Source organism: Budorcas taxicolor, chromosome 8 (assembly GCF_023091745.1).
Source record: "Budorcas taxicolor isolate Tak-1 chromosome 8, Takin1.1, whole genome shotgun sequence".
NCBI lineage: Eukaryota > Metazoa > Chordata > Mammalia > Artiodactyla > Bovidae > Budorcas > Budorcas taxicolor.
Window position 1 is genome coordinate 23544092 of NC_068917.1, and position 144179 is coordinate 23688270.

A 144179-nucleotide genomic window follows, 5' to 3' on the forward strand; every position below is an offset into this window, starting at 1 on the left:
CAGGCAAGATACTGGAGTGGGTTGCCATTCCCTTCTCAAGCTGTTATCTCTGATTACATCAGGTGAGGTGGGAGGGGTGGTTTTAGAGGAAGATGTGGGGCAGAGATTTAAATTTGAATGTATAAGCTATTCTTTTATCCATTAACTTATAAAAGCCCTGTTTGCTGGGCATAGTGGGAAAAATCTATACTTTAAAGATGAGGAAAGTTACTAAGGTTAAAAAATTTTTCAAAGATCACAAACTACGAAGAAATACAGTTAGGACTTGGCAGTAGCCAGCTGCTTTACTTCAAATGGGCTTTTACGTTTATTCTTCCCTGTTTCCATATCCCAATTAGTTGTCTGTTAGACTTGGACCTAGAAATCAGATGTATGTGCCCCTAATCCATTCCTAGCCCTCACTTTGTTTGATGGCGAAAGCTTAAATTCCAGAGTCCTCTCTAATGCTACATAGAACTGAGACTTGTCTTTTCTTGACCTTAGTTTACCTGGTTACTACTTCTTCTGAAGAACTAAACTGAAACTTTTATTTTAATACAAATGAATGCAATTTTTTCTGATATTTTAGGTCTGGGAAATAGTAGCTATACTTGGAATTACCATGTGTTATAATGATAATTTGATTTGAGTACAGACTGATCAATCACTGCACTCATTTCTGTAACATTGGCCCTTAATGAAGAATATAGTAAGAATCATGGTGGGGGCCAGCATAGCTAATGTGAGCTGAAGGAGTGTAACTCTCATCTGCAATTCACATATTCCAGAGTTTAGCTTTTATAAGGTTATATTAAATTGAACAAAAATACAGTGAGAAAGTGATTAGACAAAGACCCATAAGGAGTCAGTATTTAAAAAACTTTGTCAAATTGGAGGTTATTTAGTACATAGAAACTAATTTTCCCAAGTTTCTTAGGCTGAAAGCATTCTTTAAGAGTTAATGACAACCAGGCGTCAAGGGGAGAACATAAATACTTGTTTAAATGTGAGAATTTCAGATTCTGTTAAGTAAGTTCTCTATTGTTTGACTGCTTTCTTGTTTTGAAATCTCATACTGGACTAGTAAACAAATAAATATTTAATGCCAAATGCTGATCTGTTCCCATTTTATGTTTTATAATACAGTCCTGGAAGAAGAGCGCGTCAACCTTAAGTTATACATCCAAGGTTTTGGGGCTTCCCAGGTGGCGCAGTGGTAAAGAATCCGTCTGCCAGTGCTGGAGATTCAAGAGACACGGGTTCAGTCCTTGGGTTGGGAAGATCCCCTGAAAAAGGAAATGTCAACCTGCTCCAGGATTTCTGCCTGGGAAATCTGTTCTGTTAGACAGAGGAGCCTGGCAGACTACAGCCTATGGGGTTGTAAAGAGTGGGCACACGACTGAGCAACTGAACACACACACATACATCTGAGGTTTATCACAGTGGGCGGTGTACTTCGCACATTTAGGAATTCATACCTCTGACCTTATTATAAAGATTGGACTGGAAGTTCATGAGGTGGTGGTGGTGGTGGTGGTTTTTTTTTGTTTTCTTAAGGAAAGTTACCATGGATTTTGGGGGGAAACAATAGCATTAAAGTAATACTCTGCAACCCTAAATATAAATATTGACAGTTGATAAAGCATCATTTAATGTGTCCTATAAAACCCTCAGTTTTTTGTTTTTTTTTTTTTTAGTTCCTTTGGGTTTTTTAGCTGTGGCTTTTAGTTAAGGAGAAGAGGTGAAAACTAGTTTTCTCTTTATCTGCCTCTGAAATTACTAAAACTTTACATGCTCAGTTCAGGAGATCCTAGGGGAGACCATTATTAGGTATTGGGTGGTGGTATCTTTTGCTTTGTTCAACCTTCTATTTCTAGAATATTCTTTATTTCTGGAGAATTGGCAAGAATGGTGAGTCAATGACTTAGGATTTTAACGAAATTGTAATTGTTGTGATATTGCCAAATGGGCCTAGGGACAGTTTTGCAGTTCTTTGAAAACTCACAGTGGAAACAAAATAGCAGTTTCAGGCCCTAGAAGAATGCATTCAGCCTAGCCCCTAGCGGTTCATTCCTTCAGCCACCGCCCAAGTTGGGCATTCACCCCCTGGGAAAGTGGCCAGTCCTAGGCAGGCTTTCTGTAGGCCCTGGATTGCTTTTGTCCCACTGCCTGCCCACTCTGCAGGGTTGAAACAGGTTTTCATGGGAATCTATTTGGGTAAACTGAAGGCAGCAGGGAAAGTGTGAAGTAAGACCTTTTTACACTTCTGTTCTGTCCCTACTTACCCTCTATTCTGCTTCCAAAATATAAATCGTGATATGCCATGAGACGGTGTTTAGAGAAGATGACCTTGAAATTTGCTTATATTCTTTCAAGGGCTTCTGGTAAAATGCAAGGTAATTTTTATCTTTTTCCGTGTGGATCACCCCCCTGCCTGCCCCACATCCTGGGGATAAAGCACCTAATATGTCCCTTGCATTCTTTATGGTCTCAAAATATTTAATTAGATCTGACTTTTTCCTTAGTCTCTGGAAAGGACAGGATATACTTAGTTCTATACGGACAAGATGGTTTTCAGTTAGTCCTAATCGGGGAATATAACATGCCAAAATAAATCTCCTTTTAAGAGTGTTCTGAATGTAAGTGGCAGTCTTAATTAGGATGTATAAATACACAGAATTGGAGCCTTTTCTTGGGCCATGGCAATGTAGAATCTTAGTTCCCCAACCAGGGATCAAACACACGCCCCATGCACTGGAATGCCAGTAAAGCTTCAGTCCTTTTTATGCTTAGTCCTTGGAATATTTCATAGATATTTAGGTCCAAGATTAAAAATGCTGAGTTTTGAGGAACACGATATATCAAAAGTAGTTAAGATGAATTCATTCCACTCTAGCCCATCCTTGGTGCATCTCTGTGCAGTACAGTGACATTTTCGCATGTTTTATACTAGGGATATTCTTGTTATTTCTATTCTCCCACGCACTTGCCAATATTCTGGTCTTCTGAACCTCTCTGTCACCATAGTAGAAAAGCTGTGCACCCTTCAGTAAGTTTGACCTTTAGGCTGTGATGATCCAGCCCTTGCAGCTCTTGCAGGGACCAGGACATGCAGGCCAAAGAGAAAAGCTGGTACTGGGAGAGAACAGTGGAGAACATGATCCATTTGAAGGGCAACCTGCTGACTCATAGCTCTGTGGGAATGTGGCCTCTGTTGCCAGTCTGTTTATTATTATTATTATTATTTTTAAAGAGAAGCCGGAAATCTATTAAATAAATGTGAAATTGTTAAAATGGTAAAGTTTTATACGTTGAACACTGCTAGTTAAAAAAGACATAAACCAAATAACATATTTGCAGGTTAAGTCCACCTGCTGGTGTTCAACTGTGACTCTGACCTCAAGATCTTGAGCCTGACTGCTTGTTTCCATCTATCTCTTGGCTTTCCTCCGAGAGGCATAGGCATGATTGTATGTGGTCATTATGAATATTTTTGGGGGTCCCTTTCCTTACAACATTTAGATGTGATCCTGCTGCTGCTGCTAAGTCGCTTCAGTAGTGTCCGACTCTGTGTGACCCCATAGACGGCAGCCCACCAGGCTCCCCCATCCCTGGGATTCTCCAGGCAAGAATACTGGAGTGGGTTGCCATTTCCTTCTCCAATGCATGAAAGTGAAAAGTGAAAGTGAAGTTGCTCAGTCCTGTCCGATCCTTAGCGACCTCATGGACTGTAGCCCACCAGGCTCCTCCGTCCATGGGATTTTCTAGGCAAGAGTAGTGGAGTGGGGTGCCATTGCCTTCTCCCAGATGTGATCCTGTAACCTGTCAATAACTTTGTGTATGAATTAAACGAAGGCCACGGCTGTCTTATATTTGTCATTTTATTTACTATCATCTGACTCAGCCAGGTGAGAATTTGCGTAATACCTTAATTAGGAAAATTTTTGTCTACCTACCCCAAATTTTCTTCCTGCAGGTCACAAGCACTGTTAGTTACTGTTCGCCACGCCGCTAGTGTGTGATGAACTGCAGACCACCAAGAATGCTAAAAGTGCCCTCCCCCCCGGCTGTTGTCATTTCTGTTAGCCCTGTTGATTAGATCTTAGTTCATGTGTAGCCAGTTTTGACAGATAAACAAGAGGATTCATTTGTTTGCATTTTGGTCAGTTCCTAATGTAGGAGACCAGTCATTTTTAGTCTCAGCAAGTCAAGATATGGGTCATTTTCAGTCCGAACAAAGAGTACCACTGGTGAAATTGTATTGGTGAAATACTGCTGTGTCTTGGCCAGTGATGCATAGTAATTGTTCTTTCTTGATCTGATGGCAGTGAAACTCACTGTAATGAGTGTTCCAGCTCAGGGAAAGTTTGTCCAGTCTTAATTTACTACTGCTGTTTCTACTTCAGTGATTCCCTTCCTCTGTCCTTGCTCTTCTTGAAGAACAGAATGAAGAGTATCCTTTATCCTCAACAGACTTCTAAGGCCTGCAGCCTTTGTCGTGCATCTTGGGCTTTAGCCTGAGACAAGATGGCTTTAAAAAGCATGCTTGAGTATAGAAAATCACATTTTGAAGCCATTCTACTTCCCTTATATTGATGATTCTCAACCAGAGATTGGCAATCAGAATCAAGTCAAGAAACTCTTTAAAATTTGTGTGAGAGTGTACTTCAGTAGATCTCCACTCTCTTTACAGAACAAGTGAAAATTTGGGTTTGGGATTACAGTCTCAAGGATGGCTTGAGGATTTTGTTTGTTTTTAATCTATCTGTGAATAAGATAGTAGCTGATGGTAGAAATCTGTTTCCTTTTAGGCTGATCTGAAATAGATTGCAATCATAATTGCTCTGGACTGGTATGTTACTTGTTACATAGTAGGTACTTTCTGAAAGTCTTGTATGAGGTAAAATACTGTGCGTTTACTGCCAAGTAATTTAAGTGTTCAATCTGCTATAGTGAGAAAATTCTTGTAAAGAAACTTGTTCTTTATATGGGATAAAAGTATGGCAGGAAGTGGGTACCGGGAAACTCTTAGTGGTCCTAAATCAGGAAAACTTTTCAGCTTGTGCTTCTTTGTAACTTCCTATTTTCCTAATGAGGCAGAAATCCAGTTTAATGTTTAATTGGGAAAGCTGTGTATAATCTCCTGTTATCCTTTAGCATTTTAAACACCGGGAAGCAAGATGCTTCATTTCTGCTCAAATATATGTCAGGCTCAGATGTTTAAGTTAGCAGTGGTAGTTTCCATGGCAGCAGTGACTCTGCCCTTTTATCTTTTTCTTAGCACAATATTTAGCATAGCTTGTCCAGAGAGATTATTATTCCTGGCTGTGGGTTCTTAAAGACTTCTTGCGGAGCCTTTGACATCTCTGGGTGAAGGTGTGGTCCAGAGAAGCTCCCTGAGGGGTGGAACGTGAGCCTGTTTTGTGTACCCTTGCTTTCATAGCATCTTGCACGGTATACCTGTCACATCTGGTGAATAAGGGGTGTTGCTTTTCTGCCCTGGTGGTTTCTTCTGTACTCCCAGCTTCCTGAGACCTAGGCTAGGCTGGAAGAGAGATATTAACTCTCGATGTGGCTTTTTACTTTCATGGTGAAGCCTCCTTTTTTTTTAACTGTGATGTGATGACAACGGACCACTCCTGTAGTCCCCTGTTTTCCTTTCTGAGGCTTAACAACAAAGGCTTGTAGCTAGGAATTTTTTTTTTTTAAAGCTGATTCAACCTGATGCTTGAGCTCATAATAGAAGAATTAGTAGGTGTATATGGAAAGGGACTTGTGTGTTTGTTAGTGGTGGGGCATGACTACCTAGAATATGTCTGCCTTCCTTCCCCTTCATTGACAACCTGAGCTTGCTGCTCCAGATGTATTGAGTTGCAATAGAAGGTTTCTTGCTTGGAAGGGAAGGTAAAAGCGCATGAAAAAAAATCCCATAAATAAGTGGATTTTTTTTTTTTTTTTTAACTCATCGCCTTGAATTGCACTTCCCTGCACTGATGTGCTTTCTTTTATGGGTCCTGTGCACTTTGATCGCAGAAGAGACTGAAGGTGAGTGTGGCCTAATACCTCAGAGGAGGAGTATCCGTCTCGGGTCTCAGCTTAGCTGCTCACAGGCGGCTTCCTGGAGGCATTGTGCCTCCTTTCCTGTGCTGAGGATGTTTCCATTCCCAGGAGAAGAAAGGTAATGAGACTCTGGAGGGTGGAGAGAGGAGCGTGAGTATCAGTGAGAAGCAGCCTGGATGTGGGAGGGACCGCTGGGAGATTGTGAGAGCCTTGTGTGTGACAGGGCATGGTGGGCATGGAGAGGTGGGCGTGGTGGGCATGGAGAGGTGGGCATGCCCCTGGAGAGGGAGGTGGGGACCAGCTCAAGTGCCGCCAGTGCCCCCTCTGCAGGCTGAGATGGTACTTTGTAGGCAATGTGGGGTCAGTGTGAAGGCCTGAGAAACAGAAATGGTCCTGGGATGCTGACTGTTTTTAGGTAGATCATAGTAGCAGTGGAATGGAGGATGGATTGGAGAAGGGACAAGCTGCAAAGCAGAGATCAGGTAGGAGGCTTCAGACACAGTCTCAGCACTGGTTACAAATCCTAGTTCTTCTATTTAATACCTGATTAGACTTACGAAATTCTGAAATCCATTTGTAAATAGAAGCTAATGTATACAGCTCATAGTGCATGAGATGACTAAGTGGGATTTTTGTCTGTAAAATATGTAGCTTCAAGCCTTTCCTAGACTAAGAAATAAATGCTACTTTTCCTTCCTTGCTTTTCCCTATTTCAGTCATAGGATTCACTAAATTCTGCTTCAGGAGGCGGTCAGATCATCTTTCTTGTAGAAAAAGATCCCTAAATCCTTTGGAGGGTTTAAGAGGATGCCTTATTTATTGTTTATTTTAATTAAACATAAAGCCTAGTTTATACTTCTGTGTATGCTCAGTTGTTAAGTTGTGTCTGATTCTTTGAGACCCCGTGGACTGTAGCTCACTAGGCTCCTCTGTACCTGGGATCCCATTCCCTTCTCCAGGGGAATCTCCTCTGACCCAGGGATCAAACCCATACCTTTCTGTCTTCTTGCATTAGCAGGCTTAGGAAATGTTTAAATTCGGGTCATTTTGAAAATCATAATAGGAGAAAGATGGTGGGAGGCCATGGAGTTGTGTGTGGAAGTGAATGGAACACTGATCTGTGAGTTGTAGAAACTGACACCATGCAGTACATCTCAGTGTGCAGATTGTCGATCTAGATTCTAGAGTACTGCTGTGAATGAGACTCTGTTCCCATTCTGCCCTGTGTTGTAAGTAACTCTGAATATTTGGAGAAGATGCTTGTGTCACCCTTGGAATTCTTAGCTAAAGTGAGGTAGCACTTTCTAATCTTAAATAGTAAAATTCCAAGAGGCTGAGCAGCTGATGAGAAGACTAAGTTAAGGAGAGTGGAACCTGTTTACTGCTTTGTGTGTGTGTGTGGGCTGTACTCTTGAAGATGAAATAGACAAGGCTGTAATTCCGATGTGGAACGTTTAGGCTATTGGCACTGTACTTTCTGATATATAGGATTTGGAGGTCGGGGGTGGAAAATTGCAGCATTTTAAGTGAAAATTCTGATCCTCCTCAGTCACCATTTGTGACCACGTGCTAAATGTGGTTTAACGTAGCATGTGCTTCTGGGGTCCTGCACAGGAACTGACAGTCATGACTGGGCAGTCTTCACACTGAGCTTTCTGTCCACCCGTGTTCCCTTTTCATGTTAAGAAGCTCCCAGTACAGCTCTGCACTCTGTTGCCCGTTTAAACATGAAAACAAAACAACTGCGCCATAACCTGAAAGACAGATAAGCGAGTTCTCTGTGCCAACGCTTGAAGATGCGTCTTCCTTTGCCCAGCAATGATGATAATAGCATTTGAAAATTTGTGAAGTGCATGCACATATTATCTGTCTAAATTATATGCATATAATTGAAGCTTTTATAGAAAACAAGCCCCTTTACTTCCTCTACCTCTTACCAGAGTAGAAATAATTCAAAAGCTAGATTAAAACAAATTTTTTTCTTGTTAAAATATAGCATTTGATCGCATACGTGCCCCTCTTCCCCACTTCAAACCTATAGGAGATGCTTGTCTTCAACTTTGGAACTACGTATGTACATATGTAAACAGGTTCTGTAATTTATGCTCACACATTTGCTTCATTGTCCATTTATACAATAGGGGGACTTGCCCCAGTGTACTTTGAGATATCGTCAAGCATTTATTTCAAATGTGCTTTAACTTAGTGATAAGATAACTTGTGAAGTGGGAAGTCTGACAGCAGTTGAAGTGACAGTCATTGGCAGGGAACCCAAGCACCTTAACTCCTTTTTGTGCTGGAGAGGTATCCAGGATCTGGGATTTTGTGTTTGTGCCCACTGTGGATATAAGCAGGCAAGGGCTGAGGTTAAGAAAGCCCTTACCTGATCTGTAATGTAGTGCATTAACTTTCTTTCTTTTTTTTAAACATTAGCGCTTGCTCTCTCTTTTTAATGAAAAGTATCACTTGAGTTAGAGCTTCCCTGGTGGCTCAGTGGTAAAGAATCTGGCTGCCAATGCAGGAGACATGGGTTCCTTCCCTGGGTCAGGAAGAATCCCGTGGAGAAGGAAATGGCAACCCCCGCCAGTATTTGTGTCTGGGAAGTCTCACTGACAGAGGAGCTTGGTCAGGATACCTGGGGTTGCAAAAAGAGCTGGACACTACAAAGTGAATAAACAATGACAATAGTCACTTAAGTTAGGTTCATCTGTGAAGGTAATAGAAGTATGCACCATGGCCATGCGAAAAGAGCTCTGAGTCCTTCGTTTTCTGTGTCTGAAAGTGCACACTTTCCAGCATTTTAAATGTTGATCCCTGGAAAGGGCTGAATCCATCTGCTGATAATTTTTTTTAAATTAATTTTTATTGGAATATAGTTGCTAATGTTGTGTTTCTCCTGTACAGCAAAGTGAATCAGTTACACGTATACATATATCCCCTCCTTTAGATTTCCTTCCTATTTAGGTCACCACACATCATTGAGTAGAATTCCCTGTGCTATAGAGTAGGTTCTCGTTAGTTATCTGTTTTGTACATAGTAGTGTTATATATAAACATTAACTCTTTTGTAGGCAGCAGATTAACCAGAAATTTACTTGTCACCCTCTCCTTTAGACCCCCTCCCCCAATTGGAATGTCTAGAAGTGAAAAATAACACTTCATCTGAATGCAGATTCTTGCCCCTTCCCAAAATGTAGTAAATAACCAGAAGCTTATGTACTTGTTTTTCCTAGCTGGGATGTAGCTTTTTAAGAACGCCATCTTTTGAGGAGGAGGGGAAGAGAAGATGGACCAAAGGAAATAAAGTATCTTTCTTAGTGTGAATCATGTTTTTTAAGATGCTCCAACTTTCTGTGCTAAATAATTCATAGTGGTGTTGCTAAAACAAATGTAGCTATCTCTTGGGAGTCTCAGGACTTTAACTGAAAAGAAAAATACATTGCATAGGTGAATACCAGTGAAGTGTTCCACTTGCCAAGAGAGGAAAGAAGCCGTCCCTCTGTGCTGACCAAGGTTTACGCTCCCACAAATCCTAGAGTGCACGGGGGAGAGCCCCTTGGTCGGTGCTCCGCAATGCATTAATGAATTACAAAATTCTATATGTCTAAAGGTAGTATCTCAACTTTTCAGTTTCTTTAAAGTTCAACAGAAATATTTGTAGCCTCCCAGCATTAGGAAGAAAACATTCCTTGTTCTGTTGACATTTTATTTTGTTCACTTTAGTTTGGTATAAGCTACTTGGGGTTAAACACTTAACTATAGTTTTTGGTTTTCTGCGTGTACGTTCTGCCAGATGACACTTAAGAGTAAAATAACCTTAGTGGCCAGATGGAGTATTGTGGCCCTTTATAACACTTCTGAGTTAAAAAACAATATTTGTGACTATAAACCTTCCTTGTCTTTTATATCCCCTTTAAGACTAGGCATACTTGCTCTTTTGGAGCTCGAATATGACAGTGTTTTAGTGGCTGTATCCTACAGAGGAGCTATGTTTTTAACCTACCTAATGAAAACAGTCAACTACTGGGATTAATTTGAGGATTTCCAATCAGCCTTTCACAATTTGTAGAACCCTGAGGGGGTTCCCCTTAGCTGTGACTTTTGCAAAAGAATGTGAAGTTAATCCAATTTCTATGTTGATTACTATGTTAACTGTCTTAATTGAGCAATTCAAATTTATCTGCCTATACCAAACAAGAACCCTGCTACAAAACTGTGGGAGTAGTTGATTTTCTTCTTACTATGTTCATGTTCTAGTTTAGGTTCTACAGCCAAATAATGGCTTAGAAATTAATAATGGCCACTGAGGTTGGAATGATTCATCACTAATGGTAGTGTATTCTAGTCTGTAACCAAGATTAAACTAACCCTTGGCCTAACCTTGACTACTATGGAGGTGTGTGTGTGTATATGTGTGTATATATATATATATATATATATGTATATGACCCTGTTGAAGAATATAGATTTTAAAGTTTAATTACATATCACAGAAATGTAAGTTATTCTCATTATTTTCATCTGTCATCTACTTTGTTTTACCTTTTGGGGTGAAAACTCTGAGCCTTAGAGGCTATCATAGGTTACAAATCAATTGCTGACATACTGAGAGTTGCATCTTTTGAATTATTCTGGTTTTTATAAATTTTGCATTTGCTATTAAATGTTTCACTTGCAGAATTCTTTAAAGACTCCATAGATAAAGGAAATAACTCTTGATTTAATATTTTTAAACTCAGATTTTCAAATATTGGGTTTCTTTAAGGAGATCTCCTACTCCCAAAGTAAGACGCTAACTTTCTATAGAAGCTAATCCTTTTCTGAATCATCATGTATTCTTAGTGGCCAGAAAGATGAATTGATTTGAATGTGAGTAGGCGATGGCACCCCACTCCAGTACTCTTGCCCGGAAAATCCCATGGACGGAGGAGCCTGATGGGCTGCAGTCCATGGAGTCGCTAAGAGTCGGACGTGACCGAGCGACTTCACTTTCACTTTTCACTTTCATGCATTGGAGAAGGAAATGGCAACCCACTCCAGTGTTCTTACCTGGAGACTCCCAGGGACGGGGAGCCTGGTGGGCTGCCGTCTATGGGGTCGCGCAGAGTCGGACACGACTGAAGCGACTTAGCAGTTAGAATCTAAAGCAGTTTCTTGATAATGGATTTAAATAGTTTGTTGTTGCTGTTCAGCCGCCTAGTCTCGTCCGACTGTTCGCGACTCCATGGACTGCAGCATGCCAGGCTTCCCTGTCCCTCACCGTCTCCTGGAGTTTGCTCAGACTCCTGTCCATTGAATCGGTGATGCCATCCAGCCATCTCATCGTCTTTTTACTGATGTAGTTAAACTAACACATTGATGACATGTTCCCTGCTGGGTTTGTCCACTTCTCCCCTGGCATCACCCTGATTGGAATCACTGTCATCCTTCATCTTGGTCACTGCAGGTGTTTCTTGGTTGGTCTTCTTGTTTCCAGAGTTGCTGAGCTCTCCCACACAGACATACCCAGTTTATTTTCACAGTAGCCACCTTTTCTGCTCAAAACCTTTTCTATGGTTCACTTTCTTGTGGCGGCCTTTGATGAAGTTGAGGATGTACTGCCCCAAAGTATGTTACTTTGGCATATTAAATATCTTAAGCTGAAGGAGTTTGAGAAAATAGCAGAAGTAGAAAGGTCATTCTAACCTCCTCCCTCTCCTTTCTTCTCTGAAATAGGTAGTAAAATTCCCGTGTGGAAAGAACCCTCCCTGTACTGAGAGGAAGGAAGACATTCTTAACATCAGTACAGTGACTTGGGGCCTGGAAATCTGAACAAGCATACTTTGTTAAACTAACCCTTATCTTGCTACTTTGGGCTTTCCTGGTAGCTTAGCTGGTAAAGAATCTGCCTGCAATGTAGGAGACCCCAGTTCAGTTACTGGGTCAGGAAGTCCCCCTGGAGAAAGGGATAAGCTACCCACTCCAGTATTCTTGGTCTTCTCTGGTGGCTCAGCCAGTAAAGAGTCTGCTTACAGTGCAGAGACCTGGGTTTGATACGTGGATGGGGAAGATCCCCTGGAGGAGGGCATGGTAACCCACTCCAGTGTTCTTGCCTGGAGAATCTCCATGGACAGAGAGGAGCCTGGCAGGTCCCAGTCCGTGGGGTCGCAGAGTCAGACGCGACTGAGCGACTAAGCACAGCACGTCTTCCTGGTTTCATCCTTATCACTCACTACCCCCAACCCAAACTGCCTCGTCTAGTCAATTCTTTACACATCTGTTGTTTCTTTATCTAAGAGAGGTATATAAACTTCTTGCTCAGATTACTTCTCTCTTGTGAAGGCTCCCATGTACATGTATAAATAAATTCAATAAAATTTGTATGCTCTTGTCCTATTAATTTGTCAGTCTAATTTGCAGACCCAGCCAGAACCCTAAGAGTATTGAAGGAAACTTCTTCCTCCTCTACACCTCAAAGGTCCTGTATGTCTGGCTTTCCACCTCTTAGACTCATCTCTCTCTAGCCTCCTTCTAGCTTCACCCTGGCTGATCTCTGCCTGATTTGTCTTCTAGATATCCCCATGGGGATGTATTTATTTGCTTATAAATCTGTAACAAACTAACCATGAACTTGGTGCTTAAAACAACACGGATTTATTAGCTTGCAGTTCTGAAGGGCAGAATCCCGTGACGTGGGTCTCTTGGGCTATCATCAGGGTGTTGGCAGGGCTGCATTCCATCTGGAGATGCTGGGGAGAATCTTTCCCCTTGCCTTTTTCAGCTTCTGGAGGCTGCCCACATTCCTTGGTTGATGGCTCCCTTCCATCTTCAAAGCCAGTGACTGTGGGTTGAGTCTTTTTCAGGTTGTATCACTCTGACACCAGCGCTCCAGCCTCCGTTTTCCATTCATGTGGACTCTTCTGATTACCCTGGGCCCAACTGATAATCCAGGATAATCTTCCCATCTCAGGGCCATCTGATGAGCAACCTTAATTCCATATGTATCTTAATTCCCTGTCATGTAACATAGTCACATATTTCAGAGTTGAGAATGTGGGCATCTAAGGTGAGCTGATATTCTGCCCACCACAGCGGTGCTTACCTCTCCTCTAAATCTTGCCTGAAGGCTCATCTCACTGAGACCTCCTGTTTAATACTGGAAACTGTCCATCCTTCATCTCCACACTCTCAGCCCTCTTACTCGGCTCTACATTTTTTTTTATTCCAAAGCACACTTATTTCCAGCTAATACACAGTTTTGTACATGTGTACACCTCCTATTGCAGATGTACACTCCAGGATATTTCTTCAGTGGGAGTTGTGAACTAATGTTTGTTGAATGAATGGGTGAATGAACAGAGGGTGAACCTTAAGCAAATCTTTTTCACAGGATCTTTGCTTTCGTGTTGCCCAGCATGGAAGCCTGATATGGACCTAGAATGAAGGGAAGGACTTGGGACCAACCCCTAAATTCATACTTTTCTCTCTCACCTCAAAGCTTTTAATTCTGCCAGCTCTAGAACTACAAAACCTCAGAAATCAGAAAGACTGGCGTCAGAAGGACTCTGTAGGAGCCATAAAGGGCCAAGAGACAGAGAAATGTTCGCATTCGCTGCCAAAGAGCATTCTCCCTGTGAGGCCTGCAGCTGTCTGGGGCAGTGTCTCTGGCAGCTCTTGGACCCTTGTTGGCCCCAAGGCGAAAAATCTGAGCTCGACCAGGCTAAAGAATCCATGGAGCTGGAGGCAGCTAAAACGGTATGGGGGTGGGGCGGGGAGTTGACAGGGATTCCAGGATTGAGGATATACCATGAAGTTTAAAGCTGCAAACCTTTATTCCTTTAGGAACCACATAGCAAAGTGAAGGGGTTTAAAGAAAACAAAAGAATGGCTTATTCTTGTAGCCAACATGTCAGCACCATGATTTGAGTGCTTGGTTGACCCTTCTATTGTTTTAATTCAGCAAAGCCGAAATGTATCCCGAAAATGCCATTTTAGTGATTTGAATGGGAAGGATAAAACATTCTGTAGGCATGGTTTTTACTAGACAGATGACCCACCTTGCTGCTTACCCAGCTCTCATGTGTGAACTCTCATTATTCACTTCGCTGATTATTTCGAGAGCTTTAGCTCCTTGCTTTGAGTTCCTCCAAGGAACATGCCTTTTGGCTGTGGCTGCTGCCTTTTTTTGTAGTGGGTTCTGCTCTTAAACTTTAGAGATACTGCTTCCTTTCTCCTCGTGACTTGGCCTTTAGAGAGGTTTGATGTCCTCTGAGGAAAAGCTTTGTACTATCCACTCCAGAACTCTTGCCTGGAAAATCCCATGGACGGAGGAGCCTGGAGGGCTGCAGTTCATGGGGCTGCTAGAGTCGGGCACGACTGAGCAACTTCACTTTTTACGTTCATGCATTGGAGAAGGAAATGGCAACCCACTCCAGTATTCTTGCCTGGAGAATCCCAGGGACGGGGGAGCCTGGTGGGCTGCCGTCTATGGGGTCGCACAGAGTCGGACACGACTGAAGCGACTTAGCAGCAGCAGCAGCATACTGATGCTGCCCTGGTTCTGTGTTAGTCGAGAACCGTCTTCCTGTAAACGAGTATCCAAGGTCACTCCATCCAAGTCGTACCTTTTTGAGTATGAGATACTTGTCCTTGCCCTTAGCTATGATTCTTTTTAGAGATCTTACCTTTTATGTTTGCTTGTTATGTTTTCTAGTCTCTATCAGTTAAAAAACCCTTTGAGATGTACTTAATCCTGATGTATTTGTTAAGTACTTTTGAGTTAAAATTTATTTTTTTTCATATCTACCTGTACTTCTGCTGGTCTTTTTGAAGTTAGACCCGGGCTCCAGATGCCACAGCTCGGTGACGCTGTTGGCCAGGGACTCGGAGCACATTTGTACCATGTTTTTGGATTTGTCCTGGTTTCTGGCTTCTTTGTAGTGGTCAGGTAGCCATAGCAGGCTCTTGAAATGACAGTATACAACTGATCACTCAAAAGATAGTTTCCTTTGTTGTGCCATTTAACAAGAATTTAGATTTTAATGGGTGAGGATGGCTAACACAGTATGCCAACAAAATGAAAATATGCTTTATCTGTGGTTTGAAATACCTGAAGTGAGACAGAAAAACAAGCTACCAAGTTGGCATGTTATTTAGAGAGGTGATTGCTCTTTCATGCTTGAGTTCTGTTTTTTTTTTTTTTTTTTTCCCCTAAAGGAACTGCTCTTGACCTTAAGTACATTTTTGATTGCTTAGTATGTGCAAATCCCAGAGCTGGATATGGAATAGGTGTGACTTGGGGGCCTTCCTGGCAGATAGAACTGTACAGGCAAAGCCAGAAGCATGTATGCTCTTCAGTGGACCGTGGCTGCATGGAGGACAAGCAGCAGTTCATATTTTTAGATGCTTGACCAAGTAGCCTGGTGAAAGCAGTTGTCAAGGATCTCAGATGTCTGTAGACTCTTAATATTAGCAGTTTGCATTTTATTTGTTAGGCAGCGGAGAACTATTGAGAGTTTAGGAAAGTCTGTTGGAAATAGTGTAACGTGTGAATGAGGACGATGAGGGAAGTTTTGGGAGGCTGTAATTTGGTGGTCCAGGTGAGAGATGAGGGCCCAGATCAGGATGGTACATGTCTCAGTGGACTGGCTGGTGCAGATAGATAGTCCTCATGAGAATTATTCAGTAGCCTTTTCTGTGACTTTAAACCACACAGATCTGATCCCTGAATCAAGTGGGTTCTAGGTCTTGGAAACCTTTTTTCCCCTAGCAGACGGTGTACTTAATGAGAATTCTCAGACTGTCTTGATTAGCCGTCTGTCTTGTTTGGTGGCTGTCTGAAGGAGGTTTGAAAATAGGAAAGAAGCTAATTAGTTTTCAGAAATTTTTTATTAGGAAGTTTGGAAAATAGGGACTTTGCTTTTTTTCTTCATATGACCAGGAAACTGTTAGTCCTAGCTGTGAGCAGTCAAACAGTAGCATTGGTTTCCCCAAATCCATTATTGTAAGAAACTTAAGATATTAGAGTATACAGAGGGCCATTTAGGTAAAAACCAGGGTAGGGGGCAGGAATTCCACTTAAAAAGTCTTTTTGGAAATTTGGAAGTAAACTATTATGAATGAAAACATGAAGGCCACTTCTTCCCCTGCCCTCTACCCCACCCTTTAAAATCCATGTTCCCACCAAGTTGACACCTCATCATTATCTCTCAGAACCAGGGAAAGTTTAGAGTAGTCTAGATCGATCTATGCTCGTGTCTTTTCATAAATGATTTCATGAAGAATGACAGGAGAAAAAGTAGTCTTAGTTGGCACAATTGATGTCTAAAGTAAGAGGGGAACATACATTGAAACACTTTCTTTAAGCTTTAAAATTAATGGTTCTGTGTTGCTGGAATATGGCCTTTTATTTTGCTTCCAAAGAGTTTCAGAGCCAGTAGAATCTATAAATAGTGCACAGCCTGGTTGTCTGTGGTAGACAGAGTAGAGCAGAATTGCCTGTCCTTAAGTGAAGGGGAAGTAGCTTTACATTTTTAGTAACTGAATTGTTGGCCAGCATAAAGGTAAGGGCCATGTGAGCAACTTATTTATAACTTCCCATAAAGGTATGTGTCTGCCTCAAGCAGAGAAACTGTCTGGGGTGCTTGAAATGTAAAAGTGCAGTAGAATCATTTTCCATACACAGCTTTCCTAGCTAGTTGGTGCAATAAAGTGATTGTTCGCCTCCCTGGGGCTTTCAGAAAGAGGGGTGTCAATAGATTAGCTCATTAGCGTCCACTTCCTGTGGAATGGAAGGGATGAGGCCATTACATTTGAATCTGGTTTTCTGTAGTGATGAATGTTTAGATATTAACTCCTCAGGGAGGATGGTACATTTAAGCTTGATTTAACCTGTTGGGTGTGGTCCTCCTAAATGGTCTACCCCTGTAGTCTAACCACAATTAGATTCTTATGAAAATATCGATACTTCATGGCTGTGAAAGCATCTTATTTTTTCACAGGTTCAGTTCAACTATAAGTAGTGCTTTTTCATTTTGTAAAATAAAGAACATAAAATCAGACCCTGGTAACAGTGGGAGAAGGGAAGAAGAGTAAAATTATGGCATCCTGTAAAGAGTATGCTAAACCTTTTAGGTAGATGCCAGAAAATGGAATCCGTCGTCACATGTTATAAATTTCATCACATATGCATCAAGGGTAAATCATGTGCAGCCAGGTTTAACTCTTACGGATGAAATTTGTATAATCATAAATATGCAAGTAAAAGACCTTTTCAGCCCTCCTTTGTTGCTTATTTACTTTCACAGACTGAGTTTTTCTGAATATTATGTTGACCATTAAAGTAGCTGCATATATGGCTAAAATGTAAACTTTGGTTTCTTTGCCAATTTTGCGACTCTGTTTAGTATTGGAGCAAGTTGTAGTAAGTGGTAAATGGCCCATTCACCATATTGGAGTCCTCATAGCAGCACTCATTTCAATTGTGCTGGCTTTATAATTTACATATTAAAAAATGTTCACTTGATTTCCTTCAGGGACAAAGTTGACATCCTATATAAACATTACTCCAAACAATCCTGTTTATTGGTCCAATTATTTCAATTGAAAGATGCTAGTTTACTGCATCTTAGTATATGTGAAGGGAACTTCCCTGGTGGCTCAGATGGTAAAGCGTGAACAATTCTCAGCAAAACTGTTAGAGATCCTTTGACTGTAGTGGCAGAATAACCTCACAGGGTTTCAATTCACTTTTAATTTTAAGCTCCAGGATTAAGGATCATTTATAATATAATGTAACAATGTGGGCAAATATAGCTTTTCTTAATGCCCTTCTGATATTTGGGGGAAAGAATGTTTTTATGCAAGTCATTCAGTAATGAATTACATGACTGCTTTTTCTCACTGTAAATATAATTTCATTCACATTTCCTCCCTTCTCCCACATCCTTAAGAGATAGGACAGCATGCAGTGTTTTGCTTCATTTTATTATGAAAAAAAATTTTTTTTTAAAGATGTGGTTTAAGGTAGTTCTTTAGGATAGATGCCAAGGTAACTAGTTAATACCGTTTTAAAATCAGGCTCTTAATTAAAAATGCTTAATTTGTGCAAGAAAACTACATGTTAAAATGAATTTGGAAAGATTAGATTGGAATTGCCTCAAATTCAATTAAGCCACACTGCATGGACGTGCTGGGAATATCGATACAATCACTGTAAATTTTGTACAAACTGATTTGTTGCATTATCTTGCTCATCTAACATACGGTACTTTTTGTGTCCATATTGCAGACGGCAACTCCAAACTAACATGGCAGTCAGACTGTGTGATGTGGCTTCTCTGCTTAGAAGTGGTTCGTGGGCAGCAGAGCCTTGGACCGGGGTCTGTGGGATTTTTCTTAAATTCTGTAGGCTACTTTTTTTTAGCATGTTGCAGGAGTGCTGAGGCCATACCAAACACTTGAACTTTTCATTTGGCATACTAATTATTCTTACATTTAACCTATTGTGGTATGGCCATCATTAGGATGTAAAGCACATTGCAATTTTAGTGGTATATGTAGTATCAGAACCTGCTTTTGTATGTAACTTATTATCTTCATTAGGATTTAGTGCAGCCTCAAAAGAGTGACAAGCTTTTTTTAAAAACAAAAAACAAAAGTTTTGGTATGGTCTGAATACTAAGTTACCATAATTTTTTCATTCTGTTTACTATGTATTTTTTTGGTTACTAAATTTTGAAGTTATTTACAATTCCTGATGCTTAAAAAAATGTCAAAATTGTAAATCTGGCTGAAAATTATTTGCCCAGTAACTGTTGAAAGAGTTTGCATTCTGTGAACAGTTGTGTTGAGCCTATCAATGGAATATGCATTATTTGTAAAATATAGCACATTAGTATCATTTTATTCTGAGCAGATGGTCCTATAGCTGAGAGATGCTGTAATTTTCAGCGCACACAGCCTACTGCAGCTGTTCACTTGAATGTTGGCTTAGGAGCTCATTCTTGCCACCTGAACATGGAAATAAATGTGCAATTAAGTGAGGAGTGTTTGTTGTCCCTGCTAAATCCTGCTAATTTCAGTCAATGAACACTTTATATTTCAGATGCCATCCCAGTGAGCTTTAGTCCGAATCTTGTATTTGGTTAGTCTCCGCATATACCCTAAGTTTTTGATTAGTGATTTGTTTTAATTGGCCTTGACCACTCTCATCTTGCAGATCATTGTTTTCCTGACTGCTGGACAAAGGTTAATCTCACATACATTTTCCTGTGGAAAGAGTGACCCTGGGCTAATATTCTATAAACTGGAACGGTTATGCTTTATTAGCAAATCTGAAACCTCCTTTCACAGTTTCAGATAAATTGGTTAATTATAATAAAGTGCATATCTTGAATTGCTGCTTTTTTTTTTTTTTGAGTACAGATTTCCAAAGGTTTCTTTATTTCTCTTAACCTCCCTATTCTCTGAAAATACATACTTGAGAGAGGTAGTTTGTAGCTTGCAGAGTAAAGAACCCATTTCTTTTGAAAAGGAAATGAAGTTTTGGAAGGGGTTATAGTTGGTTTGACATTTCATAGATAGGCTGGATTTTTGTCTCCTGTTTTTTTTACCCTGACAGCACAGCTCTTGTCCAGTCTGACCAGTCTCAATCTGTTCAGTTGACCGGTCTCAATCTACCCTGTGCTGCCTTTTATAAACATCTCTTGGCAGTAGAGTTCTTCCTGTTTGCTTATCCATGGTTGTGCCCTTTTATTTTTCTTAGGCAATATGCTTTTTCAAAGACATTTCCCCCCCTTTTCTTGTAGCAGCCTTTGCCTCTACTTTGCTTTTTTCAAAAAATTTTTAAATTTTACCTCAAATTCTTTGCCTTTTATATGTTCAACCTTCCCTAAAACTAGCATCCTATCAATTCAGGATTGTCAGTTTTGTAGTTCTTTGTGGAACTGAAAGATGGATGGAATATGAAGGATGATCCTTTCAGTGATGCTTGAATTTTGGGTTCTAAAGTAGATTGTTTTTGGAAGATGGTTTTAGAGAATTTGGGGCTGTGGTTTGTAACTCTTGCTCAAAGAGCATAGAATTGGTTTCTAGGAAACTAGATCTAAATTTGCTTAGTAAGTGATTTTTAAAGTAGCCTGAACAGTTTGAGGCCATTTTCCCCAACTCTGCTGTTTATTCTGTATTTGGAGCTTATAGATACCTTATCACTTGTGTTTCCAACAGGCTTAGGTGCTCAAATGACAATTCCTTGGGCTGGTCTGTTTGCAAAAATTGACATATTTGCATTGTTGTTTTGGTGAACTGCATAGGTTTTTTTGTTTTTGTTTTTCCTTTAAAGTCAGAGTCAAGGCAAAATATCACTTGGAATTGTTTGGGGGATTTTATTTTGATGCTGTAGATCAGCTGCCTTGTTGGTGATCTTTAGCTGCCAAGGTTGACAAGAATGGCTTGTTAGAGTCACAAGGTACATTAAGTACTCAGTTTATTCCCCAAGTTATCTTTCAAACCCTAGCATAAGACATTTGCTATTTTCTTGTTTCTTACCAATGATAGAGGTATGAGATATCGTCAATTAAAAACATTTTCAATATGTAACCAAAACAGTACATGTTGACAAATTTATAATTTTTCAAAGTATTCTTGCTCCTTGATTTTAATTAATGGATGTCTGTCAGTTTCAGAATAAACTCCTAGGCTAACTAAATATCTCTGCAAAGTTAGGATCCTTTTTTTTTTTTAAACTTTGTTTCTGGTAGCATGTTAAACACTTTCATTTTCTGAGTCAGAATTTAATTCTGTGCCCTTTGTTACTAAATTTCCTCAACTCTGTGGACACAGCAGGTGAGTAAGGATTGTGAATAGACCCAGAATGGGGTTCTAGAGAATGCTAAAGGTGTAAATTGTGCTTTTGTGCATGTGTGGAATATGTATGTGAAAAGTACAGCTGTGATCTTAAATCAAATAGCTTAATGTGAAGTAAAAGTTAGCATAGGTGTTGTACTTTTTGAAGCTTTGTTGTAATTTCAGCAGGACGACTTGTGTTTAGTGACAAGTGTTTAAATTTTTGGATGGATTCTCTAATAGTTTGTGAACTATGAATTCTGACATTTCTTGTTTTCTCTGTTTTTAGCAGGTAATTGCTGCCATGGAAACACAACTGTCTAATGGGCCAACTTGCAATAACACAGCCAACGGTCCAACCACCATAAACAACAACTGCTCGTCACCAGTTGACTCCGGGAACACAGAGGACAGCAAGACCAACTTAATAGTCAACTATCTCCCTCAGAACATGACACAGGAGGAACTGAAGAGTCTATTTGGGAGCATCGGTGAGATAGAGTCCTGTAAGCTTGTAAGAGACAAAATAACAGGTATGCAGTTTTAGATAAGGTTCCTCACATGTAAATGATTATGTTTCAAGGTGTGAGAAAATAAGTTTACTGCCTGTAAATCATTCAGTGCTAGAATTTTACACATCTAGATTTTATCTCTCTGTTCTCTGGCTATATCAGCAGTATGAAACTTTAAGTTTTAGATAGTTTTAAGGTTTCTTTTCAAAGCATAAAATATTTTTTATGAGCAGTGTATATTTAACTAGACTTTTATATAACCTGAACTATACAATAACATTTTTGAAAATGTTTCAAAGTTGTAGGTGTATCTGGAGCAGCAAGCATCATGTTAACCTTTAGTTTTGAGCTTGCATGGTTTAACATTTCATCAATGAAATAAGGGGAGAATTGTGTTTAGCAGAGGAAAATGACCTTAAAATGTCCTTTACTTTAAGTCTCTGTAGTTCTGCATATATATGACCAAGTAAATGGTAATACTGACATTGTCAGTGTACAAATATTTGTACAGACAATTTGAGTATGGCAAGATCTTAGCTCCTGTCTGTTAGCAAGGAAAGGAAAAAGTGGTATATGAGTGCTCCTCTTAAAAGATAAGAATGAAAGGATGAGTAATTTGGCTTTTAATAACGACACATTTTGAATATTAGGTAGTGGAAAATCTCTTGAGTATTTTGGAGTGTTTGACTATACTTTTAGAATAAAGCAAAACCTAAGTAAGTGTTCTTGGCCATAGATGGGTTGATAGAGGAGTTGTTTGCAGACACTGAAAATGGATGAAGTGTAGACAGACTCTGTAGCTTTTTCATGTTAAATATTAGTGATGGTGCATATCACATGGTTTATCACCAGAATATTAAGCTAAATATTTGAAATAAGTAAGCAGTTTGAGAAGTTGGACCAAGAATTTGAACTTTGATCATGTGACCTTGGACATGTCATCTGTTGGCCTCAGCTTCAGGTTTCCTTGGTAAAATGAACTAGAAGGCAGAGGAAGGGGTCCCTAGCTAATTTCTGGAGTCAACTGTGACTTTTTATGGGATGATACCTTTAGCTGTTCTTTTATCAAGAGAGAAGGGCTTATTGTCTCCAAAGTGACTTAGAGCTGTTAACCTGGGCTTGGCCTCGTGGTTGTATTTACTCGAGATGCAGATTGAGGTTCACAAAAAGAATTTATTCATTAAAACCAAGTAAAAACCAAGTAAGACTTATTTATCATCGATCCAATTATAATTATATTTTAACTAATTATGTTACTTAGATGTTCACTGTTATAATCAGGAAGGTTTGTTTTTTGTTTTTGAATATTGATAATCAAATGGATAATATTTTTCCATCCCCCCCAATCAGTGTGAACAGTATACATAAAATCTGTTTTTTAAAAAAAAGTTATTGAAAAGTTGGGAAAGAGAGAGAACAAAGACTTTTTATTAACATGGGTCTGTCCTGATACTGAATTTTGTGTTTTTAGCAAAACAGCATCTTTTTATGTGTGCATTTTATAGCCTCTTTGACATAAGTGTGATAAATGGCGTTAAGGTTTTGATATACATGATGAGATTTCTGGTTTGATTGCTTAGTTATCTTATTTAAAAAATGATGCTTGAATTAGTTGTAAAGGTCATGTTTTTTGTTATGATAGATGAAAGCAGTAAATAAATCATACATCTGGTCATTCAGTCATGCACTGTATTAGGCATTTTCCCACAGGAAACATCTCACAGATTTTCATCTCTTACCTCTGGTCAGTCTTAAATTATCTTACTCTGTTAACCTTTTGCTAGAGCTGTTATGTGGCAAAATTGGATAAATGTGATTTCTTTGTCTTCATGCCCCTGGCTTCTCTGGCTGTATGTGGAGGATGTGGTAATAGAACCACAGTGCATGGGTAATATGTAGTAGTACCTGGTTAGATACTTAGGGGCTGCCAAAGCTTGTTAATATTTGTTGTTCATTTCTTTCACTTCCGCACCCCTTGATCTTTTCATGGAGAGCTGGATAATGAAGGTTTCCATCCTAGTAAAATTTCTGTTCAAAGTCTCTCATAAGCAAACCGAGTACCCAAGAAAATGAATAGTAAGCACCAAACATTGAAAGTTGTTTTTGCTAAACTTAGTTCCATGAGATTTAGTCATAAATACTCCTCAAAACAAGCATTTCACTAACAGACAAGTTTGAGAAAAATTGCACTCCATAGTTGACTACTTAAGAACCATACTGTAGATCATTAACATATTAAAATTATGATAAAATCCTGCAGTAAAGAAACCAGCTTGATTTACAGTTCCACCCATCTTATTTAATCATAGAACTCTGGGGAGGGGGTGCTATCTCCACGACCCTAGAATTCCATTGAATGTGTTACTTGGGAAGTCATTTGCTAACTAGTTATCAGACCATCTGTAATTCTGCCATAAAACCTGTTCACATCAATAAAATATGAACATGTTTCATGAAATGAACATCCATGATAATGAACTATAAATTAATAAGTTGAGTAGACACATTAGAATACTAAGGACCTCTTCTATTAACCCTGTTTTGATTTGGACCGCTAACATCTTATTCTTGGTATAGGTTAAATCAGCATTCAGAAGGTTCTGACTCCTTTAGCTTCAAACATAGTTACTTTAGATTTTTTTGTTATTGTATTACTCTGAGTTTCTTAGTTAATACTTGTATTGAACAAAATAGTCTAGTACATAGATTTCTGAAACTGGGTTTAGAATTGTTGCACTTGGCAAAGTGGGCATATCTTCTGAAGAAGCTACTATTAACATATCTCTGAAAAGGTTTTGAAAGAATCTGTAGGAATTTGAACCCCACTCTGGTATTTAGCGTTAGTCATCTTGAGCAGTTTTTCCGTATATGCTTTTACAGTTGGGGCAGAGTTTTTCAGTCACTCTGATTATCCAACTTACTCTATTTCCTGGGGGAGCTGGTGGGTCAGCTCCTGCTATCTGATTTTGTAGGAGCATTTAATTGATTGGGTTGTAAGAAAACTAGGATCACTGTGTAAAGAAAATTTAAATCCCCCCCCCTCCACTTTTCACTTGTGTTAAGTCTTTATTTAAATAATGCTAAAATTAGGAATGAAACTAAGCCATGCCCATGGGGCCACCCGAGATGGGCGGGTCATGGTGGAGCGGTCTGACAGAACGTGGTCCACTGGAGAAGGGAATGGCAAACCACTTCAGTATTCTTGCCTTGACAACCCCATGAACAGTATGAAAAGGCAAAATGATAGGATACTGAAAGAGGAACTCCCCAGGTCGGTAGGTGCCCAATATGCTACTGGAGATCAGGGGAGAAATAACTCCAGAAAGAATGCAGGGATGGAGCCAAAGCAAAAACAATACCCAGCTGTGGATGTGACTGGTGATAGAAGCAAGGTCCGATGCGGTAAAGAGCAGTATTGCATAGGAACCTGGAATGTCAGGTGCATGAATCAAGGCAAATTGGAAGTGGTCAAACAGGAGATGGCAAGAGTGAAGGTCAACATTCTAGGAATCAGCGAACTAAAATGGACTGGAATGGGTGAATTTAACTCAGATGACCATTACATCTACTACTGTGGGCAGGAATCCCTTAGAAGAAATGGAGTAGCCATCATGGTCAAAAAAAGAGTCCGAAATGCAGTACTTGGATGCAATCTCAAAAATGACAGAATGATCTCTGTTCATTTCCAAGGCAAACCATTCAATATCACAGTAATCCAAGTCTATGCCCCGACCAGTAACGCTGAAGAAGCTGAAGTTGAATGGTTCTATGAAGACCTACAAGACCTTTTAGAACTAACACCCAAAAAAGATGTCCTTTTCATTATAGGGGACTGGAATGCAAAAGTAGGAAGTCAAGAAACAGCTGGAGTAACAGGCAAATTTGGCCTTGGAATGCGGAATGAAGCAGGGCAAAGACTAATAGAGTTTTGCCAAGAAAATGCACTGGTCATAGCAAATACCCTCTTCCAACAACACAAGAGAAGACTCTACACATGGACATCACCAGATGGTCAACACCCAATCAGATTGATTCTATTCTTTGCAGCCAAAGATGGAGAAGCTCTATACAGTCAACAAAAACAAGACCAGGAGCTGACTGTGGCTCAGATCATGAACTCCTTGTTGCCAAATTCAGACTTAAAATGAGGAAAGTAGGGAAAACCACTAGACCATTCAGGTATGACCTAAATGAAATCCCTTATGATTATACAGTGGAAGTGAAAAACAGATATAAGGGCTTAGATCTGATAGATAGAGTGCCTGATGAACTATGGAATGAGGTTCGTGACAGGAGACAGGGATCGAGACCATCCCCATGGAAAAGAAATACAAAAAAGCAAAATGGCTGTGAAAAGAAGAGAAGCGAAAAGCAGAGGAGAAAAGGAAAGATGCAAGCATGGGAATGCAGAGTTCCAAAGAATACCAAGAAGAGATAAGGACGCCTTCTTCAGCAATCAATGCAAAGAAATAGAGGAAGACAACAGAATGGGAAAGACTAGAGATCTCTTCAAGAAAATTAGAGATACCAAGGGAACATTTCATGCAAAGATGGGCTCGATAAAGGACAGAAATGGTATGGACCTAACTGAAGCACAAGATACTAAGAGGTGGCAAGAATATACAGAACTGTACAAAAAAGATCTTCACGACCCAGATAATCATGATGGTATGATCACTCACGTAGAGCCAGACATCCTGGAATGTGAAGTCAAGTGGGCCTTAGCAAGCATCGCTATGAACAAAGCTAGTGGAGGTGATGGAATTCCAGTTGAGCTCTTTCAAATCCTGAAAGATGATGCTGTGAAAGTGCTGCACTCAATATGCCAGCAAATTTGGAAAACTCAGCAGTGGCCACAGGACTGGAAAAGGTCAGTTTTCATTCCAGTCCCAAAGAAAGGCAATGGACTCATCTCACATGCTAGTAAAGTAATGCTCAAAATTCTCCAAGCCAGACTTAAGCAATACGTGAACCGCGAACTCCCTGATGTTCAAGCTGGTTTTAGAAAAGGCAGAGGAACCAGAGATCAAATTGCCAACATCAGCTGGATCATGGAAAAAGCAAGAGAGTTCCAGAAAAACATCTCTTTCTGCTTTATTGACTATGTCAAAGCCTTTGACTGTGTGGATCACAATAAACTGTGGAAAATTCTGAAAGAGATGGGCACACCAGACCACCTGACCTGCCTCTTGAGAAAGCTCTATGCAGGTCAGGAAGCAACAGTTAGAACTGGACATGGAACAACAGTCTGGTTCCAAATAAGAAAAGAAGTACGTCAAGGCTGTATATTGTCCCCCTGCTTATTTAACTTCTATGCAGAGTACATCATGAGAAACGCTGGGTTGGAAGAAGCACAAGCTGGAATCAAGATTGCTGGGAGACATATCAATAACCTCAGATATGCAGATGACACCACCCTTATGGCAGAAAGTGAAGAGGAACTAAAAAGCCTCTTGATGAAAGTGAAAGAGGAGAGTGAAAAAGTTGGCTTAAAATTCAACATTCAGAAAATGAAGATCATGGCATCTGGCCCCATCACTTCATGGGAAATAGATGGGGAACAGTGGAAATCTTGTCAGACTTTATTTTGGGGGGCTCCAAAATCACTGCAGATGGTGACTGCAGCCATGAAATTAAAAGACGCTTACTCCTTGGAAGAAAAGTTATGAGCAACCTAGATAGCATATTGAAGAGCAGAGACACTTTGCCAACAAAGGTCCGTCTAGTCAGGGCTGTGGTTTTTCCGATAGTCATGTATGGATGTGAGAGTTGGACTGTGAAGAAAGCTGAGCGCCGAAGAACTGATGCTTTTGAACTGTCGTGTTGGAGAAGACTCTTGAGAGTCCCTTGGACTGCAAGGAGATCCAACCAGTCCATTCTGAAGGAGATCAGCCCTGGTTGCTCTTTGGAAGAAATGATGCTAAAGCTGAAACTCCAGTACTTTGGGCACCTCATGCGAAGAGTTGACTCATTGGAAAAGACTTTGATGCTGGGAGGGATTGGGGGAAGGAGGAGAAGGGGACTACAGAGGATGAGATGGCTGGATGGCATCACCGACTCGATGGACGTGAGTCTGAGTGAACTCTGGGAGTAGGTGATAGACAGGGAGGCCTGGCATGCTGCGATTCATGGGGTCGCAAAGAGTCGGACACGACTGAGAAACTGAACTGAACTGAACTGAAAATTAGGAAACTGTATCTTAAGTACAAAATACCTAGTTAGGAAAGTGTGTGCCTCTTTCCTAAGTTCTAAAAGTATATAATTTTTAGGTTGTGTCAGTGTTAGCAAATTAATCCACTATTTTGAAAATATGAGGATTAGAGAACTACGTTAAAAAGCATCTTCAGTTTCGAATACAGTAACCTTCTCACTCTTCCTGATTCTGTTTATCTTGTCGTTTGTCAGGCTTTTGCTCTGGGGTCATGCCAGCTCTATGCTTCATCCTGTTTCCCATCTATAGGCGTTAAATATGAGAGGCTTCTGCTGTTTGTATTGCTTGCTGACGTCGGTTGGTTCCTCTGAGTTCTCTAATGAACTTCAGAGTCCTTGACACCTGCTGATGCTGCATTCTAGAGGAGTGAAATGGATTTTATGATGCAAGGAATGAGTAATAGAGCGTTGGAGTTGGAAACCCTCGAGGTGACCTTAGCCAACTCCCTCACTGACCAAAGATGAGAGGCCTAGGTTTGCTGACATGTCGAGTTCAAGATTACACGTCCATTAAGTGGCAGAGCAGGGACCCTAATTCTGGTTTACTCATTCTTTCTGACAATGTCTCCTCCTTGCCTTTTTGTTGGAGGGCCAGAACTCTTCAAAAACTAAGCACAGGGCCAGCAGTTGAATTTCTGCTGAAACATGTAACTTTTCTAGGATCACACTGGGGCGTCATCTGGTGAGTGGTGAGTCTTCCACAAGAGGAGAATGAAAGATTTTTGAGGGTCAAGGACTGAGGGATACATAAAACTAACATGATCATCCATGCTTCTCTAGAAACTTTATAATCCCTGATTGTCAGTTTAGGTAGTCTAGCCCAGTGACTGCATGACCCAAGTCTGGCTGCACATCTTTACCTGAGGGAGTTTTTAAAAATCAAGACTTTGGAGGCCTTGAAAATCTGTTGTCAGGAAGGCTCTCTCAGTGATTTGATGGGGCAGTCAGTTCAGTATTTAAAGTCGGGTCAGTAGAATACCTGCGTTGGAATCACTTGGGATGACTGTCAGAAATGCAAGTTCCAGGGCCCTGTCCAGACCTACTTAGGGAATCTGTCTATTCAGGGAGGGCTTCGAATGTGGGAATTACTTGGGAGTTAGGGACTTCTTTTTCCTGAACATTTTGCAGGAGATGATAGAGCCAGGGATTTCCAGGTTTATCTTAATTCTGGCTGAAAGTGGGTAGGACAGGTGGGTGTAATTGCAATGCCCAACTGTATGGCAAACTCAAGTTTCAGATGCTGTTCCCTCTCCAACTTTGGATCTCTTGGGTTTCAGGACTAGAAACATTGAGTGTAGAAGTCACTGGGCTGTGTCTTTACTGAATACGCGACCTGTCCCTAGGAGAGAGAGAGAGAGAGAGAGTGTGTGTGTGTGTGTGTGTGTGTAGGTATGTATGTGTGCACGTGTGTGCCTGTAAGTGTGTCATCAGTTTTTAAAACTCTAGGGTAGTTTGTTCTGTGGCTGTTAACTTCTCCTTCCAAAAGAGGAGATAAGAGAATTGTGTTGCTCTTTCACATCTTAATGTGATAGCTTCACTCTTAACCTAGGAATTGTTGAGGTGGGTCCTCTGCTGGCCCCGTAAGCTGCCAATTAGAAGCTTTCAGACAAAAAGAAAAAACAAAAGGCCAAAACAGACATAAAGAAATACAAATTACAGGGGCCCAGAAGAGGGGCTTTGCAGATGTAGATTATCTCTGGATAGGCAGTGCCTTGGATAGGAACACAGACCTCTCTTGTTTTTTTCCCCTTCCTGAGATCCCATGTGGTGAAGTCTCATACAAAACATGAGGAATCTTAGCTAGGTTTAACTTATGTCTCTGTTGCTTCCTGAGAACTTGGAAGTTAGTTTTTAATGTGGTTTAGTTTATGAGGATTATATGATTTTCAAGCTTTATTTTGACAGCATGGTATTTTCCCCTTTTTAAAAGCAATCTTAGCTCCTCAGGATTGAAAGAGATAAGTGGTATTTTATTAGTCTAATGCAGACCTTCAAATTTAGTAGCTATTTTTTTTTAACTGTAATGAAGTCAGTCACTGTGAGCCCAAGGCTGTGATGAACATTAATTGGAGAAATGTGGTTTTGTGCATCAGTTGCAGTCTTTAGGCCAGCTGGTAGTTGTAGGTGTTCGTAGTATCGAGAGGTTAAGAATCCTGATTCTTGCAGACAAGTGGTAGAAAAGAGCAGGGTGGCTGAGTGAGTTGGTGGGTGATGATAGTTTAATGAATACCTCATTTTTGTGGACTCTGGGTGTATTTAGTTAGAAATTTGGCACAAAGGCTGGGCGTATGCCCAAGTGTTCACAAAACAAGAAAACTTGGCAGCACAGGGTAAATGCATTGCTGCCGAGTATATTAACTGGAATATAATATGTTTGAATATGTCCATCTTTAGATTTTAGTGGCTAAATTTGTATAAAATGAAATTCATATACAATAAGATGAAATTTATTTTTTCATGGTATTGAAGAAACTATCAATATGGTACTGAAGAAACTATCAGTATATCTTAAAATTATTTTTCTGTGTACCCTTGTTTCTTCCAAAGGTCATGACTAATCAGTCATTTCAAAAATCTGATGTTACAAATTGAGCTTTTTATAAAGTTTCAGGGAAAAACTATAAAATTTATTCTTTTAGTTTTGCTTTTTCCACTCAGACCTTTAACTTGGTGTTTTATAGAATAATTTTCAAAGTGTCAGTATTGATTATAGGATTTAAGAAACTAAATACATTGGTTTTTAAATTTTAATTTTTTATTAATTGTCAGGGAGAAAAAACTTTTCCTGTACCCTCTTAATTTGCAAGCCCCCAATTAACAGAACCTAACAAAAGACAGGTTAAACAGTGTTATATGTCCACTGTTATCTCAGTAGAATCGGGGAGAAAAGGGCTTAGCAGAAGTGGCGATACTGTTTTTACTAATATTTCACATGCATTGGAAGTTCACAGAAAAGAAATGAAACAAAGAAGTGGCTAGTCTCTGGGGCTTGTATACCATTTTAATGAAGTGGAGAGGATCTGGGTTCTGAGGGTGGATAAACTGCAAGGAATGACCAATAAAATATGTAGGGGGAAACTAATGGAAGATGAGGACGATTTTAGCAGGGTTTATTTATGCGGCTTCATCTTGGTGCTGGTTCTCCATCTCCACTGGTAAGAGTGGCTCTCCTTTTCCTGGTAGAGGAGAGGGGAACACTTTCACAAGGGAAGTTTATAACCTGCTTTTAGGCAGAAAAAGCTAGGGGAGAGAAGAGTATCTGTTGATTCTTAATTGCCTTTAACTCAAAATAATCCTTGGGCCTGTAAGTTTGGGGTGAGGGGACAGGGCATATTCTGTCTCTTCACTGTGAAGTAAGTGTAATTCTCAGTTAGCAAACTGGAACAGAAGTTTCTTCTGATTGTCGTTGTGTTCAGTCGCTACGTTGTGTTGACTCTCGGCGACCCCGTGGCCTGCAGGACGCTAGGCTTCCCTGGCCTTCACTGTCTCCTGGACTTTGTTCAAACTCATGTCCACTGAGTCGGTGATGCCGCCAGCCATCTCATCCTCTGTCACCCCCTTCTCCTTCTGCCTTCAGTCTTTCCCAGCATCAGAGTCTTTTCCAGTTTTGGCGTGTGGGGACAGGGCATATTCTAACTCTCTTCATTATGAAAAAGACTAACTCTCAGCAAACTGAAACAGAAAAGTTTCTTCTTCTGATAGTCTGTGGTAAGGAAGCCTTTAAATGACCAGTTTCTGAAAGGAAAAACATCTGTTGTGAGGATATGGACAAGTTTGAAAGAGAACCATTCTCAGTTAATTTGTAAATTATCTGTATTTTTGTTTCTCTCTTTTCTTTTGATGGTGATCTTTGTATTGCTTTGTTTTATTCCATGAGGGAAAAAAAAATATGAAGTGTATTGTACCTCCCAAGAACAGGTTACCTAATTTGAGGAGCTTCCCTGGTGGCTCAGATATAGTAAAGTCTGCCTGCAGGGTCAGAGACCTGGGTTCTATCTTTAGGTCAGGAAGATTCGCTGGAGAAGGAAATGGCAACCACTCCAGTATTCTTTCCTGGAAAATCCCATGGACAGAGGAGCCTGGTGGGCTAACAGTCCATGGGGTCACAAAGAGTCAGACACAGTCGCGTGATGAACACTTTCACTTCCTTTCCCTTTACTGTGAACATGAGATTGAACCTGTTGGTTAAATAAAGTTGAGTTTTGACTTTATACTTGTTTAGTCCTCGTTGCCCCTGAGACATACCTGTTTTGCCAGTAGATTAGGAACATAGTGTTTTAGTGCCCTTGAGTTTTTCTCTTAGTTTGATACAAAACACAAACTTTGTTAATATATTCAGATTTAAGAATACAGTTGAAATTCTTCTGTGAGCATTTCTCCCGTTAAATTATAGCAAGATGTGAACGCCCTTAGTGTTCTTCAGACTTTTCCATGGTGTTTTCTTCTAGTTTTTGTCTACTTGTACTTTGGATATAGTATACATACACACATCTGGTACATCAAGTGATGTAAAATACAAACCATTTTCAGTTTTATTACTTAGTAGCTATCATCATAATGATGGAAAAATGTAGATTAGAAAAAAGATGGTGAACTAAATGGGAGAATATACAGAACAAATTCTGACCCAGGAATCCCTCCTCTTTTTTAATCTGTAGAATGTTAAGATCCCGTTTCTCAGGTGTGCAGTTGATTTATCAATCTGTTTTTCCTTTGATGGTTTTTTTTCTGTTATACTACCTTATCTATTGCACCTGCCCTTGCTTTTTTAACTTTCTAAATTATGAGTACAGCAGTGTTTTTATTTTGCACCTGTTGAAGCATTTTAAGTATTTCTTGAACAGAATAGTTGATCATTGAAACTAAAGCTATGCTTCAAAATACACCTCCTTCTTTTGCGCTTGTTTTAAGTTACTTGACTTTCACTTGAGTCCACCGCTGCTACTGAATTTTGAGAGCTGAGGAAAGCATGAGTGTCTTTTTACAACTAAAAGCACTAACTTTAAAAAATATTTTCTAACATTTTACTTGTGAGTGTCTTTTGATCTGTCAGGCCTGTGCAGTAGCTCAGTTAGCATATTTTACTTAAAAAAAAAAAAAAAGTAGTAATCTTTTGGCTGTGCTGCAGGGCTTGCAGGATCTTAGTCCCCTGACCGGGGGTTGAACCTGGGCTGTGGAAGTGAAAGCCTCCTAACCACTGGACTGCCAGGGAATTCCTTAGCATGTTTCACTTATTAATGTATCTGGTTTTGCTTCTTAAAGTATCAGAATGTCAATATTTTGACATCATTGGATATCCCTTTATTGCTGATGGCATCTTCATACATTTTGTGAGGGACTTTAAGCTGCACTGGCAGCGCCTCCCAAGTATTACGAAGAGATGGAGTCTCATTTAAAACTACCTTTTTTGTGATTTAACTACCCAGTAGTCTCTCATATCACCGTAGGTAATTGAAAGGTCATAGCAGAGGCCACGGTCTAGGACCTGCTGTCCTCCCTATTGGAGGACCTCTGCCCATCCCAGAGGGTCTTAGGCGCAGCCTCCCTTGCCCAGTGCAGTCCTGTGACTCAGCCTGGACCAGGCCTGAGCCAGAGCACAGAGTAAGTCTGTTCAACCAGAAGAACCATTAGGGCTTTCCTGTCTTTCAGATCAGCTGTGATCCACTCCTAGCATGCTGTGCCCATGCTGACGAAGATGATTTCTTTGGAATCCAAACAGTAAACGTTGAATATGGTTCCCTGAAGCCCAAAGCCCCTGGGGTAGGCTGAGTGTGAAGAGGGGAGACAGCCATCTCAACATCTTAGGGCTCAGGAGACTTCTTGGCCATTTCAAAAGAAGAGGGGAGAAGGGGAGTTTTAGTTTAAACTCTGTTGTTAAGCGTTCCTTCCCATCTTTCCATGTGAAATGGACTTTGAATGTGGTGGTAATAGGATTTACCAAACCCCTGTGTATACCAGGGTTATTATTAGCTTAACTTGGGATCAAGTTGTTGGGATTAACAAGGAAATGAGACAAAATGCTATCTTCAACTCCCCTGCTAGGGAGATGGGCTAAGGAGCACAGGTTTTTGATGTTTTAGCCTAGAAAGAACATGTTGTATTTACTTACATTCAATTACAGGCCTAGCCATTGCCTTGTGTTGTAGCGTTGTTTGAGTTATTTGACTCTGAACTTGTTTCTTCCAATAAACTGCCTAGGACGTAAGGGCACGCTCTCTCTCTCTCTCTCTCTCTCCCCAGTCCCTTATTCATTCAGTTAGAAGACAGTTGCAGATGTTTTTTTTCCTCTGGGCAAACTGATTAAAAAAAAAATCAAATAAATTAGTTGTCTTAGAATTCTTAGATTTTTCTCATGATGTGGAAAGTTTGCAAAACATTTTCTCTTCTTTGCTTTCTAGATGACTTGACCAACAGAATTGATTTTCTAGGGATGGGACAAAGTGGGACTAGGAAGTACAAGTTGGGACTTGGGAGCCCAGAAAGATGATTAATGATATTACACCAGCCTCTGTGAACTGGAGCACTGGAGTGTAGAGTTATTGCTCTGTGTGGTATTGTGTAACTGTTATTCAGAATGAATTAGCTTGACTTAAAATATGAAGGTACTCTCAGCCAAGCTTCCCCAGTGGACTGTTAACTGGCCTGGAAGGTCAGCAGGTTGTTAAATTGAGCCATGAGGTATCAGATAGATGAAAACTAACTGAGGCTTGTTTTCACTGTTACTGATAGCTTCTTCTTTAAGATTAATACCCTTTAATGTAAATCATAAATATCAGTACTATATATTCTGATTTCATCAAGTAAGATTTTGAAGAAGAGAAACGAAGAGATCTGTATGTTTGGATGTTAAGAAGCCCAGTGTTCCTGTAGTGTTAGGAGATCAGAGCACTTAGGAAAAAAAATTGCTGTCCCTTGATTTTCTTTTGTTGAAATATTCATTGAAAATATTTAAAGCATTGCCTTATTAAGTCATCACAGACTTTACAGATTCCAGTTTGTGTAAACAGGGGGTGGCGATTTCCATGAGGGCATGGTTAACTTAGCAGATGCAATTTTACATCTTGTTTTCCTTTTTTTGTTAAATCCTTATGCATATTGTGAATTAGAGTTTATTTTTAGCTTTTAATGAGTTCTTTCCTCCTCATTGTACTTTTTGTTGAAACTCTGTTTTCTACATAACGCTTTGATTTTGAACCGGGGGTTTATATGGCTCACAAGTCCTGTATCTATCCCGTCTCCACTCCAGTTCAACTAGAATGTGTGTTTTTTCATTTGCAGTAATAGATCTGGTTATCTGTTACTTTGTAGAGTAAATGTGGTGATGGCCTTGACTCTTCACCACCCGTTTGACCTTTGCGATTTATTCTGAGAGGCATAGCTGCTTGTAAACAGGTAAACCAGAATTATTTCATTGTATTCAAGGTCACTGGAGCCTGAGGGAGGAATTTTATTTCTTTATATTTTGATGCTTTGCATTCTATCTTAAGGAGTCATTGGGTCATTAACACAGTAGCTTCCAAGATACTGTGTTCTGAATCCTTCTTCTTGATCCTGGTACTTGTCTCTGAGAGCTTTCTTCATACCACTAAAATGAATTACAGTTTGCTTTCAGTCCACTTTAATAAAATGTACCTAAATAGGCTGGTTATGGTGTGTCACATCAGTTGACTTCTCTTCTCCTGTAAAATAAAGGTGGTTTCCTAAATAATCTGAAGTCTTATCTAGCCTTGGGTTTCTGTGACCTTTCTCCTTTGTGAACAGAACTGCGAAGTTAACTCTTCAGCGTAGTGCCAAGGGATTCTGACATGTATGGTGCAGAATTGTTCAGCTTCTCAGGAAGAATGATTTAGGATCTAACATTTCAGCTCAAGATATTTAACTAGGTTTTTTTTTTTTTTTTTTTTTTTTAACTCTTAGTAGTCCTGGGCATTTATTTCAGAGGTGAATTCCCTGCTTTCATGTTCTAATCAGGTTAAAATACAGAATTGTCAATATTGATTTGTTACTGTGTTTTTTGTTAATGCATTTCTTTTTGTAAGTGCTGGAAATGGGAAGCCTTTGCAGAAAGGCATGATGGCGTATCATTGTTCAATGCATTAATGTCCCCCAATTTCATGTTTGGGGACATTAAAAACAGACCTAATGAGCTCTTAAAAATCGGAATATGAGATCTTCTGAGGTTAGGTTCCCTGGTCTTACTTGAGGTTTTAGTTGAGTGTTTACTGAAAACAACATATGTGGACATAGCCATCGGGGGAAGGAGGGCATCTCATTTTCTTTCCTGGTTTCTAGGGCTGGACAGAGATTTAAGAGTCCCTTTCACTTTCTGGTGGGGCAGTGGTAAGATACTGCCAATGAACTTAATTTAGTGTATACAGTTCTTAGGTAGTTTTGGTTAGGTGAAAACAAACATCTTAGAGGGAAAGTGAAAGGAAAGTGAAGTTGCTCAGTGTGTCTGACTCTTTGCGACCCCGTGGACTGTAGCCCACCATGCTTCTCTGTCCATGGGATTTTCCAGGCAAGAGTACTGGAGTGGGTTGCCATTTCCTTCTCCAGAGGATCTTCCCGACCCAGGGATTGAACCCAGGTCTCCTGCATTGTAAGCAAGACGCTTTACTGTCTGAGCCGGCTTATCTGCTTCTTAAGACCAAATTCTGCCATAGGTACAGGCATCAAGCTGCTGCTGCTGCTAAGTCACTTCAGTCATGTTCGACTCTGTGCTACCCCGTAGACGGCAGCCCACCAGGCTCTGCCGTCCCTGGGATTCTCCAGGCAAGAACACTGGAGTGGGTTGCCATTTCCTTCTCCAGTGCATGAAAGTGAAAAGTGAAAGTGAAGTCTCTCAGTCGTTTTCGACTCTTCGCCACCCCATGGACTGCAGCCCACCAGGCTCCTCCGTCCATGGGATTTTCCAGGCAAGAGTACTGGAGTGGGGTGCCATTGCCTTCTCCAACAGGCATCAAGCTAGCTGACTCTAATTGACTGATAAATTACTTTGCAAGCTTGATGGAAGTCCTGGTTCTCTGTTCTTTTTTGAGGTGCTTCCAACACACCTTTTATGAAATGTTCACTTGTGGCTGACAGTATTCCAGGGGTGGGCATCTGTGCCCTCTCTTTGCATCGTGCAAAAAGAAATCCTTTTGAACAAAGGCTGAACCAGGACTATGTCATATTCAGGTTCTGTCCAGAAGTGTACAAGTGAAAGACCCCTTGAATTCTTGTGTCCTGTTGATACAAGACTGGATAGTGTCTCTAAACTAGTTTAACACATCTTGAATACCTTTAATCTTACTAATGAGACTGCCATTTCTAATGCTCAGTACACTAATTAACAAATAAGTAGCTTAAGGAACAAAAACGCTTTTTGACATTCATTATAATAATTAGCAGAGAATTCGTTGTTGACTTAGATACAGATGGTAGATAGTCTTGTAACTAGGCACTTTCGGAGGTTTGTCCTTACTTGTGTTAGGACGAACATATGTAACATCACATTGATTCATGACAAATTAAAGAAAAATTTAACTCTGGTAAAATCTACATACCATAAAGTTGACCATGTTGGCCATTTTAAGCGTTTACCTCTGTGGCGTTAAATGCGTTCACAGTGTTGGGCAGCCATCACCACTGTTTCTAGAACTGGTTCGTCATTCTGACCTGAAACTCTGTACCCATTACACATAACTCCCCACGCTATTTCCCTTGGCAACCACCGTTGTACTTTTTATCTCTACGAATTTGTCTTTCCTGGGTAAAACAGTGAAATTGTTTGGTATTTGTTATACCAAGGCTTCCGAAGTGGTAAAGAATCTGTCTACCAGTGCAGGAGACACAAGAGAGATGGGTTCGATCTCTGGGTTGGGAAGATCCCCTGGAGTAGGAAATGGCAACCCACTCCAGTATCCTTCCTGGAGAATCCCATGGACAGAGGAGCCTGGCGGGCTACAGTGCATGGGGGTCACAAAGAGTCAGACACGACTGAGCACACGAGCAGAACATTATACCAAAGTGTTTTGTTTTGTTTTGTTTTGGTCGTGTCATGCAGCATGTGGGATCTTACTTCCCTGACCAGGGATCAAACCCCTGCCCCTTGCTTTGGAAGTGCAGCGTGTTGACCACTGAACCTCCAAGAAAGTCCCCCAAAGTGTTTTAAAAGTAAATTATAGCAATTGTTTTAAGAGATAATAAATTTTTGTCTTGGGCCATGGGCTTTTCCGCATTATTTTATTTCCTTTTATTTCAGTGTGCCTTCAGGCACCAACCCCTCCTTTTGAAATATTTTTTTGTTTTCAAACTTGGTTCTTGCCACTTTCCCCGTAAAAGGAGTATCCAGGAAGAAAAGAGTGAATTTGTACACTATTTCAGCAGATTGCTGCTACTTGCAGGGACTTCATCTCGCCCCTTTGTAGTGGTCCAGCCTGGTTCAGGCTTGTTTTCTTCTTTGGAAGTTGCCTCCAAGCTCCATGGCATATCGGCAGGCCACCTGGAGGAAGGGGTGATGGCACACACAGAAGATTCAGGAAAGAGAACCAAAGCAGCTTTGCGCCCCAGCAGTCCTCTCTGCCTTCATACTCGTCTACTTCCCCTTCTGGAGAGGTACGCCATCCAGGGACAATCACCTGTGTGAGGTCCTGGGACACAGGGCAGTGGCCTCAGACTTCTTTCTCTTGATCTTGCTTCATCCCCTCTTCTGCTGAGAACCTGAAGGCAGTCTTGGCAGAAAGCTGTTGCTCAATAGAAAGAGCCAAAGAGGAAAAGTAGAATTTCTCTTCTACAGTTCTAGCTTTACCTTCCGTTTTTTCTCCTTCTCTAGCACTCCTTTTGCCTATCCCATCCCACCTCCCCTAAAACAAAAAAACACACAGGCACCACCAAAAAAAAAAAAAAAATCCAGCTAGGGAGATCCCTTTTTAGACCACTGGAACAATTGTTGTAGTAAAGGAGGCCTTAAGCATCCTGCTGCACCTTTGGGAAACAGATGCTGATGTAGGTTGAATGTAGAGGCAGGTGGTCTGTGGCCTATTTCTGCCTTTACATTATTTCAGATTGTGTGTTACTGAGTAGAGCAGTCGTCTTTAAAATTTTAGGTCTCATTTCTTGGCCTCTTGTCTTCTCTTTTGGCATCTGCCAAATGCCTGCTTGGCTACAGGAACATCATTCCACACTTGGTGACTGTATTTATTTTCAAATGCTGGCTATTAACAACTTAAGAGCAATTCCACCAGTTGAGACTTAGCAGAAAGCTTCCCCTGTGGTGGAGGTGTTAATAAAATAATTTTTTAAAGATCATCCTTCTTATGGTTTAAGGTGTGAATTCCAGCTTCATACAGGCTTCTCCACACTGTGTCCTTTGTGGGGAGCTTCCGAAGTTCTCTTTTTGCCATAGGGAAGAGCGACTTCTGGAGCTGGAAGGTCTTGTCAGGTGTTGGTGGTGAAGGTGACTCAACGTTGCAGCTTTTGTTAACTGAGAATATTGGCGCACTGGAGAACACCAGCCAGAGTTGAGTACTTGATTTCAAGGTGGTGGCTGTGTCTCTTAAGAGATCCTGCGTCAGAACATACTCTGCTAATCTAACTTCTTACGTTATTGGCACCTTATTTTTCAGGTGAGTTAGAGTTGGAGGGAACTGGTCATAGTTTGCAGAGGGGAATGAAGAATGCTCTGAACAGTGACTTGTTTTTGAGCTAGGATTTAGAAGCAGTACTTCCTGGGTACTCCACATCAGGAGTGTGATTTGGAGAAGGTCTGGCTCACTAATGAGTTGTTGATTATTCCATTTGATGGTTGAATCTTTGAAGCAGTCTTTTATTTGAACAGAAATGAGCGAGATTTCTTTTCAGTTTGTATGGAGAAATCTCTAACACTTCATGTATCCTAGAGGATTGTCTAACTTCATTATGATCATTCCATATTGAGATATTCTCTACCTTCTGTCTGTCCCTATCTTAAGTATAGGCAAGGGGCCAGTGTGGGACCATAGCAAGATCAGTTGGGTATTTTCTCCCAGAACTTCAAGGAAGTGATGGAAGAATGAGATGGTGATGGTGGCCTTTCTCATTAGACACCCTGTGTCTGTCTTACCTCTGAGATAGTGGCTCTTTTCACTGCTTAGCCCACTGGAGCCTGGTTCCTAGCTCCTCTTGATTCTAAAAATTTCTGTGCCTCTTCCAATAAATTCCCTTTTGCTAGTTAGCTGAAGTCAGTTTATGTTACTTATAGAACTCTAGTGAAACAATTTTTGCTTAGTTTTCATTCTGTCTCTGTGTGTCAAAATTTTCTTTTCAATACACCCAAAAGTAAGCTTACCAATTTTTTGGAGGGGTGGAGCTGGTATCACTTTGACTCAGAAGAGTAACTTTTGTAATTGCCCAGAAGTCCTTGTTTTGAACTTGTCATCTTTTCACAGAGGGCTCTCAGAAAAGGTGCAGATTCTAGGCCTCACTTTCTAGTTAAAAACCTTGTTTAGGCCAGAATGTTTTCCGTTAGGAAGTTATTTGAATCAGAATGGGAGATTGAGCCCTTTTCTGGCTCAGGTCATAAGACATTTCCAGTTAGTTGGATACCTTTCACACCTGTATCATTGTAACCTGAACTTTCAGTTCTTTAACATGGCATGTGTGTTGAACTAGATTCTCTAAAGCATTTGTGATGTGAAAAATTAAACTGCTGTCTAGAGTCCTCAGACTGCTTCGTGGCAACAAAGGTGTTGTGATTTTTTATTTTGGTTTGTTTGGAACAGTTTTTACCTTTGAGTCTGAGGTTTGTTTAAGGACAATTTTTCACTTCCAAAAAAAACCAGTTACCCCTTTTTGTATAGTACTCTGCATTGGACTTCCCTGGTGGCTCAGACGGTAAAGCGTCTGTCTACAATGCGGGAGACCTGGGTTCCATCCCTGGGTCAGGAAGATCCGCTGGAGAAGAAAATGGCAATCCACTCCAGTACTATTGCCTGGAAAATCCCATGGAGAGGAGCCTGGTAGGCTACAGTCCATGGGGTCGCAAAGAGTCAGACACAACTGAACGACTTCACTTTGCTTTCCTTTCCTGCATTGCCAGTAATCCTCTAGGCTTTGCATCCTGACTGTTTTTCAGGGCAACAGTGTTCCCTCCTTTGAACCTGTTAAATTTGTCATGTCTGTAATAAATGAATGCCCAAGAGAACTGCTTACTCGCCCTGAGACTTTACTTTGAGGAAAACAAAGGCTATCGGTAAAGATGTTTGTCACTGTTTTGTGAGGTATGTATGAATGTGTATTTTATAAAGTCATTTGTCCCTGTCTTTCAAATAGTTGACTCGTATTGATCCACATTGTTGTTGTTGGAGGGAAACCAAAGTTCAAGTGTAATTATGCAAAAATCATAGGTGCAGTGAAGCTAATTAATAATATTCCCTCCTAAGTAACATCTTGTGACTTCTCTCCCATTTCATTATGTTTTGTGGTCAGCCCTTTCCTCCTTGAGTGTTGCCAAGAACTACCTGAAGAATGGCTGAGATGACCAGTAGTAATGGCATTGCTAGTGATGATTCAGTTGACCTTTCTGGGTGTTTCTTCTCTAGCTTTTGATCTTCAGAGGTCAGTGATGCTTGGTGGCTGCTGTTGTTTATAGCAGCTGATGAGAGTCATAGACCTTATAGAAAAACAAGCTTACTTGTGAATGACCTCCATTTATTCCCTCTGCTTACTTAGTCATCATTTAATTAAAACCCCTTGGTGTCTAGTCTTGGGGGAATGTAGGTATGCTTACAGGTGTTACATCTCTGTCTTCCATGGTGTCAGTGGTATATCATCAGTCAATATCATTTTTTTTTTTGAACAGCTTTCAGTTCTCTTTGAAAAGATTAAACTCTAGTTTTTAATCTTTATTTTAGTATATTTATTTCTAACTAATCATTGATGCAGAATCATAACTTTTGTTTGAAATAATATCCAATCAATTTTATGTCCTTACCTTGCAGCCTCTTAGGATATTTATGTAAGCTTAAAGGATTAGAATGGGATATCTGTTCAAGTAGCTTTAAGTGAAAACACAGCATGAAGGTGAGAAGAAGGATGGTTTGGCCAGGATATTGCCAGGTTTTAGGAGATGATACAGAAAATCTTTGAATAACACCTTAATTAGGCTGTAGATTCTGCACTCTGAAATAAAAAATCCTGTGGGAATTGTTAAAGTTTAACTTAGCTCCTGGTCCCTTGATTCGAATTTCCTTAGAAATTTTGCTTCACTTTTATTTTTTTTAATCCTAGATGAAAATGATAGAAAATAAAAATTGAAGAACACCTTAGCTTTGTAAAGAATGATGAAATCGAGGGCTGAGGCAGCAGTCAAAATTGGGGAGTAATTATATCTTATGGTAAGATTTAAAATTTGACCAAGGACAATTATTTGATAAATTTGGTAACTAATATAGTTATCACTAGGATTAACTTTTAGTTTTTATTTCTGGATATTTCTTAACCAGGAGTCTTGAATTGCTAGGGAAGAGAAGAAATTATGGGTTAATTTCCATGTTTTAACAGTGGAAGGGCTATAATTAAGATAACCAAGTAGCATAGAATAGTTAATTAAATTTTTAAATTATATGTTCAGTGTAATCTTTCATATGCTGGAGGCTTATGAAAAATAATTTGCCTTGGTTTCTTGCTTCAAAAGAATGCTGTTTCGAACCAGTCAATCTTTATCTGAATCTTAAGTAAATCTCAGAGGTATCTGAGGTTTTTACACATACGCAAGTCACAACTGTAAGATGATAAAGCTTTTCAAACCATAAAACAAGTTCCACTTCCTTTAGTCTTGGATGTAGCATTTTAGGGAGGAGCAGAGGATCAAGACCCCAAATAAAGTATAGAAGGCTTTTGGGTTAAGGAGATGCGTTGCAATTCAGAGTATATGTGTGTGGTTTCTTGCTTGAAGATTGGTAATTTAGGTATATATGGACTATCTTAATAATGTTAGTATGGAGCATTACGTGATTTTTGGAAATAGGGCTTAACTAGTAAGTGATCTAGCAGCATACATAAAGTCTTCCAATTTTTCCCCCAAATAAAGGAGAATGGTTTGCAATATGTAATTATTTAGTGCCCTGCTCCTTTATAAATAGCAAGTAAGAAATTATCAGCAGCAAAACAGGAAAACACCTGGACACTGAGGGCTGTTGAATGCTGGAATAAGGTAAGGACTAGTGTTTGGTGAAATGTTCGTTTAAGTGTTGTACTTGTCGTCGAATACCTAGTGTTTTGTGTAACGTTCTCCAGCATAAGATGTTCCTTTAATGAAAGTGGCTTACTCTACTGCACAGGCCTGAAACTATTTGTGAAACTTAACTTGACAGGAGCAAGGTAGATGGTAGAGTCATAGGGGTGAGCATTAGAGTGCGCTTTTAGTCTGGCTTTTGTCACTGATGTATCATTTAATGGATCTAGGTCTTAGATGTAGCAGGAGGACATAAACTCCTTGGCCCCTTTTCTTTAGGGGACAGTTCAGTTCAGTCGCTCAGTCATTTCCGACTCTGTGACCCCATTGACTGCAGCATGCCAGGCCTCCCTGTCCATCACCAACTCCTGGAGTTTACTCACATTTATGTCCATTGAGTCGGTGATGCCGTCCAACCATCTCATCCTCTGTTGCCCCCCTTCTCCTCCTGCCTTCAGCCTTTCCGGGTGTCAAGGTCTTTTCAGGTGGCCAAAGTATTAGAGTTTCAGCTTCAGCATCAGTCCTTCCAATGAATATTCAGGACTCATTTCCTTTAGGATGGACTGGTTGGATCTCCTTGCTGTCCAAGGGACTCTCAAGAGTATTCTCCAACACCACAGTTCAAAAGCATCAATTCTTTGGTGCTCAGCTTTCTACATAGTCCAATTCTCACATCCATACATGACTACTGGAAAAACCATAACTCTGACTAGATGGACCTTTGTTGGCAAAGTAATGTCTCTGCTTTTAATATGCTGTCTAGGTTGGTCATAACTTTTCTTCCAGGAAGCAAGTGTCTTAATTTCATGGCTGCAATCACCATCTGCAGTGACTTTGGAGCCCAAAAAAATAAAGTCTGTCACTGGGATCTTAGTTTTCTGAATGTTGAGTTTTAAGCAAACGTTTTCACTCTCCTCTTTCACTTTCATCAAGAGGCTCTTTAGTTCTTCTTTGCTTTCTGCCATAAGGATGGTGTCATCTGCATATCTGAGGTTATTGATATTTCTCCAGGCAATCTTGATTCCAGCTTGTGATTCATCCAGCCCAGCATTTTGCATGATATACTCTGCATACAAATTAAATAAGCAGGGTGACAATACACAGCCTTGATGTAGTCCTTTCCTGATTTGGAACCAGTCTGTTGTTCCGTGTTCAGATCTAACTGTTGCTTCTTGACCTGCATACAGATTTCTCAGGATGCAGGTCAGGTGGTCTGGTATTTCCATCTCTTTAAGAATTTTCCTCAGTTTGTCTTGATCGACACAATCAAAGGCTTTGGCTTAGTCAATAAAGACCTACAAAGACCTTTAGGGGACACTTGGTGGCAAAAAGATGGATTCGTATGAATGAGAGCTCTTTTGTTAACTGTCTTTGCCTAGTTCTTGAAATGTGTTTGTAGAGTTGCTGTGAATTTTGTAATATGGCCCCCAGTAACGTAGAAGCTCTGTTTATAGATGTTACTTCTGCATCAGATGGTCCTTTGTACTAATCTGTTGCCATGAAAATACAACACCTTCCCCAGGAGTGAGCCTCATATGTGAGAATAAGCAAGTAGTTAAGCTTCTGTGTGATATGAAGGTGGCAGCTGCAGGAGCTAACCCATTTTGTATCTCTCTTTAGAAACCATCTGTTAATTGGGGGAGAGGTTGCGCTGGGGTCTCTGAGTGGTTTGCTGTAGCGTACCTGTCCCTTAGCACAAAACACAATGGATATTTATTTCTGTCAGGGCACCTCTTTGATTTAATTATAGCCATGGCTCCCATCGGACCTGCAGCCTTTACAGCTTTTACCATGTCCTGCTCAAGTTCCTCTGTAGATACTGTTCCATTGGGATTCTTTCCTCTTGACTGCTTCAGAGAGGGCCCTTTTAAAGTCCTTGAAGCTGTATCTGCAGTATTTAAATAGGTTTCCTTTATAGTCAGCATTTATACCCTAACCTGCCTAAACACAATTGGTCTGTTTGGGGATTTCTCCTAAGTATAAAAATCAGTGCTTTCGTGTGACTCTTTTAAGTTGAGGGGGAGGGAAAAAAACAAAACACCACCACACTCCTCATACTGTCTTGGAAATGTAACTGCCTTTTTTTATTAAATATAGACTAAACAAAATGTCCTGAACAAAAAGAAGGAAAATCATATGTTATTTATACCTAAATCTTTGTGCAGATTGGGGACAATGGATGTCCTTTGGAATTTTACTTCCTTTGTTGTTGCTAAAAATATCACTCATTTCATTCTGGTCTGTCTTTTTAAAATAAAATGAACTAAACTGGAGAACTGTCCCCAGAAGGAAGCCTTGTTACTTGTATGAAAGTGAAAGTGTTAGTTGCTCAGTCGTGTCCGACTCTCCACGACCCCATGGACTGTACCCCCGCCAGACTCCTCTGTCTGTGAAATTGTCCGGAGAGGAATACTGGAGTGCATTGCCATTCCCTTCTCCAAGGGAGCTTCCTGACCCAGGGATCGAACTTGTTCAGGTCTCTCGCACTGCATACAGATTGTTTACCATCTGAGCCACCAGGGAAGTCCTGGTGTTACTTGTTACTTGTATAGAGGATGCTTTATCAGTGATCCAGATAAGAAGGTGAAATGTTACCTGCTTTTACTTCATTTGAAACTTTTTGTTGTTGTTGTTTGTCGGCCACAACACGTGGCACATGAAATCTTAGTTCACTGACCAGGGGTTGAACCCATGCTCCCTGAATTGGGAACACAGCATCTTAACCACTGTACCAGCAGGGAGGTCCCAGACCTTTTTTCCACTTGATGATATGATGCTATGCAGTGTCTCCCCTAAAGGACACAGCCTTCCTTCTCCCTCTCTTTCTTTTTTGACTTGGTATCACCATATTATATGAAAAAGGGCTTAGGTACATGTGTGAATTCAGAAGGCCTGTATCACTTTGTGATTGCTACACAGAGTGTTAAAATAAGGTTTGTTAACACTTTATGCCCACTTAGGGTAGTTATTAACACTTTCACTCATAGCAAGGAGATCCAACGAGTCCATTCTGAAGGAAATCAGCCCTGGGATTTCTTTGGAAGGAATGATGCTGAAGCTGAAACTCCAGTACTTTGGCCACCTCATTCGAAGAGTTGACTCATTGGAAAAGACTCTGATGCTGGGAGGGATTGGGGGCAGGAGGAGAAGGGGACGACAGAAGATGAGATGGCTGGATGACATCACTGACTCGAGGGACGTGAGTCTGAGTGAACTCCAGGAGTTGGTGATGGACAGGGAGGCCTGGCGTGCTGCGATTCATGGGGTCGCAAAGAGTCGGACACGACTGAGCGACTGAACGGAACTGAATGGCTTAACGGTGTGGGAGAGGATTCAGATATAAGTGTTTTTTATAGCTTTGTAAAAGAGATCTCGGAAAATCGTAAGCCTTCCTTAGGGCAGTCATCTTGAGTTTTGCTCTTTTTTGACTGAGGGTTATCCTGTTAGATACCTGTGTGTGTGTGCTCATTCGCTTCAGTTGTGTCTGACTCTTTGTGACCCCGTGGACTATAGCCCGCCAGGCTCCTCTGTCCATGAGATTATCCTGGCAAGAATACTGGAGCAGGTTGCCATTTCCTTCTCCAGGGGATCTTCCTGACCTGGGGGTCAAACCCACATCTCTTGCATTGGAAGGCAGATTCTTTACCACTGAGCCAGCTGGGATACATAGTGAATGGGTATTTGAGAAGTTGTTGTATGGGTGTTCTGCATTAATGTCAGAGTATTAACCTAAGATTCTAAAGGTTCCTTGCGTCTTATTATTATGATGAAGGTGAGAAGTTATCACCAAGGAGCTTGAGGGGGTTGCCTTTAATACCCGTCCTGGCCCTTGATCTGAAAGGCCCTCTGGAGGGAAAACAGTACTTGTTCTGAAAGTTCAATTTTGGGTAAAAGGCCACTTGGATTGAATTAATTGTGCTCCTTTTCAGGTAAGAGTGCACTTGACAGAGGCTCAGTCAGTGGTAGTGTAAGCAGATTCTTGTGGAATAGACAAATTAGGAATAGAAGACTTGGGCTGAAATTTGTCCAGATGAGAAGTGAGCCATTTAGGATTGAGGTGATTTGTAGGGACTTGTGAAAGGTATTATGGGTGTTTAGCCTCTCATTTTTGCCTCTGTAGGGATCTGTGGAACCTTTTTGAAAGGAATTTGGGGTCCGATCCCCATTCTGGGCTGTTGCAGCTTCTTGCCCCGTGTTCTTCTTGCTCGTAGGTCTGCGTTTCCTCTTGATTGTCCAGCCGCCGGGTTAGCTCCCTTGGTTTGTCCGGTGTGTTTCGCGGTCACTCCCTGCTGGGTGTCTCCTGCAGTCTAACCTCTACAGAGCTTCGCGTGGGGAGGCCCCTGTTCCCAGTGCCTGCTTCTCAGCTCTGTACAGACCACTTGTGTTCAGTGTGTCTTTCGTCTAACCAACTCCTCTGTGCTTCTCTACCAGTTAGCTCTTCTCCTTATGCCTGTTTCCACAGTTGCTCTGTCAAGAAACTTCTAAATTTCATCTCTTCTATTTCAAATGACTGAATAAAGCGTTCTCTTCAGGTTCTTCCTGGTTAAGCATGAAATGCCAGTGATTAAATATAGGTGTTCTGTGTTTATTAAGTGCCATCTCTCTTGTTTCGTCTTTGCATCTCTCTTGTTTATCGTCTTGCTTTAAATTTTTGAGCTAAGATCTTAGAGGGCAGACCATGTGGTATTGATCCCACCTGCTTTTCTACAGCTAGAAAACCATGCTAGGCGTGTGAAAGCATTTTAATGCAATCTGCTGACGAGGGAAGCGTCATGTGTGGGAGACGAATTTGGCAGTAGCAACCATGTTTGGCTTTAGCCATAAGAATTGCTTTCTGAGTTTCTGGAAAAGAAGTATGTAAATTAAGTCCTGTTTTAAATGAATATTTTTATAATGTGGAGATCTCTAATCTATTTGGTGGTGATGGATTTGTTTTGAAGGTTGAAGTGGTTTGTGCACCTGTGGGGGTGATGAACTATTTCTTGTTCTTTTTTTTTTCTTGTATATCCAGTGTCTTGATGGATTGAGAAAGAATGGTAACATTCCAGTGAGTCAAAACATGACAGAGAACAAGCAAAACAATGCAGGTGTATTTGGAGACTGTAAATATCCTGGTTGAAGAGTTGTGTACTTTGGATGCACAGGAGTCTGCCTCAAAATAATTCCTAAGCTTGGCCAAAGGCAGTGAAATGTATGCTGAAAAGACTGGGTTTGGATAAGTCAATACTAGTTTCAAGAAGTAGCTTCCATGTACCAGCTACCTCTATGCCTTTGAGCAAGTTAGTTAATATACCAGGACCTCCATGTTTTTATCTGTAAAATGGGTACACATGTATCTATACAGAGCTTTGTTTTGAGAATTAAGTATGACGGCTCTATGTTAATAAAAGTCTCATAAGTTGCTTGTTCAGTTCAGTTGCTCAGTTGTGTCCGACTCTTTGTGACCCCATGAATCTCAGCACGCCAGGCCTCCCTGTCCATCACCAACTCCCGGAGTTTACCCAAATTCATGTCCATTGAGTCGGTGATGCCATCTAACCATCTCATCCTCTGTTGTCCCTTTCTCCTCCTGCCTTCAGTCTCTCCCAACATCAGGGTCTTTTCCAATGAGTCAGCTTTTCGCAGGAGGTGGCCAAAATATTGGAGTTTCAGCTTCAACATCAGTTCTTCCAATGAACACCCAGGACTGGTCTCCTTTAGGATGGACTGGTTGGATCTCCTTGCAGTCCAAGGGACTCTCAAAGAGTCTTCTCCAACACCACAGTTCAAAAGCATCAATTCTTCGGCACTCAGCTTTCTTTATAGTTAACTCTCGCATCCATACGTGACTACTGGAAAAACAATAGCCTTGACTAGACAGACCTTTGTTGGCAAAGTGATGTCTCTGCTTTTTAATATGCTCTCTAGGTTGGTCATAACTTTGCTTCCGAGGAGTAAGCAAGCGTCTTTTAATTTCATGGCTTCAGTCACCATCTGCGGTGATTTTGAGCCCAAAAAGTTGCTTGATCGCAGTTGATAATTAGGTACTGTTTGCTTCCAGACACCTAGATAAAAGCACCTATGGGACAGTGGGAACAGACTTTGACCCCAGGCTTACCAGGCTTTCCCAATTGAAAGGTCTTGGCTGATGAACCTTGAACTTTTGGGTGAGTGAGAGATTTATTTATTTTAAATCATGTGGACCTGGTAGGATTTGCATGTTTCCCATTCTTCTGGACGAAACACCACAGAGCTCTCTATAGTGGTCTGCAAGACTCTCATACAGTTTCAGACAGGTTACTGGGCTAGTTATAGTGTTTAGGGCCTTAAAGTAGTTTTATTGTAATACCTGAATAAAACAAATGTCTTACAAAGAGAGAAACACATTAAGAAACTGTACTGCTTTTCGATGGACACAGATTACTGACCTCCGTGTGTGTACATAGATGGGCACCAGCTGGTAGTGCAGGCAACAGCAGATACCCTCTTCACTGCTGCAGTTATTAACTGGTTTCTCGTTCCCCTCTTTACTGCAATAATATTTTGAGGAATATAATCCCCTGGCCCTCACCTCAAATCATATTTATTTGAAGAACTCCATTGCTTTTCAAGTAAGCACAAGATAAAGCGGATTACACAGCCCCTTTTTGTGTGTGTGCGGCAGGGGAGAGTTAATTATAATTAAGAAAGAAATGAAACTATTGCAGCAGACTCAGATCTTAACTTACGAGTTGATTTTGTCTTAGCTCAGGGTATGTTAATATCCTAACTTTTTTTGAACTCTAGGGTCTGACTTTCTGGCCAACTAACAGTTTTTTGGCTTTTGTTCTCACCATGGGGATAGCTCCAGCATTTGAAGGTAGGCTTGCTGATTTTTCTTTAGGAGCTACTATGTAAATAAATCAGTGAGTAATGAGAACTGGGCTTTTTTTTTGACAATGGTCTTGAGATGCTGTAATATCTTAACTTTTTCTCAAGCTGGAGAACCTGGTCCAAGTTAAAATATTCCCCTAAAATGTGTGGACTAGAGGAACTAGTTTATTTTCCCACTTTAAGTAAAGATCATATTTCCTAATCTTCCTGGCCTTGGAAGCAAGACATGTTAGTATCCATGTGCACTACTTGAGAATTTAGAGGATTTAATATGCTGTACTCAGAAGCCTAAGACTGGATTATGTAGGAGTTCTTAATGTTGCCTAAAATGGTGATATATTAAGAAACCCACAGTTTTGCCGACTTAAGCAAGGTCACACTGCATTGCCAGCAGATTCATCATTATTGGGACTGGAACTATAGGAAAATGGAGCTTTACCAGTTGTATAATCAGAGGACAGATATGGCCATTAAAATTAACTCAGTAGGAAAACACTGCTGCCGAGGCCGTTAACTGCTCCCTCTCGGATTAGGAGTAGTATTTACCAAACGATTACTATTTACAACTTTGATTTCAGCAGAAAAGGTATGATTTAAACTCTTCTGTGTTATTGCAGTATATCTGTGAAGTCCTGAAAACCATTTTAAATTTGGGCACTTAAGTCTCAGGCCAGCTTTATTAGCATTTGAGTGGAAGATGAGTCTTCGAGTGAGCCATCTGTTTTCTGTATTATGTGAGTGTCTAGGTTGAATTCTCCATCCTGGTGATAATCCCTGTTAATGTCCTTTGGGAAACTGGTAAAAATGCTCCGAGCTTTCAAGGGAGTCTGGCTTGATCTGTAGTAACAGGATCACAGCAGTTCTCTGCCTCATAGGTTGATCTTTCCTGTTAGAGGGTGGTGGGAAGGACCTGTTCAATTTGACCTGAGTTAGTTGAATGTTTAAATGGAAGGACTTCCTGCTTCTGGCATGCTGCATCTGAGGAGGCTTGGGCTAAGTCAGGAATTAAAATTTGGAGAGAAATGTGACTAGAGAAGATTGCATTCCTCTGTTCTCCAGGCTTCTCTCAAGGCTTTCCCCGGATGTGTGGTCCCCACATGGCCTCGTTCACAGGAAATCTGAGCTATTAAGACAGCGCCTTTGTCAAGTCTGGTGCCCCTTGTTTCGGTGCCAGAGTTGCGGTGCACAGCCTGTCTGAACAGACACACAAGACCAGTGCCCAAGAACAGAAAGTCCATCTGAAGCAACACAGCACATTTGCAACTTTACTGTGGGGTGGGGGGCAGGGAAGGATGATGTTACGGTGTTAGAATGAGGGAAAGGGGTTTGGTCTGTCTTTAAAAATGAAAATTGTCCCCCTTGAAGTGAAAACTTGTTTTCATAAATATCATTTTTTTTTTTGCTGTTTGTTAAGGGATTAAAGGATGCAGCTTTATATAGGGACCATGTTTAGAGACAGTGAATCTTCTCAATCTGCCTTTTTTTTTTTTTTTAAAGTGTTACATTATTAGACCTCAGCTTGCAAATAGTCTTGCTTGTCAGAGAGGACCATAGTGACCTGTTTCTGCTTCCTGGGGCATTTAGAAAAGAGTCATGCTGCTTTTGTCTTTTTTTTATTTCATAAAACATTACTGCTGCTCTAAATAAAATAATAGATACACATCAATCAGCATAGTCACCTTTTATTGTTGATTCAACTACTAGGTTTTTACAGAATTCACTCTGCATTTTATTTGACTTGTACATGAATAGTCTCAGCAGACTTAATTATATTAGTGAAAAAGCACTTTCAACAAAATTATATGCTGACATCCCATAATTCATACTTACAGATTTGTGAAACAGATTTATGTAAATCTATCAAATTACTCTAGGTGACATTATTTTTTTTAAATTGAGATTTCATTTAAATAGTATTTGTAGAAAATTTTCATATGAAAAGTTTTATATGAACTGTTTGAAAAGGAATGTATCTCTCATCACTCCCTTAGAAAGACAGAATTCTGTCACATTTGAGCATCTTGTCTCCTTTTGTTCTGTAACCATCTGGTGCGATGTAGGGACATGGATGGGGAGCATGTTTATAAGGGCATCTCTCTTCTCAACCGTAAGTTCCTGGAAGGCAGATGACTGTTTCTTGATTTGTTCATCCTTTCCACCCCCGCCTCCATTAGCTTGTTCGTTCATTCATTGTTTCAGTGAGCATGTTAATAATCTGTGCTAGGGTCTTCTATATCAGGATCTATGCTCAGCTTGCCCTTGCTCAACAGTCTGTGCGATGGGATGTCCAAACTGACTCAGTACCCGTATGTAGTAAGATAAAGGTGGATAATACAAGGGCTGTGGAAGGACTAGGAAAGGGCACTGAACAGTGAGCACTGGGGGTGAAACAAATTACAACAGGAAAAGGTCTCAGAGAAAGCCTTCGAGCAGCGCTCCCCAACCTTTTTGGCACCAGGGACCGGTTTTGTGGAAGACAGTTCTTCCATGGACCTGGGTGAGGGGGCTAGTTTTAGGATAATTCAAGTACATTACATTTATTGTGCATTTCGGAGAGTTGGACCATAAAGAAAACTGGGGCCCGAAGAACTGATGCTTCTAAACTGTGGTGTTGGGGAAGACTCTTGAGAGTCCCTTGGACTGCAAGGAGATCAAACCAGTCCATCCTAAAAGAGATCAGTCCTGAATATTCATTGGAAGGACTGATGCTGAAGCTGAAACTCTAATACTTTGGCCACCTGATGGGAATAACTGACTCATTAGAAAAGACCCTGATGCTGGGAAAGATTAAAGGCTGGAGGAGAAGGGGACAACAGAGGATGAGATGGTTGGATGGCATCACCAACTCTATGGACATGAGTTTGAGCAAGCTCCAGGAGTTGGTGATGGACAGGGAAGCCGGGTGTGCTGCAGTCCGTGGGGTCGCAAAGAGTTGGACACGATTTAGCGACCAAACTGAACTTAATTTCTATTATCATTACATGAACTCTACCTCAGATCATCAGGCATTAGATCCCAGAGATTGGGGACCGCTGTCCTAGAGGAGTAGATGTGTATTCCTGGCACAGGGAACTGAATATGAGTTTCTGGGTATCCATACTTGTAGGAGTCCTGGAAGTAAGCAAGAAGCTGATGATGACCTTGGAAACCAGATTATGATTGGGATTTTCTTCTAGAAAGACTAGTTTGGGAATTAACAGGCTTCTAGGGAAGGGATAATGGTTAGGATACTGTAGCAGTAATCCATGTTAGAATAATATGTGAGGACCTGTGTACTAATGCCTGGTGGGGTGGGAGGGTTGGAGGGGTGGGGCAGAGTTAGCTGGTAGAACAAATAGAATGTGATACCCCAGTGGTAGAAGGTGCACTGAAATGAATCTGCTTACACAGCCTCTCTAATAAGACTATGAGCTACTTCCTTCAGGTCTTGGATCAAAAGTTACATTCAGGCCGGGGCCCACTCTCATCATTATATTTAGGTCAGAGGCCCTGATCCCGTACCCCCAGCTCTCTACTCTGCTTCTTTTTTCCTCTTTAGCCCTTATTTTCTTGTAGTATATACTGTAGAGCTTGTGCTTTTGTTGTTTCCTAACCAGAATATAAAGTGTATAAAAAGGCATTTTGTGTCTCTGCTGTATTCTCCAGGATTAGCAAAAAGTAGCTTTTCTAAAATCATTGAACAAATGAATGCTGAATGTTGGTGAAAAATATGTAAGCTGACTTTTAAATACAGAACTTTATTTTTCACAATTCCATGTTGAGAATGATCTCACTTAATATTGGTTGGATAAAATTAAATTAATGTACCAGGTTTGTAATCAAGAATTATGGTGATCTATTGCCTTTGCCTTTAAACCTGAGGGGGTAATTTGATATTCGGAACATTGGTAGTAATTTGAAATAGAAAAGACTAAATAAAGTGACCTTTGAATTAAATGGGTTCAGAAGATTGTGTATTTTTAATTAAAATATGCAATTAAAATTTTAATTAAAGTGTGCTATTAAAAGCAATGTAGGTGGCAAGGGAACGGCTGCAGCTTTGAGTTATGCACAGTTTGGGATAAATTGGAGTTTACTGTGTTTCCCACTAGCACTTTGTCACTGAACAGATTCTCTTCCTGTTTTCCTCTTCCTGCTCTGACCTCCCTGCAGCTCAGTGCACCTCAGCTGCATTCAGAGACCCTTGGAGTGTTTCAGCTCTCTGCTTTAGATCACTTGACCATGGTTCTAAGCAGCCTGTTTATAACTGTTCTCCTTATGCCAAGGAGCAGTTTGTAAGGGATTTTTCTGTCTTTTGTGAGGAAGCCATCCTTCTCTGTGGCATGTATTTAGATTAAAAAGAAGGGTGCGAAACAAAAGCCATTCACATTCACACACTATACAGAATACCATGTGCTGAAGTGCAGTATTGACCTGGAGTTTAAGGACCTACTTGAAGTCATAGGCCTATGACTGTTCAGAAAGCTTCCTCTGTAGTGACGTTCTAGAATCCCTGCCACGGCTGTTAGGACCAAGGCTAAGATGAATGGTTTCAAAGTCTCTGAGGACCATGGGGCCACAGGTAGCTTCACAGGACTAGTAAAGTTGACCTTATTCTTGATGTTCAGCTACCAGAGGTTCTTTTTTACTTCTAAAGACAGGATTTATTGGTTTGAAGGCTTTTTTGGGGGGGTGAGCCTTGGCTTTGTTATTTTGTTCAGAATTTCTTTTGATCATGGTGGTTTCTGTAATTGTTATACTTGGAATTTAAATGTAGAGCTTTATAAGTTTTTTAAAGAAGTGATTTTTGGTTTTGAGATTGTCAATATGCACATTCTAAATTCAGAATGACTTGAAAAATAGATTTGGAGGATATGGATAAATGATGCTTGGTTTTCAAGCCTTCCTTGGTAGTTTATGACTGTTACTAGCTGATGTATACAAAAGTGGGAGAAAGTGGTTCCAGGCTAAATATTTTTTCCTTGATGTTTGACTCCCTTCTGCTTTTATTTTTAAAAAATCTGCATTCATAATAACCTGAAACAGGCACTGTATAAACCAGGTGACTTTACACTGTCATAGGAATAACAGCGTAAAAATTCATATATACTGAAATTGATACTTGCACAAGAAGTACTGGAATTTAAGACAGTAGGCAGCTGTCTCAAAACTACTTTTTTTTTGGTAGAGCTCTGTTAGAAAATGCGTGGTTACATTATATTTCAAGCATACTGAAGATGGTCCAGGTTCATATATAAACTAGTCGTGAATTGAGAGAAGAACATAGTGTTTGAGATTCTTGGATTCGAGTTCTGATGACTACTTTCTGCTTGGTTTTTTTTTTTTTTTTCTCTTTGGTTTGAGGATACTGATCGACCTTACCCAGCTTCAGATACCATTACTTCCTTACAGAAGAAGAATGAGTATCTCACAAGATCAATGTGAGGCTAAAATTAAACACTAAAACACCACACAGCTGAAAAATGAGAATGGGGAGAGGCTTGCCTATCTTCATATCATTTGTGATGCCTTTATATATTTTAAGCATTCAGTACATGTTTGCTGACTTGATTAGCTCACTTGAAAATGAAAATCTGTGAAGTTACTAACTCCCTTATAGTTCCAGTGCCAACATGTTAGTGCGTCTACTGCAGTGGATTTAGGAATGAAGCCGTTTAGCAGCAATTATCTCCTTTCATATTATTTTGCTTAGGGTGGTGATAACATTTTGCTTACCTTAAATACTAATTGATGAGTGTTGCTCTTCCTAATACCAGCACTAAACAACTTAGAAACTTTGTGTCAGAGAGCTTGTTTAGGGATTAATATCGTTTGAGTGTACTCAGTTTCCAATAGTTGAAATTTGGTTGACTCATCATTAAAGCTAGCCATGGCTGCTTGAGGCGGTCAGATCAAAGACTCATTCAGTGGCTAGGTCATCTGATGGTGACATGGATGACATCAAAAAGTGTTAGTCACTCAGTCGTGCCCAACTCTTTGGGATCCCATGGACTGTATGTAGCCTGCCAGGTTCCTCTGTCAATGGAATTTCCCTGGCAAGAATACTGGAGTTGGTTGCCATTCCCTTCTCCAAGGGATCTTCCGAACCCAGGGATGGAACTCTGGTCTGCTGCATTGCAGGCATATTCTTTACTATCTGAGCCACCAGGGAAGCCATTGATGACATTGCCTTTGGGTAGATGAGGAACAGCCACTGTGCTTCTCATTTGCGCATTTAGCGAACTTTTTGAGTGTCCCCAGCATGCTAGGAGTAAGAGCTTAGAGGAAGGGCAAGAGATGGCTAAGCAGACAGGATTTTGACTTTACCCAGCAACACAACTCCAGCAGGCCCCTGCTGCGCCAGAGAGTGACTTCAGTAGGCAATAAACTGTTCCTCTGAAGTGATGAATAACTTGAAGAATTTAGAAGAAAGACATCTACTAATATTTTAAAAGTGCATCTGTCAAAAGGCAGGCAGTCTTTATTGCAGAGTCACTTCGTACCCAGACCATTAGCACCTGGCCCTTCTTAGGGCTCCCAGAATCCTTATTTGCAGTCTCAGATTCTCTCTCACTATTAAAACTGTGATTTTCAGCCTTGAGTACATGTGTTAGAGTCACTAGGATTTAAGAAACCTGGTTTGTAATAGACCAATTAAAAAAAAAAATGGGGGAAAGGGACTCAGACACCAGTTTTTATTTATTTTTTTAAGTGCTGTGGATGATTCCAGTGTGCCAAGATTGAGAAAGGACTTTGATTAGAAACTGGTAAAATGTAAGTGTTAGTGTGGTGCCAACAGATAGGAGAAATGGACTCAGTGCTTGTACAGTTGATAATTTGGTTTATTTTGTTATAGAATAGCAACGTGGAAAACCACCCAGTGTTCACTCTGCGTTTCCTTCCCCTGTTGTTTTGGTTTAATTTTAAATGAATGTGTGTAAACTCCTTAACATGTAGTGGATGTTATTTTTCCTTCATTTTTTCACTGGAGGGGTCTATCTCCATTGATAGTGAAAGTTCTCATCACTGACTCAGCAGTCTCATTGGGTAGGAATTATCCTTATTCTAGAAATAAGGAGGTTAATGACTCAGAGAGGTTAAGTTGTTTCTTCAAAGTCATACAGCTGGTAAACAGTGGAGCCAGGATTAGAATTTATGTGTGTTTATCTTCTAGCCCATATTCTTTCCGTCATAAAGTGCTTCCTTGAGCAGCTTTTTTAATGTTCAGCCAGTTTGAATCCTGCTCAGTGATAACAGAACTGCAACACATTTCATGAGAGGCCACTATGCATGCAGTAGACACATGATAAGTGTCAAATTAGAAAAAAAGCTGAATGCTTAAAACTTCAGTGATTCACATGCAACTTTAAGAAATCACATCTTTGAGTAAATCGCAATTTCTGTGAGTAGTGTGAGGAAAAAAATTTATGAACTGAGTTTTAGGTCTCCCCTCACCCCCTTTTATAAAAACAGGAAAAAATGTTTGATTAAAGAGTATAAGTTAGTAGTGATTATCCCCTCAAAATGATAGTGGTCCTCAAAATATAATCACAAGTTTTCATGGTTATTAGGTATTATATTTAGTCTTCTCTCTCTCTCTCTCTGTATACATGTGAGGAACCACGTTAGGAAAACCAGAGTGGCCTTTCTAAATACCTGTATTCACAAATACTTAGACTTAAGGGTACCACTTAAAAGAAAAAATATTCTCTCACTTTGCTGTGAAATTGATCCAAAAATGGTAGTTTATAGAAAGCATTTGGACCTTTACTGGGAATCTTCCAGGAAACCCTCAGTTGGTTTGGTTTGACTTTTAGTAGACTAAACCTTTTAATGACCATTTTTGTCACCACCTTTTTAGTATTTTTCATCTTGTCAAACTGAGAAACTTTCCTTTAGTTGAAAAATGGAGACCTTTAGGGTTGACTTTACTTGTCTGTGCATTCCATTGATTCCAATCTCTTGTTACTTCCTGTTCCCTGAGAATCGGGACACATCAGTGAGCCAAGGACGAGAGGTCTCAGATGATGGATAAAAGCAACAACAGACTCATTTAGAAGCAACTCTTTATTCCAAAATTTTTCTGTTATGTTATTTTTATGTTTTTTCTTTTCTTTTCCATATATTCTTACGGGTTTGTATGTCTTCAGCCATGAATCTTTGTATTCATATTTCCCTTTATTCCTTAGCTAGGCTTTCAGACCCCTTTAGTAAATTGGGTTTAGTTTATTTGAATAAGCTCTTCTCTAAAATTAATGTACTTATGCGCACACACACATAGATTACATGTATACACACACACACTCATGATTCTCCACTATTTTAGACTCTGAAATAATTGTACTTGGTAAAGGCTGTAAATTTATCAGGGTAATGTGTACAGAACACTGACAGATTCTTGGTTGATGCTTTTTACTTTCCAATTTTATGTGTAAGGAAACTGAAGCTGAACAAGTCGTGCCCGTGAAGCCCACACAGCAGCTATGTGGCGACTTGCACCCACAGTTGCCTTGCTGCTGGGCGCTGGGGCTTAGGCAGGGCATGTGCGATGGAACACTGGGGATGTGTGTTTTTTAAACAGCACAGCTTGCTGTGTTGTAACTGATGTTTAAACTTGAAGCTGTAATAGACAGGAGATGAAAAAGGCCACATGTGTATTTCTAGAATTAATGTAGACTTCTTTTTACTCTTGAGAAAATATGCTGGCGTTAATGACAAGACTTTATGCCAGAACGAACACGGATGTCTGTCATCAGCGGTGGAGAACTAATGTATGCCTTTCTCCCCTTCCCTTTCATTAGGGCAGAGCTTGGGATATGGCTTTGTGAACTACATTGACCCTAAGGATGCAGAGAAAGCTATCAACACCCTGAATGGATTGAGACTTCAAACCAAAACAATAAAAGTATGTTTACATTTTTTTTTTTTAATATCTACTCACAGAACAGAGGTTGAAAAAAATTAAGGTCTCTTTGTAGCTCTTTCCTTTATTCATTTTGTGCCCATATAGACACATCTCTGGGAGGCATAGCAGAATTTTTTGGTTTGTTGCCTGATGGGGGAGACTTTATTCCTGAGTACTACATTTATGTGCTTGTGTTTAGTCCCTCAGTCGTGTCGAACCGTTTGTGACCCCATGAACAGTAGCCCACCCGACTCCTCTGTCCATGGGATTCTCTAGGCAAGAATACTGGAGTGGGTTCCAACTACATGTACTGCATTGGGCAAAAAGTTCATTCGAGTTTTTCCATTCCAATTTACAGAAAATCCCCAGTGAACTTTTTGGCCAACCCAATAATTACTTGTGTATTAACAAAGGGACAGAGCAGCAACTTTCTTAGCTAAGTATGTTATGAAACTTACTGAATTAAACTTCCATCCTTTATAGTGAATTACTTGCCTATAACTTGAAAAAATCGAATCCGTTTCTTCTAGCAGAGGGATCAGAGCAGGCAATGGCACCCCGCTCCAGTACTCTTGCCTGGAAAATCCCATGGATGGGGAGCCTGGTGGGCTGCCATCTATGGGGTCGCACAGAGTCGGACACGACTGAGCGACTTCACTTTGACTTTTCACTTTCATGCATTGGAGAAGGAAATGGCAACCCACTCCAGTGTTCTTGCCTGGAGACTCCCAGGGACGGGGGAGCCTGGTGGGCTGCCGTCTATGGGGTTGCACGGAGTCGGACACGATGGAAGCGGCTTAGCAGCAGCAGCACAGGGATTGACAGTCTTGTTCTGTAAAGGGCCAGGCAGTAAATATGTTAGCTTTGCAGGCCATTATCAAATGTAAAAATCATTTTTAGTTCTCAGGTCATAGAAAAGCAGGTCCTTGAGCTACTGTTGGACTCTAGTCTAGCAGATGCAGCTTACTTTGAGGAGACCGACTAGGAGAATGTATATGCCACACGGGTTTTTTTTTTTTTCCTGTTATATAGTTTTCTTTTCGTGACAAATGGTAAATAACTTGATGGATGTTTTCCCTGCCTTTTTGAATTTTTGAAATTCTGATGTAAATTCTCTCTGGATAAGAAGTTAATACAGTTGGCTGTGTAGATTTCTTTCCCTTTAGAAGATAAAAGGGACGTTGCCTCTAGCAAACGCTTAGTACACGTGCCATCAATTTTCCTTCTTCTGCCCAGTGCAGACATTCCCGATCAATCATGGCAGCCTTTCTCGCTGAGTCTGGATGTGGCTTCCAAATATTTGTCAAAATAGTGTTCCAGACAACCTCTATCAATTGACTGAAGTTGGAACCTATTTTCCACCCTTGATTTAAGAAGTCAGCTCAGACCATAGCCTGGAGTGGTGAGGCGAAGTTAGTCAAGGCTGACTGTGGTATCCATCTTGCTTAGAGGCTTGTCTAGGAGATTCCTGCTCACTTTTTCAGGTATCTGGAAATGCGGTGTCATCTTTGTGTTTAAAAGTTGCTTCTCTCAGAGTTGTCAGTTAAGGTAATTCATTAGCCTGGGGTAGTTTTGACATCTCATTCTTTATATTTATTGGCTCGGAGGAAAGATGCCTCCCACCTCTGTCTCATCTAAAGGAAACTGTATGCAGTGACCCCCAAATATACATGAAGGTAAGATGTCTGATATTCTACATGCTTCTTGGTCAAGAAAACGTCCCAAGTACGAAATGGCTAATTACTAGATCTCTAGTTTATTCTAAGATCACAGCGGACTTGTTTGTTTTGACCTTGGTTTTTCAATCTGGAGTGTCTTTTCTAATTGTCTACTCTTCTTTGCCTACTCTCTGTTACAGAGATGAAACTTTTAATAGTATTTCTAAGTGTAATGCTCAAGTACCTTTAAAAAAGAAGACATCCAGCGTCCAGTTACCTTTTCCTATTGTTTTGCGAACACTGTCCTACTGCAGATTTTTGTGAGGCTCCTCAGTGTCAGTTGACTTCAGGATTGTTGCTCATGAATCGTTGTTAAGAAAATGGAATACTGATGGTTGGATTGACACGCCATTTTCTCCATTCCAGAAATAAGCACCCTTGTTTCACTCCTAGTGGGTCAGTTCTTTTGCTCTACATCAGTTCTTTTTGCAGTAAGGTCCACACGAAGGTAGAAATGCAGGAGAAATGGGTCTCCATAGAAGAAATGTCCATGGCCTGCAGAGAGACCTTTGGTGACAGCTGCCTCCTGTGTCTGTCACTGGGCCTTCTCTTCCAGGCCCAGCTGCTCAGGCAGAATACGTGCAAGAAAGGACAGTCATGCCTTGTGGCTTTTATACCGTGACATCTGCCACTTCTCTTCAGATTTTCTGGGAAGGGGGTGGGCATGGTAGGTAAGCAGCAGGCTTCTTCTTTCCCACCCCTCTCATTCGGTTCTGACAGGAATATCAAATTACAGCTGGTGGCCTCAATTTGGCCCCGATTTATCTGAGGCAAAGCAGATCATTTCCCAAAACTACATAGTACCATTTTTGTTTGTCTGTTCTTTCTGATTTTTTTTCAGTTAGATGTATCATGTGTTCTCATGCAACATCTGAGTGAGGTTTTTCATAGTGTTCCCTGCTTTCATAGTTTTGGGAAGCTGTATTTAAGCCTTTCTGTTTCCTATTCTGTGAATCAGTTTCTCTTTTTGCTTTCTGCAGTCCATCCTGGTGGAGGCTCTGAAGCTAATCTTAAAAAAGCACCACTTCCGTCATACTGCTTCTCACTCAAAATTCTCTTCTATTCCCCTACTGTTTTATCATATCATTTGGCTTAACTTTGGAGTGACCTAGCATTATCACTGAGTACTGTTCTCCACAGTAGTCAGGCTGGCTCTTCCATGGCAAGCTCATCTTATTCACAGCCTCTGCACAAATGCTTTTATGGCTACCCTGGCATATTCTTTCTCACTCAGTTTAATAGCAGCAATCCCATCTTTTGGAGTCCATCTGAAGTTCTTCTTGCTGCTGCCTGTCTGGGTTTTGCTAACTCAGGTTGGGTCTCTCCCTTCTTTTGAAATAGTCCATGAGGGATCATAGAAGTTTGGGGATGGAAGGGGACCCGTATTTAGTTCAGACTTAAGCATTAACCTCTACCCGCAGTAAAAAAGTTGAGACCTAAGTGGTAGTCACAGAGTTTAGCTTAGACCAGGCCGTTGAAGTCAGAGCTGTGACTCAAATCTTTGTCTTTTGATATCTACACTAAGACTGTTACCATGACACCGTATTTTCCTTTAGAAAGCTGTCGTAGATTGATTATTACATGTGTCATTTAAAAATATACAAGTATTTGTGCACTCCTTGAGCTCGGGTTTCTCTCATGTCTTCTGAGCCAGCTATGCATTTGGTAGAATTCCTATTTATTGGAATATTGAATCAGTGCATCAAGTGCTGTGAAAGGTGGTTTATTTAGCAGTTTTTCCTGGGGCTTCCTAGTAGCATTAGCCCTGTAGGGTTTTGTGTAATAGATGGATGGTATGTTGAATAGATGACAAATATTCACTGTTTCTGCAATGAGTGAGGCAAGAGTCCCACAGTCACTGAGAGGAGGACGAGTTAAAAATACAGATTCTGGGACCCACTCCAGATCTACTCAATCAGTGCCCAGAGGGACAATGTGGGAATCTGTTTTTTTGTTTTGCAGGTAATTTGTGACAGTGAGTCTAAGACCTAACACTTAGGAACCGCCAAAATGTATATGGGTTCTCTAACTGCTTGGTACTTTTGCATGCAGAGTTCCATTTGTGTTCATCTTTTACCTTGATAATCTTGTGGATAATGCTCTTAACTGGAATATTAATCGTGATTTTACTTTAATGCCAGTTCAACATTTGGAGTAAAAAGAAGTTCATACTATCTTCACTTTTTAAAAGATGTAACTTAGAAATGAGAAAAGTTCACCTTATGTTAGAGATTTGTTATGTACAGTAGCATTTATAGGTTAAACGTTCAAGGTGGCAATTCTCTTAAGGTTCAATTTTTTTTCCTGGTTGAGTTAATGTCCCAGCAGCTTACATTGCTGGTGATAAGAGGCAATCATGATGAGTAAAGCCTGCCCGTGTTCTCCCTAATAATGAGCTGGTAAGTAAGGTGTGGATATTACAAGATGTTTTTAGCTTTGGCTACTAGGGAGGGTAGTAAAAAGGGAGTAAATGCACAATTTTTTCCACTCCTAAGGGAAAATGAATTCTTCAGGTCGATGGTATCAGACCTAGATTCATGCTGAGCAGAGTAAAACACTCATTTCTGAAAATACAGACTTCCCCCCAACATCAAGTGCTGTGAATAAGAGAATATCACATATACAGTAAAATCTATATCTTGATCCGCACCTTCTCCCCTTTCTACAGTGGGCCTGGGAAGTTTTATTCCACCAAGTGGCTTTGCTTTATTTGAAAGTAGTAGGAGCTGTTGGGCTTCCCAGGTGGCTCAGTGGTAAAGAATCTGCCTGCCAGTGCAGGAGTCGCAGGTTCCATCCTTGGGTTGGGGAGATCCCTTGGAGGAGGACATAACAAACCACTCTAGTATTCTTGCCTGGGAAATCCCATGGACAGAGGAGCCTGGTCGGCTACGGTCCGTAGGGTCACGAAAGAGTCGACACAACTTAGTGACTAAACAGCAACAGCAAGGAGCTGTTATCTTAAGGAATAGAGAACTTTTCATCTTTATTGATAGGTTCCCTTGTGGCTCAGCTGGTAAAGGATCTGTCTGCAATGTGGGAGACCTGGGTTTGATCCCTGGGTTGGGAAGATCCTTTGGAGAAGGGAATGGCTACCCACTCCAGTATTCTGGCCTGGATGGGGTTGCAAAGAGTGCCTTTCACTCTCATCCCTAGAAATCCATGTCTCCTCTCTCAGAGCAGAAAAAAACCTGTCTGGAAATGCTACTGCCTAAATTTGATTTTGATTGACTCGATTTTTCTTAATCATCAGACATAAGTCAGATTAAACCTTACCTTTGCTTAAAAATTATTAATTGACATACATTAATGTGGAATTTCTCATTAAAATAATTAAACTGCCATTTCTGTCTATATGAAAAAACTTAATAGGAATATTAGAAATAGTAATGTCTATTCTGTAAAGTGTTCAGTTTAATAGAGAGCAATTAAGTAAAGCTTAATACACCTTTTTTCTGAGCTACTGTATTGCTTTTTTGTTAAATTTATACCTTTCCTACCTGTAGCTTATCCTTTTCTCAATTAATAAATGTCATGTTTGTTGACTGTTTTTCTCTTTGGCATGAACTGCATCCTTAATATAGGAGGAATCTATACATTTCTAGTTTTACCCTCCCTGATACTGTTTAAGTGATTTAACTGGTTGTATAAGCTTGGATGGACTCGGATCTTTTAACCATTTTAAGTTTCTGTTTATATCCATAAAATCTTTAAAAATAATCAACTTATCACTGAGTCTATTTACTACCCGAGTCTCTTAACTTTCAATAGTGTTCCAAATTCTTTTCTAAGGAAAGGTGTAACTGTTTTTAATGAACTTATGGCTGTCACATAGGATGGTTTGGTTGAGAATGCATTTAGAGTGAAGTGCAGCACCCTGTCCTGAGGCGGTAACAGTTAACTCTTCACACTGTTGAATGTTTAGCAGACACAGTAACATTTGTACTGGAACACTTGTCTGTCTCAACCCTCGGTTCACGATTATCTGGGATGGGGATTGGTTTTTGTCTGTCATTCTTAGTTGTCATTTTATAACATTTAATTCTGAACCTGAGGAAGTAACCCTGTGGCTGCTGCATAAACTGTCTCCCCACTCAGTAGTGGAGGAAAGGGCATGGAAACAGGAAGGGGAGTGAAGGCCTGCCTCTTGTTGGGGGCTCTGTTTAAAGTGTCTGCAGCACTATTCTGGGGTATGGGTTTTCTAGCAGCAGGAAAGCTGAGAGTTCATACTTCTGCTGGGAAGTTTGGAAGCGGGTGTTAGGGAAATCACATAGAATTAGCTAGAGGAGAAAGCACGGTGAGGAGTGGTGTGGAAGTGAGCCTGAGTGCAGGGTCTGAAAAGGGACGTGTGTCAGGCTGAGTGAGGAGCCTTGGCTTTATACTGTAGGTAAAGGAGGCCCAGAGTTTTCAGCAAATCAGTGACAGGATTGGACTTGGGTGTTTCTTAGGAGGGAAACATCTGCCTTGGATTTAAACTCCGCATCCCTCTGAGCATCTTGAGCCACCTCTGGCTCTTGTGGCTTATTTACGCAGTTGATATTTCTCATGAAGGCACGAAGTGTAAATGCTCGTAGAAGTGTGGGCTTCACCAATTTATAAGGCCTCTTCTGTAAAGTACTCATCAGTTCAACAAGAGTATAGATCATCATTGACCTTTTATCTTGACCAGATTGGGAAATTTTGAAAGTAATAGTCTGAAGGACAGACCTCACAGTAACTGACAACTTTTGAGATGTTATCCTAAGTTTATTATTTATCAGATCAGGTCTCTGTAGAAAGACAAATGGAAACTTTGAGTAAATGATTTCTGTGCCTTTTTTAAGAAAATGAGATTGGGTGTATGTTTTTCTAATTTCATTTTTAACCCATGATCTGGAACTTTCTAGAGCCAAATTCTAAGTGTATTATTACTACAAGTGATTATCAGAAACTCTTCAATGCATTTGAATAAACGTCACATCTATATTGAATCCAGTTTACAGTTTATATGAAATGAGGAATAATAGATTTTTTTTTTGAGTAGTATGTTTTTTTGTGGAATGCTCTACTTTCAACTTTGATTTTTTTCTTTCTTTAAAAATAAAAATCTCCAGAGGTTGTTATTATCTAGGGGGTCTGGCAGGGTCCAGAACCTGGTCCTGACTTCAGGCCTGTTGTGTTATTTCTGCTCCTTATAAGCTTTGTCCATAGTGGGAATTAGACATTGGAAAGTTCCCAGGGGGCAATACCTTGGCATTCTCTGAACAGCTTTTCTGTAGAAGATACTTCTCCATGGTTGCTGGAGCAAAGGCTAAGACTGCGCAGAAGGAAGGTTGAAGAGGAGGGTTCCTGGGGTCAATGTCCTAGCCCACTTCCTGTCCATCCCTGCTTGTGAACCACGGAGGGTGGCAGTGGGAGAGAGTCTTAGCAGCTGACCTAACCCATCTTCCTTGGGAGGGATTTTGTAGATCATTTTATTACGCAAGTGTGGCCCTGCATTTCCTGCCTATTTCATACATGTACACCAGCAAAGGTATTTCTAATGCAAGGCACTGTTATCACTTCTCTGCTTAACTTTTCTAGTGCTCTTTAGGGGTAGGGTAGGGCTTGTTGTTGTTCATATATAACCCAGGAGAAGTAGTACTTGCTCAATTTGGTGGCTTCACCCTGTTGTTCCAGACCAACTAGAGAAGTTAAGTAGGTGTGCCGCCTTGTAACAGAGCCTCAGTTCCTTGCTGTATCTGCTTTTGTGTAGTGTTTTCATAGGACTTTTATTCGTCAGTTTGTCTGGATTCATGCCAAAACAGCAGTAGTTTCTTGTAGCCCTTTGGCCAATGAAATGAAGTGCAGGTTAAGGGGCTTGTTCAGAAGTAATATAGCAAATAATAATACTGCTAGGAACAGGAATGGGCCATGGTGGCCGATGCTGGCACCTTATATGGTTTTCTTTCCGTTTCACGTTACTGATATTGAGATATCTATACCACTATAAACAAATCGAGTAGTGTCTTGAAGACCTTGATTTGGGGCTCTTAGTACCCTGAGATTTTCTGAACCAGTTTTATTAGGTGCAGGGGGGTGGAACAGTGCCTGGTGATGGAAAAACTCTGTTGTCTTTCAGGCTGAGCACTGGAGATAGCCAGACCTCCACTTTGAGAAGAAAACTGCTCTCTGGAGATCCTGTTTAGCAGATAGGTGAATTAACATTTCAATGGTAATTGGGCAGTAAAAGAATTATTGTAGTAACTTTCTCAACCTCTGTTTTGTAGGAGACCATTCATACTTCCAGAATGTTTTTCTGGCAGGATCCTTTGAGTCCTAGATGCTAGTTTAAAAATCACAGCAAAGCGGCATTTCTCTCTCTCTAAATTTGTGTGGACTCTTTAGCAAAGCATGTGTGGTCCATTTTCTTCTACTCCCATCTCTGCCAGGTTTTCCTTTAGCATCAATTCTCAGCCACAAGTACTGCATCAGAATTCCTGGTGGAATTTTTGCTTCAGAAAGTTTCTTGGCATGCTATTTATGAACAAGCAAGAGAGGCGGCTATGTTTTGAAAACAACACAGGAAATCTGTTCCTTACTGTTCCCCGCCCCCCTTCTTTGAAAAGAGCTCCTTTGAATGCTGCATTAGGACATACGGCCCCAAGTCCCAGATTCGTGTTCTGCTTTTGTCTGTTGGTCTAGTTTCCTCAGCTATAAAATGGTAGAGATGGTACCAGGTTACTCAGCTCCTGTGAAACATTTGGCCTGAGATCTAGAGGTAGAAAATACTTGTGTTGGCCTGTTATTTTCAGAAACAGAAGATCAAGAATATTTCATTTTTTTTAGTTTGCATTTTCTATATTAAAGTGATATTTTTAGAAGTCTAGTTGGGAGGAGTTAAGAAGCTAGTTTTATTCTGAAGAAAGTAGTCACAGTGTTTAATTCTTTAATTTTGTTGGATATTTAAAAAATGGCTCTAGTTACTTGAGTTATAGGGAAGTGGATTGTGAACAAAAATAAATCATGCTAATAGGCTTTCTTCTGGGTCATTAGTACCAGGTTACCTCCTCCCAGGGGAGAGAGAACCTTAATCCTTCCTGCACAGGTTCTGGGCTTGCTAATGAGTCTTGAAATGACCCTCAGGTGAGCCGCAGGAAGGAAATGCAGAGCATCTGCCTGGCCCCGGAAACTGATCATTCAGAAAATGCTTTAGTTTCCCCAGAGTGCTTCTTTAGAAGTCTGGCCATTTCTGCTTGCTTCGCCCAAACAACCCTGTTCATGTTCCTAGAAAGATTCTGGAGTCACATGGAATCTAGCATGGCAGCCTTTTCCAGAGACTGGCCATTGAGCCATATATAGTGGGTCTGCTTCTTGGAAATAACCTTTGGGTGGGTTTTATGGACTTTGTTTTACTTCTGCATTTTTGTATTTGCTGGTGATTTATAGTCACATACACTTTCAAGATACCTGGGAATTTGTGTTATTCAGAAATTAATGCTGGTAGATGGCAAAGAGGAGGGCTTGACATCTATAATTTTTATGAGCTCCTCAGGAAATCCAAAAATACACCCCAGAGTTTGAGGATTACCTCTTTAAAATCCCTCGACATAAGGGACTGCTAAAACTTTAATGTTCGTCAGAATCACTGTGGTGTGTTGGTTAATAAAATGCAGATTTCTGGACCCTAGTCAAGACTTACTGAATATGATGATCTACAGAGTGAAGCCAAGAAAGTTGTAAACAGCCACCACAGGTGATTCTTAACAGGTGGTGGTCTAACCTGAGGACCACTGTTTAGTGGTTTACACTTGGACAGCTTTCTGGTGCTTGTTTTAAAACGTGTAAGTAAGATTTTCGTTTTGTGGTCTTGTGATTAATGGGCGTAATTTTAATGAATATAGTGCCCTATCTACCCTCCCCCTTTCTCTTTCTTACACACATGTGCTCATGCACTCACGTCCAGAGTATTTGAATGTCATTACATACTTCTTGCATTACAAGTACGTAAACATCGTGTAGTACTGGATTCTCAGAGCAGGGAATTTGCAGCATGGCTCTTCTGGGGCCTGTTCATTTAAAATGGCTATTTCATAGTATAGAGATTGGGAGTTGAATTTTGTGATCCCAGATGGTTGTGAATCCTTAGATTATGGAAGTTGCTTTTGTAGTACAATAAAAGTTGGTCTCGTTTTTATAAGTGCCTAGCCACACTCCTGACCCACCCTCCCTGATATCTGGATATTTGAACTTTCCAGGCAGGGTCCGAATAAATGGAAATTTGTGCTCTTATAAAGGACTCTTCCACATAGTGTGTTAAAAATATTTAAAGAAAAAACTTTACAGTATGCTACTTTAATTTATAAACGTTTTGACCTATAAACTGTATTTTGTCTCAAAGCTGTGGGAAAGCAGTGTGTACATACTGTTGCCTAAAGGGTTAGTATGTGTCTCTTCTGCTCAAATTTGCAAAAAGGGTTAATAAGTACTTGTCACCAACTTGCAGAATTTTCCTTCCTGTTCTTCTTCATTAACCAGTGTTCTTGGGGGAATTGTGAAATATGCGTTGTCTGCAAACTACTCTGAAGCACAAAGTCAAATGAACTGTGAAGGTGAGGGCTAAAAACACCCCTCTCACCTTTGTACTTTGTTCTTTGAGTATTAAAGAACATTGATCTGCCAAGTGGCAAAGGGGATACTATTTGGCGGTTTAATTACAGCCAGTGAATGTTATTGATGCTATCAATCAGTGAGACCCACGGAAAGGGCATGGTGCCAGACCATTCTGTGCTCCCAACAGTGTAATTAAATACCGAAGGACTAGATTCTCAAGGTAAAGGGAGGTGCTTCCGCACATCTGAAGGAGGAGTACGCTTTATCTTGCAGCAGGGGTAAAGGTGGCTAGCCCCTGCTTACGGCTGCCTTTACATTGCTGGAGGAGTTCTGTGAATGGCAGTGGTACGGTCTCTTCTTTGTGTACAGTTAAAGTTGTTGGTGTTTTCCTTAGATATCCTCTCTCTTTTCAGATCTTCACAACTGTCATTTAAAAGGCTCTAGAAATACAATAATTGCTTTCTGTTAAAAGCTGTTTTGGGGGGAATAAATAGCCCAGGTGTCTAATAGATATTTGGAGAATTGAGAGATGGTCTTTGAATGAGACTATTAGTCCTGCAAATCAGTTCATTTAAAAAAGCTTTCCCCATGATTATTCTCTAATGTCTAATCATGTTGAGAGAACAATATCTTGGTTGGTTTGAACTTGGAAAGCATTCAGTGATATTTCAGGAGTTATTCCTTTTAAATCATCTATTGAACACAGTTTTCATAGTTGTATAGCTTAGGTCAGGTCTACAACATCTGTGTAGGTGAAACTTTATTTGGCTGTAGGGAAGGCTTGCAATAGCGTTTCTGTTATCCTTTTATCATGTATTTCATACACACCCTCACACACTGTGTCTGACACACAAATCTCCATCTAGGCCTATTTGAGAGAGAGGAAATGCCATAGCTAATCCAAAATGTTTTCTGTTACTGCCTCTTTTCTTTTTAATTGATGTATAGCTTGTAATGACGGAGGGTTACCAAAGACAGTCTACCTTTGAAAGAGATTGGATTTCTGATTTTTTTCCAAAGGATATATGCATACACGTACACGCTAGATCCATGACAAATGAGTCAAATCAGGCCCCAGAACAAGTCTCAGCTATTGTAATGTACTTGTAATACAGGATTGGGTTGTAGGTTGTTTATATTTCTCACAGGTGTTTGAAGGGGGATTGTTGAACTATCTTCTCCTTTGTTTAGATCAGGAAGATTGTTAGAATTTTTTTTCAGAAGTTTGAGGAATAATGTTTTTAATATACATTAAAGGTTTACTGAAACTGCCTCGTTGCATTATATAGATCCATAACAAGACCACTGGTCAGCCTCCCAAGTTGGGAAGGTCATATGCTTTAAAAGTCTATGTTCATCATACATGTGCTTTTCCCCTCTTCTCCCTTGCCACCAAGGGCAAAGGTATTATCATAATGTTAAAATAATTGCAAATTATTTTAAGACTGTGTAATCATGGTTTTACAGTCTTGGATAGGGGATATCTGTGAGTAATTAAATAATTCTGGGGGTATTTTGAGTGGCTAGTATGTCCGGGTCAGCTTTGCTCAGTGTTGAAGCAGTGCTAAAATGTGACACGATACAGTCTTGTCCTTGACATCCCCGTGTAGTAGGGCAGACAGCACTTACTTTATGTGACCGTCATGTGGATGTGCGGTAAGTGAATGCAGAATGCAGTGGCAAAGCACATGTCACTGGCTGCTAAGAGGCCTCTGAAACGGTTTCAGGGGTGATAGGGTTTTACAAAATAGGATTATCAGGCAGAGAAAGAAGAATGGTATTACACATGAAGGGATGTCTGATCCGGAGGCACAGAGGCCATTGTGTGACATGGACCTTTCTGGAGGAAACTACATCTGAAAATGATAAAAGTGTGCTTATTCTATCAGAATGATTCTACAAAAATGATTGGTAAAAAAGCATTAATCCAACCTAGCCCTGTATTTTACATTTATCCTTTTTTTTTTTTTTTTAGTGAAGACTTAATTTATAAGAGGAACTATAGGAATGAATTTGGGCAGATTAATTATTCGTTTGTAAACACGTTATCTTCCTTGTTTTGAAAAGATCCACTGTGACCCTTGAGACAAATTGTACTGAGAAGAAATTTCTCTTTGGAGTATTTAGTATCCACACAGAGATAGGATCATTATATTTTCATTACAGTATGTATACATAGGCCAAAGAAGACTTAGATATCTGGGCTATAATTGTAGTGAAGTAGTTTTTTCTTCTAGTTACAGAACAAAAGAAAACTTACTGTAGATGGTTTTCTTTTTTTTATTGCCGCACTAAATTTTGACTGTTCTCCTCACCTAGCTTATTATCTCAATATTATATATGTGTGTGACATACATGTGTATTTCTGTAGCCCATTACTCCCTTTTTATAAAAGCCTGACTGTGACATTTAAGGCTGTAGAATTACTATTCATTGTCCTATAGAAATTTTTATCCTTTCACATCTGGCTTCTTCATCCTCCCAAGATTCCAGTCTAATTCTCATTTCCTACATTGGGTCATCCCTGCTATACTACTATATACCATTGTCATTACTTCTAAGTTTTATTTGGCTAATAAAGCATTTATTTTTCACTGCATTTTATCTTTCTCTCCTATTTGGTGGTCTGCCCTCTGAGAGCAGGCAATCTTTGTCTTCAGAGCACCTCATGGAATACTTATGCTTTTGTTTATAATTTCTGAATGAGGAAGTTTCTATCTATTGACTCACAAGAAAGAATGGAGACCTGCTCAGTATACTCAAAGATGGGAAAATTCATAATATAAGTGAAATTAAAAATGAACCTCTCTCTTCCTGTTAGGTGTTCTGATTCAATGAGGATGTGGTAAAATGATTAAGGGACTTACCAACTCTTTCTCCTTTTCTACAATAAATGAAGATGTAACTGCTATTTTTCATGTGAGATTTTCTACATAATGTCCATGACTCTCTGTCTTTGTCTATCACCTGTGTCTCTTTTGTAGATTCTTTTTTCCTCTCTCAAATCTTAGATGGAGTATGTGAAACCCCTAGAATATTTAACCTTCTGAAATTGATGTGCTGAGAACCTTTTTCTTTTCCCACAATTTACCAACCAGTAAAAAACAGCTTAGTTTTTATTCTTAAACAGCTCCACTTTACTTATATCAGCTGTGGTGTGTAGTCCCTTCTTTAGGTTTAACTTTCTAACTCAGCTTTTTAATCCATCAACAATGCCTTAGACATACTAGATGCTCAGATACTACATAAATCATATTTAAAGTTTATTTTTGAAGGTAAAGTTGTGACAGGTATCCTGATAGTATGGTTTTTGTTGGAGATTGCATCTGATCGCATATCAGAATCTTGAAAGAACCCTTTAAGAAGCTTTTACTGCAGAATAACTTTCTAAGAATTGGAAGAGTACAGCTATTTTTCTATAAGCCAGTTTAACGTTTCCAGTGAAGTCCAAAATGCCAGATTGTTTGGACAAGCATCGTACCTTCTAGTCATCTTGCCTGAGAGGTACTTCAGAAATAACCCCTGCAGGAGGCTGTGGAATGGATTCACTCAGCAGATACTGGCATGCTTACTTGGTGGGTGGGGTATCCATATATACACACATACAGTCAGCCCTGGGGTTCACATCTGCAGATATGGAGGGCTGACTGTGTTTGTTGTACTACACTGTTTAGTATGAGGACCATGCGCATCTGTGGATCTTGGTATCCATAGAGGCCCCATGGATACTGAGATGACAGTAAATATAAGTTTCAACCCTCTAGGAGCTTAACGCCTAATACTAGAAAAGTTTTGTAAGTGCATTGCAGTACTCCCGGTCACTTGGGGGCAGCAAGTGGGGAGGCTGTGAGACAGTCTTCTGCTTTGGCCCTGGTGAAGAAGCCCATGTACATCTGAGTGCTGAGTCTTAATTACTGAGATTTTCCCTTCTCTAAATCTCCCCAGTGTCCTCATAGTATATTTAGTGAAAATGTCTAAAGTGAAAACTTGACATTATTACCTGCTCGTGTAGCGTTCTTGGTGTTCTTTCATGCTGTGGATTCACATGGTGTAATTGGGCACTGTCATTGGGATGGGAATTGTAACCATCCCATATTCAGAAACAAACATGGAACCTATTCTAACCTGATGTTAGGCTGATTTCATGAAGTTCATTTATTGTGTTTGCTGTTGACTCCCCCAAAAGAACCCCTTTTCTCATTTGGCATTTCACATTAAGCTCTCAGAGACCTCTGAGAAGGGAGTGAGAAAGTGGGAGGATTTGATATGTGGCACTTTCTTTGGAGAAATTAAATTGGCCTTTCTTATCAGCCCATTTAAAGGTGCTGGATGGGAATTCCCTGGTGGTGCAGAGGTTACGACTCACTCTTTAACTGCTGAGACCCCAGGTTTTATCTCCTCCCCACTGGTCTGGGAACTAAGGTCTCACAAGCCTAGCGGTCTGTTCAGGGAAAAAAGAAGGATGCTCTATGTTGAGCCTCGAGGTACAATAGTAGGATGGCCTTTCCATCCGGGTTGCTTTCAGCCAGCCTTCAGGCTTTCCAAACCTACTCATCTGTTGCTCTCTTGTAAAATACTTGTACAATTTTGTGATGCTGTAACTACAAATTTTATTGTAATGATATGAATTTTGATAATAACTGCAATAGATTTGGAATAAGGCTTACTTGATCATTGAACAGCTTTTCTGTTAACTTAATCTTTGAACTGTTTTTCTGTTAAAGTACATCTGCTCTGTGCCAAAACTCTTTCTGTCATCTTCTCTGATCTCAGAGATAATGGTATTATTTGGGTTTCTTTCTTCCATAAATTGGGGCCTCTGATAATAATAGCCAATTAATACTCTTGTTATGAGAATCAACCAAATTAATAAGTGTAACATACCCAGAACAATGCTTGGCACATGGTAAGCACTTAATAAACACTAGGAACTATCATCATTTATATTGTTACATGATTTTACACATATGAAATCATTATATTATGATTAAAGCATTATTATTGTTCTCTAGCTCAGTACTCTTAGTTTTATTACTTCATGTAATCCATGTAAGGTCACTGTGAGGTAAGAACTATCATTAACCTCAAATTACAAATAAAGACATAGAGGCTTCAAAGAACCTAAGGAAATATTCCCAAGTTATATAAACGGTAAGTGACAGAGCCAGGACCTGAACTTGGCTTGCGAGCACCCCATGCCCTATGTTTTTACTGCTTCGTGGCTCTGGACAGTTAGTTCTAGCACATGCACCAGTTTCAGGACACTGGCAGTTCAAAGTATGCTCTCTTGTGGCCTGAATTTCACCAGTGATAGTGTATTCTCTTTTGCCTTTGTAAGTTTTTTGACCAGGTACTAAATTAACTCATGTTTGTCTCAGCTACACCTTGTTCGTGTTACTTGACATTTCTAAAGATTTTGTGGCCAAATGAACACAGGCTCATTTCTCATTTTTAATACTTAAAGGAATCTACTTTCTTAACAACTGTTGAAGGTAGGAGTGGATTCTTTGGTGGTTACAGCTGAAACTTTCATCTATTTTTTTTTTCCCTGGTGGGCTTCTGGTGGCTCAGAGGTTAAAGCGTCTGCCTGCGTCTGCCTGCAATGCGGGAGACCTGGGTTCGATTCCTGGGTCAGGAAAATCCCCAGGAGAAGGAAATGGCAACCCACTCCAGTATTCTTGCCTGGAGAATCCCATGGACAGAGGAGCCTGGTGGGCTACAGTCCACTGGGTCACAAAGAGTCGGACACGACTGAGTGACTTCACTTCACTTCACTTCACTTAGTAAAATCACTTGCAAAAATTGTAGTGGGCTCAGTGAAGGTATGGGGTTAGAAGTGGAATACAGAACATCCGGATTGACAGATTCTTGCTTAGCCCTTGGAATGGCCGAGTCACCGCCGCTGCAGTAGCGGATATGGTCTAACCACACACTCCCATTCACATGCCATATCTACTGCTGTTGCTCTGCTTGTGCTTTGCTTTTTGTCAAATGCTTCGCATGCAAAGATCTTGAGGAATTTGAAAGGCATCTGTGGCCTCTCCAAGTTGCATTTCAAGAACATCTTTGACACAGACTTCTGTTGGTCTTGACCAGGCTGAGAGTCCTTGCTGAACCAACTGTGTACTACAAGCCAAAACAGAAGAAATAAAAGAACACATGCCTGCCAACTATGATAATTTAATAAAAAAATATAAAGGTGTCTATGATGACCTCATTATGGACCTTCATTTAATCAGTACACATGGATGAAGCTGTTTGGGTAACATTTAATAAACTCTGCTCAAAGTAATGTTTCAGAAGGTGTTTTAAGCTGTGTGAAAGGGGAACTCTAATCTGTCAAGTCCTCTCTCAGTGATTAGTTACTTAATAACAAATTTTATAACTAGTATACTTTTGTTTTTCTGAGGCTCTTCAGTAGTTTTAGTGTTGTTTTTTAATAATACCATACATAATCACTTATTCTTCCTTGTTGTTCAGTTGTGTCTGGCTCTCTGTGACCCCCATAGACTGGAGCATGCCAGGCTTCCCTGGCCTTCACTATCTCCCGGAGTTTACTCAAATTCCTGTTCATTGAGTCAATTTTACCATCCAGCCATCTCATCCTCTGTTGTCCTATTCTCCTCTTGCCCTTAATGATTCTTAGCTGATTCTTAAGTGATTCTTTAGTTCAGTTCAGTTCAGTCGCTCAGTCGTGTCCGACTCTTTGCGACCCCATAAATCGCAGCATGCCAGGCCTCCCTGTCCATCAGCAACTCCCGGAGTTCAGACTCACGCCCACTGAGTCGGTGATGCCATCCAGCCATCTCATCCTCGGTCGTCCCCTCCTCCTCCTGCTTCCAATCCCTCCCAGCATCAGAGTCTTTTCCAATGAGTCAACTCTTCACATGAGGTGGCCAAAGTACTGGAGTTTCAGCTTTAGCATCATTCCTTCCAAAGAAATCCCAGGGCTGATCTCCTTCAGAATGTGATTCTTAGCTACATCTTTTAAGTTAGATACAGGAATTAGCTGGCTTGAATTTTATTTAGTGATGCTGCACTAAAACTTGGAAATAATGTGAAGCCGAGACAGTCTCTCTAGTATAAAATAGCCAGCTGCTATGTTTACTTTATGTTAAATGGTGTGTGTGTGTGTGTGTATGTGTATATATATATATTTTTTAAAGGAGACAAAGCATTAGTCTCAGGTATTATAATTTAATTTTTTCCTCTCTTCAACTCCCCTCACCCATGTTATATTTTTCTGAAATATCTCCTAAATAATTTTCAGGCACTGCTAATAGAAGAGATAGAGTAGTAACTGTCCTAAGAGAAAGACTCATTTGATATATTTCAGGTTTTCCTTATACATGTATAAGAAAAAATTTAGCAAAGTTAAGGTTCTTCTTGGATGTTTTGACCAGTATCTCCATATTAAATGTCTGATCGTTTCTGTAGAAATTTGCATGATTTCAGACTGTGTTACAGCCAGTGGCTTAATAGAAAACCCCTAGAAGAAGACTCAAAACTCCAGATTCTACATTCAGCTCTTTTGTTCTGTCTTTGGACGTGTCACTTCACTTTTATGAAATTTTTTTTGCTAAATACCAAGATATTGGACCAAATAATGTCTATATTTTTGCTCTAAAGTTAAGATATCCTCATTTCTGCTACATAGTACTGTGTTTAAGAATTTACTGCTTCTAGGGATTTGAATCCTCAATAAAAAAATGAAACTTTTTTTTTTAATGTTTAATGGAGTCTATAGTCTAGTATGATGCTGTGAAAGTGCTGCACTCAATATGCCAGCAAATTTGGAAAAACCAGCAGTGGCCACAGGACTGGAAAAGGTCAGTTTTCATTCCAGTCCCAAAGAAAAGCAATGCCAAAGAATGCTTAAACTACCACACAGTTGCACTCATCTCACAGGTCAGTAAAGTAATGCTCAAAATTCTCCAAACCAGGATGCAGCAGTACATGAACCATGAACTCCCAGATGTTCAAGCTGGATTTAGAAAAGGCAGAGGAACCAGAGATCAATTTGCCAACATCCGTTGGCTCATCGAAAAAGCAAGAGAGTTCCAAAAAAATACTTACTTCTGCTTTATTGACTATGCCAAAGCGTTTGACTGTGTGGGCCAGAACAAACTGTGGAAAATTCTGAAAGAGATGGGAATAACAGACCACCTTACCTGCCTCCTGAGAAATCTGTATGCAGGTCAGGAAGCAACAGTTAGAACACGATATGAAACAACAGACTGGTTCCAAATAGGAAAAGGAGTACATCAAGGCTGTATATTGTCACCCTGCTTATTTAACTTCTATGTAGAGTACATCATGAGAAATGCTGGACTGGATGAAACACAAGCTGGAATCAAGATTGCCGAGAGAAATATCAATAAGCTCAGATATGCAGATGACACTACCCTTATGGCAGAAAGTGAAGAAGAACTAAAGAGCCTCTTGATGAAAGTGAAAGGAGAGTGAAAAAGTTGGCTTAAAACTCAACATTAAGAAAACTAAGATCATGGCATCTGGTCCCATCACTTCATGGGAAATAGATGGGGAAAAAGTGAGAGACTATTTTTTTGGCCTCTAAAATCACTGCAGATGGTGATTGCAGCCATGAAATTAAAAGATGCTTGCTCCTTGGATGAAAAGTATGACCAATCTAGACAGCATATTAAAAAGCAGAGACATCACTTTGCCGACAAGGGTCCGTGTAGTCAAAGCTATGGTTTTTCCAGTGGTCGTGTATGGATGTGAAAGGCGAACTACAAAGAAAGCTGAGCGCCGAAGAATTGATGCTTTTGAACTGTGGTGTTGAAGACTCTTGAGAGTCCATTGCACTGCAATGAGATTGCACCAGAACATCATAAAGGAAATTGGTTCTGAATATTCATCAGAAGTGTTAGGTAGTTAGAATGGGAAATAAGAGTCCAGAATGGCTGTGGCTAAAAGACAAGGAAGGGAAAAGCCCACAAAAATAGAACAAAGGAAGGTGCGAGGACTGGAGTGAGGAAGAACATACAGCACTCCTGGCTAGCGTAATTTACATAGGGCACGCCCAGCGGGAAGGAAAAACATATAAAAAGAGGAGCCAGGGGGCTGGGGGTCTCTCTCTCCCCTGCACACACGCAGGCTCTGTGTCTGTCTTTCTCTCTCTCTTCTCTTCATGCCTTTTGGGTTGGCATGCCCTCACGCCTTGAGGATGTATTTTCCTTTATTTTCCAAATAAAACTGATCTGTCCGAGAACGATAACATGGCCTGTCCGAGAGCTGTGACACACTGAGGGCTTTAATATCCGTTGCTTCAAATCCTTGTTGTGACGAGACAGAACTGAGACTACCCTCCCCTAACAGAAGGACTGATGATGAAGCTGAAACTTCAATATTTTAGCCACCTCATGCAAAGAATTGACTTATTGGAAAAGACCCTGATGCTGGGAAAGACTGAATGCAGGAGGAGAAGGGGACGATAGAGGATGAGATGGTTGGATGGCATCACTGACTCAATGGACATGAGTTTGAGTGGACTCCGGGAGTTGGCGATGGACAGGGAGGCCTGGCGTGCTGCAGTCCAGGGGCTCACAAAGAGTCGGACGCGACTGAGCAACTGAACTAGCATAGTATATGCACAAAGTACCATAACATAGAATTTTTGTTATATTAGCAGATTATGGCCTTTTCTAACTTTCTAGACAAGATTTCAAAAATTAAGCATCTGCAGTAAATTTGTGAAGATCATTCGTCCTCATTACAGTGAATGTGTGGTATGTACTGGAGTGTACAGGGAAGGTACAGACAAGGTGTCATATTTCAAGGAATTGAGCCAGTCACAAGACTTGGTAACAGATGAGTATGTCTTGGTTTCCTCAGTATTTAGGAGAGCGAGGCATGTAATACAGCGTGGGCACAGGTGAGGGGTAACCAGCTCATACTAGAGTGGAGGGGATGGGTGGAGGTGATTTTCAGGCCTAGGTGACGCCCATGCAGTGTCTGAAGTGATGAAAAGTTAGATGAGTGGAAAGAGCAGTTTAACATGGGGACGTGAGAGCAGGAAGCTTTGGTAAACTGTTGAAGGTTGTGTGTGTTCATATAGAATAGGTAGTCAGTACCCTGAGCATGAAAGGTTCTTGTTGAGCCACAAAAACCGCCAGGATTCTTGTCCTCAGGAGGAGAAGAGTTCAATCCAGGGCCAGTGATCAGAGCTTTTGTGTAATAAAGAAAGTGAAGTCTCTCAGCCGTGTCCAACTCTATACAACCCCATAGACTGTAGTCTACCAGGCTCCTCCGTCCATGGGATTGTCCAGGCTAGAATACTGGAGTGGGTTGCCCTTTCCTTCTCCAAGAGATTTTCCCAACCCAGGGATTGAACCCTGGTCTCCCGCATTATAGGCAGATGCTAAAGTTTTATTAACGTATAAAAAGAGATAGAGACAGCTTCTGACATAGACATCAGAAGAGGGCAGAGAGAGTGCCCCCCTGCTAGTCTTTAGCCAGATGTTATATAGCTGCCAGCAGTCTGCTAACTAGAGAAAGGAAATGTCTCAAAACTCAGAGACTGGCATCAGGCCCCTCACCCACAACATGCATTTTGAGATAACATTGACACAAGGCGAGTTGTCCTGGGCCATAAAATGATAGACATGAATCCTGAAGAAAGACAGGTTTCCAAGTAAATACAGAGTTTCATTAACATAGATTAGGAGACCAATGTTACCAGTAAAACATACTGGTTTGTGAAGTGGGTTCTGATTCTTAAAGTGGAACAGACTTGAAGACAGTCTAGGGTAAATACATAGTTCATTAACATAGCTTAAGACAAAGATTTCCATAAGAAAAACGCATTGGTTAACTCAAGGTTTGAGAAAAGTTAAGTTCAGGTAGAACCAGGTGTAGTCATGGCAACACAGAATTTTAAAAGAAACCCCCTTTTAAATTTGTATAGAGAAGGAGAAAAAATAATAACACTAGTAGTTTGTTTCCTCCTGCCGCTTAAGAGAGAGATTAAAAATGTCTGACACTTGCAGCCTATTTCCTCCATTTGGAGACCCCTGGCCTTGCTGCCTGTTAGCCACTCAAGCATAAGTAACTAAGAAACTTGAAATTATTCTTAAAGCATTAGGGAATCCCTGAGAGGAATAACCTGATCAGATATATTTTGCGGTATTTCTGAACATCTCTTTTGAATGAAAACAATCTTACATAGACTAAAGCATTCAACCAACCCAGTGTTCAATAAAATCTGAGGTTCTGTGTGTTCTCCACTGTTGCAATATTCCACATTCTCTGTCTTGGAATACCTTTTAGAGGCAACTTCTCTAATCCATAATACCTTTGCTAAGCCTTCCTGTTAGGTGTGATTATTCCTTTTAGCTCCAACTCCTTCGCTAGAGCTAATCTTTAATTTCTTATGAACTTATTTCTGTATGCTTTGTTCTCTCTCAAGTTTACTCATTTGCAACCCTCTGTGAAACATGCTTGCTCTTACGCCAAACCTAATCTTGGACTGATATGTGTATGTCCTGGTGTGTGTTTGAGACCTGTTCCTGGTAGGGTTTTGCATTTAGAAGTAGATCAAAGGACACTGCTTCCTTTTTGGTGGATTTTGAGGTCTATGGCCTGACTTGTGGTTAAAACTTAATGTCTTTCTGTGTGCTTCTGAGTTCTCTTGGTGGGTCCAATGTAGCCCCGTGCCTATAATGCCTTGATGCTTTCACAAGAACTTTGCTACTGTCTGCCAGAGCTGGAGCTAATTTTTATTTAGCGGTAGTATCATTTTTCTTAGTCCCATCAAGGCTCCATTTTTTTTGATATGAACATTAATTAACTCTCAGTTTAAATAGGCATATCTGTGACCTTGTCCACTCCTTTCAGCTGCAGAATGGAGCGTTCCAAAAAAAAAAAAGGAGTCTGAGTGGCATGTACCTCATTTTTTTCAGGGTTAGTGTTTGTAGTCCTGGGTCAGTAATTGACAAGTGATAGAAGTTGTTTACTGGTGATCTTGCCAGTGGGAGATTTTTCAGATGTCTGGAGTTTAATAAAGAAGAGATTGCTTTGTTCATTTATAGTCCTTATCACTTTAATCTGTTGGTATTAATGTCCACTGTCACTGATCTTTCTGTTGGTGAAGTGGCGAGAATTGAGAGCAGTTTGGACAGAAGCATTTAGACATACTTCTGTTAAAGTGACGTACAGGGGTCTTAAACTTTATTATGTACCTGTAATAAAGTCCCAGCTCTTGTCCATGTTTTCATTTCTTTCAGTTCTGTGTATTTTTATTAACTTGTATTTTGACAGCCCATTCATAGTATATGTGTTACTTGTCCTTGAATGTTTAATGTATAATTAGTTTTATTCGCTGATGAAGATGGCTCAGATGATAAAGAATCTGCTTGCAATGGAGGAGACCTGGGTTCAATTCCTGGGTTGCCAAGATCCCCTGGAGAAGGGAATGGCTACCCACTCCAGTATTCTGGCCTGGAAAATCCCATTGACAGAGGAGCCTGGCAGGCTGCAGTCCATGGGGTCGCATGCTGATGAAGAAATGAGTTTTTAATTACAAGGAATATGCTGTGTTTCAAACTATTCCATTTTCAGGACCTGATTACTTTGATAAATCTATTTTTATCTCTATTTTGTCCAGTCAGGTCTCTTTTGTGAAGAACAGCTTGAGAAGCCATTGACTAGAGCATTTATTGCCTGGTACTTCTGTCTCCCTTCTTTCCCTTCAAGTAATTTCAGCATTGCTTGTCTTTGTTTATAATATCACTCGTATACTTGTGAGGAATTCCAGAATAAACCTGAGATATAAAATGCTATCTTTGGAGTAGATTGGTGTTCAGTGTTGTACTTTCTGTATCATCTTTAAATATTTAAATTGCAGACTCTCTGGCTGCCTCTTAAATTAGATCCTTCACTTAGTAGTTTTGACATTTCATAACCTTGCTCCTCAGGCATTAAATATTCACCTGTTTAAATGGCAGTGAAATGTAAAACCCCAAACCTATCTCTTAATCCAGTGATTGCAGATTGGAGAACACCTTGCATCTGGTGAAGGAGGAAGCTGTTTTGACCCTCCTGGAACATATGCTGGAGGTTCATCCTATTGAAGTATTTCTAATACAGAAATAGCCATAAAACAAAACCATCTCATGGGTCTTCTCCATGGAGTGTTATTTTAGTCTTGAAGAACCACAGAGACAGACTTAACAATTTGAAGTTTCAGATAGCCCCAGAGTCGTTCTCCAGGTGAAAATTAAAGCAGGGTACCAGTTTGAGCTCCAAATCTGTAGAAAAATCAGAATCAAGAATTGCTGATTAAAAAAAAAGAATTGCTGATAATTGTTGGATAGAAATTTGGTCTGGAAACTGATTTGAATCTGCAAAGTACAAGTCCTTATTTCATTCATTGCAAGTCTTCCTCAGTTCAGTTGGTCAGTTGTGTCTGACTCTTTATGACCCCATAGACTGCAGCACACCAGGCCTCCCTGTCCATCACCAACTCCCAGAGTTCACTCAAACTCATGTCCATTGAGTCAGTGATGCCATCCAGCCATCTCATCCTCTGTTGTCCCCTTCTCCTCCCGCCTTCAATCTTTCCCAGGATCAGGGTCTTTTCCAATGAGTCAGTTCTTTACATCAGGTGGCCAAAGTATTGGAGTTTCAGCTTTAGCATCAGTCCTTCCAGTGAATATTCAGGACTCATTTCCTTTAGAATTGACTCCTTGCTGTCCAAGGGACTCTCAAGAGTCTTCTTCAACACCACAGTTCAAAAGCATCAATTCTTTGGTGCTCAGCTTTCTTTATAGTTCAACTCTCACATCCATACATGACTACTGGAAAAACTATAGCTTTGACTAGACAGACCTTTGTTGGCAAAGTAATATCTGCTTTTTAATATGCTGTCTAGGTTGGTCATAACTTTTCTTCCAAGGAGTAAGCATCTTTTAATTTCATGGCTGCAGTCACCATGCAGTATGAAAAGGTGAAAAGATAGGACAGTGAAAGATGAACTCCCAAGACAAGGGTTTAGAAGATCAGAATTTTAATCCAGAGTTCAACACTTGTGTATAGCATTAGCAGTGCTTACCTACCTTTTCTGTATCTGTTTCCCCAGCTATAAGATACTGATATGTGCCCTCCCTACCTCACAGGGTTGTTGTGAGGCACAAAATAGTGTATCTGAAAATGCTTTCCAAATGGTGAAGTCCCTTAAGCCCCTGAAGTGTAAGTTAAATGGAAATACTGTTGCCACCATGAGTTTCTGTACGATCGAGTCACCCGTGTCCTGCCTGTGGTGATAGGAACCAATTCTTTGGCAAAATCAGTGCAAAACAGTGTTGAGATGGTTCTTTATTGAGAGTTGGAACCTTTTTAGTGTAGCCATGTCTGAAAATGCACCTGGGTAATCAGATAAGACATACGTAAATGATTGTTATGAAGGAGGAAACTTATGCTTTAAGATCTTCGGAAAGAGGTGGCAGAGCATGCCATGCGGGGTCATGTGGGCAGGTCCCAGAGATGGCCAGGAGGCAGAGGGGAGAGGGCAGAGCGTGGCCTGGGGCCTTTCTGGGGGTCCTGGCGGGAAGCTGAGGACAAGGCAGGACAGGTAGACTGGGGGAGTTTAGCTTTGGAGAGTTTGAATGGTTCTCGACAGCTCTGGGCTCTAGGGGTGGTAGGGCTTCCCTAGTGGCTCAGACGGCAGAGAATCCGGCTGCAGTGCAGGAAACCAGGGTTCAACCCCTGCGTCGGGAAGATCCTCTGGAGAAGGGTATGGCCACCCACTCCAGTATTCTGGGACACCCCATGGACAGGGTGGCCTGGCAGGCTGCTGTCCACAGGGTTACAAAGAGTGGGATAGGACCGAGAGACTTAACACCTTCACTCTCTACTTGATTGTCTGGTACCTGGCCCTAGGCCGATTCAGAGTGGGAGGAATATTGGCTTGGTCTGAGGATTTGATAAAGGAGATGGGGTGTGGCCTCTGGTTTGTATGTCAAAGACACCTCCCAGGGGAGCTGTTTGCTGCTCTCTAGAATTAACTATTCCTGGGAAGCTCAGAGGTCTCTCCTGGACCAAGGCTATAAATGCTAGAGCATTGAGAATTCAGAGGATAAGAAAATATAGTCAGTACAGGTTGGAATTAAAGAAGCAGTGTGAACTGAAGACCAGACACTGAAAGAAAAAAAAAATGTAGATAACATGACTGACCCAAGTATGTTTTCAAAGCTTTTACATAAGCACTAAATATAAACCCGTTTTCCTAAATATATTTTAGGATAACTTTTAAAACACTCCACCCACACTCCTCTGAAATGCTCAAAGCAGTGAATGTCACTGCATGAGTAAATTATTATGGAGCACAGTAAGGGACTCAGGTTACTCTCAACTTTAATGGTCTAGGTCTTTACCTGCATTCTTAGATGTATTTAGAGGTGAATATTTATAGTATAGTCACCTGGGTTTTTAGGCTCTGTGCTAACAGAATTTTATGTGGATTAGAGATTATTTCATTATTCACAGCATACCCCATTTGCCAGACCATTGACAGAAATGGTTGAATCCCTGAGTGACTAACACAGATTCTTCCAAGGAATAATATTGATTACCTATGGTGATCATTTACATATTGGGGCTTCCCTGGTGGCCAAGATGGAAAAGAAGTGTAATATATATGCTCAGTAGTGTCTGACTCTATGCGACCCCATGGACTGTAGCCCCCCAGACTCCTCTGTCCATGGAATTCTCCAGGCAAGAATACTGAAGTAGGTAGCCATTCCCTCGTTCCCTTCTCCAGGGGATCTTCCCAACCTAGGGATTGAACCCAAGTTTCCTGCATTGCAGGCGAATTTTTTTTCCATCCAAGTCACTATGAAAGCCCAAAGATTGATACTAATGGTTATGATCAACTGGCAGAAGTTGACCTGTCATGGTACTCCACCAAATGAAACCCAGAGTTTGGCTGTTTTTGTCAGTTATCTGGCAAACGGGGTATGCTGTGAAGTTTCTGTCCTTGGCAGTCAGTCTAGAAGAGCTTACTATTAAAACTAAAGGAAATGGGGTCAAAATAGCGCATGAGACTCAGAGCTGACTTAAAATTGGCAAAGAGGTATCGATCACAGTTTGGGCAAGATCTAAGTGACTTGAGCTCTCCCTTGACTGCTGTGTGCTTGGTGAGCTATTGCGGAGCCACGACGGATTGTGGGGCCGCTGGGATACTAGATTGGCTGTACTCAGCGACACTCTAGCGCATGCGATGGGCCAGGGTGAGGAGGATGCAGTGATGAGAGGGGCGGCCCTAACGCCTTCCCTCCCGGAGCGTGTGTAAGGGGTGCTGATGATAAATACACACGGGCTTATTCTGTCTTCGTCTTGGTAGAAGTTTAGACACTCTATCTCAAAGGTGGGAAGCCTTTTGAAAGGGCGTGTAAAGTCAGTAAATCAATAGATGGACTTAAGACCTTTTAAATCAAGATTGAAGAGATTTGTGGACAGATATAGACAAAGAGTGACAGGAGATACAGTCCATTCATACATCTGAGAATTTAAGGATGATAGCTATTTTTTTTTATCATGATAATCTGCTTCAAGATGTTTATTTACAGTGTGTTTATTAAATAGTACAGGGTTTAATTGAAATTGCTAAATAATTTCAGAAAAGGGCATATTTAAATTTTTTAGAAAGTTTATACCATCCCCCACCCCTGCTGAAGTGGGAGGCCCCAAAACAGGTCACACACGTGTGTCAGATGAATTTAGAATCCTTAAGCCTGACCATTGAATTGAGCCTAAATCCCTAGTTTAGGATATTGGCCCCTTGGAGGACAGCTTATTACCAGGAGTCCTACTCTGCTCTGTGTACCACTGGTCAGTTTTGAACACTTACACACCTGGGGTAGATATGTGCTTCTTTCCACCCACGGGAATGGTGTTTCTCTTGTCAAGAGTCTCTCCAGAAAGCAGTGGAACAGTTCATGCTGGACATGCTTGAATGTTTTCTTGCATGCTCCTTATGGAAAAGCTCACTCGAGGCGGTTTTCAAATTTGGGAAGGAAGGTCACTGAGTGTGCATGCACGTTTCGCTACTCTTTTCCAGGTTTCCTATGCGCGCCCGAGTTCAGCTTCCATCAGAGATGCTAATTTATACGTCAGTGGACTTCCAAAAACAATGACCCAGAAGGAGTTGGAGCAACTTTTTTCACAATATGGACGCATTATTACTTCTCGTATTCTCGTTGACCAGGTCACTGGTAAGTAGGCAGCCTCTGCTCGCTGACTGACAGATGGTGAAATAGTCTGCCTTCTCATACAGAAGTATTGCCTCTAGAATATATCAAAGGTATATCTGTGGGCCAGAAAATGCAATTTTTTGCGAAGATTGTTCATAGATATGCATGGGTAAGCATAGATACTGTAGTGAGCAAGCTTGAGTCATTTCCTCCCCAAAGGTGAAGGTTTGGAGCCTGTTTTGTGGCTTATAATAAATTTATAATTATTGCATATAAATTATTATAAATAATTATTACAAATTAATAATCTTCATTTCTAAGCTGCTGCATGAAAAAAACTCCAACCTCCTTATGAAGCATTAAGTAACAGTCTTACTCTTTGTGAAAAACATAGTTTAATGCTGCTAATTCTCCAAGGCAGAATTACACTACATCTACACTAGTAATTGCTGTAAAGACTTTTTCAGGTCCATGCTGTGTTGTATAGGCATGCGTGAGTTTGAAATTTTAAGTGTTAAAAATTAATTTTAATCTCATATTACTTTTAACCAAACCAAAATAAGACCAATATGTTTATTAAAATCTTTGTGTGGAAGGGAGCTCTTCTGCTAAAGCTTTCAGTTAAAGAAAAACTAGCAATACAGATTTGAATATGGATCTTTAAAGTAAAGTAAAGGCATGTTTTTCTATTATAAAAGCAGTACTCTTTCAAAAACATATTAAAATTAAGAAAGCATGCTAAGGAGGGGGAAAAAAATCACCTGTAGTGCCATATACTAAAGCAGTCACTTTAAGATTTTGTGAGTAGTCTTTTTTTTTTTAAGAAAATGGGTTTTTCTCTTTTCTGTGTGATTCTTCTGTCTTCCCTCCTTCACTATCCCTGTTGTCTTTCTCTCTCCTCTTCTGTCTCTCATAGTTAGAGTACCAGTGGAAATAGTTGTGCATTATAATGTGTGATTATATTTTTTAAGAAACGATGGACCACAGAATACGATTAGGCCAGTTTTTTTCATTCTTCAACTGATGATCAATTGAGTTGATCTGAACTCAATCAGAAGCATCCTTTGTTATGTTCCTCTGTGCTGTTCATTAGCTTCTTACAGAGTCTGAACACCATACTTCTGAGTTCTGAGTATAGTGGTATCTACCATCATCCATATGCTTGGGAGAGGGGCCTGTAGATTTTATTGTATGGAGAGAATTAGTCCAGTGAGAGTATATAAAAATGTGGTCGTCTTAGTTACGTTTCATGATTTTCATACATTCTATCACAGTGTATTGTACACACAGATGGCAAATGAGGTTGAATAGAAGTCCAGGCCTAACAATCCAAATCTATTTGTTTAGAGCAAAATAAAAAGGCCTTTTGTTTTGTTTGTATTCATGCTTTTTAATTCATTCACTCTCAGTGAGGACCTGAATCAAAAGTCAGTTTCACCTGTGATGCAGAAAGCCATTTCTCGGCTGCAGGGCCATCCTGAGGGTGCAGGCTCACAGGTAGACTACCTGGTCACCTCCTGATTGAGTCAGTGTTTCTCAAGTGTGGTTCTGCACCTGCAGCAAAAGCACCCACCTGGAACTTTGTTAGAAACGCAGGCTTGGGCCCCAAAACCTAGTGAATAAAACTCTTAGAGTGGGCATTTTACCAACTCCTTTAGGCTGTTTTGATGCATGCTCAGGTTTGAGGACCATAGGTTTAGGTGACTCATCCTAAACTGAGGCTGTTTCGCTGCCCATCTAAGGCTTTCCTTATGGAATAATAAAGTTTTAGGGGTTATTCATGCTGAATAGATAATGGAAAGGATAGATTTGGTGTCATTTCACCATTTCATCTTTACACTTAAGACCTTTAGTGTGAAATTGTCCACTTTACCTAAAATAAAAAAATCCTGCAGTTTTGTTATTCGGCCATCAGGTGCATGCAGCGTGTATGTGCGTGTGCAATAATGTGCGTGCAGCAGGCATAGCTTAGAAATAGGGAAGGTGAGTGATAGGGGCTGGGATACGTGCGTATGGGGAAAAATGCCTTACCTACCTTAGAATAGAATTCTGAGCCATTCGACCTACACAGGATTGATTATAAAGCAAGCAGACCTTTATTCTTTTTTAAAGTTCCTATAAATCATAATGGTCTAATGCTTTTTCTTAGCTTATCTTTCTTAATTGCTTCTCACTCTTCCTCAATGACATACTCTGAATCATCTAGGCTTTTCCTGCTGCAAGTCCCAAGTTAGTACTGCTACTACTGATTTGTTTTGCCAAGAAAGTCTTTCCCTACAACTGCTGATCCCATGATGGCCAGCTCTGGCCACCCCAAATAGTCTGTTAAGCTAATTAAATGGAATGAGTTGGATTTCTTGCTGCCATTTCTCAAAAGCTGGGCAGGTACTTGGCCATCCTTCTGCTTCCCCCCTTCTGGTCTCTCAAGGTGGGGTGAGCGTGAGCAGGGGAATAGCATTCTGTAGCCAGAAGTAATGCTGCCAAAGAAAGCAAGCTTTGAGGCTTTACTTCTGTCTTGTTTAATTTTACTCTTACCTCCTCTTTTCACTCTTTTTCTCCATATAATATCATTTCTCTAATAAAGAAGAGTCAGTTAAAAGCAGTGGGGGAGCTTCAGGGAACCAGAAAAACCTCTTCAGGCATTTCTCTCAAAGGGTCGGTAGCCTGTATAATTAAGTAGAATTTTACTATTTAAAAGTGTAGCTGAAATATGTTTTTCTACCCCTGTGCATATATTTTTAGCATAGCTTTTTAGCATTTTTAGCAAATGCTTGGTTCTCTTCTCCTCGTTCCAAGAGAAAGAGCTCCTGTGCCCTTTTTTTTCTGAACTGTTTGTCCAGTAGCATAATTTGAAAAGTACAAGTCAGTCATACAGTTGACATCATTAAAGAATGCATGAGAGGGAGAGAAGAAGGTGGGGAGAAGAAACATGGACGTACTTGTGTGCTTTCTTCTTCCTGGCTGATTGGTGGCATGTAGTAATGGACTTTAAAGTGCATTAATTTAATTAATGCGTTTCATCTATTTAAAAAATACAAAATTGTAATGCTAGACTGAATTGCAACTAAGCAAAGGTGAAGCATTTCTCCTGGTGTGATTTTTGTGGCAGATGTTACATGTGGGTGAAAACATGTTCTTGAGAAGGGAAAATTAATGTATCCTTTCTTCTCTCCCTCCTGTCTCCTTCTACTCCCTTTCCCAAATCCTTACCCACATCTACCTTAGGCATATCAAGGGGTGTAGGGTTTATTCGATTTGACAAGCGGATTGAGGCAGAAGAAGCTATCAAAGGCCTAAATGGCCAGAAACCTCCCGGTGCCACAGAGCCAATCACTGTAAAGTTTGCTAATAACCCAAGCCAAAAGACCAATCAGGCCATCCTTTCCCAGCTGTACCAGTCTCCAAACAGAAGGTATCCAGGACCACTAGCTCAGCAGGCACAGCGCTTTAGGTAAGTCCGGTCTACTTCTTATGCCCAGCTGCTCAAACCAGAAGTTTCAGGTTCGCTGTCCGGCACTTTTATTATAAGACAAGATCTCTGGTTTGCTATTATCGTTGTTTTCTTTCTTTTTCTTATGGGCACAGGGAAAGCCTACTTGGGGTATAGTGTCTTTTGCAGAGTATCCAAAGTGGGGGCGAAAGTTCAGTAACCTGTGGCAGGCAGTGGTTCTCAATCAGGAATGGTTTTGCTCCTCTGGGAGCGTTGGCAGTGTCTGGAGACATTGATGTCGGTATCAGTTGGGTGGGGATGACTGGCATCTCATGGGTGGAGGCCACGGGTGCTGCCCATCATCCTGCAGTGTACAGTAAAGCCCCCCAACACCAGGGGACTGTCTGGTCCCAAACTTCAGTGGTACTGGAGGCTGAGAAACCCTGACCTGCAGAATACTGGGGGTCTTCCTAATTGTTCCCATTGCTTCTGATTTCCCTCTTTCAGTTTTTCACTTGAGAAGGTCTTTTCCTCGTGTTTTAATTTTTAGGTCAAGCTCTTTCAGTTACTTGGTTTTATAATTTGTGCACAACTAAGGATATATAACTTATATGGTTACATTATGTTTTTATAAATAGATTCATCTTCCTGTTTTAAGTTTTTAATCTTTGCAGTTTAGAGGTTGGCAAACCCCTGTAAAGACCCAGAGAGTAAATATTTTAGGCTTTGTGGTCACAGTATCTGATGCATGTCTTAAAAAAAAAAAAAAACTTTAAAAATGTAAAAACCATTCTTAGCTCTTGGGCTATAGAGAAACAGATGGCAGTCTGGATTTGGCCTGTGGGTGGTAGTTTTCTAACCTCTATAGTCCATGGAATGACCATGCATTTTTAGTACAAAGAAGACATTCTATCTCACTCAACAGGTTAAATATTCTAATTTTTCAAATTTTATTCTAATACTGGGGCACCAACCAAATCTAGTTTTTTTTTTGTTTTTTTTTAAATCCTTGATCTGCATGTGAGGAGAATGGTGACTTTTAGATGTTAAACAGAGCACAGATACATAAGTAGTTTTTATTTTCTGGAACATTTTTAAGATCCTTTTTTGGCCATATGGTATCCTGCAGTCATAATGCCATCTAACACTCGTGCTAGTATTTTTTTGTTTCTGTTCTTTATCACAAGTGCATTATTTGCATGCTGGGGCATAATAGTTAATCACCAAAAATATAATCACAAATTTAACTTAATAAACAAAGATTTATATGTTTTCTAGCTTATATCACGTGCATTTTTTTTTTTTTTTTGCTCGTGTATTTAGAATGCTGAAGAAAGTAAAGATAAAAATCAATCAAATGTCTTCTTTAAATCTCAGTTACCTCACCTGAGGTGTGAAAGAGAAGTTTTCTGTAAACGTCATGTTCAGGTGGCTTAAGGTGGCTTTTGCCTTGGGAGAAAAAGTTATACTGTCATGAGGTTTCATCTGGAACTGGATGACTTGGTACCCGGTTGACTGAGCCTGGCGATCACTTCACTCTGCTTCAGCTTTGCACAGTTAAAAGGCATTGGTAGAAAGGAAACACTGCCACTTTTGTCTGTGGTGGTTGGAAGTAGTGATTGAGCTGGAGGAAGAGATGGATGGAGCTGCCTTTGTGGAAAAAGAAATTTCACAGAGTCATTTCTTAGCTCTGCTTGTAGGTTTCTTCTGCGGCATCTTAAGTGAGTAAACTTTTTTTTTTTAATTTAGCACAGACGTGAATGAAGGAATTTTAGAGATTTTTCTTGGGCAGCCAGTTAACCCCAGAGCTTTTTGAGGCCCAGTAAAGAATTCTGATCTTAGGTACAGGAGAGTTCTTTGAAACTTACTGGTTGATTTTAACACTGAAAATACCACGTTTGATGTTAGAAGAAAGCTCTTTGAGTTTAAATTGTTATTTTTGATGTTTCCTAATTTAAGCTCTGGTTTTTGTTTTATGGTAGTTATTGAGTAAAACTATGCTCTTAAAATCAAGAATTCTGAGAAAGGCTGGGCAAGAGGACTGAAATGATAGTATCTTCAGGAGAATGCCCGATTATTGAAATGGCAAGACTTGTAGGTGACTCAGATATTAAGTTGTCTAACTATTTTATCTGTTCTCAATTTGATCTACCCCCCTTCATACATGGTATGTATGTTTTTTTTTTAATTAAAAAATGTTTTTTATTAGATAAAGCTTTACAGGTTGTTCTGATAGTCAGATTTAATATTTTAAAAAAATATTGCCCATTCTGTGCTTTTATCATTTAGTTCCATCTGTAATTAATGTAGAGATTCTTCCTTTCCTTGTCTCCTATTAAAAACTAATTTTGAGGAAAAGGAATAAGAGTTGTCTGTAAATTTTAAGGGAAACTTGGTTTCAGAAAATGAGAAAGATGTTTATTGCCCTTTCAGATTCTTAATTCTTGTCTCTGTCACCTCACTTCCCATCTTCTCATAATTCAACTTCAGATAATAAATTATGAACTAGCCTTTGAGCTCAGTGAAGACGTTTGGTCTAGATTCAGTGTTAGAGGAAATTGAGAGCTTCTATTCCTAGGGTTCAAGTTTAGCCTGATATGTGTTTGGCTGTTTTTCTTTAATATCTCTGAACCTGGTCTGTTATTACCTTGATTTTTTTCCCTCTTTCTCTATTGAATTAAGGTTGAATCTTCTTCTTTCATCTCACAAACACTCTTGAATGAAGGAGTGGCTTGCTTTGTTGGTATTTTGCTTTTCTGTAGTTCGGGCCTGGTTCATTACTTAGAGCTTTTGTTCCTCATATCTGTGTTCTAATGCTCTTAGCCTTGAGTTTGTCACCTTCTTGCTGACACTTAGAAAATTTGCACTGTGTTTTTATATTATTACAGTGTCTCGGTAGTTGAGAGAGACTGGAGAATACAAGTTATAAATATTAATAGTCAGGGATGTTTTTTAATATTTATGAAATGGACCATATCTTTTAAGGTAAAAAAATCACAAGCGATGTAGTGAGGGTTAAGTTTAAAAGTTGACTTACGGTGTTTATGGCTCAGTCAACCTGTATGAATAATTAGAAAATTATTGTAACGTGAGCATTGCTGATCTAATATGCTTACCTGATTGACCGCAGTTTTCAGAATAAGACCAGCCTTATTTATTTGGATGGTTACTGTGACTCCCTTAAGTATATTCCTGGGATATGGTATCTGAATTAAACTTTCAGCCAAAGTTTTTTTCCTCTCTCTTCCTGTGGAGCGGCCTTAATTCTGTTAAGTGTGATCTAGTCTAATGGCCTGTGTGCCTGCTTCTGGAAGGCTTTATGCATTTTTAAAGGAGCTTCTAAGTCAGCACTTGAGATTCATTTAAGGGACGTGCTGCTTGCACTGTCACAGCTTCTTTGGGAAAAACTGGTATCAGTCCTCCTGAATAATTTTTTTTTTCTCTTTTGGAGGAATTAGATAAGGACGTGAATTGATGATCTTGTTGTGGATTAACTTCAAAGCAGTCTTGGTTGGTGATCTTTAGAGAGGTTTTGAGAACCATTATTTGTAGAGTTGAGAGTTTTATTTTCTTAACCCGTTTACAATCTGTTTTATATTTTTTTGTTTCTGACTTGGACCGACATTTCCCTTTACCTGCATGTAGACCCTAGCATAGTCTGTCAGCTGAATTTCTTGGAAACGAGGCACATATCTTCTTTTTATTCTCTACTTATAAATATCTAGCTTCGAAATGGGAATATGTTTCTATTCAAAATATTGCCCATATATAGTCTGAAACAAGGCATGTAGTCATAAACTGTATGCACATGGGGGCTTGTGCTAGCACATTCATTAATTCATAAACCTGAATCACACATGGACAATAAAGATAAGGATGAAATAAGGAATATATCAGTGTTTGGCTAATTATCATGCTGACTCATTTTTCACATATGTAATCAGTAAATATTGAGTAATACACCTTTGAAGCAAGAGTCATAGAATTATGATCTTGATCATTTGACATTTCTTGACTGACTTCATGTGAGACCTGTTAGATTATTTTGTCTAACCTCAGTGTAGCTTATCCTAGGAGCAGCAGGAATAATCAGCTCTCCTTTTTCTTATTTATTCCAACTTTCCTTACAGGTGCCACCCTCACTCAGATTATGACGGTGATGGTGATAATGATGTTTATTTGCAGGAATCTCTTTTAATCTACCTCTCCTTTGAGGGTTGTTGTAGTTACAGCAAGGTTTCCCAGTCTAATTCTTCAAATCCACTTAGCATGTTATTTGTGAGTGGATTGTGTCCATGCTGAAGGACAGGTGGCTGTGTCCCTGTCCCTTTGAGGACTGCCAAGTTGTCCCTCGGGAAGGTATGTGATGCCTGGGACTGATGAGGCTGTTGGGTGCAGTGTGTTGATTTGGTAGGAATAAAGATTATTTTAAGATGAGTATATTTTTAATGGACACTTTAATGTGTATTGGCCATGCTGCTATACATCATCAGACACGTCCCCCTGGGTCATTCTGGAGGCCACTAACTTAGTCTCCCTTAAAAATTGGTTCTGTCGTTAAAAGAGCGTATATACAAAAGGTGTCTGTCTCTGAACTCTGGACAGACCCAGGAGAAATATATGATTCTGGAGATTGATAGTGGTCCTTGGGTCTCAGCTAACCACCTGGTTGACAGTTTTCTAGCTGCTGCAAGACTTGGGGTACATGTGGGCCCAGAGGAGCTCACACGGCCTTCTGCCAGTCCCCGTGGGGGTGCTGAGAGCAGGGAAGGCTACCAGGTCCAGCTGCAGGAAGACAGGGCTTTTCAGCGTTGCTGGGGTTCTGATTCTTAGGTGGTGTATTCCTCCCAGCTCTCCTTGTTGATGGGAGAGGAGGGAGGGTCAAGAAGAGCAAGGAGGGGAGAGAGAGAGCTAAGTAACTTGGCTTGAATTCCATAGGACTGATTTTTTCCTAAAATGGATATTGAGCAAAGATATCGGTGGTCAGGATCTTGGTGTCATATAGGGTTTCACAAGGAGGGTAAATATGAGGCCCATTGAGAGAGTTCTCAGAGATCCTAGTATAGAAGTCTTCTGAGGTGGAGAATCCTGAGGTGGAGAGTGACAAGTGAGATCTCTCCCTTTAACGCATGTAATTCACTGCTAGGGCAGTTCTGGTTTCTGCCCTGTCTTGAAAGTGCTGAAAACTCACTCGGGAGTTTCCTGTCTCTGGACTTTGGGCTGGTGACCTAGCTGGTGGTGGCAGAGCGTGCCCGTTAATGTGCAGAGATGGCACGACTCTGCTTCGATGTGTCTGCTTCGGGGTCGTTGAGTGCTTTGGAAGGAGACTGCAGCGAGCCACTCCATTCCACACTCACATGCCAAAAGCACTCTGTGTTGGTCATTCCAGCATTTTTATGAAGCTGTCTGCATCATTAGTTTATGGTTGGTGATTTTGTTTGCATCCCTATTTCTGGTATTTGTGGCCTTTATTTTAGAGTACAAAGGTGTGGCATCTTTGACCAAACAAAACCCTCCCACCCTCCAACCTCTTTTCCCACACAGGTGCCCACTCTCTTGCATGTGCAGACAGGCCCCCCAGCCTGCCTTCCTAATAGTTCTTACTCTGGATTAAATAATTAAGGATACTGTTAGCAGCCTCATTGCTTTTATTCAGTCAACAGATCCTGATGGTAAACCTGTCATGACCCAGGCTCTGCTCCATGCTTAGTAATGAACTTGTCCCTGCTCCTGAGAGGGTAGGAGGGACAAGGTACACACACCACAAGGTACTCCTCTGTCATTGGGGTTTGTTTCTCTCTTTCATTAAAAAGATAGTTTGTATTACATCAGCTCTGATTCTCTTCAGTTTTACAAAACACTCAAATGTGCAGAAATAATTGGGAATAGGAACATATCTACCTGGTCTCTTACACCTTGAATAGTAGTACTGTACTTCTTGTAGAACAATCAAACATCAGACTGGGATCTGATCCTTCCATTATTGCTCAATGAGTCTGTAGTCTTACATTCTGTGGACTTAGTTGAGCATATTGAGAAGTGGGAGGTTTGGCTGAGGTTGTGTATAAGGTTCCTTTTATCTGTACTAGTTACACTTTGATTTTTAAAAATGAAAGTCCTTTGTGTTTGGGAGGTTTAAGGGAAATTATGAAATTCTGTGTAAACTGCAGAATTTGAGTGTCAGTGCCACTGTTTTCTAAACCCTTTGGCCTTGGGCGAGTCCCTTAATCTGATGATACTCAGGAACCAACAGCTGTGAAAACAGTAACAAAGACTGTGTAGATGTATGTGGAGTGCTTAGAACTTGCCTGCAAAGGTGAGAACCCAAATGCTATTTCACAGCCCCCACATTTCCTCTCAAAAGGCTTTTCTGAGATGACCACCAATGATTTCCCTGCATTGCACTGACTTAGGGATTGGAAGAACTACTGTCATATGGCAGTGGTACCCCTTTGCTCAGAAATGTAAGAAGACCCACTTTTTTGAGACTTCTCATACAGTTAACATATAAACACCCCCTTGGAAGATGGCAGTATCGAGCCCAGCTTTCTTGGACATCAAGGGGAAAAGTTAAAAACTGAAGTTTGCTGAATGTGTGTTTTGCAGGTTGGACAATCTGCTCAATATGGCTTATGGAGTAAAGAGGTAATGATAGAGGTTCATGATACTCATAATCCCTTCCCATAATTGATTAGTTTCTTTGATTTGGGGAGTGACAGCCATCATAAGTTTGTGTTGGATTTTCTTTTGCATGTACAACCTAATGAAAAGCTGTTTCTTGAAGCACGGTTGACTCAAAGAGTGTTTTTATACCACTTGATGCCACCTGGTGTTTGAAAACCTCATTATTTGTTTTCTGTTGTGTTGCAGCGTTACAGCATGTTTATGTCTGTGTTGGTCCTTCCTGCTCCCAATCCGCTTAAGTTGGTGAAACCAGCTCCAAATATATATTTTTTTCTCTTGTGGATAGTAGTATTCAATACAGCATATAATGGCCATTTCATGACTTAAACGAATATCATGATAGTATAGCATGCTGCTGCAAGCCACACATGGACTTTGGTTGAAACATCCAATAGTTACGTGTATCTGTTGAGGGGAGGGGAGTTGGGGAAAGAAATAAATCATCGCTGTAACCAACCTCTGTTTCTGTTTTGTGTGTGTGTGTGTGTGTGTGTGTGTGTGTGTGTGTGTGTGTGTGTGTGTTTCCTGTTTTGTTCAGTAGGTTTTCTCCAATGACCATTGATGGAATGACCAGTTTGGCTGGAATTAATATCCCTGGGCACCCAGGAACAGGGTGGTGTATTTTTGTGTACAACCTGGCTCCTGATGCAGATGAGAGTATCCTGTGGCAAATGTTTGGGCCTTTTGGAGCTGTCACCAACGTGAAGGTCATCCGTGACTTTAACACCAATAAATGCAAAGGTTTTGGATTTGTGACTATGACAAACTATGATGAGGCTGCCATGGCGATAGCTAGCCTCAATGGATACCGTCTGGGAGACAGAGTACTGCAGGTCTCCTTTAAGACAAACAAAACGCACAAAGCCTAATGAGCTCTTGTCCTCAGTCCATTTATATATGAAAACTATACAACAAAGGCAAGTTAAGAGAAACTTTATACATTAGTAAATGTCTTTGTAAGTCAGTGTTGAGATGGGGATAAAACGACTACTTAGCATCCTAAGAAATATGTGAGATTTTTTATTGCTAGTATTTGAATTAAAACTTCTTAAAATATCTTTTATGTTTGAATATGGACAAGAGGTACAGGGTTTTTACCTGTCACATTGCATTTTATTGCCTTCTTTGAAGAAGGTGGACCTTTTAAAGTGTTTCAGCTAAGGGAAGACATTTCTTTTCTTTTTACATAACTGCCTTGAACCTGTGAGTAAATATTGAGGCTTTGTGTTGTAATTCTTCAGTTGGTTGTGTCCTTCCCCCCCACTTTTTTTCTTTTTCTGATTAGCTTTGTGTTTGGTTTACATTTAAAGCATTGCTGTTATGTCTAAGAAAAGTATTTTGAAGTTTACATTTTTATTTATGAAGTTAAAAACAGTATTTATTTTGTAATTATGATTTGGGTTGGGGAAGGGGGGGCTACATTATAAACGCTTATTGTAAGAATACTGGAGAACTTTTCGTAAAGCAGTACCTTGCCAAAGAGATAAGAGCCTCTTTGATGTGGGTTTAAAAAAAGCATCTATTTTTATAAAAAAGAAAATTTGGAGAAACTTTTTACTGGTCCTGGAACAAATATTTTGACTTGAATACTTTGAGAAATCTCTTCATATGACACCTAGTGAGCTTTTAAAATTTACCAGGAAATTTGCAGTGGTTGGAAAATTTAGAAAGATTTATGATGTAGAAAATACTTTTGAGATCTTTGTATGAAAGGAGTAGAATCAATGGGGAAACACTGCTGGTTTCGTTTTTGTAATCACCAGTGTAGCGTCTGATCATCCTGGTTATTACCTGATAGGTGGCTCACATTGATTTGTGATTTTGAAACAAATAAAAAAAATTTACAAAAGAATATATAAGAGCAGGCAAGAAATTTAAATTACCAAGAGATGGGGGAAAAAAAAATCTGTTCTTCCTAAAGAAATCCCTTCAGATAGAGCTCATGGTGTTTAGTGATGTACTTGCAGTATTGTTTGAAGAATTGTTTTGTCTTAAGGAAAAAAAGATGTTGCACATGATTTGTACTGCAGCAAATCGGCAAAAGTGATCTGAGTTGGATATATTTGAAGGTATTTTGAAAGTTACGTTCAAGGCTAACACCTGAGCTTTGTGTAATGTAAATAAGACCTTGTGTTTATGAACCTTTCAGCTAATTTGATTTTTTTTTTCCCTTACATGCCAAGTGATGTTCAGGTTTTAAATGTTTTTGTATTGGTTTTTTCCTTTGTAAATGGCATTAACATTGTCACTTGAGGTCTTGCTTCGTCACTTTTGTTGTCCTGAGGACTTGACCTTACAGTGCATCAGATTTGTTGCTGATTTTGTCTGTAGATAGTCTAACTTCTGCTGTTTATGGTGATGCTACATTTTCGTTTATAAATATGTTTGTGGTAAAAAAAAAATGAGTATAACCATAGGTTTTGAACAAATTTCCTTACATTTTTCATACAAAAATCATAAATATCTGTATGCTATTGAAATTTAACTTTGTATGATGCTTAAACCACTATTTGGGGAAATAATAAAATAAGTCTTTACCATGTATGAAAGAAATTTTAAAAAATACAAAATATTTTCTGATTAGCATCTAGCTTATAATAAATTTTCAAAAAAGCTGAAGGTAAAAATGCCTTCATCAGGATGCACTGAGAACTATATAGTTACGTCCTGCTTTTTGTATAAACTGAGATGCTCACATGCTTCCCCTTAGAACAGGCAATGTGCTATGCATAACATAGTTGTACATTATCTTTGCGGTTGCGTTGTTTTATTTTTTATTATTTAAAATTGTAGTTATAAAATTTTTCAGTATAGTACAGTACATATACTGTGAGGCGCGTGCTAAAGTGAATAAGCGAGTTTTCATGCTGACCCACTCAATGCTATTCAGAAATCAATTGGCTTAGCACTTTCTCATATCCTTAGGTGCATTTAGATTGTCAGAGTTAACCTGCGTTTAAAAAAAAAAACTAAAAAACAAAATACATGTATATACTTAAAAAAAAAATAAGGTTTCCCCTCACGGGAAAACAGCAGCTACATGCTTCTTTCCTATACTACTGTAGCAAACCAAGGCATTGATGAGAGGGCATGCAAATTGTGCTTCACTTCACAGTGTTTATCAGAGCACTTAATAAAATGTAAGGCTGGTATTTATTTGAAGTTGTACAGTATGACTTAATTCACATCTGTTGGAATAGAAAATATATTCTGTTGAGTATTTAAGAGGCTGTACATGTTTTCTTTTGTGTTTGGATTCTTTGTACTTTTTCATGTTCAGTACATCAATAAACAAAGTTGAAGGGAAAGAACAGTGTGGTGAGTAGGTCTTTATACATTTTTGGGGGCTCCTGTGCTCAGTCTAATAAACTTGCTCTCTTGAGCTAAAAGAGGTTACCTCAGAGCTCTCATTGAAAGCAATGTTATTGAACAGATTCCAAAAAGCATGTTACGTGAAGTAGAACATGCAAAAATTTTTCTTTCAATGACAGCTGCTTATTATTTTTCAAATGTTACTTCATGAGTCATTTGTATAAGGATATGTGCTTTCATTGGCTAGTTGTAAAGTAATTGGATGCTGACATCATTCTATACCTCCGACTTAATAACTTCCTTTTTTTAAAACAAATGGAAATTGTCCTCACACATTTACTTGAGCTAAAGAAAACCAAATAGAAGGAAGGTAACTTACTCTGGTGCCACTGATAAGATTTAATTCACCCATAGCATCAGCTGTTGTTGAGTGAAACTTACTTTTGTTGCTAGTGTCAGACTGTCAGACTCACCTGTAAAATCAGAGAAGCTCCATTTCCATTAGGTTAGGTTGATGTATATAGTACATGTGAACATATCATGAACTCTGCCAGTGGTTTCACGTATATATTCAATAGTGGTAACACATCCTTAAGAGATCTCTGGAGGAAGAAAAAAGATGTCTTGCTCATCTTTTATATAAAGACTCTACTTCTGTAGAACTTAAGAAATATGATAATGAAGTACTTTTTTTCTTTCTTTTTTTTTTTTTAACCAAAGTGTACTAAATGACTTCTTTTAATTTGATTGTATCTGTTAGCTTTTTTGGTAAAAAGCCAGTCTAAAAGTAATTGTCCTGAATTCACAACTTGGTAGTCAAGAGCTTAGCTGAGTGACAAGACAATTCCTTTTCTTCCAACATGCAATTAATCTCAAATCTCCATACTCCCTTTTTTATTATATGAATTTAATACTCTAATATTGTGATGTTGGAACAGCCTTCCCTCACCTCTCTCCTCTTGCATGGTTATCAGTATTTTGACTGGTTTGCATGTCAGCAGTTCTTTTATATTTGAACAGATAGGGGGAAAATTCTTAGTATAAGTTTTGTGACTCTACTTGGTGTGCTTGAGGAAAAATATTTTTTTCTTAGAACCCCCTCTCACCTTGTGCGTTCAAATCATCCAGGGTGTCATAATCCAGTGTTAGAGTAGCTGACATAAATTTTTAATCTTAACATCATTTTACATTATTATAATCTGATTTGAGGAAATGTATTAGCAATTTAACCTTACTGTTTTTAAAAAAATAGATTGCAAGTGTCCTAGCCTACTTTTTAAGCTGTTCAAAATGTAGTACACACTTGTAACTTCTATTGAAAGGATTACCTAGAAATAAAATGCATACACATGAATAATATGTTGAAATTTTAATATAGTTCCAGAACAATATGTGATTCCCTTGTAGGTAGAAGATACAAAAAAAGAGAAAAAATTTTGATCCTATTTGCGTCTGTTACCATATAGGATCCTCAAATGGTAGAAGAAGAGAAAAATATTGCTAAAATCATAACAATTTATTATTGTTGTGAAGAGCATTTTTAGCCTCAGTTATTTCAGCAAGTGGTTCATTTTTTTTCTTTACTGTTTTTCATATTCTTTCTCTGAAGACTTCCAAAACTGGTCTCCACTCCTTTCAAGTTGAAAGGATTAAAACATCTACACTATTAATATAGACAGCCTGTTGATGTGGGGTTGCTGAATGAACCCTTCCAGAGTTCTGGTTCATAGAAGTAAACAGAAGTATTTTTTGGTTGCTCAGCACAGGTTTATTGATGGTCTGCATACTTATACTGCGTACTGGGTCTGTAAAAAGGAGCAATACATGGCTCTTAACCTTCTTGGAAACTGTCACTGAGAAATGAGAACAGGCAAGCCACCCTGCGAGGCTGCGGTATTGCCATGGTGGCCAAGAGGCAGGCAGCCAGCTAAGCGGCTGGAGTTGTTGAGACCCCTTTACAGCTCAGAAGAGGGCATCTGTGCTGTCCTTCTCAGAGGCCCTGCTTTTCTTTCTTTGGGTTGATTAACTCGCTTGTGTAATTTTCAGCCCAACATCAGTATCATTTAGGTTATTAAATGAGATGTTCTCCTATCCATGAAATCGTCCATTTCTTTTCTGAAGCAAAATGAAAGTTATAATATACAATAAAGACACTGCCTATATGAATAGTTGGGTTGATAGAGGAATTGACTGGACCGCCTTGCTCTCTCTAAACATATGTATGGAGTGACAATTTGCACAGCATTCATATAGTAAAATACCTTGAATATTAAAAGTGTGCTGACTAGCATTATTCTACTTTGAATGAAGACATGTCACAATCTTAGGGTCTCAAGCTCATTATTACTGCTACTACTTTTCGTTTAAAAAACTAAAGGTTTAGATTAAGAGGAAGTAGTTGATACTAACCCCCAGAAATACTCATGAACGCTAAATTTTCAAATGCTATATAGGCATCAAGTGTGAACCCATTTGGAAGACTGGCCTCTCCTTACACAGCCTGTCTTGTTCTTCTGAAGATTTGTCCACATCCACAAGTAACTGCGCAGTACAAAGACATTCAAAAATGCTGTGCACAGAGTACATTAAAAAGAAAAGGAGGACGGGTGTGATGTGTGTGTGTGTGTGTGCGTGCGTGTGTGTGTTGGGGGAGGATAGTTAGTGGGGTGGGAGTGGGCTGCCACACAGAAATGTGGTGCATCATTAAGTGGGATTTGGAAGAGAATGGGGAAGGGGATTCACCAAGAGAACACTGACCAAAGACATGTAAGTGAGCTTCTGTCCATGTGTGACATTTTCTCGGCTTCCCCGATAGCTCAGTTGGTAAAGAATCCGCCTGCAATGCAGGAGACCCTGGTTCGACTCCTAGTCGGGGAGATCCATTGGAGAAGGGATAGGCTACCAACTCCAATATTCCTGGGCTTCCCTTGTGGCTCAGCTGGTAAAGAATCTGCCTGCAATGTAGGAGACCTGGGTTTGATCCCTGGGTTGGGAAGATCTGCTGGAGAAGGGAAAGGCTACCCACTCCAGTATTCTGGCCTGGAGAATTCCATGGACTATACAGTCCATGGGGTCCCAAAGAAAGGACACTGCTGAGCGACTTTCACTTCACAAGTTATATTTAATACAGACTTATGAGCCTATTAAACATTTTTGTGTCCATGACTAGTTAAATCTCAGATTAATCAGAAATTACAATCCATAGATGAAATACAAAGTATGTGAACATCGATATTTTGTTCTCATTACTTTGCTCATATTTACTGTAACATTGAAAGTATTTTCTGTGATTATATGTAATTTTTGGAGTTGCATAGAACTAGCTAGTTAAGGATATTGACTTCGTTTAAAAGAAGGCATTTATATTTGGAGCATTTTGCTCAGTGTATGCAAAAAAGACCAAGAGAAGCTAAACATCCCCAGTATTAGAACTGGATCAATCTCTTTCTCTTAGTGTATTCTTATCAAACTAATTTAAGATGATAAAGTGATCTTTCTTTAGTATTTACACTGTTTCTAATACCATAGTACCTGGTTCACTCTAAAACTTTGGATTTGTAGTTATTACTTTATTTAATCTATCATATCACCTTTGTGGGAGGTACTGCTGCTGCTAAGTCGCTTCAGTCGTGAGGGGAAAATTATAAAATCCAAATGTTTCTCAGATGTTTCCAAGATGAGGTTTTAGTTTGACAACCTTTTACCTATTTGTTGTTGTTTTGATAGCTCAGTTAATACTCACACCTTGCATTTCAATGAAGAACTGAAGGAAAGGAGGGCAGCCCATTTAAATAGCCCTTCCCGAGAAGGGCTTTATTTGTCTGTTTGTCCTGAAGGGCCCTTGGATCCACCGATTGTCTATAGCTCGGTGCTGTGTCTAACTCTGATTTTTATTGTGCACCCCTTCTGAGAATCCTTCTTGTCCAGATTTGAAAGCAACCAGCTCTACTGTGGACCTTCTCGAAGAAGGGAAGAAACTGGCAGCGGCCTTGCGGGTGGCCCACCTGTGGCATGAAGCACAGCAGGTGAGGTGGCTCGGTTCTCTGGATTGGGCTGGATTGCGACAGTGGTGCAGCAGCTGTGCTGAGAATGGGGGAGGGCGGCCTCCACCCGTGAAGGCAAGTGGTCAGACATCCAGGAGGTGCACAGCTTTCATTTCAGACCCAGAGGTACCATGTTGAGCACCTTGTTGAAAGTGAGCTCCTTACGTTTACAGGCATGTACTAAGTCTTTTCCTTCCTCAGAATGTACCTTTTGTCAAGTTGCATGAAGTAATAATTATAAGAAATAATGCAGATTTCCACACCAAAAAACCACAGAAACCTTATCAAAAAGAATAAGTAGCTATTGCTATAAATGTTGAAGCAGCAGTTGCAGTTGTTATTGTATTAAATATCTTCAGCAGAACTTCCTCTCTTGAGAATGGCTGCTGCTGTATTCTCCATATGAACCCAAGTATATGGTGAGAGAACTTTCTGCTTTTCAGGAGTTACTCTTTGAGATGTCCCTGTTTTACACCCATACATCACGTAAGGAGAGCCTCTTTGCTTCTTCACGTCCCTTGCTCCTTATGTTTTTTGTCCAAAGATTAAATGGCCTGAGTACCAGATGAATAGGCAGACTTTCTGTCTTTGCTAAATGCAGGGTGGTGAGAACTTCTTAGAAGTTTATCTGAAAGTTACCCTAATACTGGTGAGTTGGTTTTTTATGTGATGGTGGTGTTAAGTTGTGCTTCTCAAACTTTTTTCCATGTTCTGGGCTGTAGTCCTAAGAAGATCAGTCTCTGTACATGCCCTTGATCCTTCTATGTTGCACACTGTGGACAGGTTGGGGAATTGTCTTTTTAAATACAAAGTTTTTTTTTAAATTTCCTTTCTTTCATTAAACGTACATTGAGCTTGTGCTCTGTACCAGTCGCCTTGCTGTTTCAGGATGGAAGATTTAATTTATGTCTATCTTCAGTCTGGTTTTGAGCTGGAGGACACCTCAGGCATCCTTAATTCTCACCTCACCTTAATTCTTCAGATGTCAGTCAGACCCAAAGAAGGTAAGGTTCTCTAAAGTTCTCCTGCTGACATGAGATGTGGCACTTGAACCCAGTCCTCCTCACTCTTGAAATCTGCCCTTTGCAGGTACTAAACTCACACTGCATTAACTTTCGTAACCTGTGTCCTTTTGTGCGATCAGATTTCGTGATTCTTGCAGGATTTGGGTATTTAGAAGTTGAATACGGGTAAGAGCATTTTTTATTTTATTATGGTGCACTCAATATAATTTACATTCTTGTGGATAATTTTAACCACTAAAATATGGTCACTGTAGAAAATTTATAAAGTACAAAAAGTAACAAGTCAGAAATTACTCAGCTCTTTCCTGAAAAAGATCACCGTTGTTCCCCTCTGATACTTTTCTTCTTGAAGTTATGATTATATATCTCATCTTCATAAAGATTTTAAACATTCAGATTTTAGAAGTTGGGTTTTTTCTTGATAAAGCTGTTTTACTTTCTGGTTTTGTTCATGAGCATTGGAAAAAATTTTTCAGCAGGCATAAAATAATCCATTTTGATTTTAGTTTAAGGCACATGAAAGCTGTTATTTGGTTTTGATTGTATTGATTGTTACTGACATGTCAGGGAGGTTTATAAACATCAAGGATTCTGTACGGTTTCCCATTACAACTCCCATTACAACCTTGTTCTTCCAGGTTTTCATAGAGACTGAAGACCAACTGAAGGATAGAAACTGGGGCAGTATCTCCAAGTCTCGGTGTGGGGAGGTGCCTAAATGCCTGCTTGCCACTATTTAAGGTGCGCAGTTTGGTTGCAAACTTCAGCTAAGCAACAGGGGCCTGGATGGGGAGTGGGGAGACGTGTGAAGCTACTTTTTCTCCCTCTATATGGGAACACACAGATTCCCTAGCATACTGATAAGTCAGCTGCTTCTGTCCTTTCTTTCTTTAGAAGAAGGCAGTGCTCCCTTCGTGAATAGGGGCTCGGAAGAGAGGAGGAGGATGAACTCGGTTGTGGGTGAGTAATTTTTCCTCCTTCCATGGGTCTCTGATTGCAGGGATCTTCTTTTCTGCAAGGGTCTGGGTATATACCGACTCCTTATTGCATGTGCTGGGAGAAATAGCTGATAGAAGAAGAGCACTTGTCGAAGGATGGAGGCGGCTGAAAAATGCTTGTTAGAGTGCACCTGGATGCTGCTGTGACGTCAGAGGCGGACCCTAAATGGCTCTCCAGCAAGTACGACAGCCTTTTTTCACCCCTTTCTTAACAATGAGATGTAGATTGGGCTTGTTCTCTATTCAAGCATCCTTATGAGTAAATGTCTATTTTTATGGTAGAGCTGCACTTTAAAAATAGCTCCAATCAGTGCGACTCTTTTCCCCCATATGTTAAAAAGTTATATATGAGTTAAAATATCTCAGATTGCTTAAATTCTTCCAGACACAAGGCACTTTTTTTCCTTTTTTCTTTTCTTGTGGGGAGAATTGGAGAGTGACAGGGGAGGATGAAATACAAAGTAAGGACTTACTTTCTGGGCCTCCTCAACCCTGTGTTTGTTCTTTGAGACTTTTTCAACTAGTCGCAAGGCTTTTAAACCAAGATTTGAGATTTCTGACTGTTAAAAAATTCATTAATATTTGGCGGGTTACAGTCTTCTTCCTGGAGCGATTGTTTATTTTTGTTGCTGAGAGCAATTAACTAGAACAGTCACAGTTGCAGCTGTTAGATACTCCAGGCTCCAGCAGAGATCACAAAAAGCTTTCTGCACATTTAGAGTCTGTATTTGAATTGTTTTCAGTGGATGATTCTTCTGGAGTATACTCTGCTAGCAAATTTGATTGGGTGATCCTAAGCCAAGTCAAATTACAATGGGATCCTGAACCTGCTGTGTTAATTAGAGTCACCTAGGCCCCTTGCTTTGTAGAAGCCTGAGTAACTGTGGCTGCTGTGTGTGACAGGAACCTGTCCCATTCCTGTCTCTCTGTATCTTTATCGTGCAAACCTTGGTATGGCTTCTCCCCAAATGCTGTGCCCAAAACACAGTGTTTTCTCAGGAATTTGTCCTGGGGTGTTTATTCCTTGTTTGTTGCTCTTAACTTGTTGAGGCTTTTGTGAGATAATCTGCCTGTGTGAATATGAGAAGAAGAGTCATGGGTATAATCTGGTGCCCATTGGCATAACATCTTTAGGAAAGACTAGCTTCTTAGAAAATCTTGGATCCAGTTAAATGCCTTATACTTCAGAAACAGCAATCCAAATGAAGGGATTGTTTCTCTGTTTTTATGTCTGTACTTTTGCCTTTGCATATATTTTTGATGGAAAAGTCTTTATGTGTGTCCATATTTAATAGTCATACAGCTTTAAGGTTCACAATATGTTTTTTTTTAATATGAATGTCAGTAATGTGTGAGGCAGGGAATGCTGTGTTTCGTTACTTTATGGAAGAGTAGATAGTCTCACAGGTTGGTGGATAGCCAACAACCTGCTTGGTTTTCTGTACTGTGGCCATTTACTTTGTGTAAATAAAAAATATGTATTTTGCATATTTCACTGCTCATATACTGAGCTAAAGCAGGTTGATGCACTTAGCTTTATTTTAAAGGCTGCTGGAGAATTGCTCTGATAAGTTCAGGGCTGGAGTGAGAACTCAGTAAAGTAGGGTAGAATCAGGATTATGTTACTTCATCTTTATTTCGGGGAAATTATTTGGGAATCTTGGAGAGGCTTGATAATCGCATTACAAGTAGGAATCCAAAATGTGCAGTGAAAGTTTATTTCCTGCTAGCTAGCATAAATTAAATTAGCAGTCATTACATTTTGATGAGATTTAGTTACTTATATGAAGATATTTTTAAAACAGCCTTTCAAATGGCAGTTGATTGACCAGATGGCAGTTTGCTTGATTAGCCAGCTTGGATTTATTACGAAGTCAGGTAGGTTGTTTTTCTTTAATCATGCCCCCTTCCAATAAAAATTTTTATATACTTAGAGAGATATGAACATTCCTGAGATCTCTGTATGCAGGTCAAGAAGCAACAGTTAGAACTGGACATGGAACAACAGACTGGTTCCAAATCGGGAAAGAAGTACGTCAAGGCTGTATATTTTCACCCTGCTTTTTTAACTTATATGCAGAGTACATCATGAGAAAAGCTGGGCTGGATGAAGCACAAGCTGGAATCAACATTTCTGGGAAAAATAGCAATAACGTCAGATATGCAGATGACACCACCCTTATGGCAGAAAGTGAAGAACTAAGAGCCTCTTGATGAAAGTGAAAGAGGAGAGTGAAAAAGTTGACTTAAAGCTCAACATTCAGAAATTAAGATCTTGGCGTCTGTCTCATTACTTCATGGCAAATAGATGGGGAAACAATGGAATCAGTGACAGACTTTATTTTTGGAGGATCCAAAATCACTGCAAATGGTGACTGCAGCCATGAAATTAAAAGATGCTTGATCTTTGGAATAAAAGTTATGACCAACCTAGACAGCATGTTAAAAATGAGAGACATTAATTTGCTAACAAAGGTCCGTCTAGTCATAGCTATGGTTTTTCCAGTAGTCATGTACGGATGTGAGAGTTGGACTGTAAAGAAAGCTGAGTACCAAAGAATTGATGCTTTTGAACTGAGGTGTTGGAGAAGACTCTTGAGAGTCCCTTGGACAGCAAGGAGATCCAACCAGTCCATCCTAAAGGAAATCAGTCCTAAATAGTCATTGGAAGGACTGATGCTGAAGCTGAAACTCCAATACTTTGGCCACCTCATGCAAAGAACTGAGTCATTGGAAAAGACCTGATGCTGGGGAAGATTGAAGACAGGAGGAGAAGGGGACGACAGGATGAGATGGTTGGATGGCATCACTGACTTGATGGACATGAGTTTGAGTAAGCTCCGGGAGTCGATAATTGAAACAGAAGCCTAGCGTGCTGCAGTCCATGGGGTCGCAAAGAGTCAGACACGACTGAGCGACTGAACTGAACACTGGTGAACAGAAGTTCAGTAATTTTAATGAAATTTTTCTGTAAATATTTTATCTCTCTCACAGCTTAAATGATACTGTGGTCTCCTGAAATATCATGATTTGAATTGAACACAAAAAAATTTCAAGCATAATGCAAGACTCTCTTCTCTCTTCCCTTCCAGAGATTACATGATTGTAGTAATATGAATTACTGATGGTTTTCTTGTTTCTTCAAACTTTTAAGAATAACTCATGTTTTTAATGGGCTTTCCAGGTGGCTGAGTGGTTAAGAGTCTTACCTGCTAATGCAGGAAATGCAGGTTCGATGAGGAAATGACAGCCCACTCCAGTATTCTTTCCTAGGAAATCCTATAGACAAAGGAACCTGGAGGGCTGCAGTCCCTGTGGTCACAGAATCAGACAAGACTTAGCATGCATGCACGTGCACAATGTTTTTAAATGTTAGACACCTAGGCAATACCTACTAGGACACTACAAACATTAGCGTTAACTCTTAAGTATGTTTGAAAGCAATGTGGCAACATCATCTTGGATAAATTAATTAAGGACTCAAGGGGGATGCAGATCGATGAGAAGGATGTGGAAATGCAAGGATAAATGATTTGGCCAGAGCATGTGAACGGAGCAGTGAGGGCATCTCTGTGATGCTCTCATTTCCATCACAGTGAATGGAAGCCTGGGGTGAGGTCTCTGATAAATCATTGAGAAGCCCATTAGGAAGATTTCTGGATAGAACTTTGGACAGTGATCCTGAGATTTTGAAGACTGGAGGCTCTGTTAGCCTCAAAGTTTTATAAAGCATCAGAAACACAAAAATAGTTTGTGTTTCAGTTTCTTCTCAAGCTTAGGTATGCATGAAACTCCGCTTTGAAGCTTATTAATCCTGATGCTTGAGGCTCACCTCAGATACTGATTCAGGGGATCTAGAGTGAGTCCCAGATAAGCTTCAAAATAGAGGAGGGGCTTCAGCCAAGGTAAAGACGTTCTGGCCTAGTGTGTACCGGAATGAGCTATCGAGAGTATAGGAATTCCGAGTGTTCTACTCTGCCTGTTCTTCCTTCTGTGACGCAGTCTCTTTGCTTTTCACCAGAAAACTGAATGAGATTTTGGGTCAAGCAACATGCTATGTGTAGAATATCAGTAACATCACAGGAGAGGTGCGCTAATGATCCCTACTTTACAGAAGGATACAGTGGAACTTAAAGAGGTTGAGCACCTTGTCCAAGAGCCTCAGCTGGACAGTTGTTGAGCTGGAGCTGCAGCTCGCTGTCTGCCTTCAGAGCTGTGGTCTTAATGACATAGTCGCCTGCAGTGATTGTCAGTGGGCAGCCGTGGTGGAAATACTTGATTTTACTCGAATATGAGCTAGTTTAGTTTTACTGAGACAAGTACATCCCCTCTTGGAAAAGAGTCCAGCTGTTTGTTGTTGTTGTGTGTGGAGTTTATAATGTAAAGATACGTTTGTTTTGTGTTTCAGCTCACTTTTTAAACTGGGAAATTCCTTAGGGTAGGATCTTTCTGTGATTCAGCTTGGTGTTTCATTTCCCATATGTCCATCATGGTGCCTTGTACTTGCATCGCGAGTGCTCAAAGGGTTGTGGAATACATAAAATGGAAAAATGAAGTTTGAGGAGCTGTTACCTACTCAGAATTCAGGCTGGTGTGAGACTTAGTGATTCTTACATTCATTTTCTCCTCTGGAAAATTAGTGCTGATACTGTTCCATGTTTCTTGACTATTTCAGGTGTGTTTTCTTGTTTTGCAGATGAATCAAGGTTGAAAATATACCAAATTGTAAAATGATGACCCCAGGAAAAGTATGGAAAAGGAATTACTGTGCTCTGGGAGAAAGTGCAAGTCTATACACCAGGAACTTCTGCTGTACATTCTGGTTTCTATCCTCCTTGGGTAAAAAAGTCTTCTAGGTGAATGTGAGGAATATGATCAATTAATTTCTTTTGTCTTGGCCAGTGCTTAAGCTGGTCCCATGTCTGAATAGTGTATAAGACAGAAATATAAAGGAAAGTTGAAATGTCTTTGTTTCTGTTGCTCAGAAGTCTAAGGTGACCCAGTATTTTGTGTACATTTTAAGATAAAAGATGTCACAGCTCTTCATTTATTTATGTATTTATTTTTGGCCATGCCACATGGCATATAGGATCTTACTTCCCTCACCCCCTGCATTGGAACCTTGGAGTCTTAACCACTGGACAGCCAGGAAAGCTCCTCTTTTATTTTTTAAAGAGAGATATTATGGTGTTAATAGGAAGAAAGTAACTATACTTTTTGGATTTACTCTGAGCGGTACAATGTCCTCTGCTTAAAGTTTATAGCTTGACTAATGCCATCTCTTGACCAAATCTAAAACTTTCTTAGTGAAAGTCATATAAGAGTATCAGGATGTTAAGTATAGTGTATTAGTTCAGGCTGCTGTATCTGAATGCCATAGGCTGGAGGCGTATAAACAACAGAAATTTCCCATTGTTGTAGAGGCTAGATGTCTGAGATCAGGGGGGTCAGTATGGCAAGGCTCTGGTGAGGGTCCTCCTCCAGGTTACAAACTGCCAGCTTGCCACTCTGACCTCACAGGGCGGAACTAGCACGTCAGCTCTCTGGCCACTCCAGTACTCTTGGCTGGAGAATCGCATGGGCGGAGGAGCCTGGTAAGCTACAGTCCACAGGTTCACACAGAGTCGGACACGACTGAGGTGACTTAGCACGCATAAAGTAATTTGCTTCTGCTAATCTCAAGCGATCAGATTTTAATATAGGAATTTTGATGGGGAGACATTCAGTACACAACTTTTAGTGTGGAGTTCTAAGGCATAGTTGGGCAGACATCTCTCTGATTCACCCTGAGACTCTCATCAGATAAAACTGTTCTTGTTATGATGACTGTCTTCTATTGACCCAGTCATAAGGCTGGGCATGTCACATGAGTTAATTGTTAATTTTCACAATGCTGCTGAAAAGGTATATAATATTATTCCCATTTTACAGAGAGGAAAATCTGAGACTTAGAGAGACCTCTGATGGAATAAAAACGTTTCAGCTTCTTTCATCATTGCTAAGTAAAATGGAAAAGAGAGTTCTCCATTTCCAGGTAGGTTGATGATAAATGATCTATTTGGTAACTAAAGCATGGTCAGGGGAAACATTTGGGGACTAGAACTCAGGTTACTCTCTTTGTGTCTTGTACATGCACCTCCGAGAGATCAGAAGTTTTGCAGGCTTTAGCGGAACCTAGTTCCTATTAAATCTTTATTTTTCTGACTTGAGAGACGAGAGAGCATTTGTTCTTTTGGAGGTAAGCTACTCATTTATTATGCTTTCTTATGTCAGTAACAGTTGCGGCCATTTCTGTTTTTACTGTTTCCTATTGGTCATGCATGTTACTGTCCCTGTAAGAAGTATGTAAGTCTGTGGATTAGTTGTTATAAGTGCCTTCATTTGGCAGGTGAGAAAGTTGGGTAAAGGAGAAGCAATTGACTTGATTAATGTACATTCTCTGTGTAATTAGAACTACAAACCCTCAGGTACCAGGCTGGGGTTTAGAAGCGGAGCAGTGTCATGTGAAGTAGTTACCTGGAAACACATTTGGTGGTAGCACTCACTGTCTAGACTGACGTGCATACAAGTGGAAGGTATGGGCTGTTCTAAAATAAAATGCACAGTATTTCAGGGAGTGATCCTCTTACCTCCCATTATTGCCTCTTGTTCAACATCATGCCGTCCTGGTTCCCTGATGAGGTGGCCAATATATTATCACAATACACAGAATAAGAATATTGGACTCTGTTCTCTAAGATCTTGCTCTTCTAGTGTTAATATATATGGTCATTGACAGCTCCTGGGAACTGGTTAGAATGCAGACTTAGTGTATCTTCAACCCCCAACCTGCTCAACTGTCATCTGTATTTTAGCAGAATTCCTGGGTTGATGCAAGTGCAATTTAAAGTTTAAGATGCAGTGCTCTAAGTCAATTTCTCAAACTTGAACATGCTGAAGATTGACCTGAGAGCTTGTTAAAACACAGATTCCTGAGCCCACAGATTAACTTGGTAGGTTTGGGGTGCACACACTGAAAATCGTTCTGTCCTTGGACATGTGCAGCATTGCTTGGATGATTCCTGGTGCTAGCATGTTCCAGGTATTATTGTCATTTGGGTGGTTGAACTCAGTGACTGTAAGATACTGCACAACCAATTTGAGGAATTTTTACCAAGGGCTGAAGATGAAGTTCACACCAGTGCCACATTTATTTATTGATAGGTTACCCAGCAGAGGACTAAGGTTGATGGAAAACCGTTCTGTGGCCACTAGGAGAAGAGAAAATCTATTTCTCTATATAAAGATAAATAGAAAAAGAATATAACGTCCAAACAGTTTCCAGTAAACCATTTATTGGGTTGACCAGAAGCACTGCCCTCTTTGTCCGTCAAAGAGGAAATCTTGCATTTCTCAGCTTTTCTAAGAATCTACTTCCTTCTAAGAATTCTGATTGATTCCCTTGCCAAGTATAGCAAACACAGACCAGATAGGAGTAGCTGACATGGCCATCCTGCCTCCCCTTTTATATTGATCTAGGGAAGTTCTTGTGAAGCTAAGGGCTGGCCGCCTACTACTTTGCTTTAAGGCATTTTTTATGTGTTTTTCCATTGAGAGAAAGGTACCTTTGAGGACTAAACAATTCTTGATCCAAGGAGTCAGAAAATACTGAACCCTACCCACCTTTGTATGTCACCTAATCTTCGGGGAAGCAAGATACCGGTTCCATTTTTCTTTTTTTTTTACTGAAGTGTGATTGATTTACAGTGTTGTGTTTCTGGTGTACAGCAAGATGATTCAGTTATACACATGTATTTTGATATTTTTTTCAGATTCTTTTCCATTATTTTTATTGCAAGATAATGAAGTATTCTTACTTAGAGCTTTAGTATACTCTTGTTTGTGTCATGAAATTTTAAAACAGCAGATGTGCTGGAAAATTCACACACATCCCCAAAGTATATTTTTCTTGAGAACTTTTTTCTCTGCAGTGTTTAAACTATTGTTTGTCTTCTGTAGTTGACATTAAGTATTTGATGTGTCTTCAAGAAAAAAAAGTTGCTCCACTGCCTGTGGCAGGTGTGATATTCAGCAAAGTGCATAAGTTTGAAAGTAAAGCTTTGGGTATGTGAGGTTTTATTCATTTGCCCTTAGTTTGTGACTGCTTCCTTTAATTATACTAAGTTACTTATTCATAGATACATAAACTATTAAAGGGCGAAATTCCTATATGACAGATGTCAGGATTTTAAAACCCTGTAAGTTTCTTTTGGTTCAACTTTCTTTGATTTTGAAACAGTAAGAGTTGAAAACATTGGATGGGTATTTTCTAGAAAATACATACTAGGAATAAATGAGTTTAGCATTCATTTTGGACATGGCATGTATATTTACTTACTGTATTACATCATATATCTCATATATGAGATATTATATAATGAGATATCTCATATATAAGATATATTTCTCATAAACATATTTTTTATATATATATATATGAAGTCTGTTAAGTCACTTCAGTCATGTCCGACTCTTTGTGACCCTATGGACTGTAGCCCACCAGGCTCCTCTGTCCATGGGATTCTCCAAGCAACAGTACTGAAGTGGGTTGCCATTTCCTTCTTCAGGGGATATATATAATATATATACTATATATATGAGATACATCTCATATATACTGTTATGTTACACAAAGCTGATAAATAAGCATAGAAGTTTTATTTGAGACCTCAGGATTAGAAGGAGAAAACCAGTGTTTAATGGAGTAGCCACTGTCAGCCTAGCACTGTGTAATGCACCTCACAGTTTTGCCAGGTGAGTTGTGTGTTCTTACAGCTGAGGAACCAGAGGCTTAAATCAGTTACCAGATTTATTTGCAGAGCCGAGATTTACATTTGATCTTGAATGTGAACTCTGGAGCCCATTCTCAACATGTGCCTTACTTTATTGAAAGCTGGGTAAAAGAGATTTGATTCCATGCAGTCATTATAAACAAATCTAATGTCTAAACTTAATGATTTCAAAGTTTTAAGTATGTGTTTTAATTTGATTCTCAGCGTGTTGTGATGTAGACAGGACAGGTGCTAATTGCTCATTTACAGGTAGGAGGGGAGGGTGGATGGATAAGGATCTGAAACCCAGAGGTTGAAGGACTTGCTAAATTGAGCAAAGCTAGTGAATGGCAGAGCCTTTAATCAGACCCTCCTGTTGACTCAAGACCTTTCTTGAGTCACCTCATGTGCTTTCTCACTCCTGTCCTCCCTGTTTGCTGTAAGTGTATTTCAAAGAGGCTGGAGGAGTTGTTAAAAGCAGAGTGTCTCAGGATTGTAACATCTCATAAAAAGGCTTGTGAAACACCCCTTTCCTTCCATGCCCTCCCCATCCCAGCATCCTTTGTAAATTGATTCTATCAGGAAGCTGTGTGCTGCCAGGAACCAGCTGAGTGAAATGCGTTAGTAGTTGGGATCTGTTATAATTGTATTTAATACTCATGTCGTAAGAGCCTAATTTTCTTAGGAAAAAGTTTTTCAGTGTCCTAAAAAATCATCTGTCCAGTGATTGATGACACATACCTTAAAAGTTTCGTGATCTTTTGGCTTCTGCTCACATCATTAGTTTTTATTTGCAAGACAAGGAGGTTTTATTCACTGTAGGAACATTTTTAGGCTCTTTGCTTCTTGGGAGACATTTGGAGTTTGAAGGCAGTGCCCAACGTGAACATTTGGGACTTTGGTTGGGAATGTGGCAGGGGTGGGTTTTAATTCCTGTGGGGTGACTTCCTTTTCACTCTGACCTGTCAGGTCTGTGTGTCTGGCTCTATCTAGTCACGTGTGGGGGTCTGGTCTTTCTGTCTGGTGAGCCCCAGCTTAGGAAGTGACTTGTCGACCCTGCCCCAGGAGCCTGCCTGAGATGTTTGGCAGACCCTCCTGCTCTGCTGTGAATCCCTCAGGCTTGTGCAGGACAACAGATGGTCGAGGGAAACTCAGAGCCACCCCTCTACGTAATGATGAGAAGGGACCAGCCTCCTGGTAAGTGGAAATCAGAACCCCTGCACCTTTTAATTCTGGTAAACGGGACATTGAAACGACACAAAGGGAAGAGGAGAGGAAGACCTTTCCTAAGTTACCAGTTTGTCTTTGTCGGTACTTCTTGCACTTACTGGTGGAAAATTCTTCATCTATATATTGTTTTAGCTGTATAATCAGTACACTGTAGTGACCATCTAGTGTACACTGTATAGTACATACATAGTACACTCTATCTATATAGTAGTACACTATAGACTACTGAGACTGAGCAGCTATCTTTTTGTTCCCTTTTTGTATATAGATAATCGCTGTAAATGCCAAAAATATGAGGCAGGATCCAAATGAGGGTCCTGTCGGAGCAGCCATGGGGCTCGCTGTGCTCTCAGCCCCTCTCCTGTAACTCGTGCTGAGGCCTCCGTAGCCCTCCGTAGCTGCTTCTGTACCTGGCCTCCCTAATCAGACCTCTGGCATGTGACTAAGGACACGGGCTGTGGGCTAGCCAGGGAGTGACTTGGGTTTCCCTACAGAGTGGATACGTGTTAGTTGAAGGCAGGGAAGCGGGCTGGTAGGGTGGCTGAGTCCCCAGTCATCGTGGACTCAAGAGGGAAGACTCTTGAGCTTTTGCTGCCTAGTTGCTTTGGCTACAAAGCATGTCGTTGGACTCTTGGCAGCATTTCTGTCTTCCTCATTACCAGCATATCCTTATGATGAGACTTCTTGATTTAAGCCAGCCTCTACATGAGGCCTGTCCACAGGTTGGCTTCAGTACCATCTCTGCCCATTCCTAGCTGATGATTTCTTGGCTGCCTACCATCTGTAAGCATCGGTTTTCTTCCCTGTACAGTGAGACAACAATACCTGCCTCAGAATATTGGAAGGATAAATGTGTAACGGATGTGCCCCATAAGCTTCTGCCATCACGGTTATTGCTGTTTGTTGTCATAGTTATTGCTCAGAGGAGACCATATGCACATACTTCCGTTTCCTAAGAGGATACAAAATCCCAAGGTTATCGTTGTCCGGTTCTGACCACTGGCGTGATTGATTGTGTTGGGGTCTCTTGCAACAGTGAAGGGAAATTATACAAGGCTTTCCGTTCCTTGCTGTAAGCCCCTTAGAACTCTGTCGGCCTTTGTCCACAAACCTGAGGCTTTTTTTCTGTTGTTCCTATTTGAGAGAGAGATATCTAGCATAAAAAGGGGGCCCCAAATGCCATGAGTCTCAGGCTCACTGAAGGGTTATCATGCCAGGATAAAATCATATGGTATCTGCCTTAAGTATACATGCACTTTAAATGTGTCTCTCCTGACCAGTTATAAAAAAAGAAAATTTTAATAACATCCCTATATATGTCCCCAGACAGCTGTTGTTCACTGAAATACACAAACATGCCACAATCTTTTGACTAGGTCTCTCCTCCTTCGATGACCAAGGCTCTCTAGGTTCTGATATGCTGGTGGCTGGACTAGGAGAAGGTAAGCAGAGATAGTCTTTTATCTCTGAACTGTTCCCCTCTGGCTCAGTGCCCTACTGCTTGTGTACAGGAAAGAGAAATAAAAAGTAATTATTAAAGAGAACTCCCCCACTGTCAGTGCTGTGACCTCCTTCTCTGGCAGTCAGCTTTTAAAACAAGCATCTTAATATTTCAGCAGATGGTGCTAAGGTTTGTTAAAGCAGCCTACAGTATTCCCAGTTCCTTGCCACATTTCTGGATTCTTTGTAATTAGCTCACGACATGGGTGAAAGTGAGCTCAGATGTAACCCAAACCCGTGGAGCTTGGAGAAAGAGAAGCATTTGGTGAGAGGAGCTGGATTCTTCCTTTGCTTTCAGGGAGTTGCCCAGAGGTGAGCTCTGTGAGATTAATAGCAGCTGGAAGTCACTGCAGCTGCTGAGTCTGTCCTGGCTACCTTTTTCCTTCCAGATATGATTCAGGTATTGATTTTCATGTATAGAAGCCCTTTGTCATTTTCATCTCCAGCCTGGTTTCTTGAAATGGACCCTTGCTTCTCTGTTTATTATTTATTCCTTGTCTCTGTTCCTGCATTTTGTCCATGTGTCTAGAGATCTCATGTAGAAGGTGTTAACAGTTTTAGAAAAACACTGAGTTAGGTTTTGTAAACAAAGAGTGTGTTATTAAGAAAATCTTGTTAGACTGAATTTAAGTGCTTTACTGCATGAGGATGGGTGATCATATTTCACTAATGTTACAGCAGTCTAAAATATTCATTGGAAGGACTGATGCTGAAGCTGAAATTCCAATACTTTGGCCACCTGATGTGAAGAGCTGACTCATTTGAAGAGACCCTGATGCTGAGAAAGAAAGAAAGGGCAGGAGGAGAAGGGGACGACAGAGGATGAGATGGTTGGATGGCATCACTCTGGGAGTTGGTGATGGACAGGGAGGCCTGGCATGCTGCGGTTCATGGGGTCACAAAGAATAGGACACGATTGAGTGACTGAACTGAAACTGAACAGCTCCTTACACTCTCTTTGTCAAAGGAGCTCTTTATTTCACAACCCACTCTGCCTAGATAATGTTGGGCAGGTAACTATTTCTTGATGAGTGTATGTGACATAGCATCATTTGCAGGAGCTGCCAGTTACTGGAGGCGGCATCTCTTTTCCCCCTTGATGTCACACTCTCGTGAGGTAATGTTGGAATGCTGTGTCAGACTCACAAGTAGCCTCTCAGAGGGTTTTTGAACCAAAGCACATGAAAGGTGGGAGTGCTTCAGTATTGCTCGTGATAAGAATAGCGAAAGTAGAATGCCATCTTTTCTACTGAGAATTTGCCCTTGTCTCCCAAGTGTTTGGCTTAGAAGAAATTCAAGAAAGAAATCTTCCCTTCCTGACTTCTTCCCTAGCCCACTTGTGCTTCTGTTTGTAACAATCACTGTGCTCCTAGCAGGAACTTTGCCCAGTAATGATTCTTAAATAGATATTAAGGACTTAAGTACATATGAAGAACTTACTATGAAGCAGACACTGTTACTATTTATATGCATTTCATTCAGTTCTTCTAGAGATAACTCCACAGGTAAATTGGTTACTATTTTGTTTCATAGACGAGGACCCTAAGATTATTCAAATAATAAATGGTAGAGTTGGGACTTGAACTTAAGTCCATCAGACTCCAAAAGCCTGTCAACTGAGACTGGCTGGAAAGAATTCATTTTGACTTGCTGTCCTTAATGCTCTTGTTTCTTCTTTGTCAGCTCTAAATTTTATCTTTCCCTCACTTGGAGACAAAATGGATGTAACGTATACACTACACTGTGGAGGAGAATTAGGAACAAAATGGGGGAAAACTTCAGTTTTCTTGGGATGATTAACGTAGCAAATATATGGTTTGTTACTCTTTAGAACAACAAGGTTAGTAGCAAAAATGAGCACTGAATGAAAGGATGGCATTGCTCTGTCCATGGGAGAGCAGCTCGTAGCAGATCTGACAGTAAATATTGCTGCTCCTGCTTTCTGCACATGGTACAAATATCTGGGTGTTATTTTCTTCCCTGGGGGATTATTTATTGTAAGAGGAGTGAACAAATTCTTTGAAATGGGACCTCTAGGTGAGTATTAGCTGTTTTTGTTGTCTCCATCCTTATTATCATCTTCTGCCCTTAAAATTTTTTGAGATATCTTGTCTCAAGGGCAGCGTTGGAATGCATTACTAACATTTTGACAGAGAGCAAATACCTGAGATTCTAGCCTTGGTACCTAGGGTTTCCCTCCTGAATGCTAAACCGATTCAAATAGCAAAGGTACTCCTGAGGAATCCTCTTTGGCCAGATGGATCAGGGATATATTTCCAAAATTAGTGCTGCATGGAGAATTCTCTCTCCTGGACTAATTCTTCTCCCCTCTCTAAGGACCATCTGTCTCATGGGCAGAAGGAAAACAGGCATGTGTTCAGCTCTGCAGGTTGCCACCTGGACCTGTTCCTATAGTGCTTCCAAGTGGAGGGCTGGGCTGTCTTTGGGCCAACCCAAAGCCTCAAGTTCTGGTTCTTCAGTGAGGAATTATAGAATGAGGACAAAATAATTTTGATCCAGAACCTACTTTTGTAGAGCAAGGATCAGAGGGTGACCCATCACTCTAGACCACAGGTGAGCAGATTTTTTCCATAAAGAGCCAGGTAATGTGGCTTTGCAGACCAACTCACTGGATATGAGTTTGAACAAACTCTGGGAGACACTGAAGGACAGGAAAGCCTGGCATGCTGCAGTTGATGGGGTTGCAAAGAGGCAGACATGACTTAGCACCTAAACAACAACAACAATCTCTTGTCACAGCTATTTAACTTTGCCTTTATAGTGCAAAAGCAGCCACAGGTAATTCATAAGAGTAATCCTGGCTGCGTCCCAGTAAAACTTTATTTACAAAAAGAAACGACCAGCCAGATTTGGCATGCAGGCTGTAGTTTGTTGACCCTGTTGTAGTCTACAAGAATTCAGTATATAAGGGGAAATTTTCCCGTTAAAGGATTTGGATTCATGCAGTGTAGTTGTGAAGGCTGATGTGGAGAAATGTAGACTTCTGGATTTGTAGTTTTTTTGAAAGGCAGTTTTGCCTTCCACTTCCGCGGTGTTCAGTGTTTAGTCACAGTTCTGATTATTTGAAAGTAATTTCATCAGCAGCACAAGATGACACCAGGAGGATTCAGTGCTGATGTTGGACTCCCAGAAGAACACCAGATGCTTTGGAATGTCAGTCTGAACACATCCACTTAGACATGCTGCTTTTAAACTGAGTGTGACCAGCTTGGTCCTGGATGTCGTGAGCTATACTGAATAAAGTCAATCATGTTGAATAGACTGTTCCTTTCCTTCTCGATTTTGCTTCCATATGGGTTGGAGTTCTTTATCACGAAGCTGTAACTTCCTTCTAAAGATGCTGTGGGTGTGCAGCTCATCACAATTGCGGTGATGGATTTGGGCCCAGTAACTATGTTCTCTTCCTCATTTTGGCTCTGAAAGGATACATTGAAGACACAGAGCTGCAGATGTGAGCCACCAAAATAAACGTGCCTGTGACAAAGCCGATGCTTCCTGTTTCTTGGTTGGACTTAAATTCTTTACATCCAGACTGGTGGTTAGCTATCTAGGCAAGTGAATTAGAAATTGTTTACGAGCTAGAATGTGAATGCCAGTCAAATATTCCCACGTTATTTGGTATCATTTCCTTTCTCTTCATTCTCCAAGGGGAGGGATGGTAATTGTGCCCATCTGAACGTTCTACTTTTACTGCCCAATTTAAAGAGATAAAGCCTTGTTCCACGTGCAGCGTGTTTGCTTTTTTTTAATTTGTGATCAGGATTATGTAGTAGGGAGAGATACTAACCTCTTTACTAGATGATTGAAAGGCAGTGTATTTAAGCATTTGTTTTAAGACTTAATTTTCTTTGATTAGGTGAGTCAAACAACTGGGTAATGACATATCTCACATAAATTAAATATGTCGTTCTTGGAAACACATGGAAACCTCAAGTGCACATAGTAGACCTTATGTACCTGAGCTTGTTTTTACAAGGAAAATTCACTGTCAAAACAACAGAGAAGAATGAATGAGAAATGAAGAAAATCAGGAATTGTAGTGAGACAGAGGGACAGAGACTGGTGTGTATGTTCTCCCATCTTAGTCCAGTGGACTGTAAGCTTCTAGGCACCATTAACTCATGTTAATGGAGTTTATATAGTAGAGTCATGTGAATATATAGTTTGTTTTTTTTCTTTAGTATTTTCCCCAGACTTGGAGGAAGAGTTGTGAAAAATGAGTGAAGTAAATAATACACACAATAATACAGCAAATACAGTAGTATTAGCTTTACGTAGAAAATGGTTCACTTTTTCATGCGTGAGATTGCAGGGATTTAATGAGGATCTCCCAGCTGCTTAAGATAATGAGTGAGAAAGACAGAAGGAAACACGCAGGGCAGAATGTGAAGGTGCTGGAGAGGAGAGGAGAAGCTCCTCGCCAAGGCTTGCAGAGACAGATCTGTCTTCCTGGTAGAAGTACTGTACAAGCTGAGCCACTGAAAGGTGAGGGGAGCTAGCTGGGTGCCAGGAGGAAGCAGGGAGATGCCTACCTTGTGTAGAGCCTGGTCTGTTCAAAGGTAAGAAAGTCTGTATGTGAGTTTAGGGACTTTCCAGTAGTTCACTTTAGCTAGAGTTTAAGGACAAGGGAGAGGAGAGTAGGTGAGAGGCAAGTCTTACAGGTAAAAACGGGGGCCTGCTCTTTTTTGGGGGGTATTTTATTTTGGCTCGCATCAGGTCTTAGTTGTGGTCTGTGGGTTCTTTGCTGTTTCACTCCGCCTTCTCTCTCATGGACAGGCTCAGTATAGTTGCAGAATGCCACACGTGGGCTCTTCATTCCCTGACCACAGATTGAACCCACCTTTTGTGTTGGAAGGCAGATTCTTAACCACTGGGCCATCAAGGAAGTTCCAGGGGCCAGATCTTGATAAATTTTATAAGCCATGTTAAAAAGATGAGGGTTTTTTGTTTGTTTGTTTGCTTTTAACCCCTGCAAGGCAAGTGGGATATCTTGAAGAATTATAAGCAGGGAAGTGATTCAGTTATACTTGATCACTATGGAAAATATGGATGAAGCATTGGGAGGAAGATAAGATTGGAAGCAAGGTGATTGAACCGTTGCTATGAAGCAAATGAGAAATGGTGGTATGCATTTCTGAAATCTCCAGGAATTAGTGGTTGTAGAATGCTTTGAAAAATAATATTCAAAATCAGAGTAAGGGAAAGGTAAGAGTTGTGACTGATAGTGAGATAGCTAACAATTTTGCTATATTTTCAGTTGCTCATTTATTGAGATGGAAAGCAGGGGGATTCAAACAGGTTTGGGAAGGGAGCAGATGAGTTGATGTATTATCGAAGCCATTAGCAGCTGCTTGGGAAGAGCCCTGAACTGAACAGATGCAAAGGAGCATCAAGAAATGGAGCAAGAAATGAGGCTTGGGACCAGGTTGGGCGCTGCAGTGGTCTGTGAATCCTCTGTGTGAAACCAGATTTCCAGGTAAGGAATTTGTTGTTGTTGAATAACTAAGTTGTGTCCAACTCTTTGCAGCCCCATGGACTGCAGCACACCAGGCTTCTCTGTCTATCCCTCAGTGTCCTGGAGTTTTCTGAAACTCATGTTCATGGAGTCGGTGATACCATCCAACCGTCTCATCCTCTGTCATCCCCTTCTCATCCTGCCTTCAATCTTTCCGAGCTGCTGCTGCTGCTGGTAAGTCGCTTCAGTCGTGTCCGACTCTGTGCGACCCCATAGATGGCAGCCCACCAGGTTCCTCCGTCCCTGGGATTCTCTAGGCAAGAACACTGGAGTGGGTTGCCATTTCCTTCTCCAATGCGTGAAAGTGAAGTTGCTCAATCGTGTCTGACTCTTAGCAACCCCTTGGACTGCAGCCTACCAGGCTCCTCTGTCCATGGGATTTCCCATGGAGTGGGGTGCCATGCCTTCTCCATCTTTCCCAGCATCAGGGTCTTTTCCAATGAGTTGGCTCTTCGTATCAGGTGACCAAAGTATTGTAGCTTCAGCTTCAACAGCAGTCCATCCAATGAATATTCAGGGTTGATTTCCTTTAGGATTAACTGATTTGATCTCCTTGCTGTCCAGGGGACCCTCAACAGTCTTCTCTAGCAACACAGTTCAAAAGTATCAGTTCTTCAACACTCAGCCAACTCTCACATCGATACGTGACTACTGGAAAAATTACAGCTTTGACTAGACAGACCTTTGTCTGCAAAGTAATGTTTCTGCTATTTAATATGCTGTTTAGGTTTGTCATAGCTTTTCTTCCAAGGAGCAAACATATTTTAATTTCATGGCTGCAGATAAGGAATAGTGACAAAATTTGACTTGTAATTGAACGAGAACTCAAGGGAGGTAGAAAAGAACTGTGAGACTAAGTGGCCTTTGCTTTAGGCCAGGTAAGAGGAAGAGACAGTGTCTGTGGAAATGGAAGAAGAGGCTTGCAAGAAAGCCCCAGGGTGGATGATGGAAACATGGCCACGATACAGGGGATTTCAGCACAACTCTGAAGCAGATCTCCTTTGTGCAACGGCCCAGTACTTTCCCAGTCTCACCTTATACCTCCTTTCTTATCCTTATGTTCTTTTGCCAACTTGGATAGTTTGCAATTTCATGAATATTTGAGCTTCATTTTTTGTATTTTCTCCCTATATTTTTCCTTTACCTTAAATGCCCTTGTCCCAGTTAATCAAATACCAGTGAGCCTGGAAAAAAGTAAGAAAAGAGAACTTTTTTCTCTTCGTAAGCTTCACTTCAGAAGCCACCTTCCCACATCTGCCCTTAGCCTGAAATCTGTTATAGGGTATCTTTGTAGCTAATTCTCGCTTCTGGCTCCACTAAGCTTTAACCTCACTGACAACATATGTCTTGATTTTCTCAGGTCTGTTTTCCTTCTGTACCTGGTACTTTCTCAGTAAAGATTTACTCACGCTTACTAGAGTCCAACAGACTGGAATCAGATCTATACTGTAGCACTTACTGGTTCTGTTACCTGGAGTAACTATTTCATCCTTTGAGTCTCAGTGACTTACTGTGTAAAACAGATGTGTTAATGAAGGGTAAGTTAGGTCACATGTATCCTGTACTTAGTGTGACGTTTGGTACATGACAGCTGCCATTACTGAGTGCTACTGCTAATGGCCGTGTGGATATTGGTTTATAGGGGGAACATCACGTAATGATTTCTTGTAACTAAAAGAGGACACCTGTACTGGTGAATGTCCCAAGGTGTACGAATGAGGGTATGTATGTCCAAATGATGGATTCTGATCATTTTGCTGTATTTTTAGAAGAACTAGCAGATACCTGACATGTAACCAATGGAAGTCTTGTGGAAAATAAATCTGCAACATAAATATACATAAACCCATTTTGTTTTATTTTGGTTTAAAGCATATCCAAAATAGGCCCCCCAGACCCCCCCCCCCCTTTAATCTACTAAATTGTATCAATTTGGTTCCCTATGACAAAGGGCCTGATGCCTCCCTCCCAATTTGGAATGTCAGGAATACTCGGGGAACTTTATGGCAGTGCTCTAGATAAGTAATATGCCTAAAAATTTGGTCAGTCTGATAATGAAAGGGCTCATCTGAATTTAAGTAACATTTAACAGCAATTTTTCACATTTATCTGGGGCAATGCCAATTCTTAAAGGTTTTTTTTTTTTAAGATTTTATTTTACTTTATGTTTTCTTCGTTGCGTGAATTCTCTTTTTCTGTACTTGAGTAACTAATAAATAGGCTGTTTTATGCTCTAAGTTACAAAATCCTGTTTTCCTCAGGTCAGGCAATAGGCAATGCAGGTTCCTATGGGCTGTCTCTTGCCCATCCTCCCCATGGGTTTTTCTGTTTGGCTCAGTGTCTGTAGATACTGTCCGCATCCTGAAAGTTTTGTTTCCAACATAATTATCTTGAAGTGAAATCTGTTTGTGTTTTTCATCCATCTAGGCAGTTTCCCATTATAATACAGTTTTCACAGTTGAGTACTACTGATCTCTTGTGTTGTTGAAAATGGTTGGTGATTAAAATCACCCTTTTTGCAAGCAGCTACCCACGGCTGCTCTCCACAGAGAATAATAAACTACTACACAGAAATATTAAGATACCACTTAAGAATACTAGAATTTTAACCAGTTCATGTGGCTGAGGCACCAGAGCCTTTTCAGCCTCAAAATGGATAACGGACCTAGCTTAACTAGGTGCTCCCCCAGGCCCAGGCCACCTCCTGCAGTGCAGTGTGAAACTTCACTGTAATTTGTTGTGACTGATCCCTAATGCAAGTGTTAACAGAGGCTACTTGCCATGAGTAGGGAAGTGAGAGTACGTGTTGTTTATCCAGACAAGAAGTGATACCAAAATGAGACTGGAGGTGTGATTCTAATTTGCACCTCCATTTCGTTTGCCTGGAGAAACTACATTTCTTTGTCATTATTTCTGAATATATATAGTGACAGGAGAAGGCTTACCAATTGCACTGCTGACAGATGTGGCAGTCACACCGTGCAGCCCTCCGTTTTGTTCATTCGTACTTTGTTCAAACCATCGTGTGTTTTGGAGAAGGGGCCTGCACCAGCATTGCCCCAAATCTCAGCCAAGTGGGAAATATGAGTAATAATGCCAGGGAGCATTTTGGAGCACTTTCATCATCCTGTACTTTTCTGTATTGTGACACTATGTTTTAGATTGTTTGTGCAAAATATCCTCCCAGAAAATGGAAAATAGTGAAGAGTGTATATGTGTGATAGAAAACATAGTAGAATATTCCTGACACTTTTAAGTGACCAGTTTCAGAGATTGCAAAATTTTGTGCCATGGAACGCTAGCCCTGTAGAACATGACGTTGTATGAAGAAGGCTCAGTGGTAAAACATTAAAGATTTAGAACACCCGTCTAAATATTAAAGACTCTGGGAAATTCGGCAGAGGAGCATCCCAGTTAATTTCTGTTTCACTTTGAATGTCTTGTACTTATTCTTGTACTTATTTGCTCAGAGAAAACTTGTCATGCCCCACTTAATAAATTATACTTTTGAAAATACCAGTCTGTTCTGATTGTCAGGATAGATAAGACATTTTTGTCACATGAACCAGCTTCTGTGACCCTGCGTTCTTTGACTAGTAGTGAGTTGAGTTGATGCAAATACAGCAGTTTTTCAATAAGCATATTCATGACAAAAAAAAGAATATTCATGACATTGCCATTGTTACTATTATTTTTACTGCTGCAGTTGACTTTAAAGAGCTCTATCCTAAAGAAAACCAAAGTGTAAGTTCAGGGAATAAAGTATAGTTGGAATCACGCTGTGGGACCGTTGTATTTCTCCCTCATGCAGTTGAGGAGAGAGGGACAAGTCCTTCAAGAAAGCTAATCTTAGCAGCTCTGGGAGGCTTCCTGAGTCGAATGCCGAGAAATGCTTTTACCCTGTAGCCATACTTATTAGAAAGTCATGTTGGAGGTTTTCAGGCAAATGGAGACATTCCTTCATTTCTAGCTCTTACCCGTGTTTTGTGGAAATAAAGCTTTAGGAGATGTAAGATCGATTAATGCCCTCCTTCCCTTTGTGACTTTCAGCAATAGCTCACAAATACATACTTTGAGTCAAATAAAGAAGTATTGTATAAAAAGAACTTCAATACAAACTGAACCATATTGCCTTGTAAAAATGCAGGGCTGGAAAATGCCATTCTGTTGAATCTAAAGCGGCTCCAGCTTCACTGGCCAGCCCTTAATCATGTTAGAGTGTGACCCACATAATTGGTTTGCCTACTGTCATATAACAGACATAGCACCCCAACATTATATCAGAGAGCTGAAAAATAAACAGCCTGCATGACAGTGTCTGGAGCTAGGAAAATAATGCTTGCAGTTTTGCCCTCGTTGCTGTTTTGAAGTTGCACCTCAAGGTGCTGCTTTGTGAAGAAAATTAAAGTCAAAGGGAAAGTGCCCAGGTCTAAGTTAGCCATTAGATCCAGGATCTTTTTCAGGAGATCTTAGGGAAGCATTGCCAATGATGCCTCCATTTGCCTATGTGAATAGAAAGTTTGGGCAAGTATAAAAATAAATGCCTGGTTTTTTCCCAAACTTAGACTCTTTGTAGCATGAAATTCACACTGGAAAAGTGAAAGGATTAAGCCTCTTTCAGTAGAGCAGGTAGAGGGATCTTCCTACTTAGAAGGAAAATTGTTATACAGGAAATGGGACACATTTCACAGTCCAGTCCCATCCATGTTCTCCATTAAAGAATGAGGTGAGCAGGATTCTATCCCAGGAACACACAGGCCTGAAGCTCTTTTAGGGTCTGAATTTCCCTCAATAGAAGCAGTTCTAGCAAAGGAAGATTTCCCAGGGCCCAGATCCCAGAGTACACAGTTTCAGATAACTGTGTCAGGCCTTATTGGGGAACTCTCGGGTGGAGGGAGAGAAACTCACATAACTAGGGCTGACAGGTTATTTTATCTTCAATTAAGTTGTAGCATGCCCTGAGATCAGATTGTTCTACTTAAGTTAAACATGGTCTTTCTCTTGCAGTTTGTGAAGCAGGAGAGAGGCTCAGGGGATGGGTGGGACCACAGCAGTTAGAAGCTTGTCAGCTTCATCACTAACCAACCACAAACAAATCAGAATGTACACAACCTGCTTTCACTCTTCTGCTCACTATTTCAGTTTGAGCTCTCCTCACAGGCCGAGGTGAGGACTAGGAAGCAAGCACTGACGGTGTGGAACCTGCCAAAAGTAGCTGTAAGTCATAGGGTGAAATGATTTTTGCTAATAGAAGATAATGTAAAGCCAGTGGGTGCTCAAATTCTCCTTTTCGAGGCGAAGACTCTCTCCTCCTGGGCTGTGTGCACTGCTGAAGGTCTGGGTAGCTTGTTTCTTGTTCCTAGCTCCTGGCAGGTATGTAAGAGATTTGCTGAATGAATCAACTCACCTACTTGATTTCCTCATTCTCTTGGTGGCTTCTGATCAGATTGGCAGGGGAGAAAATGAAAGGGTATGAGTCTGGGACATGATTGTTGTCCTGCCCTTGGACTGGACTTTATATCTTCAAATTCCCCAGCCTTCACAATCCTGCCAGCCAGTGTAGATTCTGTTTCTCTGGAGACCCCTGCCTAACACAGAGGGCACTCTGCTGTCCTCAGTCTGGTGATTTGAATGCTCATCTCATTCCCAAAACACCCTCACTGACATACCCAGGATGTTACTTGACCAGTTGTCGGGGTAGGGTACCCTGTGGCCCAGTTAAATTGACACATAAAACTTGAACATCACACTGGGTCATAGACTAGGAGAGGAGTACACATAAGTTTGGAGAGGGAGAAAGGCACGGGCTCATGCAGAGTTTATTCTGAAAGTACTGGGGGGGAGTTGTTGAAAGTGCCTGTTACACAGGGAGTATATATAATACACGCATCTCCTTTCCAAGCCCATCACTCACGTTTCAAGCTTGGGTAGAGGTCGCTTTGAAGGTATGAGGCAGGATGATGGGAGGTGGAGACGTGTCGACTCAGTGGAGGAAGATGTGCAAGGGTTGAATTTGGGGAGGGTGCGACCAAGCCTCTAGAGCAAGGCTCTGTGCTTTGCATTCTCCAGGGTAGGATGCTGAACAGGACAGATGTCTCGTTCCTGGACAGGTTTCAGCAAACTACACCCCATACCTTTTGGCATGACCTACAAGTAAACAATGTCCTTTACATTTGTATATGATCGAGAAAAAGACCAGAGAATACAGTTGACCCTTGAACAAACCAGAGGTGAGGAATGCTGGCCCTCTATGTCGTCAGAAATCCCTGTATAGGCATGTATTTTGTGACCTGTTACAAATTACATGAAATTCAAATTTCAGTGCCCCCAGATAGTCTTATGGGAACATTTGCATAGTGTCTGTAGATGCCTTTGCCCTAGAATGGCAGAGTTGAGTAGCTCCAGCCGAGGCCATGGCCTGCAAAACCTGAATTATATATGGGCGGGCCTCTTACAGAGTTTGCTGATCCCGTGCTAGCAGTCTCTGGAAAAACATGTTCGCGTTCATCCGTCCATCTTACCTAACCCTGAGACACCTCTTGGCAGGAGCATTGTCAGAGGTGTCAATTTTTCTGTCTTTGCTGTCTGTGGACTGAAGAAAGCCAGCCTTAAGGGAAGGGGCCCTTTGTTTGCCAGCATTAGTGCGTTGACCTACTCCAGCAGCCAATTAAGGCAGCTTTTGAAATTGAAGAGATCATAGAGGTGGTGTCCAAGGATCATAAGCACAGCTGCCTCTGTCCTGGAAGAGACTGGCTGGCCAGGGTTCCAGGAGAAACAAACCAGAGGGCACTGGCTGCCCTGATGGTGGAGGGGCTAGGTGTCAGATGGTAGCTCAACCATAACCCTTTTCATTTTTAAATTCTGCAGAGATTATCTTCCGGTTCATTCAGCTGTTGGCCACCTGAGAAATGAAGTTGTGTGTTAGGCGTCCAGCTTTTGCCTCCATACAGGACTGGGTCCTCAGCAGGGATTTTGCAGAGCCCCTTGTCAAGGCAAGAGCAGAACCTGCCCCACCTGCTTTTCGGATACAAAGGGCAGTATTCCTGAGTCCCTTGGGGGTAGGCACTGCACCTGTGTGGTACATATCCTTTCATAGGAATGAGTTTGATACGAAGCTTTCTTCATTTGGGGGGAAATAACTGAACCTTTATGGTTGGGACAGTTTCCTAAAACTAGCATGGCTCAGAATTGACCTCATCCGAATATGTCTCTATAAATCTGAGTGTGACTTCATGAATTGCCACCCAAAAGCACAGAATGGCTCTTTGGTTTGGGGGGAGGGGACCTTGCCCTAATTTTTTCTAAGGTTCCAGGGGTTTGAGGGGATTTGACAAGGCTGTTTCCTTGTCTATGAAGAGGCCCAACTCAGGGTCACAGGCCACTTCCTGAGGCCAGTGGCGGACCATCCACACTGCCTTTGTGCTCTGCACAGTCATCTGAGAAGCACTTTTCTGGGCTCCCCGTGTGCAGGCTCTGCTGGTGAACTTTTAGTGACACGAGAAGGAGAGCCCTGCCCTCAGAGAAATGGCGTTACAGCTTTAAAAGGCTGAGACTGTCTAAACAGGACCCAGGCTTAACCCTGAAGCCAGAGAAGGGAGGCTTCCCTATACAGGTCTTGAGGCTGGTCGGGGCAGCCGAAAATTCTCAGACATGGTGAAATTGACAACACGGTGCCACGTAAATGCTCCTCAGTAAAGAGTATTTAGTCTTCCTTTCTCATCTTCGTTTAACTTCCTGTTTCTATCTTCTTGACCTCATGTTCCATCTCGCCTTTGCTTACACTTCTTGGAGAAATCTGAAAAGAATACTGAACAGGAAGCATTCTTTAAAAAAAAAATTATTCTGCTGTTCCAGCATTATTTTTTCATACTATGCTAATCATTTCTGAATACGTTGTACAGATGGTAGGTTGTATTTTTGCGGAGGGTTTTTTTTTCAAGCCAAGTTCATAGACATGATCTTGAATTTGTAATGCTGTATTCCTAAGTGTCTTTTTTGGCTGTCAAAATAGTGCTGTCTTTAAAAAGTACAATGTAGATACTCTGGGTAACGCTGATTATATCTGCTTGCTTTATTAAAGGAAAAAAAAAAAGTCTTTTCCCTTATTGTAAAAGAAACATTTATAGAAAATTGGGGAAAGGGGAGAAGTAAACAGAGGGATGATAAATTGGTTTAAGTATCACCCACCAAAAGAACCACCACCTTTTTCTTATCCTCCCACCCCCTTTTCTTTTTTTTTTTTGGTCATACGATGAGAAACATAATATAGATTCATTCAGTTCCATCTTGACTATATGTGTCAGATATGCCTGGAACAAAATACCTGGCTTGGTAAATGGATTAATTGAACAAAACAGCTGGCTTGGAGAACAGATTAATTGTATGCAATTTGGATGATAGAAATAATATGGGTTTTAGGGACATAGAGATCTGGATTTGAATTCAAGAATTGGAGTTAATGTGTTCTTGGGAAATGCTTGCAATTTAACTGTAAATTAGGCAAATGCTATTTTGAAGAGGTGCTGCATGAAGAGCCTCAGCTATTGCCAGCCTCAGAACTAGGGGGTCCACCTAGTCTGTGTGATGGCCCTCACCTCCTGACTGCCTACTGCCTGCAGACCAGGCTCAGGGGCGAATTTGCATTCTAAAGAGTATATGAAAAATATTTTAGGCTTGGAGGACTAAGGGCAAAATCAAGGATATAATGCAGACACTTATGTAATCATTTAAAATGTAGCCGTTAAAGAATATAAAAAGACAACATTCCTAGGTCACAGTCTCATCCAGACAGGCAGTGGGCCTGTAAAGCCATCTTCACATATTGTGAAGTAGTCATACTTCTGGTAAATCCAGAACCGGGGGTAGGGGGTGGGCACCAGTCTGCACGCCTCTCGAGCCTGAAGGTCGGTCACTGTAATCAGTGTAACCACCAGGACCACCTTGCCCTTAATCTGTCGGCTCCGCTCTGTGTCTTTCTTGGTCGCACACACCCGCTTCCTGTTCCTCTACCCTGCCCTCATTCTTGAACCTACCAAGCGCTTGTCGTCCTCTGGACCTTTTCATCGCTGGTCTCATTAGGGAATGCCCTGCCCCCGAGTGCCTGGCAGACTCCTAATCCCTCAGGTTTCAGTTCAGATGGTAACCTTATGTGGAGAATCCTGCTTCAGATACTCACCCTGCTGCCCCAGACATTCTGCCCCACCATCCTTTACCTTCACACTCTTTGCTTCCTGTTCACTTCCTAGCGTTCAAAACATTCTGTAATTGTGTTGTCTCTGCTTCCTGGATTGTCTGCTGTTGCCCAGTAGGACACGATCCCTTCCTCAAGGGGAAAATCAGGACCAGTTTCTTTTCACTGATAAATTCTCAGGGTCAGAACAGTGTTGAACAGAATAGGTGCTTAGTAAGTGTTTGACAGATGCCTTTATTTGTCTCAATGTGTGTCCTTATTTTTTAGAAATCAGCTTACATTTTCAGTGTGGGCTTTCCTGATTCTAAGTGCAGGTAGTGGGTCTCTTACGGTACCCACAGTTCTTTCCCTTTGTGGCTACAAAAATCACCTATCATTTGATAAGCCCAGCATCAAAAAAGGATCCATTTCCTCTCCTATGGAAGGAGGTGTGAGGTGTGAGTCTCATGAATCCACAGCGGCCAGGATTCCTGCATGAGATAGAACCTTAGCAAGAAAAGGGAAATCACATAGGAAGAAACTTCATTTTGCTGTTTTTTTTTGTTTTTTTTTTTTTGTAATAATTGACTTATTTTGGCTGTGCTGGGTCTTTACTGCTTAGTGCAGGCTTATCTGTCGTGAGCAGAGGCTACTCTAGTTGGAATTCATGGGCTGCTTATTGCAGTGGCTTCTCTCCTTGTGGCTCATGGCCTCTAGGGCTTACAGGCTCCAGTAGTAATTCCAGGACTCAGTAGTTGTGGTACGCGGGCCTAGTTGTTCTGCAGCATGTGGAATCCTCCCAGACCAGGGGTCAGGCCCATGACGCCTGTGTTGGCAGGTGGATCCTTTACCACTGAGCCACCAGGGAAGCCCCAGGAGAGGCTTGTTTGACAGGCATCACTGGATTGCGGTTGTAACTGGAGCAGTAGATGGTGCTTCTCAAACTTCAGTGTGCTTAAGACACTTGGGACCTTAGGCAGGTTCTGGTTTAAGTCGTTTGAGCGAGGACCATAGTTCTGAATTTCTGACTTGCTATTAGCTGCTGCTCAGAGCTGCTGGTCAACAGACCACTTATAGTAATATATAGTTATAAATACTTAGATCAATAGGATAGCAAGGAGAAATAAGAAAGCCTTCCTTAGTGATCAATGCAAAGAAATAGAGGAAGACAATAGAATGGGAAAGACTAGAGATTTCTCCAAGAAAGTTAGAGATACCAAGGGAACATTTCATACAAAGATGGGCTCAATAAAGGACAGAAAAGGTATGGACCTAACAGAAGCAGAAGATATTAAGAAGAGATGGCAAAAACACATAAGAACTGTACAAAAAAGATCTTCACGACTTGGATAATCACTACGGTGTGCTCATTCACCTAGAGCCAGACATCCTGGAATGTGAAGTCAAGTGGGCCATAGGAAGCATCACTATGAACAAAGCTAGTGGAGGTGATGGGATTCCAGTTGAGCTCTTTCAAATCCTGAAAGATGATGCTGTGAAAGTGCTGCACACAATAATGTCAAAAAATTTGGAAAACTTAGCAGTGGCCACAGGACTGGAAAAGGTCAGTTTTCATTCCAATCCCAAAGAAAGGCAATGCCGAAGAATGCTCAAACTACCGCACAATTACACTCATCTCACATGCTAGCAAAGTAATGCTCAGAATTCTCCAAGCCAGGCTTCAGCAATACATGAACTATGAACTTCCAGATGTTCAAGCTGGTTTTAGAAAACGCAGAGGAGCTAGAGATCAAATTGCCAACATCCGCTGGATCATGGAAAAAGCAAGAGTGTTCCAGAAAAACATCTACTTCTGCTTGATTGACTATGCCAAAGCCTTTGACTGTGTGGATCACAATAAACTGTGGAAAATTCTGGAAGAGATGGGCATACCAGATCACGTAACCTGCCTCTTGAGAAACCTGTATGCAGGTCATGAAGCAACAGTTAGAACTGGACATGGAACAACAGACTGGTTCCCAATAGGAAAAGGAGTACGTCAAGGCTGTATATTGTCACCCTGCTTATTTAACTTCTATGCAGAGTACATCATGAGAAACGCTGGACTGGATGAAACAAGCTGGAATCAAGATTGCCGGGAGAAATATCAATAACCTCAGATATGCAGATGACACCACCGTTATGGCAGAAAGGGAAGAAGAACTAAAGAGCCTCTTGATGAAAGTGAAAGAGGAGAGTGAAAAAGTTGGCTTAAAACTCAGCATTCAGAAAACTTAAGATCATGACATATGGTCCCATCACTTCATGGGAAATAGATGGGGAAACAGTGGAAACAGTGGCAGACTTTATTTTTGGGGTCTCCCAAATCACTACAGATGGTGACTGCAGCCATGAAATTAAAAGATGCTTACTCCTTGGAAGGAAAGTTATGACCAACCTAGATAGCATATTCAAAAGCAGAGACATTACTTTGTCAACAAAAGTCTGTCTAGTCAAGGCCATGGTTTTTCCAGTAGTCATGTATGGATGTGAGAGTTGGACTGTGAAGAAAGCTGAGCACCAAAGAATTGATGCTTTTGAAGTGTGGTGTTGGAGAAGACTCTTGAGAGTCCCTTGTACAGCAAGGAGATCCAACCAGTCCATCCTAAAAGAGATCAGTCCTGGGTGTTCATTGGAAGGACTGATGTTGAAGCTGAAACTCCAATACTTTGGCCACCTCATGTGAAGAACTGACACATTTGAAAAGACCCTGATGCTGGGAAAGATTGAGGGCAGGAGGAGAAGGGGACAACAGAGGATGAGATGTCTGGATGGCACCACCTACTCAATGGACATGGGTTTGGGTGGACTCCGGGAGTTGGTGATGGACAGGGAGGCCTGGCGTGCTGCGGTTCATGGGGTCGCAAAGGGTTGGACACAACTGAGCGACTGAACTGAACTGATTTAGGTCAGGGTTTCTCATCCTTAGTGGTATTGATGTTTTGGACCACATTTGTGGTAGGAGGCTTTCATGTGCATCATAGAATATCCAGCCCCTTCCCTGGCCTCTCCTGACTGGATGCTGCAGAAGTCCTGGAAATGTCTTCAGACATTGCTAAATGCCTCAGGGGTAAGGGGTGGTACAAAATCCTTTCCTGGAGAACCGCTGGCCTAGATGGGTCTCTACTCTTTAAGTTTGCTTTTCAGTGCTGCTGTAGATTCTCTGAGACAATGAAGTTCCCTTTTGCTGAAGCTAGTTTAGTTATTTTTGAGCCTGTAATTGAATCCTGCTACTTAGCTACACATAAGTATGTAGTTCTCTGCAAGATTTTATATATAGTGCATGTGTATTCCCCTGGCTCTGTAAATGTACATTTGGCGTCACTTTTAAGACCCAGTGTGGAGTCCAGTCTTTGAGAGGTAAATTGATAAATGCCAACTGAACAAATTAAGTTCTGTAAACAAACAGATGACGTATTTGTACTCTTTTTCTCCCTTTCAAGTGCAATGATAATTTTTAAAAAGTTTTTTGAAGTATTATACAGATATATATATATATATATTTATATACACACCCACACACCTAAAAATATGCATAAGTGTGCTGTTGTTTTTTAGTCGCCAAATTGTGTGTGACTCCATGGACTGTAGCCCACCAGTCTCCTCTGTGCATGGGATTTCCCAGGCAGGAATACTGGAGTGGGTTGCCGTTTCCTCCTCAAGGGAATCTTCCCGACCCAGGGATTGAACCCAAGTCTTCTGCATTGCAGGTCCTGATTCTTTACTGCTGAGCCATCACGGAAGCCCACATGTAAGTATATGTAGCTTGATAAGTTTTCCCATATTGAACATTTGTGTGTTAACAGCCTCCCAGGTCAGGAGCAGAGCATGCCCAGTATCTCAGAAGCTTCACCTGCTACTTCCTTCTACTCGCTCTAGCATCTTTAAAATATTTCTTACTTTTCAATAATGAAAGGGATTTCATGTTCACTGCTCAAAATTTTAAAAGTGCAGATAATTAAAAGGAGAGAAACATGATGCTATTTTAATACATAAATTTTAACTCTTTGATGTATATCCTTCCAACTTTATGAATGCCACGAATGCATGTAGATGTGTGTTTAAACCAAAATGGATTCACTCTATTTATCTTGTCCTCTGACTAGTTTTTCTCACTTAATACCACATTGTGTCCATATGAGGAAATGCACATCTAATCACTGTCATAATGATAGTGTGGAATTCCACTATATTGATACAGCACAGTTTATATAACTCATCTCTTCCTTTCTTGGAAAATTGGGTATTTAAGTGGCTTCCACCTTTCACTCTTACAAACACTGTTTCAACACTCTGATTTTCTTTACTTCTTTACCATTACAGTTGCAGCATTAAATAAAATGGACTCCCCTCATAAAACCTCTAACCATATATGTTTGGTTGCTAGAACTGTTTTTTTAATAAACTAATTAGAAAGTGTTTGTGCAGTGGAACTTTGTTCAGTGTTATGCGGCAGCCTGGGTGGGAGGGGAGTTTAGGGGAGAATGGATCCATGTATATCTGCAGCTGAGTCCCTTTGCTGTTCACCTGAAGCTATCACAACATCATTAATTGGCTATACCCCAATGCAAAATAAAAAGTTTTTGAAAAAAAATATGTGTGCATGCATACAAGTATACATAGAAATTTAGCACATGCTTTTGCTAAAACAGTCAAAATGAACAGGAAGAAAGCAGAAGAGAGTAGCTGTTTCTTCCCAACCCTCCAGTCTTTCTCTGAGCAAGTGCTGTTACTTGTTTCTTCAGGGTACAGGGATGTTGACATGAGTGGTCAGGTAAGTCCTTTGATGTTGAAACTTTGGAACTGTGGTGCTGGAGAATACTCTTGAGAGGCCCTTGGACCGCAAGAAAGTGAAACTAGTCAACCCTAAAGGAAATCAGTCCTGAATATTCATTGGAAAGACTGAGGCTGAAGCGCCAATAGTTTGGCCACCTGATGCGAGGAACGGCCTCATTGGAAAAGACCCTGATGCTGGGAAAAATTGAAGGCAGGAGGAGAAGGGGACGACAGAGGATGAGATGGTTAGATGGCATCACTGACTCGATGGACTTGAGTTTGAGCAAGCTCCGGGAGTTGGTGATGCACAGGGAAGCCTGGCGTGCTGCAGTCCATGGGGTCGCAGAGTCGGATATGACTGAGCAACTATACTGAACTGAGAGCCCTTTACAATAAAGTCAGTGAAAAAATAAATAAAAATAAAGTCAATGAAACTGTTGTCTCAAGCTTGAAATTTCCCAGAGACATCAAAGGGACTTACCTGATGACTAAGTCTACTCATCAGAGGTCGGCAAACTTTTTCTTTATAAAGGGCCAGATGGATGGTCAGAACTTTGTAGACTTTACAAGCCATATGAGCTCTCATGGCTACTGCCCAGGCTTTCAGCCTCCTTGCAGTGTGGGAGGAGTCACATGCTGCTCTGTTGGGTGGTAAGGTTTCTGCCTAAATGAGATTCAACTTAAAACTATTTCTTCATGGGGTACAGATACCCTGAAATCTCTGAATTATTTCTGTTGAGTTGTGTGCATGCTCAGTCAGGTCTGACTGAAGCCTGCCAGGCTTCTCTGTCCATGGGATTTCCCAGGCAGGAATACTGAGAATGGGTTGCCATTTCCTTGTCTAGGGAGTCGTTCTGACTAGGGGATCAAACCTGTGTCTTCTGCATTGTCAGGTGGATTCTTTACCACTTGAGCCACGTGGGAAGCCCCCTTTCTTTATCTGCCTAAACCAAGGGTTTCCCTTCCTTCTTGAAAGGTCCATGTTTAATGTGTGACTACATCTACAGGAGCATTTTTGGTGCTCATTTGATGAAGGATTCAGAGATCAAAGGTGCTTTCCTTCTCTCTCTTATTTTAGCTGTGCTGTGTGGCATGAGGCATCTTAATTCCTCATCCAGGGATCAAGTCTGTGCCCTCTATGGTAGAAACATGGAGTCTTAACCCGTGGACCACCAGAGAATTCCCCAAGGGTGATTTCCTTCATTAAAGTTGTGCAGAATTCTCCCAGTTAGGGGTTCTGTGCCTCAGCTGAAGGCTGTGCCCAATAGTCCTCACTCTGGGGTCCAGGCTCAGTGAACTTCTTGGACTTCTTCTCTGTCTTCTATTCTCTCCAGGTTGTAAGTGTGTAAAGAGTTGCCCATGCACCTTTGGATGAGTGTTGTTTCTCTTTTTTTTTTTTCTCAACAGTTAAAAAATCTCTAAAACTACCTGACTTTAAGACATGCTGTAAAGCTACAGGAATTAAGGCCATGAGGTAGTGGTGAAAGTACAGACAAATAGATCACTGACTGAGAACAGAGAGCTTGGAAATTGATCCAGGCAATTATAATCAACTGATCTTTGACTGTCGGAACAAAGGCCACCCAATGGAGAAAGGAGGTCTTTTCCACAGATGGAAACAGCTGGACATCCACATGTTAAAAAAATGAACCTAGACACAGACCTTGCAGTTTTCACAAAGATTCACTCAAAATGGATTACAGACCTAGATGTGAACTGTAAAGTCCTAGAAGATAATCTCGTAGAAAATCTAGGTGATCTGGGACTTGGTGTTGAGTTTTTAGAAACAACCCCAAAAGCATGAGCCATGAAAGAAAATAATTGACAGGTTGGATTCCATTAAAATGTAAAACTTTTGCTCTATAAGAGACTGTTAGAGAATGAAAAAAGGAAGCCCCAGACTGGCAGAAAATCTTTGCAAAACCACATTTATTATAATGGTGGTGTGTCTAAAATATTCCAAAAAAGCTCTCAAAATTCAATAAGAGAACAACTGAATTTAAAAAATAGGGAAAATACCTGAAGAGATACTTTGGCAAAGAAGATACACAGAAGGAAAATAAGGAAAAGATGTTCCAGGTCCTATGTCATTGCTCAGTCGCTCAGTTGTGTCCGACTCTTTCTGGCCCCGTGGACTGTAATTTGACAAGCTCCTCTGTCCATGGGACTGTCCAGGCAAGAATACTGAAGTGGGTTGCCATTTCCCCCTCCAGGGGATCTTCCCAAACCTGTGGCTCCGGCATTGGCAGGAGAATTCTTTACCACTGAGCCACCCGGGAAGCCCCCTTGTGTGTCAGTAGGGATTACAAATTAAAACGAGATATACTACTACACATCAGTTAGAATGGCGAAAATCCTAAATACAGCACCAAATATAGGAGAGAATATGGAGCCACAGAAACTGCCATTAACTGCCATTAGGAATGCAAAATTGTACAGCCACTTTGGAAGACGCTATGGCAGTTTGTTAGAAAGCTGAAAATGGGCATACTGTCTAGTCCAGCAATCATGCTCCTCATTATTTAAGCAAGTGAGATGAAAATTTATATCCACAGAAAAACGTGAATGTTTACAGCAGCTTTGTTCATAATTGCCCAGATTTGGAAGCAACTGACATATCCTTTAGCAGGTGAGAGGATAAGCAAGCTGGTGCATCTATACAGTAGAAATCTGTACAGTGACCGGAAGAGAAAGAGTTAACAAGCCACAAAAAGACATGGAAGAACCTTCAATGCACAGTAGTAAGAGAAACCAATCTGAGAAGACCACAGTGATTTCAACTATGACATTCTGGGAACAGCAAAACTATGGAGACAGTGAAAAGATCAGTGTTGCCAGGGTTTCAGGAAGAGCGGAAAGGAGGGAAGAGCTGGCAGAGCCTGGGGGATTTTTAGGGCAGTGAAGCTGTTCTATTTGATGCTCTACCGGTGGATCCGTGATACTGTACGTTTGTCAAAAGCCACAGAACAGTACGACACAGAGAACCTGATCTGAGCTGTGGACCTCAGTTAATGATGATGCATCTATGATGGTTCATTAGTTCTAGTAAATGTATCACATTAATGCAGGGTGTTAATAGTGGGGGAACTGATATGCATGGGTATGATACAGTGGGAGAAAAGGCGTATGGAACTCTCTTCACTCTCTGTACGATTTTTTGGCAACCTTTAAAGTGCTTTTAAAAAGCCTGTTAATTTAAAAAGTGAGATGCTTGCCTTTTCCACACAATTATTTCCGTGTTTGTGTGTGAAAGTTGCTTAGTCACGTCCAACTCTTTGGGACCCCAGTCCATGGAATTCTCCAGGCCAGTAATACTGGAGTGGGTAACCTTTTATTTCCATAGTTGTAACAAAATAAGATTCTAAAAGACATTCATAAGCAACTGAGCAACTAATACTAGGGTTTGACAGCATTGAAAAAAAACACCAAGCCTGTGATTACCACTCCCCTGCCTGTTACGTGAAACCTCATCTTTTACTGCTTTCTTCCTTTCCATTCTCTACAGGACCCACAATCTAGCCCCTTACCACTTCTTACCACATGTTTTTTCCTGTGATCGGAAAAGCTCCTGCCAGACAGACTTGTGCTTCAGGAATCGGGTTGCAGGGGTGCAATACTTCGCTGGTGGTCCAGTGGTTAAAACCTTGCCTTCCAATGCCGGGGGTGCCGGTTTGATCCCTGGTCGAGGAGCTGAGATCTCATGTGGCTTGTGACCAAACCAAAACATAAAACAGAAGCAATATTATAATAAATTCAATAAAGACTTAAATGGTTCACATTAAAAAAAAATAAGAATAAAAAGAAAAACGTCAACTTGGGAATCACGGCCCATGTTTCCCTAGCATCACTCTCCCGGTGCCACAAAAGCTTTCCAGAGCTCTGCACGTGTTTTATTCATCAAATTTAGGACCGTGCATCCTTGAATCTTTGTCTTCTTGAACTGTTTTCCCATGATTAGTGAGTTTTCTGGGTTGAGTGATTTGTTTCCTGATTTTATGACTTGTGGAATAGCCAGGATATTATTGTTTTAACTGAATCAACATAGATGTTAACAAATCAAGCAAAACAATTGTATTAAGGTAATGTCAGCCACTTCAAGAAATGATGGCAGTAGTTTACTCCTCCAGGCTCTTTTCATTGTGTGGCTCTGCCAGACTTCTTTCACAGATGTCCCTGAAGGCTGGTGCAGAAGGGTAAGGAGTGTGGACGGTTGTCTCTTGAGGGGTTTATGGGCCAGGCCTGGAAGCCATGCATATCACTGAACCTGAACTCAGTCCCTTATTCAACCCTGTCTGCCACAGAGCCTCGGAAACCTGTCTAGCTAGATGTCCATGAGAAAGATGGGTATGGTTTGTGAATAGCAAGCTTTCTGCCATATGTTTATTTGGAATTAATCTGTGTTGAGATCTGAAGTCCCATTACTTTCCATGTAAGATAGCCACTTTTTTTAGGTTTTTGTTTCATATTGGAGTATAACTGATTAACAGTGTTGTGATAGTTTCAGATGGACAGCAAAGGGACTCAGTTGTACATGTGCCTGTATCCGTTCTCCCCCACACTCCCCTCCCATCTAGGCTGTCGCATTCAGCAGAGTTCCATGTACTATACAGTAGGTCCTTGTTGATTATCCATTTTAAATATAGCAATGTGTACATGTCCATTTCAGTGTAATATGGAGTGGATAGCGGGAAGGGGAGTTAAGTCCCTCTTAAAAGTAAGTAGATAGTTCTCTCTGCATTCTAGTGGTTTTATATACATATATTTCTATATTTTTTTCTACCTTATTTAGGATATATTAAGGTATCAATGTTTTATCATTTTGCAAAGTCAGATTTTCTAGAAGAACATATGACACCGTGCCTAATCACACTTCTTGTGCGTAGCACCACTACTTTCATCACTGTGGCAGTGGCTCTGTCTCTTTCAATTAAATGTCATATAAATTACATTAGTTTTTGGAGGATGAAGGAGTTCCTGTAAGTGTGGTATGTATTTGAAGGAAATGGCTTTCCGGAATTCAGCCTAGTAAGTGAATTAGAATTCAATCAGTGTGATAAATCATTGAACTTGCTGTTGAAGGGCCTAAATTTAAATTAAACCTTTAAAAGCAATAACCTCTTTTCAATTTTGGTACTACTAGGAGATAATGGAGCTCTTAAGTGGAATGAATTTGATTTACAAGAACAGCAATTTTGTCTTCAATTGCTGATGTTTCCCACAGTATATGTTTTATTCTTTCAAAGTTTAATCAATAACTAAGGTAAGTGAAATGTCTCTTTCTTACCTGTTTCCTATCTAAAACATTCTCTGGTTTCTAGATGTGTGAAGCTTTTGTTTGACATCTAGATTATAGGTATAAATATCCTGGCCAGAGAGATGATTTTAAACAGGTACTAAAAATGTCAGGGAAAGATGTATTTAATGATAAATACACATTACCCCAGGTAGTTCTCACATGACTGGGGTCCTAGATTTAACACACTTTAACAGTGTGCCACTCAAAGGTGCTGTTGTCATTCTTGAACCAAGGCCAAGATGGGGATTGCCTTCAGGCACTGGTCAGCCAGAGTGAACCTTCTGTAGCCTGATGTAATCGAGACCACTTTCCTAATTTTTTAATTATGTATGTCTATGTTTATTTTTGGCTATACTGCATCTTTGTTGCAGGCTTTCTCTAGTTGCAGTGAGCAGGTTTACTCTCTAGTTGCCATGTGTGAGCTTCTCATTGTGGTGGTTTCTCTTGTTGCCAAATGTGGACTCTAGAGCATGTGGGCTTCAGCAGTTCCTGCACGCAGCCTGAGTAGTTGTGGTGTGCAGGCTTAGTTGTCCTGAGACATGTGGAATCTTCCCAGATCAGGGATCGAACCCATGTCCCCTGCATTGGCAGGTGAATTCTTAACTACTAGGCCACCAGGGAAGTCCCATTTGCCTTCTTTGGACTGTGGCATTGCAAAAATTTGATTCCTAGGGCTGCTGTAACAAATCACCACAAAGTTGATGTCTTAAAAAAAAGCAAACTTACTCTCATGATGCTGGAGGCCAGAAGCCTTAAACCAGTTCCTTTGGGCTGAAATCAAGGCATTGGCAGAGCTGTGCTTCTCCATGGAAGCTCTGAGGCATTCCATACCTCTTTCAGCTGCTGGTGGCTCCTGGCATTCCTTGGCTTGTGGCCACATCAATCACTCTCATGTCTGTCTCTGTGGCCACAGACCTTCTCCTCACCTGTCTTTGCCATATCTGTCTCCCTCTCATGACAACACATGGGACTAAGTGTTTGTCATGAGAGGGCCCATGCAGGTGATCGAGGATAATCTTCCATCTCAAGATTCTTAAATTGGTGACATTGAAAAATTCTTTTTTGCCATCTAAGGAAAATTCATAGACTCTATAGAGATGAGGATGCTGATATCTTCTGGGGGAAAAAGTGCATTATTCAGCCTACCATAGGCCTGTAAGCTATTCTGGAAGTGACTGTTTTGGAAGTGACTTCCCAACTATAATGCTGAACTTAAAAAAAACTAAAAATATGAATTCTTGGTAGACCAGAATGTCTCATCACAGTGTTACACTGTGTCTTTTGCAAAAGCTAAGGCTTTCCTTTCTAATGAAAGGTGGCCCCTGTACCTTGACAGAAAAAAACGAAGGCAGCTTTAGCACTTTGGGCTCATTTTTCATGCTTTCGTTTTAATTTCTGAGCTAGGTTTTTTATATTCTACTGGGTATGAAGATGAAAATGATGACATTGTAAATAGTTTTGTTGTAAAAGCTCCCCTGAGAAGCAAATACATTAGACTACCTTTTAAAATGATATCTAACATTTATTTTCTGATTAGAAAAGGATAACTCATTTTTGGAAATTTATAAAACCTAGAACAGCATGAAGAAGAGAAAAACCTGTGTAATTTAACAACTTAGAAATGATGACTATTGATATTCTGGCTTCTTTTATCATATTACATTAGTTCTCTCCCTAGACTGTTTAACAGTTGTTATGCCATTTGTCCACACTGGGTTGAAACATCATCATTATTGTCAGGAAGTGCGATTTTCTGAAATGCTGGAAAACAAAAAGCAGTACCGTTAAGGTAGATTCTGCTTTCTTCCTACAGTTGAAGAGTTGGCATTACTGACACTGAGTTTGAGTCAGGTTTGGAGAGGTCTGGATATTTGCAAGCTTATCCTTAAATGGAAGGCCATCGATTATTAGGGTAAGTTCTTCCTGAATGCATCTTTAAACTATTTATTCTAGCATGTTTTAGTAGAACCCCAATCCTGAGAGATGCTCTCAGGGAGAAACAAAAGGAGCAAGTAAGTTTGGGAAACCATACACGCACATGCATGTTTTATTAGTCACAGTGCATATGAACATTTTAAAAATCAGAGACCTGGTAGAATAAAGAAAACTGTTCAACCTAGAGTTTCCCTCCAGCTGATTGATAGATTTTTTTCTAATGCCTGTTTTAAGAACTATGTGGAGCATAATTTGTGAAGCAGAGTATTAATGAATTTAGATAAGGGATATCCAAATGTTTTCGGTATGACACGATTTTGGTTGGTCAAAAAATATGTGTATGTGTGTGTGTATAGCTCTATACAAAAAGTATTGTTGTCATCCTTGTCAAAATCGAAGTTTTTAACAAGTGCCTTATTTGAT

General features: G+C 40.6%; 1 protein-coding gene across 1 annotated transcript; it reads left to right on the forward strand.

Moving 5' to 3' along the window:
• The first annotated feature begins 18326 nt into the window (after positions 1-18326).
• ELAVL2 (ELAV like RNA binding protein 2) lies at positions 18327-96995 on the forward strand. The gene is made up of 7 exons (XM_052644983.1): positions 18327-18398; positions 21155-21395; positions 58410-58513; positions 85880-86033; positions 89238-89463; positions 96049-96087; positions 96668-96995. The coding sequence occupies exons 1-7, from the start codon at positions 18327-18329 to the stop codon at positions 96993-96995; spliced, it is 1164 nt and encodes a 387-aa protein (XP_052500943.1).
• The last annotated feature ends 47184 nt before the right edge of the window (positions 96996-144179 follow it).

Bases quoted from the DNA above. Each gene is read 5' to 3' on its own strand.
- ELAVL2 (XM_052644983.1), top strand. From the start codon at position 18,327: ATGGCAGTCAGACTGTGTGATGTGGCTTCTCTGCTTAGAAGTGGTTCG. The intron at 21,396-58,409 runs GTATGCAGTTTT...CCCTTTCATTAG, and splicing joins TGTAAGAGACAAAATAACAG to GGCAGAGCTTGGGATATGGC. The intron at 89,464-96,048 runs GTAAGTCCGGTC...TGTGTTTTGCAG, and splicing joins CAGCAGGCACAGCGCTTTAG to GTTGGACAATCTGCTCAATA.